We start from the raw sequence: 114922 nt of genomic DNA on the forward strand, positions 1-114922 counted from the left end.
AGTCTTTTTTTAAACTGTAAAACTATTGTTTAGTCAACTTTTATGTCATTTAAGACATTTTCTAAATCTTTTAGATACTTTCTGTAGTCCAACCGACTCCAACACAAAAACCTTTGATAACACCGGCACTCATCTGTCCAACTCGTGAACAGGTTATATGACACAATATCAGAGAGAAAGCAAAATGTAAGAGAAATGTTTTTTTCCATAATGTTCTCAGATACTTACAATAACAATCTGACCCTGTCACTTGCAAACACAAGCACATCCAGTGGCCATACATTGATGGTGAGGAAGTTGCGATTACATTGGAGCCTGTTTAGCAGCTGCCGTCCGCAGCATACGCCATCAATACTGGACCAATTAAAGAAATAGTTGTCCCCATTAGTCACAAAAACATGGGGGGAATAGGGTACAGTTTGGAAAATACAGAGGTGACCAGTTAAACCCTGTTCTTAGCAGTGTGTTGAGCTTTAACACGAATTATGCATTTCATACTCATCACTGTCATCATTTCTGCATCACAGAGTTTGATGGAAATAATAGTCCAATGATATTCATCTATACAGTTCTAAAGCTTCCAAACTACTTCACCTTTCTTCTCTCTTTTAACTCTTACAGTACATGATCCAATCAATGATTTCCCAACTGTGGATATTCCATATGTAAACATTTTTTGCAGAACTAACTTCAGGTTTAATGCACCTTTTAAATGCAATAAACTGCTAAATGTCCTCAGGCTAGATTTGAAAGTTGTACTACCTGGTGGTTTTTTTTTAGAGCTCTTATAATTGTTTTAATTCATTTTGTCCTGTGATGGATTTGTCTGGGTTTAGACGTGTTCTATGCTGGTTGCATGTCTGTCTGACAGTTTCTTGCTATCAGATCTCTCTTAAAAACCTAGATCTCAAAGAGACTATCTGATTAAATACATCCACCTTATGACTCTTGCCTTGAAAACTAAGAAATAGATGTGTCAGGGGTTTTCTCTCTTGAGCAATATCGATTACCCTGACTCGTTCTTCCTCTTCTGTACCTAATAGTGTTAAAGTCAGAGCTATTTGTGCATCTTAATGGCCCTGTCAGAGGCCCCTGCTTGAGATGTACATACACTTAAAACAACTGTTAACCACAGGAGGACAATTGATTTGTCAAACAGAGTAGTTCTCCACATTTGCCTCCCCGTCTCTCCGCCGCTTATGTCTGGCATACAAGAGTACTCTGCGGCACTCTTAAGCACTTCTGGGTTCAAGTGAAGGAGGTGGTGTTTTCAGGGAGATTTCAGACACAAGGAGCTGGAGGGCGCACGAGAGGTGTCTGGCTGGACTTTTCAGCTCAGCGCCGGCAAGCTGCACTTCACCTTCCAGCTGCTTTCTGTCCCCTTTGGTTTCAAGGCAGGGGAGGGAGCAGGGGCCACAGGGAGGGAGGTTGGGAGGAGGGGTTTGGATGGTGGTGGGGGTCACTGGATGGGTGGGGGCACGCTCTCGGGCGGACAGGCCCTGGAAATTTCCGTTGTACGTTTCAGCGCTTTTCAGGAAGGGAGGGGGTTTAGAGTTGGAGTTTGGGTAGAGGGGTGTTTGGGGACTTGGCAGCCAGCCAGCCACAGCAGGAAGCTTGCTAGTTTCACATGGACAAAAAAAAAAAAAAAAAAAAAAGCCGTCCTGGACACTGCCCCGGCTATCGGAGAGCAGAACTCCAGTCATCACCCAAAAAAACAGGAACTCAGAAATGTCGTCTGCACGGTCGGTGGCACACATTGACTGCTACTTACTCCCAGCGCCACTCAACATTCATACTTTTTTTTGTTGAGAAAGTAAAAGGCATCAGCGAGAGAAAATGCGTTTCCAATTTTTCCTTTAAGCTGAGTCACTTCTATTAGATAATGTCTTATTTTTTCCGTTCTCAACAATTCACACTATAGAGACATGCCTTTTTTCACAATACAGAAAGCTGCCAGGGATTCAGTATGGGTTATTATTGAATATGTTATGTGTCAAGAGGCCTTCTTTACTTGGAAAATGTCCCCTCAGGTGGACTCACTATATACACATTCTCATTTACTGAACCGAAACAAGCAATCAATCAGATTACAGTAGTACACCTCACAATAGGGGATACATGTAACTGCAAAAGGATTAAGAATATGAATAACAGCAAACCCGATGTATAGGCTGTGTGGAAACCAGCTCACAATCAAAAATATGCTAACAACAGCTACAACAACTAAACAAGCATGGTAATCGCAGCGTGAACGTTTTGGTTTTTTTTTTTTACCGAAAGGGATGCTGTAAGTTTATTTGGCTTGGCAAAAGTCCAGCTTTTAAATTCGAGGCAGGAAGAAGTGGAGCAGAGCAGGAGCCAGCAGGCCCGACAGCAGGCCTGGAGAGCAGGAGGTGCTGCTGTGCATCAGGTGGAATGTGTTTGCGTGTGTGTGTGTGTGTGTGCGCGTGTGTGTGTGTGTGTGTGTGTGCGTCTGTGTGTGTGTGTGCTGTAGAGGGGAGGGTTGCAGGGGGGCAGGTGGACACTGGTGCTGGGGGCTCGGGGCCCCTAGCAGGTGGATGCTCAGAGAATAGAAATTTAAAAAGGAGGGATTAAGGGGATGAAAGTAAGCTAAGGATTACTTGTCTCCTTTTCTCCACCAAAGATAGAATACAAGCCAAGGGTCTGAATATCAAAACATCCATTTGTGTTTGTGGGCTTATTGTATTACCCAAGGATAAATGTTAATTTGTTTTTCAACCAGATGATCAGAACCTGTTCATATTTGGGAAACCAATGCCCTAAAACAGGAATTATGTGTAATAAGATTCTCCTTTATGCGGGGTAGCAGTGGTAAGTGAAAAGGTGCACTAATCAAAACCATCATTAACCAAAAATGTTACATTTTAAGCATAAATGCCTGTTTTAGGAATGCAAATGACTATTATTTTTCATTATCAACTAGTCTGTCGTTCATTCTTTTCTAAACAGGATTACTTCTGCAATAATGGCTTTTTGTCGAGGGAACCAGTGCGATGCTAATTCACGTCATCAGCACTCTGGTGAGCTGTACCAGAGCCAGGTAGTCACCAAATTGTTGAACTATTCCTTTAAACGATTAATCTACAAACAGAATTGTTGCCCATTCTTTTTCTGTCAATCAATGAATGGGCTCCTCGTTTCAGCTTCATGTTTACTTATTTGAAAATACATTTATGCAGGATACATGACTTTTGCATCGTGCACAATTAAGTTTGCTGTACAAGTTGTCCCATAACAATTTATAACATCTTATAAAAGATGAGTTGACTCCAATAACAATGTGTGTAAATTAAATTACGCAAATGCACCCTCCTTTATATCTCCGTCCTCATTCCTCTAATTACTGTATCGGTTGACAGCACTCATTTGGAATAAGTACAGGTCTTCAAGTTGTGCCTCTGCCTCCATTTTTCTGACAGAAAATCCATATTATCTGATCACAATTACAATGAAATGACTCCCTATATACTCCTCCACCCTCACACCCCACCCGGTTAGTTTGTTTCTGTTGTTGTGTATTGTTGAACATGGCCTCTGCTGTAGATCATGGCACACAACATTATTTATTCATGGCGGGGAGCGATAGATGCAGTGCAAGCTTCTCCTGAGTATAGTCCATCTGTTCGCTGGCCTACTGTACACACTAATGTAATATGTGAGTCCTCAGGAGGCGTACTAATAGCCGTTCACGTGTTAACGCTTCACACTATTTATCTGTGTAATAACACTGCCGCTGATTATAATTAGTGCCTCGTCGTTGAAACGTGATTTATCTGTCCCCGAAGAAGTGCAAGACAAACAGCGAGTAAAGTGTGACCTTACCGGTTTTATTTGATCACCACTGCGCTGACAGCGGTTCACCCTCTCACAAGACACCTCTAACATGGGAAAACCTCAGTTCTAATTGCTCCCTATAAGACACTCTATAATCTGCCTCTGAGGACTGCTGTACACATCATTTGACACAAAGCTGCAGATAATTTAATTTCCACCCAGGGAGCTTTCAGTGTTAGCCTGTAATAGAAAAGGAAGATTGCTGCCAGATTTCCAACACAAGTGCCTCTGTATCACTATGATCATGAAGTTGAAGCAGCAAAACCGGTGTCCCTCTGATTGTTTTTCTTCTGAATGAGAAGGCTGTGCTAAAGTTCTTCAAATTTCCCCAAGGCATATTCATAAACTATACGGGGCAACATGTGATAGTTTATCAATCCTTGTGCAGAACTCTGCGTGTTCTGAGCCGCCACGATTAATAGTCTCACTATTCACAATGTAGTTTTTAACTTTCCACAACATATATTAGGCCTGAAATTATCTACAACTTGTATTAAGCATATTTTAAGTGCAAATTACTTTTAAATCGAGCACACTGCAGATTCACAGTGATACATTTACATTATGTTGCTTCCATCTGTCACCAGATGCTGTGATTTATGTTGCACCGAGAGCTGTTCAAAAAAAACAACCTTTCTCCGAACATAAATTTGAAGGAAAAGGTGTGAAGCTCAGCTGTCATAGGATGAAATGTAACAAGGTGGATTGACAGCAGACAGTTTACATAATAATTTTCTTTGATGGAAAGATAATACTCTGTTTTACAGTCTGACGAGCAATGCATTAGCAGACTACTGTGCATAATAACATGCTTTATCATGTGCTGTAATACTCCGGATAGCTGCACTGTAACATCTGATCATCTGTGAAGGATTGGATCTGTGTGACTCTGTTCCCATCTTTAGCTTAAAACACACATGTACACACACACACACACACACACACACACACACACACACACCAGCTACAATAGACTGCAGTGTGGAGGGGTGTCTAACTTTGATCTTTAAATACCCTCTAACGTTAAGGCACGCTCATTGGCTTTGATTTTTTTTTTCTTTTTTTTTTACAACTGCTCGGCAAAATGCAGACGCTCCCTTGAATCTCCCCCTATGTAGGCCTAGTTGTAGTACAGCAGAGAATGCGAGAACACCTATCCTCTCTTTTTCTTTTTTTTCCCCTCCAACACCACCACCATCTGTCCCTTTCTTCCATTTCATGTGCTCAAGCAATATCCACACCCCTCTCATAGCAACAGCACAGCGCCTCCGCCCCCCGCGCCTTGCAGTGGATTTTTCTTCCCCTGGATCTTCGCCTCGCACCATGCAGACGGTCCCTTGGCCCTGCCTGACGGTTCAGTGTTCCCCCCTCCCCCACCAGCCGTGCTCCTGTTTCACTCAAAGATGGCGTCGGCTCTAGAACCCCTGGTCTGTGGCTGCATTTTTTGGCTTGTTGTTGTCTCCGTTTCGCACGGTTTTGGCACCTTCTCCTCAGCGGCTCGACAAGAAATTCCGGTGAGTAGCAGCGAAAGCCGGATTGGGGGAACATGGGATTTTTTTTTAAAACACGGGTCTGCCTTTCCGCGAGCTTCCCTCGGAAACCAGAACCGGACCAGCTCGGGCTTTCTGGGGAACCGCGAGAGGTAGAGGGAGAGAGGGGTACGTGAGGGATGATGATCGCGGAGGTGGGTGTGGGGGGTACGGAGGGGGGAGCCGAGGCCTAGCTTCTCCAGCGGCCTTGTTTTCTCCGCACCGCAGGCTGTAGTGTTACGTGGGAGGGCGGCTGGTGGAGGGAGGAAGTCAGCGAGGTGGGGACCGCTCGTAGGGACGCGTCTCCGCGGGCAGAGGCTCCTCGCTGGGAAGGAGGCCGGAGAACATGTAGCGCTGCACAATCCGCCGCTATGATGTCTTATTTTTTTGCACTTGCTCGCTAGCCGAGATGGCCGTCTGCAAGTTGCATTGTGCCTTTTTTACAAGGCCGCGATCTCACGTTAATATCCGAATGACATTCAAAATGAGATTATTCGCCGTGTGTGCTGCGGTGTGATGGTTAGTGTTTGTCTGGAACGTCTGTCGAAAGGAAAACGGTGTCTTTATGTTTTAGCTGGAGCGCTGGCTAACTCCTCGTTTCGTGCTGTTTACGTTTCGGGGTTAGCGACTAACGTTAGGAACATTATCGTAACGTTAGCTCGTTGGCTAGCTTTTAATGCAGCGTGCTGAACAACAGCAGTAAGCGGGAAGGCTTGTTGTCAGATTTTTGGCCATCTAATATCATGTCGGTGAGAGTAAACAGCACCGTAGGAAACAGTTTGTCAATGCGGCAATGGATTAAGCGTTGGTTTACAGCTAGCTCCTCAGCTAATGTTTGCTAACAGTCTGTGTTTTGACTGCATCATGTTTACCATAGCAACCCAACTAAGTTAGCCAATGGTCAACTTGCTGGTGCAGATTTTTAGGATGATGTTGTTTACACTTTTATAGCTCGTCATTTCCATCATTATGACACATTTGTGCCGTTTTCTAGTGGTTGTTAGAAGTTATGGTCTTAACGTTGCCGGTTAGTTGTCGATTTTTGTATTATTCTGGCTGTGATTAGCAAGCTGTCAGGGGGTAACAATCACCAGGGATGTGATCCTTCCTCTTCCCCAATATCCAGTTTGTTAGTAGTGCATGGGCCAATCCTCATGGTGCTTTCTGTATGCAGGCATGGCTTTGTTTATATATCTGTGTGAGGGAAAAGTATGGTGTGTCAGTGCTTATAAAAGCCCTCTCTAAGGTTATCTGTATCTCATTTAAACACATCTTTGTTTCAAGACATAGCTGTGTTACCATATTTTTTCTCACTTTATTGAAAAGTGTTTTCTGCAAAAATTGTATTAACCTCTGTGTGTGTGTGGGTGTGTGTGTTTTTCTTCCTTGCAGGGTTTGTCAGCTACTGAAGTGCAATAGGCGTGAAGGTGATCGGCTGTGACTGCTCCCTGGGTTGAGATACCTTTTCCGTCCCAGAGCTCAGAAGCCCCGGCATGCTGGAAGAGTAAAGCACCAGCGAGAAGGAACGAGAAAACGTGGAAGCTTGTGGAATCTACAGAAAACATCATTACCCTCCCCTTTATCATTGAAACACTAATTTCATGTCATGGAGACTATGATCATCTTCACCGACTCACATTGAGAATTGGCTAGTTTGCCAGTAACAGGAACCTCACTGAGCAGGTTTTATTTTTTGTGAATAGGTGTTTTGGAAAGTGGGAAACACCTTCTTCTTTTTTTTTTTTTTTTTTTTTCAAGCACTTCTTATTGCCAAGATCTACTCTACATTGTGTGCTGTGGGAGTTTAAGTTGCTAATTGACCTGCAACTTCCTCCACTCCCCCTGCTTCTCGTCAGGGACGTTCACCTGACTGGGAGTGAGAGGTGGGTGGGCTGTATTTTACCAGGTGGAGAGTTGGCTCAGGGGGTTTGTGCTATGTTCAGCTGCTCATTACCGTGCTGCTCACACTCAGCTTCTGAGGGACTCTCTGTGCGACCCCAGGACAAGGGTTAGTACGCAGGCAGAGGGCAACGAGAAAGAGGAGGCGGCGGCGCTACGGCGCAGGCCAGGTGTTTCCTTGGCTTACAGTCCTTTTTTGTGTGTGGTAAGGCCTCAAGGCCCCCGCACCCACCCAGACCGTAGCCATGGTGAAACTGGCCAACCCAATGTACACTCAATGGATCTTGGAGGCCATCAAGAAGGTGAAGAAGCAGAAGCAGCGACCATCAGAGGAGCGCATTTGCAATGCGGTCTCCATGTCTCATAGCCTGGATCGCAAAACGGTTCTGGAGCAGTTGGAGCTCAGCGTCAAGGATGGTACCATCCTAAAGGTCACAAACAAAGGTCTCAACTCCTACAAGGACCCTGACAACCCGGGGCGCTTAGCTCTGCCCAAGCCCAAAGGTAGTGGCAGCTCTGGAGGAGGTGGAGGAGGTGGAGGTGGAGGAGGAGGAGGAGGTGGTGGTGGTGGTGGTGGTGGAGGAGGAGGAGGTGGTGGCAGCAGCAGCGGCGGCGGCGGCGGCGGCGGTGGTGGCGGTGGTGGCGGCAGCAGCAGTGGCGGAGGTAGTTCTCACTCCCATTCTGGGAAGAAACCGGGACTGGACTGGAACAAGTTGCTCAAACGGGCACTGGAGGGGCTCCATGAGCCCGGTGGCTCCAGCTTAAAGAACATCGAGCGCTTTCTCAAGTGCCAGGCTGACGTGGCGGCCTACTTGTCAAGCAGCGGCTCTATGGGGTCTGGCCTCTTCCACCAGCAGCTGAGGGTGGCCCTGAAGAGGGCCGTGGCCCATGGACGCGTGGCGAAGCAGGGTCCACTGTTCCAGCTCATCAGCCGCAGCAGCTGCCTGGACGACGGGACCGGGACGGTGTCTCTGGGATCACTGCCACCAGTCCGGTTGCTGCCCCACGAGAAAGACAAGGTAATGTCTCTGCACGTGTACATCTGTCACCAACACCAACAGGTGTGCATTCACCTTAAACCTACACACATTGATATGATGCTATAGATAGTAAATAACTGGTCACTTTCACTATGGGCATTATTGACTGTGGATTATTGACAACCGTTATCATTTGGATGTTGCTGATCACAGTTGACAGTAAAGGTTTTGCATTACACGTGTAAAAAGAGAAGATCACTTTGGTCTGTTGGCATCACATGTGTCTAATAATATAACGGATATCCTGTCAAAACTGCTCCTCAGTTCAAACATTTTGGATCAACAGAAAGAGAGTGTGATTTGTGAAAGTATAAGAAAAACTCCCTCTCTTTTTGCAATCCACACAACATTTATTGGACTTGCATAATAGCCGATGCACACCCAGATTAGTCCAGAGCTATCAGTTGGCAATATCTGAGATGTTGGCGCTGCATTTTCTCTGCTTGTTCAAATTGGTCATGGGCCTACAGGGCTGTAATTTACTACAGCACAGTACGGTCCTTTACTCTGTGAACGTTAGTCGTGAGTTTTCATCCAGCATATGGCATAGTAGTTCACACCAGATAGCACATTGCAACGTTTTAGTTTTTTTGCGAAGGGTTGGGCAACATTTGTAAGATCAGACGGATGCCAGAGTGAGGATTTATCCACAAACTGGAGTCTGCATCACTGTGTGGAAGACGTTATCAGTGTGTTTTTGGAGAGAGCATGGGCGTATCGGATCAGAATACATGTGAGAAAGACTTCTTTGGTCAGCGTTACATTTGCTGGGGCAATATATGAGTGACAGAGCCCCAGGTGTGTGCGATGTGGCCCAGGCGAGCAATACTAGAGTGATGCTGGGTGGAGCATCTGGTGGGCCAAATTTTTTTAGCAGAGGAGGAGGTCAGGGGGAGAGAGTCACATGGCTCCCACCCTCCTGCAGGGAGTGTGGACCAGCTGCAGGGCTGCTCCTTGGCAGGAGGATGGGTGGAAGAAAGAAAGGAAAAGAGGGAAGGGGAGGAACACAGACGAGGGAGAGCGAGAGATGGTCTGTAGTGGTGCCAAAGGAAGAAGCCTGGATGACGCAAGCTACAGGCCTCCAGAAAGGGAGAGAGAGGCAGAGACATGGAGAGACAAGAAAGCGAGAGAGACAGAATAAGTTGGAGAGGCAGACATGCAGGCGACAGACGAGAGAGGGAACACACCCACTTTTGTAACCTGATCACAGAGAGCAGGCGGCTGCTAACCTCTGCTTCTAAGGGCCAGGGCTATGTGTACACACACACTCTCATATAAAACCATACAACTGCATGCAAACACAGAATGGCACACACGGAGTGGATTCTGACACAAGACAACACACACAACAGTTTGCTTTCCATGAATCCTCTACTTTAGATTACCACAGGCGTGCAAACATCTAACAACCAGCATGTAAATAAACCTGTTGGCACTACACACCACTATGTGCCGGCCTAGTGGCCCATCATTGGATCAAATGTCACTCAGGTTGTTAACACTCTATCTGCCCTAAACACTGTTTTGGCTGGCTCCTGGCTTTATCTGCCCCTCTGTGTGGGGGTGTATTCAAGCCTGGGCTGCCACAGAAGCTGCTGGTATGGACGCCCATACACACGCACGCACACGCACGCGCACACACAAAGTAGGATTAGCCTAGAGAGCAGGCTGGAGTCACATGGGGGTCTGCCTAACACAGTGACCTGCTTGGCTGCAGATGGCCCTGTTCTAAGACGAACCGACATCAACCTCCTCTTCCTCTCTGACTCAGCTACTGATCGGCCCGCCACTCCGCCTCACAGAACCCAATGAAAACACAAAGTAACGCCGGCCTCGGTGTGAAAACAATGTTTGTACATAAGTGGATTTGTTTCAGATTGCACCAGAAAGGCAAAGTGAATTTTTGCATGAGCAATCAAGCCCACCCTGACATTATTTACTGGTCAGAGATTATGAATTAAACGCGTAGACCTGAATGGCGGGCGGGCGGGGGGGGGGGGGGGGGGGGGGGGAGCTGCTGCAGCAGTGAGGAAATTGACAATTGTGTCTGGCATTCACGCAAGCCTGTTTACTCTTCCTCCCGGCTTCTGCTTGTGATGTTGCTTTCCTCTATCTCTCTCCAGAGGATGTAACCTTATTGCTGCTCAATCATGTGTGTTTTTGCGAGTATGTGTCGGTGTGTTCTTGATGTGTATGTTAGCCGGTACGAGAGGCATATGCATCAAAGAGATAGAAACCGTGTGTGCACGGTAGACGGAGTCGCCGTTGCGTGATCATTCTCCTACTCTTCCAAGTTGCGCATCATTGCCATATTGCCCTGCATGATTGCTAACAATTATGATTTCCCAAGGAAAGGCGGAGAGAGAGAGAGAGAGAGAGAGAGAGAGAGAGAGTAAAGGCAGGAGGAGGGAGGGGGGAAATCAAAACAAATGGCTCAGCACTGGCTTTGACCCCATTTGTGGGGAGATTTGTGTACCCAACACGATGATGTTTGTGTCGAAGCACTCCATTCAAACGGGATCCCAGACCTTATTTCTGTGTCCCCCACTCTCACCCTGATAGGGTGCCATTGCTAGGTCACGAAGGGGGAGGTGGATGGGGGAGTGAAGTCAACCAGGGGTCATGGATATATAGATGGCAAACCTCATTGCCTCCCTGAGCGCCCGTTAGCAGTATGAGGCTACGGCCATTAGATGGGATGGGCTTGACGCTGAGCTTTTGTGTGTGTATGTAGTTGTGTGTGTGTGTGTATGATGTTCATCCTTGTCATAATAACAATCTCCCTGCCCCGCGGTTGCCCCCTCCTCAACAGCTGGAGCGGGGTGAACCAGAGTTCTCGATCTCGACGCGCAGTGTCACAGCGAGGACGTGTGAAAAAAACCGGCCCGTGATCAACACACACACAGTAACGTTTTCTGCTTGTACACAATGTCGTGGTCGTGGTGATTTCCCTCCAAAACGTCCCACTGACCCCGGGACAGGCTAGCCTGCAGCTGGTAGCGGTTTGTAGAGTTGCTGCATTAAGCATCGCTTATTATGCTCCATAACGGCTATATTTATCCCCTGTAATTCATTCCGTTTACCCAGTATTGCACCCCCCCCCCCCCCCCCCCCCCCACCTGTCTCTCCAACATCACACACATCCCCCTGCTTGTGTTGGCTCAAGGTGAAGACATGTATCGTCAGTCGGAGGATCGTGAATACAGAATGCCCTCAGACATCGATTATATGCCTTTGGTGCAACCTGCTTCTTCGTCTTTTTCCCTTCCCCCTCTTTGCTGCTCCATCATGTTGTGCAGTCGCAGGAGATGGTTTTGTGTGTTCACTGGATGGACGAAAACATTCTCTGGGTTCGCATCACACCACAGGAATGCTGGGAAAGTGACTAAGTTGGATGCAATGAAATTGTCTCCCGTGACTCTTATTGTCAACTTGAATTTCAGATTATGGACTGATCCATTTTTCAAGGAGGGGGGTGGAGAGATAAAATTAATTTGCCTTAATTGTCTTGTCAGGCATCTGTTGTTCCCGTTCTACCAGAGCTCTGGCCTCAGTCGAGCCATTATTACTTCCTAAAGTTGAAAGAGCTTGTTCCTCTCTCTGATGGCACCAGCTCATGCTACACAGCGACCACAGACAGTTGTTAGACAGTTACACACCGGCAGAGAAATGGAGCATTTATCTAAAGGGTCCGTTCACACAAATCAAAATGAACATGTTGTTGTGCTCTGCTGCAACCTCAAATACAATCGTGCAGGAATGGATTTTCATTTGTGGAGCTCAAAGTAGTGAAACATTACACTTGGAGTCCCTGAGTTACTCAAGGCAGTCCAGTGAGCTCACTGTCGACGCTTTTCACCTGGACTTTGTCTATGGAAACCTTTATGATAAATAAACGGCTGAAACGATTCCATAAGAAACTTTGTTTAACCCCAACCGTTGATGTTATCATGATGAATCAATTTAATCTTGTAAAATATAGTTTTTGTTTGAAGGAGGTGTATAAAATAAATATTAGAGTGGGCACTTACTAGCACTAAACAGCTTATAATAGATAATTAAAATGACTAATGCCAATATATATTTTTTATCAAAGCTAATATTAACATCAAAATACAATCATTTATTTCCTAATATTTGAATCATGTGTTTTTCATCAAAATACGGCACATTACACTCAATGGGTTTAGTTTTGACAGATATTCATTTATGCAATTTCAGCAATACAAATGATGATTTTCCTAAAAAAGGAAACCAATTAGTTGTTCTGTTTTATCCAATAATCCATGGAATAATCGAGGACAACACTCGATGACTAAAATAATCATTAACTGCAACCTGCCAGGTCTGTGTGAACACATTCCTAAACCGTGTGTAGACTTGGCCTCGAGCTGGAAAATGTTTTCAGTGACGGTGTTCAAATTTGACCCGTTGGCTGCAGGAGAATGACCAGGAACAGACGCTGCCAGCAGCAGCAGCAGCAGCAGCAGTTACCTCCAGCTCACCGGTGACTGTGACGTGAATGGCATTTGGCGTGCTAAGTGTAGCTGTGTCTGTGTGAGGCCTCGCGTATGGCTAACCTCACCACCCTACAAATGGAGCCAATGTGTTGAGCAGCTGTGGAAGTGACGGCTGGAGCGCCGCCAGCTCCCGCTCCGTTTGATGCAGTGATTTAGCTTTGTGCTCGCTGGCTAACCTCGACGTTAATGGAGGGTGATGCTTTGGCTAAAGGGAGGGCGGGTTGGCACGACACACGGTCTTCTTCCTCGGGCTGTTTGCAGACAGTGGACCAGTTACTGACAAGTGATTTCCGGGCAGGTGGGGCTCCAGGGAGTTCAGATATGAAATGTCAACGCTGCTCCCCTAACCGTCAGCTGACATCACTTGAACATCCATGCATATACACGTTCGGATGAAAATGTGACGATGGCATGCTGAGGTGTGTTTCACGACCACTTGTGCTTCGTGCATGCAATGACTGCAAGTGCAAATATGTGTGTGTGTGTTGTGTCTGCTTTGCACGTTGTGCTCTGTAACAGTGATCAATGAGTTTGTGTTGGAGGTGGGGGCGGCCATAAGGGAAGTGTGGTGGTGGTTGGGGGTGGGGGTTGCTGAGGGTTGGGGGTGGGGGTTGCTGAGATTGGGCTCCCATGTTAATGAGATCCTTGACTTGAGACGAGACAAGGACAACTGCAACGCTTTTCCTTCTTTCCCTTTTCTCCCATTGCCTTTTATCCCTCCTCCTCCTCCATTTCTCCCTCTCCTTTCGTCCTTGCTCCATTGTTCTCTCCTTCCTGTTTCACTCTCCTGTCCTCTGTTTTTGGACAACAGAAGCCAATTTATGTAAAGTGGGTAAACCAGGCCATCACTAGTTTTTATTTTATATTTTATAACCAACTATCTCTCCGCACAAGGTCTCAGACAACGCTGCATGCTTCCTCAAGTATTAACTTTGACCGTTTGAAAACTAAACCTAAAAGTAGGCTAACCCTGGAGCACACTGGGTATGGAGTGTGTTTGTTGTGCTCAAGTGATCCATAAAGCACGAGCTGGTGTGTCAGTCGGGTCAGACTCGGGTACCATCGTGTGTGTGTGTGTGTGTGTGTGTGTGTGTGTGTGTGTGTGTGTGTGTGTGTGTGTGTGTGTGTGTGTGTGTGTGTGTGTGTGTGTGTGTGTGTGTGTGTGCGCGTGTATTTATAGAGCAACCTGTAACTTGTAAGACATGTTTGTATGGCATTTCAAGTAGACGCAGCTAACAGTTGCCACAAGGCGTGTCTTTTTGGCTCCGAACAACGGTGTGTTCCTGAACGCTTCTTATGTTGGGCAAAAAAAAAAAAGAAGAAGTGCATGCCAACGCAGCAACACGCAGGCTTAAAATAGACATCCACGCATCCACACACACACATCTTAAATCGAAAGTGGTCCGTGTCACTTAACAGTCGGGAGATGTGGAAGATTTCTCGAGCAGTGTTGTGCTGTAAGAGCAGTCCTGGCAGCTAATGCTGGCCGAGGTAGAAAAGGAGCTGAAACGGTGAGGAGAAAACAGCTCTCAGGAGAAATTTGAGGATTGTGTTTCACCGTTCCAATATCCCTGTCATGGAGGGAGGATTAGCTTTTCAATTTTTTGTATCTGTCAGGGATTAATTTACGGTGGCAGCCAGTAACTAAAGCCTCACTGTAACTCGCGTCACTATACTGTGTGTGGGGCTCTCTGCTCGTGTTTACTCGAGCGCTCACAGGGCGAGTGGGAGCTGTTGACCTCCTCCGGCGGGGAAAGGGTTAAGCGTCAGCAATGATTGAGGTGTTGGTCGCACGCACACCGCTCAGAGGACTGCTGCTGCACGTTTCTCTCTTTCTTAACACTTCCCATTTCCTTCACTCCCCCCTGCGCTCTGGATTCTTATTTTCGACTCCCGCTCTGTCTTAACACTCCTCCTTTCTTCCTCCTCGCCGCTGACTTCCATTTCTCTTCAGTGTTTTGCAGCCCAATATAGCTCTTTTTCATCACGCATCCAGGTTTTGAATCTTAAACGTTATAACCCTGTTATAACCTTTTTACCTGTGAGAATGTGAAATGGTTTCAGAAATAGAGAGCTGGTGCTTTGTACGTTTATCCTCACGTAAGACTCTATCTTCCTCTGTGCTTATCTGCCTCTCTCTCTCTCTCCACTGCTCATTCTTTACAGCCCTCCTCTCTCTCTCTCTCTCTCTACCTCTTTCTTCTCTGACTCGCTCTCTCTCTCGTACCTTTTGTTTCTCGTGCTCGCTCTGTCCCTGTGGTGTTAGGTGGGGGTGTTGGAAGTAGCCCGAGTCAGAAGGAAATGAACCCAATAAATCAAGCTCTCTTGTCCCCGTCTCCTCCCTGCCTCCCCAGCTCTCTGCAGCCGTGTGCACCGACGCTGTTGTGCTGTCACGACGCCGTCTTCGGTGAATGTCACGTTGTTTTCTTCTCCATTTTAAATGAATTATTGGACTGTCCGCTGTGAGCATGTTACGCCCTCAGGTGTGTGCCTCCTGCAAAGTGTTTCAGTATTTTTGAATTTCAGAATAATATAAAACATACAGATTAGTATTTTCTCTTCATCATGGTCACCACAGATGCGCTTGAGAATAGACTTCCTTTTTTAATTTTTCAATGAGTTTCGGCGGCTACTTTCTAAATTCATAGCAGGCTGCGTGATGGACTTTATGCAAGAATGAGGGTGTTTTGTCCTAAAAATATACTTTTATTATTGTTTGGGGATTTCAGTATCTGACTTATAAGATGTCACATATTATCACAGATAACAGGAAGTGTCTCAAGTGTTCAAATATTTGGCTGTATTGTGTCTATAAAAGTGTTCATCTTCCCTGGTTTTTTTTCTGGTTTATTGTGTAACAATTTTAAATAATTAGTAGGATAATTACACTTTTCTTTTTTTTTTACACTGATTAACCCAAGAAAAGAGAGTCAAAGTTGAAAGAAATCTCCACCTCAAGTGAGTTCTAACTTGAGTTGTGACTCTGCTCCGGCACGTTGTTATTGTAGTTCTTTGGCATGTGTCTCACTTTGGCTGCAGCCATGTTACCCGCTACCTTCAGCAGCACGACGCCACCCATTCAGTGTTTTGTGCTGATGCGACTCCGCTTTGGTGTCATCGGATCATAGAACCCTCGTCCACTGTGTCTCAGAGTCGCACACGTGCCAGCGGGCAAACACCAGCCCAGATGTCACGCGAGTTGTTTTCAACAGTGGATTCCTCTCCGCTGCGCTAAACATAAAGCGGAGGATGTGGAAGCAGTTGGACAACAGATGTCGTATGCTCGGTGTCTCCCATGTCAGCCATGGAGCCCTGTAGCTCCTTCAGAGTGTCCATCACTTGTGCTCTTCTCACACATGCAGACGGCTCGCTCGAGGTGCCACAGTTGCATTTTTCTCTCATAAACACACTGTACTTGAGACATTTTCTTGTACTCTTCTCTTGATCGGTACTTTTTAATGTGTTACCTCAGATCTTTTTTGTTACTTTGTCTTCATAAGATCGTTTTTGCAACTGAATATCCTTTGTATCAATTGAACCCTCCAGAAACAGGTGTGTTTAATGGAGAAATATGTAATATATTTACTGCATTAAATCATAAAAAGAATAAACATAAGGAAACCTGTTAAGTTGAAGTTGTGGATTTTCCGACAACAATGCTGCAGCCAGTACGTTCTCCTTTCAAGTTTCCATTCCAGTGAAGAACGTCTGTTTTTACTTTGGTCTTTGGCCCATTGCGATACCCAGGGTTGCCAGATGTGAAACTAATTGGCATTCAAACAGCAGCCATGGAAGCAAGCAAACAAACTGGATTCTAGAAATTAGCCTACGTAAAGAACATAAACGTGTTCAACCAGTTTAACACTAGTTTAATGGCTTGAACACGTCTCTGTGGTTGGTTAGGACAATATTTGGACACGCAAGCTCATTTGGCCGGGCTTTACTCACGGCCATCGCTAGCTACCAGTTATTTATCTTATCTAATAGAAAGTATGTACCCGTTTTAGAAGAGTTTACATTTTCTAAGTAATCTGCCCAGCGCTGTTTGTAAGTTAGCACAGGGTTTGTGTTGTTATAAGGTTCATCTCTAGTCGTTTTGTCTTGGTTGTTGCACATGGCAAAGTTTAATGTGTGCTCATGTAGGTTCAGGGTCCTCAACCTGGCAACACACGAGAGCTTTGAGTTTGGAGGAGAGACATCTCTCCAATATCTTTACCCATTCAAACACATATGATGCATATTTGTCCTTTGACCTAATGCTTGTGATTTAACCCAGCATGTAACCTTTAAATACAAGTGGTTGTACCGGTGGTTGTAACATCTGCTGTTTGCAGATGATGTGGTCCTGTTAGCCTCCTCGGATCGTGACCTCCAGCATTCACTGGGGCGGTTTGCAGCCGAGTGTGAAGCGGCGGGGATGAGAGTTAGCACCTCCAAATCTGAGGCCATGGTGCTCTGCCGGAAACCGGTGGATTGCTCCCTCCAGGTGGGGACGGAGTGCCTACCTCAAGCGAAGGAGTTCAAGTATCTCGGGGTCTTGTTCACGAGTGAGGGTAAGATGGAGCGGGAGATCGACAGACGGATCGGTGCGGCTGCAGCAGTAAAGCAGGCGCTGCACCGGACCGTCTTGGTGAAGAGGGAGCTGAGCCGGAAGGCAAAGCTCTCAATTTACCACTCGGTCTACGTTCCTACCCTCACCTATGGTCACGAACTCTGGGTCGTGACCGAAAGGACAAGGTCGCGGCTACAAGCGGCCGAAATGAGCTTCCTCCGTAGGGTGGCCGGGCTCAGCCTTAGAGATAGGGTAAGGAGCTCGGTCATCAGGAGGGAGCTTGGAGTCGAGCCGCTACTCCTTCGCGTCGAAAGGAGTCAGCTGAGGTGGTTCGGGCATCTAATTAGGATGCCTCCTGGACGCCTCCCACTGGAGGTTTTCCAGGCACGTCCAACTGGGAAGAGACCCCGGGGAAGACCCAGAACACGCTGGAGGGATTACATCTCCCAGCTGGCCTGGGAACGCCTTGGGATCCCCCAGAATGAGCTGGAACATGTTGCCGGTGAGAGGGAAGTCTGGGTTGGCCTGTTGCCACCGCGACCCGACCCCGGATAAGCGGAGGAAAATGGATAGATGGATGGATGGATGGATGTACCGGTGGCGAACTTAGATTGTTTTGCGTTTTAAATTTGTGTTTGTATCAATTTGAAGACTTTTCAGTCAGAAAATCCTAATTACACCCACTGCTTTTTCAGTGTTGTTAAACAATAGAATAGGAAAAGGCCAAAATGAGTTTTAAAAGGTACCTTAAATCCCAGTTCATCACTATTAAAAACAGTACAAGCTCACCAAAATGTATTTGCTTACAGGACATTTATGTGACCACAGCCAGAGTATAAAGATTGATATGGTTACATTGTGGCAGTAATTAACAATTTGACTGACTCATATCTGTAGGTTACTCAACAGTAAACCAAATGTGTTGCCTTGTGGTGAACTCTGAGGTAGCAGTGAGCCACCACTTCCCCTCAGGGCCTCCAGGCTCCATAGACTTTCACAGAGATTCACCCCGTGGCCCCTCCCTCTTGTGTTAGTACCTGTGAGGTGCACCTGCACAGACTGACGAGTCATACTTGATGCCTAACAACATGTTGTGTTATCCTGCCTTTTGTGTTCCTGGACACAAACCTGTCCTAGGTTTTGCTCTTCTGTGCGTATCAGGTAATGTGTTTTTGTGTCTTAGTACACGCCTGCTGACACGGTTTGTGTGTTTTTTGGGGACACGCTAAAAGATGAATGCCGCTCCAGAAATGAATGTCTGATGGCGTCTTTCACACATTGCTCTGGAACGTAAACTCCTCAGCCAGTACAAGCAGACACAGCTTTAGATCAAACGACACAGGAGTCAGCGGAGACGTTGACATGAATTATACAAGCCATCCCCTCACAGTGCAGCTCTCGTGCTCCTCATTATCCTCAACACTTTGTTCACAGACCCACATGCTCCGTGGTGTCGTTGTAGTTTTCAGTCCGCCGTTAATACACAGCAACAGTCACTCACTGTGGCAGGACGCACGAGGCCACTTTGTTTGCTGTCATTTGTACAACTGGGCTGTTAAGTTGACTGACAGTCTCTCATCTCCCCCCCCCCCCCCCCCCCCCATCTCCTCCCCTCTTCTGTCCCTCCCCCAGCCGGTGGCAGAGCCCATCCCCATCTGCAGCTTCTGCTTGGGGACCAAGGAGCAGAATCGCGATAAGAGGCCGGAGGAGCTCATCTCCTGCGCCGACTGTGGCAATAGTGGTGAGTGTTCTTGGTTATGTGGGCCGAACCACCACAGAAGAAGAGAGTATAAATGTGATATGATTGGTTAGAATACATGTAATCTCAAATTCTGTATTATCTTTTTTTGTAAAAAGACAATTTTTGTTTAAAAAAAACCCAAATATAAGCACAATGCCAAGCACACATCCTGTAAAACGATTACTGTGCGTTTAATTTTAGGAAGCTGCACACAACAATTTACAGACACAGACTCTTTTATCTCTTTTTCGGGTGCCATGCCTTGCCAGATACTGGCACCGTTCTCTGTTTTCAGAGAAATTGGGACATGAATCTGGTTTTCCTGCCGCTTAGTGAAAGCAGAGGAGGGATTGTGTTCCTCCTCTTCCCTCCGTGGGTTTCTGTCCCAGACGAGCGCATCTTGTTTGCAGCTCTTCAAACGGAGCTCTGACAGATTGTCATTTATGTTTGAACACTCTCTTTGCAGCCAGGTTTAATTCAGGGAGGCCTTTTCAATTCCAAGAGGAGCTCTTATTTTCCTTCTTCTTCTTCTTCTCCAACAATGATGCAAGTGGGTCATGGCTGTCAGTCAGTGTGTGACGTTGACTTGTTTGTGTGTGTCTGTCTACCTGCAGGCCACCCGTCCTGTCTCAAGTTCTCCCCAGAGCTCACAACGCGAGTCAAGGCTCTGTGGTGGCAGTGCATCGAATGCAAGACTTGCAGCAGCTGTCAGGATCAAGGGAAGAATGCGGTGAGTGGATGAGAACGAATACGGCGGATTGGCCGCCTATCAGCGTCTGTGAGCACTCTTCTTCTCTGCTTAGGTGCTCTGTGGTCCCGGCATTGAGCTATTTTAAGTCGGCATCGGCACGATTTCACTCTTTTCTCTTACTTATCAAGCGAGGAGTGATTGTTATTCAAATGTTTGGAGAGAGGTTTGACAGTGAGACAAAATGCACGACATTCTACCGACACGCACAGTGATAGAATACATCTAGAACACGGAGAATAAAAGGGAAACAAAGCAGTGGCTTCAACCAGTCACGGTGAATATTTTCAAAGTGCAGTCCAACTGTAAAAGGCACATTCATAGTAATTAAATAAAAAATAATGCACTTTTGGGGCATGAATATGTGGAAATCTGATCAAAATGTGCCATCGGAATGAGCACTGGAGCCTCTAATAAATGTATCATCAAACAAAGTGCTTCATATCCGTCTTATTAGACATGAGTGACGCATATTTCTTATTAAATATGCCCTAACATATTGTTCTAGCTTTCATGTGCAATGAGTCAATGAGACTCACTTTGTGTGAAACACATCTAAAGGGTTTAATACTCATCAATACTGTGTGTGTGTGTGTGTGTGTGTGTGTGTGTGTGTGTGTGTGTGTGTGTGTGTGTGTGTGTGTGTGTGTGTGTGTGTGTGTGTGTGTGTGTGTGTGTGTGTGTGTGTGTGTGTGTGTGTGTGTGTGTGTGTGTGTGTGTGTGTGTGAACTATACAGGACAACATGTTGTTCTGTGACTCCTGTGACCGGGGCTTCCACATGGAGTGCTGTGACCCCCCCCTCACGCGTATGCCCAAAGGTAAGCACAGCGCTGCTGCTTTAACTCATCACTTACCTCTTCATTGAACTGTTTGCGGCCCTCCCATGAATTCAACTGACGGACTACGTAAAGCTCATTCATTACTACTCTATACGATCGTTATAGTCACACTAAATGATGCCTCGAGTCCTCATGAATCACCCAACGCTCCACCATTTAAGCGCTAATGTATTCGATACGTCCCGCAGTCCGGTTGGTAGCCCGTCTTGTCTAGTCCACCGCGGGGTGTGTGAACCTGTGCTTTTACTCTTTTCTCTCCAGGCATGTGGATTTGTCAAATCTGCCAACCCAGGAAAAAGGGAAAGAAGCTTTTACTTGAAAAGGCAGCACAAATCAAACGGCGCTACAACGCACCGCTGGGGCGGCCCAAGAACAGGTGAGAAAAAAGAAATGCCTTCAGCTATTGTTAGCCGAGCGGAGAGCAAGGTGTCGTGTATCTGCCTCACCAGAGTGCAGACGAGCTAACGGCCACAATGCCTACTCGCTAAAATGAGCTCGCAGCTACTTTTTTTTCTTTCTCTTCTCTGTGTAATTTATCATTATCTATATATAAATATAGGCTGTAAATATATATATATATCCAGAGTCTCAAACAGACCGCTCACTTTCTCCTCAGGCCGGGCCGGCCCTTTAAGAAGCTGGGCAGGCGTGGTCGGCGGAAGCGCTCGGCCTCGGCCCACTCGTCCTCCAGCTCCTCCTGCGAGGGTTACCCCGGGGACGACCGGCTGCTTTTCTCGATGCGGGACGACGACGACATGTCGCAGGGCAGCCTGCGCTTCAACAACAAGACCAAGGGCCTCATCGACGCCCTCACCAAGTTCTTCACGCCGTCGCCCGAGGGCCGCAAGGCCCGGCAGGAAGTGGTGGACTATTCACAGCAGTGCCGCATCCGAAAGAAAGCCAATCGCAAAGGAGAAGGAGATGATAGAGGTGAGGATTAGCTCCACTACCAGTGCAGTTTATATAGTTCATGTACTTGACATGCATAGACTCGTTTTTGGGGGGGAACAGGGGATCTTTAGGTGGAGATAGCAGGTCAAAAGGATATGCCACATACAAGTGGTAGACATCATCTGAATGCTGGGAACCTGAAGATCAATTTGAGGGGCGGGACTTAGTGAAGGTTAATTTAAGCTCATTGGATCCTCAAGAGTCTCAGCTTTCCAGTTATACCCAATTTATCAGCTAGATGCTTTGCTAACTGACGGACTCTGTACTACCGGTTCATGTTGTGCTGCGTAGACGGCGCTTCACTTTTCTTCCAGCATTATAATGATACAGCCGTGATGTTACTTATTTGGAAATTGTAGACCGATGGTAAAATGGAGTAGCGTTGATGTTTTTTTTTTCTGCCTCTGGAAAGTGTTGCTTATGCATCAAAAGAAACTGCTTTGTAATATGAAGTGGCCTCCTGCAGTTCTCCTTCCACTGAACCTTTACTGTGCAGCGCACAGAAGAGAATAAATGTGACGGAGCAGATGCGTTGGCAGCATTCACTTCAATTTTCACTGGTGTTTTGACCCACTTTGAAGATGTAGTTGTAACGGAGAAGCAGGTTTATACAACCTGTATGAGTTTTGTGATGATTCAAAACCAGTTTACCCTATATATGTATAAGAAGAACAGTCGGTTTATCATCGTAAACATAGATGCATCTGTGGTGACGTGGCTTTAATATATCTATATCTATGATGTGTTTTTGAGCAAAAGTAAAAGTGTGCTAACGAAAGACTATTTACTGTGTATAGATGCCTCAATGTCTGCCCGCTGTGACTGTAGCGTCTTTTTGTAAAAATCAATCAGCACACATCTGCCACTCCGTCCCTGCAGGCTTCTCAATACATTTTCATAAATGTCGACTCTGCGTTTCTCTCCCCAGACAATCAGGAAGGCAGCGACTGGCGTGATGAAGATGAGAAACTGCCCGGCCACGAGAACCTGACGGAAAAAGACATCGAGCTGTTCAGACACATCCAGGAGCTGGCACTGCAGGTACACAAGAGACCAAACACGAAACGTCTTTAACAGTTGAATGATCCGATATTGGGACAAAGGGTAGGGGGGCCACTTTGTAGAGTGAGACGGCATCGGCACGGGAAGCTGGGAGAGACCTATGAGGCTATGACTCAGGCTGTCAGGCTGGAGTTATGGGGCGTGGTGTTATGATAACCCGCGGGAGGGTGTGTGTGTGTGTGTGTGTGTGTGTGTGTGTGTGTGTGTGTGTGTGTGTGTGTGTGTGTGTGTGTGTGTGTGTGTGTGTGTGTGTGTGTGGGTGTGGGTGTGTCAATGGTAATGAGAATGTCGTCAGAAAAAGCAGCGTCAACAACACCCAGAGCGTAAAACATGAAGTCTCAGGCGAGGTCTCTAGGATGTAGGCACGTTTGTGGGTGGAAAAGTCAATTAGCTGTATTGATTATTAATTGTCTCATAAATTAGTTTACCATGGAACTCTTCCCAGATTCAGCCGGTATATTAAAGTCATCAATTACCACAGATGCTGGGCGCACGGAGGAGAGCAGCATGATGAGCGTCTGATTCAGTGAGGATCAAAGGTTTGGTTTTCAAATGGCCAATAGATGCCAATAATAAGAGGTAACAGAGAGACAACTTCACTACAAGGTTAATGAAGTATAATGCATAAAGTTGCTTATGATATGCCCGTGTTTGAACGCACAGGGCTGCTCAGTGGAGCCACACCATGGAGGCCCAGCGTGGCTGAGTGCGTGAGGCCTCCGCCACGTCTCAGTCAGGCACATAAAGACGGTGTTGGTGTCAAAAGAACATCTGATGTTTAGTGGAGTCAATGTTGAGCAGGGGGCACCTCTAATGGCCTGGTTAGCCCGGTGCCAGTGCCGTTACAGAGAGGAAATGTGAATTAGCGACAATACCGCCCCCTTTTCATGCGGCGCAGCAGCAGAATGACCAGAGAGCCAGTGGAGTGATATTAAAACACTATCCCGCTGGAGTATTCACAGCAGTGTTTAAGTGTTTGATGCGGTGGTAAGGCCTAATGCTTGTGTGAAAAGGGCAGATGTGATTGTCTAGGTTGAGGAGCCGTAGAGGAAAATCCATTATCATCGTAAACGACAGGCAGAGATGTCCAAACTGTGTCAGCGGCTCCACTTAAAGCTCCATTGTCATGCTAGCAGGTAGCCCAAAGTAATAAGAAGTGGCTTTTGGTCACTGACTTAACCGATTATGTTAAAAGCGTGTTACCGATGACAGTATCCTGCCTACCTCTCACGCCTCAGTGTAAGATCCTAATCCAGTAGATGTGTAATCCGTCTACTTACCCTTTGATCACTCCAGCAGTAAACTTGACCATCCGTGTCTCTCCCTCCCTTTCTTCCTCCTCCTTTGTCGCTCTCCAACACAGAAAGTCGGGGTGACGGGTCCACCGGATCCTCAGATGCGCTGTCCGTCAGTCATCGAGTTCGGCAAGTTTGAAATCCAGACGTGGTATTCGTCTCCCTACCCCCAGGAGTACAGCAGGTAAGATAATTACCCTGATGAAGCACACCAGCATAATGTACTTAGCTCACAGTCCTGTGTGTAGGCAAAGCAATTACCAGCGGCGTAATGGAGCTCAATTATGAGGTTGTTTACAGTACCACCTACTTTGGCAGGTAACCAGCCAGAGCCAGGGAGGCAATTGGATTCTGATTTGCCAAGGGTGTATTCATTTTCTTCATGCATGTAGCTGTTGAATAAAATATGCCCCTGCTCTTCTGAAGAAATCTGTTGTTCAAATCCCATTAGTTCCACGTGTGTCTCAGGCATTGCAGTTTTTTTTGCTTATTTCAAAACAAGAGCTGTTTTCATCATTGAATAATCGGGCAAACAAAGAAATCAAAACTTACCATCACAATTTCCCAAAGCCCAAGTCGACATATTCATCATTCATTGCTTCTGTTGTCTGAACCAACAGTCCAAAAACCTAAAGATTTTTGTCACATGACTGTTGGTCTCAGCCGAATCAATGGCTTCCCAGTTGCGCTGAGGAGCGCAGAATTTTATGTTTTCTACAGGATTTCTTTCGAGTAAAATGTTTTATTTGAATTTTAAATGAGACGGAACTGTTTATACACACACACACATTGTGTTTAAGGACCGTCGGAAAGATGAAAATCTGACGATTCTGACAGTTTTACCATTCCTCACGTTTCCTTCTTCCTCTGTACTCTCCTTCCTATTTCCCCTTTCCAGACTACCCAAGCTCTACTTGTGTGAGTTCTGCCTGCGCTACATGAAGAGTCGCAGCATCCTCTACCAGCACATGAAGAAGTGCAACTGGTTCCACCCGCCTGCCAACGAGATCTACAGGAAGGAGGACGTCTCTGTTTATGAGGTGAGGAACTGTTCAGACTGAGTGATGGTGAAAGACCGCAAGAGTGCGAGTGATTGTGGATGACTCTAACTCTAACCCTGGTAGTCACCTCATGCTCTACACAATAGTCCTGTAGAGTCACAGAACAGACCAACAGACCAACTTCCTCAAAAATGTATCCAACGCTTTCTATAGACTTTTACAGAGACCCACTCATTTTTATTCAGGCTGTGGGAGTATAAAATCAGAGGTTAACCATATGCGCGCCAATACTTTGCCCACCAACTTCATGAATATACAGCATCTTGATCCCTCCAAATTCCTAATGGTGATGAATTGACATCCCTACCTACCATGGAGAAATATTCACATGTTTATGTCATCAGGGAATTGACTGTTATTATCAGAAAGAATTCCTAATCACCCATGCACTGTTAAGCTCCTTTTCTGGGTCTCGTAGCGCAGCAGAAGATGAATTCAGTGGATTGTTGTCTGCAGGCCATGGCCGCTGCAGCTCCTGTTTCCCTGCTCTGCAGTCCATCCCCGCTCGGAGGAGAGCAGATATAACTGGCGAGCTGCCAAAGCTGAACCTCCCTCCTTCTCTTTCTCTTTACAGCTCCTTGTTTCTTGCCTCCACCCTCTCCATCAGTCAGGGTCTCCAGGGACACGGCTGAGAGATCATTGCCCGACACTATAACTTCTCCTCCGTTCACCTCCCCTTTGTTCCACAGCTCTCTAACAGCAGCTTAAAGATGCACTTCTGGACAGCAGTGTGTCGGGGGAATGAATGGTAGTCATTTAGGAAACTGTCATTGCGTTGTGCTGATGTTTTTCTTTTATAATCCCGCAACAGGTTGATGGGAATGTGAGCACAATCTACTGTCAGAACCTGTGTCTGCTGGCCAAGCTGTTCCTGGACCACAAGACCCTCTACTATGATGTGGAGCCCTTCCTTTTCTACGTCCTGACCCAGAACGACAGCAAAGGTTGCCACCTTGTTGGCTACTTCTCCAAGGTATGGGATTGCTCCCCAACCACGTCCTGGTGCTGGATTTCAGTCCCTCTGGCCCACAACCTCTCAGCAAAGTCATTTTCAAGGAATACAAACCTCTATAAATTATAACCACCCCTGCAAAACCAAAACGGGGAGAAAAATCTATTCACATCAAATTGAAATGCAATGGCATCACCCCACACAGGTGCATTCCTAGCTCAAATGTGCTCAAATGTGTCCCAGATAAACAGTGGGTGCTGTGAGCTCCATTGCCCCTCTGTAGCGTTTTGCAGGTGCTCCCATTAACGTGCCTCCTCGCTGCCAAAACACAGCAGTTAGTGAGCGGACGCGGCACCATCAACACCCTGCTGCACACCCACACAGGCCTGCTCTGTGATGTAGTTTCCATTATATATATGTTTTTTTCTTCTTATGGTCTAATGTGTCTGCTTCTTTCCCTCTTCTCCAGGAGAAGCACTGTCAACAGAAATACAACGTGTCATGCATCATGATTCTACCACAGTACCAGCGCAGGGGCTACGGACGCTTCCTCATCGACTTCAGTAAGGGCTGCAGCTTCAAGCAAAACACAATAAAACACCAATAACTGGGAAATGTTTCTGTTGATAGACAAAATAGAAGATGTCTTTTTTTTGGCTCAAGATGTCCTTTGTTCCTCCCTTCCTATAGGCTACTTATTGTCCAAGCGCGAGGGCCAGCCAGGATCTCCAGAGAAGCCTCTGTCCGACCTCGGCCGACTATCCTACATGGCCTACTGGCGCAGTGTGGTGCTGGAGTGTCTCCACGACGTCCGCGATCGGCAGATCACCATACGACAACTAAGCAAGCTGACCGGGATCTGCCCGCAGGACATCACCACCACCCTGCACAGTCTCAACATGCTGGATCAGCGAGGAGACAGGTCAGAGACGGGACTGGGATACATTCTGAAATGCTCCACATTGTTGAGTACTGTGTTGAATGGGTCAGTGATGCCCTCCAGTGGTTCACGCCGTACTCGCACAGAGTTGAAAGTTCCTGCAGATTGCACAGTGTTAGAAGAGGGTGTCGGCAAACATCATTCTCCCTTAGCTGGCCTTGTTATTTTTGCTTTATTTTATTATTTCTTCTGCATTAGCATATTATATAACTTACTATGGTGCAGTGAGAAAAAGAAGGATCTGATCGCCAGACAGTTTTCAGTAACAAAGTATTAACGGCTCTTGTAACTAACCCAAAACACCTCGCATGTAAACAAAGCAAGCCTTTAAAGTCGACTTTAGTAAGATCACTGCTCACACAGTCACCATATCAATGTGAACTTCCACTGACTATCAACATAGGTTAGGTACCCTGCTGCAGCCTAATTCATTGACTCAGGTTAAAACTTTATTCAATTAGAAACCCTGGTAACGCTTTCTGTTCGAATGAAAGTTCTTCATTACAATGGAATGAAAAGCTGGATCAGCCAGTTGATTAAGTGTCGTCAGCAAAGTTTACTCCAGTGATTAATGTGTTGTCAGCATTAGGTTACAATGATAAAGACAGAAGTCAGTGGCAGCACCAGAAATAAGTTGGCAAAATGTCACCAAATGGCAACATTATTAAGCTTTGGTTTAAAACACTAACATTGATCAGCCTAATAGTGTAAGGAAACATTTGCACACCTTGTAAATGTACATGTGCACACACGTAACCACACACGTATGCACACAACACTTCATGGGCGTCGTAAGCCAACAAACACATCGGTGTGAATGCACACAGACATGTACTGACATACACAGCCAGATTCTCCTAATGCATGTAAAAAAACATGCATGTAGAGTTCTAACACTCTTGTTTTGTTTTTTTTGTCAGGCTGGTCCTGGTGCGGAGGGAGAAGCTGGTGTCCAACCACATGACTCGTCTCAAGGCCCGGCCACGGCAACTGGATGTCGACCCAGAGTGTCTCCGCTGGACCCCCGTCGTCGTAACCAACACTGTGGTCTCTGATGGAGATGGAGATGATGACGATGACGAGGAGGATGATGAACCAGAGGAGCACAACCGCAAGGAGGTAAATACGTTGAATTTGTGTAGAACAACAGATTGATGTCAAAGTTGTTGTACATTATTGATTCATTATTTTACTTTATCTTTTAATAGATCAAACCAAGTCACAAGGTCCCACCAATCTCCTGGCACATGCGCCAAGGGAAGAAGAGGGCTGAGGAGGAGGAGGATGAAGAGGAAGAAGAGGAAAGGAAGTGCTTCCTGGGGTTTCCCATTAGCCAAAGCTCCCCAGCTTCCCCTCCCATTCGCTGTCCACCCTCTGTCCCAGAGCCACCACGCCCCCCTCCCCCAACAAATGGAGAACGCAGACCACGGGGGCGCCCACCCAAAAACTGGCCTTGGGGCAAGGTGAAAGACAGCGCGCGGGTGGGACGGCCACCTAAGATCCGCCCAGTGGAGGTGGAGGAAGACGAGGAGAGAACGGAGGGAGGAAAGACCACAGGCTCTGCTACCGGGCCCCCCTCCCTTTTCTCCCTGGACAGACAAGCGGAATCCCAAGCCTTTCACTCACTGGACATGACCAGACACCCCTCCATAACTCCCACGAGAAGAGGGCGGCCCCCAAGGAAAAAGAGAGGCCCTAAGCCCAGATCCATGGAAGGGCCTGGGGTGGGGCTGCCACAGCTTCCTATGGTTTCCAGGTTGAATGAGTCTCTTCCTATCAGGAAGAGCTGCTTCAGTGAAAGCAGTGAAGAGGAGGAGGATGACGATGATGATGAAGATGATGATGATGATGAGAGGAGGACATGCTCCCCACCCATCCTCACCAAGCCTGCCTTGGGGCTCAAATGCAAGGTAAGAAACGAACAGTGTCTTGTTAACCGTGAATGCAAATTTAAATAAATTAGCAATTAAGTTGTATTGAGAACTGGATTCATGTCTTTTACTGTAGTCTTCTTGATCTCAGTCAGTGTGGGTCAGGAACACCTAATAACCTGTCCCGTTTCTACCCAGAAGCCGCTGAGGAAGCGCCGCTTTCGTCAGCGCAGCCACCCTCACAGCAGCGTGGTGACAGAGACCATCTCTGAAACCACAGAGGTGTTGGATGAGCCTTTTGTAGACTCGGACTCGGAGAGGCCTATGCCCAGGCTGGAGGAGGAGACGCCACTGGGCCACCCGCTGCACCGCTACCCACCAGCCCGCTCTGTCATGAGGTTGTCTGACCCAGCACCTAAAAGGAGCCGGCACTCCAACCTCACCGATTCAGAGGAAGACGGTGAGCAGACAGAGTTTTGAAGCCAAACTTGGCAGAATTCAGTGATGTTTTTTTTTACATACTGTGTGCAGCTTTATCTTACGCTTATCTTCTTGCCCCCTCTCAGAGCTAACACCTGTGCTGAAGCCTGCGGCTGCTCTGCCAGCAACTCCATCAGAGACCCTAGCGGCCAACCCTGAGGTCCCAGTCAAGAAGAAGAAAGGCTGGCCCAAGGGAAAGAGCCGCAAACCACTGCACTGGAAGAAACGAGGACCTGGAAAACCGCCTGGTGGTGGCGCAGCCACAGATAGCCAGGCCCAAAGCGGGGATCCGCCACCCCCCAAAATCAAGATGAAGCCTGGCCGCAAGCCCCGGAGCTGGTACCTGCAGCGGGCCCAGGAGGAGGCAGAGAGGCAAGAGCAGGAAAGACAAAGGCAGTTGGAGCAGCAGGTGGACAAAGATCCTCAGCTGCTCCAGACTGATGAGCGCAACAGCAAGCGAGTCTGCAGAACCAACACAGACAGAGACACCAAACAGAAAGACTCTGATGAAGAGGATGACTATCACCCTAAACCTGTTGAGCAGAAGGTGCCCAAGAGGCCAAGAGGGAGACCGCCCAAGAACCGCGCCCTCCTCCCGCCACCACAGCCGGCCCCCAAACCTCCTCCCACCTCTGAGCCAGAGGAAGAGGAGGAGGAAGAGGAGGAGGCTGAAAGGGCCTGGGAGGAAGACAAACCCAGCCGTCCACCGTCCCGGGCCCTGCTGTCCCCTTCGTCCTCGTCTTCCACCTCAGGGCCCCGGGCCCCACTGTCACGACCTCAGGACACAGATATGGGTGACAGGGAAGAGGACGATGACGATGAGGAGAGGGAGGAAGAGGAATGTGGCAGCATGGGCAGCGGTGGCGGGAGTGTCAACAGGCGAGCAGCAGTTACACCCGGTTCAGGAAGCAGGCGCAGTGAAGACCATGATGCAGACGATGAAGGGGATGGACACTTGGAGGACAAGAGCAACGGCAGCAACAACAACAGCAGCAAGAAGAGAAAAAGTCCGGACTCTGAAGATGAAGATGACGAGGAAGACGAGGAGGAGGAGGAACCGGCCTCCCTTGCAAGCTCTCCCCCGGTCAAAGAAGAACCCCATGGTGGAGAGGCTTTTTTAGACATGGAGAACAGCGTGGCCCAAGACTACGTCAGCAAGCAGGAGGAGGAGGAAGAAGAGGAGGAGGAGGAGGAGGAGGCGGCTGAGGAGGAGGTGCAGGAGGCCAAGTGTCGACCCTCCTCGGCGGACCCGCAGCAGGAGGAGAGGCGGCGCAGAGAGCAGGAGGAGTCTGCTGCAGCAGCAGCGGCGGTGGAAACCGTCACGGCCATGTCTGTTCCCTCTGAGCCCATGGAGCTCCAGTCTCTGCACCCGGACGACAAGGACGTCACGCTGTTGATGGAACCTCAGCACCCACATCCACACTCCCACCAGCACCAGCACTCCGACTTCAAAGAGGAGCTGGGCCACCATCACCCGCACCACCCCCATCACCACTCCAACGAGCTGGACCTGGAGACCATGCAGGCCGTCCAGTCCCTGACTCAGGGGGAAGCCCAGGACGAAGAGACCGAACCCCAGCCACACCACGGAGCCTACCAGGACTGTGAGGAGACCCTAGCTGCCTGCCGGACCCTGCAGAGTTACAGCCACGCGGGGGAGGCCGAAGATGAGGCTCTGGCCTTGGTGGAGGAGTGTGGGGCCTCCCAACACAGCAGCCCCCTTCCCAATCCCCCTGTACCGCCCCTTCCCAGTCAATCTGTGCGCTCGGTCAACAGTCCGGGGTTGCCCTCAGGCATCATGGACACGACACCGGCAGGGCAGAGGGGGGGCACGCCCGGCCCCACGGGAGCAGGGGGAAGTGGTGGAGGAGCTGGAGGTGGGTACACCCAGATTACGCCGGAACATCCCAGTTCTCTGTCTGCCCCCTCCCAGCAGAACATGGAGACGTCGCCGATGATGGACGTACCGTCTGTGTCGGACCACTCGCAGCAGGTGGTGGACAGCGGCTTCAGTGACCTCGGCAGCATCGAGAGCACGACAGAGAACTACGACAACCCCAGCAGCTACGACTCCACCATGGGCGGAGGGGGTAATGGGAATGGAGGGGGAATGTCAGCTGGTGTAGTTGCGGGAGCTACCACGGCTTCCTCATCGTCGGCCTCCTCTTCTTCAAGCTCGGCCACCCCGTCCTCACAGTCTAACAGCTGCTCTTTCGTGCCAGCCCCCAGCCTCACGTCCTCCACAGGAACAGGAGGGTCCCAACTAGGGATGGGCAACTGTGGCCTCATCCAGCAAACGGGGCCAGGGCCCAACAGCGGACCAGGTGCCAGTAATGTAGGCAGTGCTGTAGTCCAGCCACCCCCACCACGGTCTAACACCCCCGGCTGTGGCATTAAGTCTCCTCAGAGCTGTGGTGTGATCGAGAGGCCCCCCAGCACCAACCAGCAACAACAACAGCAGCAGCAGCAGTCCCAAAAAAAGGTTCCTCAGCAACAAGCCCCCAACCCTCAGCCTCCGCCATCAGCACCACCACCACAGCAACAACAACAACAGCAGCAGCAGGCCCTGTCGCAGTGTAGCATGGGCAACGGCTTCGCCTCCACACCCATGATAATGGAGATCCCCGAGAGTGGAGGAGGGGGCCGCACCCTGTACGAGCGCATGGGTCAGGACTTTGGCACGGGGGGCTACCCTCAGCCCTCAGCAACCTTCAGCCTGGCCAAACTCCAACAGCTCACCAACACCATCATGGACCCCCACGCCATGCCCTACTCTCATTCTGCCTCCGTTACCTCCTACGCCACCAGTGTTTCTCTCTCCAACCCGGGGCTGGCCCCTTCCCCCCACACTCCTCAGGGCCAGTCCACTATGACCCCGCCCCCCAACCTTAGCTCCGGCACCATGAACCTGGGCTCCCTGCAGCTACAATGCAACATGCCCACCGCCAACATCGGTCTGGGACCCCCGCCACACACGCAGCGGCTACAGGGCCAGATGGCGACAGTCAAAGGCCATATTTCCATCCGGTCCAAAGCCACCCAGCAGCTGGCCCCGGCCCCGCACCAGCAGCAGCTCTACGGCCGCAGCTCGGGGGCCGTGGCCATGCAGGGCACGTCGCGCACCTTGGCCGTGCAGCGCGGCATGATGCCGAACCTCATGCCCACGCCAGCGCAGTACAACTCCATGAACATGACGCCCCTCAACGCCATGTCGGCCGGTTACAGAATGCCCCAACCCATGATGAACAGTGGTTATCACGGCAATCCCCCTTACATGAATCAGCCAGCTCAGTACCCCATGCAGATGCAGATGGGCATGATGGGAGGGCAGGGTTACCCGCAGCAGCCTATGCAGCCCAACCACCACGGCAACATGATGTACACTGGCCCCGCCCATCACAGCTATGCTGGTGTCCCTAAACAGTCACCGTACATGAGCAGATGAGCAGCCGAGGAACTGAGAAAGGAGACATGAGGCCAGAGCTGATACTCGCTGTACTCTAAATGTCCATTACTCCTGTTCACCCTCTCCAGTGCTGCGGCAGGCACCAGGGAGAGTCGGTGGTTGGAGACAGAGAGGGTCTTTGGGTTTTCCTGCTTTTCTGTGTTGTCATTTTGTCCCTTTTTTTTAAAATTTGGGCTCGTTTCCCCTCCCAGCTGGTTGTGTATGGGAACAAGTGGGGTTCCGGGTTGGGGGGGGAGTTGTGTGTGTACATGGACCTCTGCCGTGCTGCTTCAGGCCAGGCCTGCACAGTCCTCTGTAATGTGATTTTACACAGCGGGGCTCCTCGTCCCCACGATGCGCATTAGGAGAGGAGGGGACAAAGAATGACGAGAACGACACACAGAGAAGGACAATACAGGAGTACCTCGCTTCGTCAGACCGCGAGTGAAGAACAGTGGTTAACTGAATATATTCAACCATGCACACAATCTTTTAAGTGATATAGGGAGCCTTACTTTGAAAAAAGAGACAATGAAACATTGCAGGCGGACTATTGTTTTGTTAAACATAAAGTTGAATCTTATTTTTGTTGTTGTTTTTGTTGATTGTTTTTGAAATACTCGTGTGCAGTCCGACCTCTTATATGCTTTGGTCTTTATATGTGTGGCATTCTGAAACGGTGATGCGCCGTCTTTGCTCTCTCAGAAATACCCGAACATCTCTGCGGCTTTCCACCTGGTTCCAGAACAGCGTGGGAGCGCCGGGGCCTTGAGCTGTTTCCAGAGTCTCTGTCTTCCCGGAGGGACCTTGTACCAAAAAAAACAAAACAGCGAAGACACAGAAGAGACGAGCGCGTCGCTGTCTTATTACATGTCCATCAACGAAAAACAAAGTAGCATTATTTTCCAGTTTGCCGCCACACTGAAAACGTTAAAGATGTAAATATTCTGGTACTTCCCAATATCAAGCTCACACACACACTCCCGCACCTACAAACACACACAGACGCTGGCTAGCTATCGCCAAACGGTGGCTAGCTCAGGAAAGTACAACATTAATCTGTTCTTGTCCACACTCCACTGACAGACGGTGTACTATGTCAGCCTTTTTTTTTTTTTTTTAAAGCAGTTTAGGGAATGCAGAACAAACAGTGCCATCTCCATCTGACTGCTCAAAGGAAAGTCGGTTAGCTACAGCTGACGTCTCTTAAGTGTTAGTGACTGAAAGAGGGTCCAGGAGTCTGCTTCTGAATGGTGTAGTTCTGTTTAAAACTGTGTTTCTTCCTTTTCTGCAAAATTCTGCACTTCCATTGGCTAGAGATGCGGCAGTCGACGGCCATCCTTTGTAAAAGGTGTGCCTGAACGCCTGATCTAGTGCATGGTTTGGCCCTCGCGTAGAGGCACACTCACATGAAAGCAGGGTCGAAGGGGAGAACGAGTTCGAGGTTCTGCGAAGCGGTTGCTCCATGTACCAGTATTCAAAGTCAAAAGAGGAGTTTTCATTTTCTTACAGACCCGACATTGCATACTTTATTTGTGTGTATTTGTTCTGTTCTGTACTTATGTTGTTTTTGTTTGTTTGTTTCTGAATTTTATCAGACTGGGCAGCTTTCTTTTATGACACGAGCTGACTCTTTTTGACTTTAGAAAACTTATTGTAGAGAAAATGTTTTTTCTATAATATAAAAAGGAAACTGACATTGATATTGGTACTGTCATTTTTTTCACTTCTGTTACAGGAAAAATAAATAAAAAAATACATATTTTTTAGCTCGCCTCTTCGGGTAATAATTACTAAGAAATTCAAAATTTACAAAAAATTACCACTCACTTTTAGTGACTTTAAGATGCCTTTAACCTCTCCATTCCATCTCATCTCTAGAGTTTTTCTATCTTTGTGTAGTTCTATTAATGCTATTTTAAACAAAAAGGACTACAAATATCTAAAGGTCACTTGGCATTCTTTTCTTTTTTTACTTGTGTGTGTATAGGATGACTTCCTTACATTTAAGAGGCATGTAAAAAGGAGCTCAGTATATTTCTGTCTGTTTATATCGCTTCCCTTTTTGTATCCTTTGTAATTGTACATGTTGCGTTGTATGCTAAGAGCGCGGAATACAGAGAGGAGGGACAGCTGGGCACACGGTGATGGTTGCATTGCGCTCAGCGGCCTCAACTCTCGACTCTGTCCCTGTATGTATTTCCATTTATTCTGTTTTTTTTTTTGTTTTGTTTTTCTTTCTTTCTTAGCAAGTACTTTCAAAGAACTCTGTACATTTTAACATAAAATGAAAATAAATTATGTTGAGCCATTCATGTTTTCCCTGAGCTTTTTAAAGTTTCATCCGTCACCTCAGCGCGCTACTTCCAGATTTACTCCAAAGGAACTAAGATGCTTTAATTATATTATTATACTTTTTTTAAATATTTGTTTTACACATTAGGTAGACGACAACAACCTTTCATATTTCAGACAGGTTAGTGGCGTCAGGCACTAGTCCTGCAAAACATAGCGACAAGATTTATATTTATATTTATACATCTATTTAAATACACATTTTACTCCATTGTTGGCAAACATTTATAGTGGACTTTTGGACATTTATGAATTTGCTTTGACCACTTGTGTCCACTAGATGTCCCCAAAGAGCGTGAGCATGGCATGTTTAAAAGGTATTGATGTGGAAATGACAGTGTTCTCTCCTAGCATCCATAAGTCTTCAACAAAATATAAATACACAGGCTGCCTCCTTGAATGTTGCTGGGTTGTGAACAGTATGGTCTCGCTTTCAAAGTCATATCTCTGATTCTCAGGAGTCACACTTTTCAGATCTGTAATGTAAAAGCTCAATTATCAAGTCGCTGACGTCGGCACACTGTACTGATTTACTGAAGGTGGTGTTTGATTGCACAGTGTAGCTAAATGTTTTCTTCTAAACGTATTTAAAAAAAAAAAAACATTGTGAGAAGCAAACAAGTCGTTCAATGACTTATTGGAACATATTTCCATTTTGGACAATAATTACTTTTGCAGAATAATTGAGATCCCCAAACTGTTTTTAATGATTGGATCACGACAGCAACTCAAAGTACTCGCTTCATCAAGAGGTTCTTTATGATCGTATCAGATGGATAAGGCAGATCTCTGATAGCTTAGTATTTTGGTTTACATGTCTGCTCTTTAGTTTCACTAACATTTACTGCAATGGTTTGACTTATTGACACTGAGGGTAGGATTTCTCACCACTTCATTGTTTGCATGTGTATTTAAACTTTGTGAGCTGCACTTGGAAAGAAGGTGGAACTGGGAACTATGAGAAAAGGGCATTTTATTCACTATGTGAACCTATAGTTTTCATCCCTCCATGTGTTCTGTTTGTGAAGAAAATCTCGCTACTTGATGCTCGTTTGCTGCTTTTGAATCCCATCAGGCGACACATTGTTAAAGGCTGAAGCTTACAAAACAACATATACAGTTCATACTATTTACAATGTTTACGTATATTCAATATACTGTGCAGAAGACACCCTTAAGGAACCACTGCTTTGTACAGTATGTTTGAAATATTGTTGTACTTTTAGAAATTGAATAGAACACAAGCTCCATGTTTCATCTACATGCCGTGTCTTTATATGTTCAAATAACATGCTGTCATCTTTACACAACAATTACAAAAGTCACCAACAAGAAAAATGCTCAATATGGGTTTTGTTATCAGTCATAAATAAATATAACTCTAGCATCAGCATCCCAAAGTATTGCTATTTCATTTTAACCTTGTTTAGGGGGGAAATGTATAATTAGATTTGCTATGTACACAACAAATATAAGATGTCGAATTCATTTTATGCCACAGATTACTGGGAACGCATTTTGACAGTGTTATTGTCAGTGAAGTTGTATATAAACCATATCTATAGTGTTTGAATGGAGACTTAACGCCTCAAGATGAAATCTGATACTGGAAACAAAATGTCAGACCAGCTACATCTAACGGCCAATCAGCGAGCAGCTTTACTGGTGTTTACTGTAGCTCTCCCTCCGCGGTCCAATCACAGCCAAGTCACGAGCTAACAGCTTCCGTATTATTGACCTATCACACCATTACGTGGGCGGGAATTTATAGTTTCTCTTGATTCTGATTGGCTCGCTGTACTGTATCCTTACTCGCTTTGAGAGCTTTTTCCACCTAACGGGAAGCGACGACGGCTGCTTAATCTTTCATTGAGAAAAAAAGGGCGAAAGGCGAGACGAAAACGTTAATAACTGTCTTCGGTAAGTCATTCGTATTTTATTGATTGCCCCGAGTGGTAAGAGGTACGTGTTCAGTTAAATCAGCATCGTTATTTTAAAGTATTTCCTCCCCTTTACTGGGTGACGGGGCTTTTCGTCTGTCATGAGACTGAGAGGCAGGAGGAGGTACTGATGTAGCATCTTGTGTGGAGACGGAGGCCTTACATTGCTATTCAATAGAGGTACGTTAGTTAGATAGTTACTCGTTCAAATGTCTTATGGTTGTAGTAAATGTATGTAGCTGAAATATATTCAGGTTCTCGTGGCGCTGAGTTTCATCCGTGTCCGAACTTGATAGCGTTGACGCATATTTAATGAATACTCCGGTGTCATATTTCCCAGCAAACCTTAAATTGACGTAAAGAAGACTTAACGTCAACTAAATAGTCCTGTGTTAGTTAAAGTTAAAGTTAAATCTTGAAACGTAACTAGTTGCCACCGTATGGAGAGAGCAGTATGCAAAACACTTTTTTAAACGTTTATTTTACATCACTGTTAAATTGACCCATTACACTTTACATTATTTACATAGTATAACAGTTACCTACATTATGCACACGGACCCATTTGAGTATGTGGTACTGAAGTAAGCTAGCTGAAGCGCATAGTATGACCACCAACGTGTCATGTGAGGGGAGGAAGGGCTGTCTTTACAACAGTGGGCGTGGACTTATTGTTGATATTCATTTCATTTTAGACCCAACACTTGATAGAATACAGACTGAGTTGGGTTATATTGTACGTTTTAAAGTTTAGGTCCTGTTCAAAGATTGTCAAACATTATTGTTTGGAGACTCATTATGAAATGTTCATAATGCTTTAAAAGTTGTTTTTACTATTAATAGGAGTTAATCACGTGCACAAAATCAACACAAATGGGCTTCATGATGTGTATGGAGCCTCCATTCAAAACAGTGATTGTGTGACTGGTGGCACAGCCATTGGCAATTATTGTGTGTGCGTGTTTGTGTGCGTGTGTGCACGCGCCTGGTCTTTTTGGCACACATACTGCTTTGTTTTTCAATGTTTGTTTACATTCATAACTATGACACTGATTCACTTTATTAAATTAAAACTTTTGAAAATGAGACCTCGGTCTCAATGGATTTTGTCTAAATAATATTGATTGAAAAAAAAAAAAGAAAGAGAAGCTAACTAGCCAGCTGTTCAGCTAGAGCTGAACTACTGATTAATCACTGAATAATACATTAGTTTTTTGCTTAAAGTAAATGTCTTATCACTTAATTTCCTTCTCAGAGTAACACCAGAGTGCTACATTTTAAAGCTCATATTTAAAATAAAATTCTCCCGGGGAGCATCCCCCCCGCACCCCCCGACAGGGTTTCGGGTTCGGGTGCTTGTCACCTTCTTCACCTCTTATGAGTTTGCAGGTATGAAAATACAGACAACAGGTATTTTTCATAGAAGCCATTCTGTCATCTTAAAGCAGGAAAAGCACAGGTGTAACTGATAAAACTGTTAATGGCTGAATTGGATGTAGCTGCTTCTGTTTCAGGCTCTTGGTACAATGCAGGCTGCCTCACTGGGACACTTACATTAAACAGAGCTGTCGTTAATGTTATTAGTAACACCTGTGCTTTGCCTACAATGATAGTCAAAATATCTGCATGTCAGACATTACTAGCCCCTTCTTTGCTAGAAGCTTAACCCTAACCCTTAATTCTGTAAGCACTTTCTTACCATATATTTAACTTTATCTCAACATTCTCTCATTTGAACTGCTTTGGTTTTCTCTTCTTTTTATTCTTCGTTAGCCTCTCAGCCTCCAGCCAACATGATCCACAGCCTGTTCCTAGTCAACTCCTCCGGAGACATTTTCCTGGAGAAGCACTGGAAGAGCGTGGTCAGCCGCTCTGTGTGCGACTACTTCTTTGAGGCGCAGGAACGCGCCTCCGAGCCGGAGAACGTCCCACCGGTGATCCCCACGCCGCACCACTACCTTATCAGCGTGCTCAGGCATCGCATCTACTTTGTTGCCGTCATCCAGAGTGAAGTGCCGCCGCTCTTCGTCATCGAGTTTCTGCACAGAGTCGTTGACACGTTCCAGGTTTGGACTCCCAGTTCCACTTTTAGCGGTTAGTTTAGCTAAATAATTCATATCTGATTTTAAATACCCATATCCTGTTGTTTTTCTTCTCAGGACTATTTTGGAGTGTGTACAGAGGCTGCTATCAAGGACAACGTGGTGGTGGTCTACGAGCTGCTGGAGGAGATGCTGGACAACGGCTTTCCGCTGGCCACAGAGTCCAACATCCTAAAAGAGCTCATAAAGCCTCCCACCATCCTCCGCACGATGGTCAACACCATCACAGGTACAATCCATGTTCATGTTGACCACAGGGCCTGTAAAAACACTTTAAACATTTAGTAGTCCTCTAAACAGTCCGAGCATTACGTCAAACAATGATAGTGATGTCAGATATAATGTGTGCTGGACAAATTAGTCCGGATAACTGGAGTTCAGAACATAAGGTGTTCTATTAACATAACATAAATACAGAAATATAATTCTCTTAATGTACGTAATCAACTGGGGAAGTCTCATGGTTATATCTATTAGTCTTTTTGTTACCCTATTCACCTGTAGTGTGTTTCAGAATGAATGGAATTTCATAAAACATATCTTTAAAGGCTCGTTTCTCAAAATTCGTTTTTTCTCACTCCGAGCCATAAATCTCTTCTTCAGTAGTAAATACATAAACCAAACGTTGCAGTTTCGTTCTTATCTACAACCTGAAGGTTCTTACAGAGAGGGTTGTTCATGGATCATTCATAGCATCAGTTATTAAACATTTATTAAACATTTTACCCCTAGAAACATGCCGAGTATGGCTTATTTTCTGATTCATGGAGTGATACAGATTCCCTCTGTAAAAACCTTTGACTCTAATATGTCATCAAAATGAACCCTTTTTAACCAATGTTTATGCAAATTAGCACCTATTTGAAAAGATAATTATTCATTTGCATATTTAAACATACATATTCAGAAAACTTGTAATACAAAAAATTATTTAAAGTTAAAAAGAAATGAATGTAAGTGATCAACTGTGGAGGTTTCATGGTGATACTGTATCTATATTAGTTATTTTTACCCGATTCACCGGAGGTTTCTCGCCTTAATATGTTAGTACTTCAACATTAATGTTGTTCATAGGCGGAACGCTGTGATCCCGTTCACATGATGTCAGAATAAGATGCACCAAAACAACACTGTAGCTCAGCATCAGCCATCAGTCTGTGATGGCAGAACTATTGCAACAACCTGTGTGAATGGACTCTGGTGTAAAAGCACTTCTTTTATTATTGTTTTACATTGACGTCTGTTTTTCAGGCAGCACCAATGTCGGTGAACAGCTCCCCACAGGCCAGCTGTCAGTGGTGCCGTGGCGACGCACCGGAGTCAAATACACCAACAACGAGGCCTATTTTGACGTGGTGGAGGAGATCGACGCCATCATCGATAAATCGGGTATTTGCTCTGAACATCCTGCCGGTCAAACAACACACTCTGCCATTGCTTCATTTATATTAATTTGCATATATAAAAAAAATTCTGTATATTTCCATATTGGACAATAGCACAGAATATCAGCAGCTTTACTCCACAATTAATAGTGTCTGCATCAAATTGATTTTGTTGTTAATTTCTATGTTTTTTGCTCTCTGTAAATATCTTATATCAACCCCCCCCCCCCCCCCCCCCTCCCCCTCCTCAGGCTCCACTATTACAGCAGAAATTCAGGGAGTTATTGACGCCTGTGTAAAACTGACAGGCATGCCCGACCTCACTCTCTCATTTATGGTGAGTTCCAAGCCTCTCGTGTAATTTCGAGCATGCACATTTTTCTTTTTACTTCTCCTCAAACCATCCCTCTGCCCCTCTCTCCCAGAATCCTCGGCTGCTGGATGACGTCAGCTTCCACCCGTGTGTTCGGTTCAAGCGCTGGGAAGCTGAGCGGATCCTCTCCTTCATTCCCCCGGATGGAAACTTCCGGTTGCTCTCCTACCACGTCAGCTCTCAGAAGTCAGTACTTTTTCCTCCAGGATCATTTTAAGTTTCTTAATGGCAAAAACACATAAAGTTGAATCACCCCTCAGTTTATTACGCATGTGGATTTTTTCAAGAGTTGCCAAAATACGGTATGTATAAAATGTATTCCACTATGATGTTGTTTGTTGGCCTGCCTCTACTTCAGCCTGGTGGCGATCCCGGTGTACGTCAAGCACAACATCAGCTTCCGAGAGGGAAGCTCCCAGGGACGCTTTGACCTGACCCTGGGGCCCAAACAGACCATGGGAAAGTCCGTGGAGGCGGTCCTAGTCAGCAGCCAGCTGCCCCGGGGCGTCCTGAACGCCAACCTCAACTCCTCCCAGGGAACACACACCTTTGATCCAGTCACAAAGGTACCTCAAAACTGTGTCTGAGTGTGTTTGTTATGCCTGAAAGAAGGAAGAAGGGAAGTGTGCATGGACAGGAATGTGTATATCTCTGTAAATCATGTTAATTTACAGCGATCCTCTCCAGGTTCAACGGTGCCACCATTTGATTTGATGCGCTGTAGTGATCCCACATTGGCATCTAAATGTTTTGTTTTTTTGGCTAGATGTTGACATGGGATGTCGGCAAGATCAACCCACAGAAGCTTCCCAGTCTCAAAGGCACCATGAGCCTGCAGGCCGGGGCCTCCAAACCTGACGAGAACCCCACTATCAACATCCAGCTGAAGATCCAACAGATGGCCATCTCAGGTACACACTCACACATTTAGTCTCACCATCATCACCTTTCTCTGTGAAATATCACGTTTACAATCCTGCTAGACTGTCCCACACAGCGGCCAGTTTCAGTGAGTTAGAGTCATGTTTTTATATTTTGCATTGAGAAATATTTGCCCTCAACCCCAACAACACACAAGAGAAGCTTTCATCACACGGCCGGCTCAGCTGACAACCACCTGACTGTGAGCACAGTGACACGCTGCCCACTAGGTGGTGCCGAATGCATCAATACGCCTCCTCACATGACATCAGAGAGTACTCTGTAGGCAGATCGAAGTACTCATTGTATTCATTGTTGTTAACAGAATGTATTAACATGTATTAGTATATGATTGGACTGATGTGGTTTAGTTAGACTTATTACCCAGCATGCCATTACTCTGTACAGGATTCAAGGTAATATGCAAAGCAATATTTTGGGATTAAAAAGGCTAATTCAACAATATGCATGCATCATTTTCAGCAGACAAATTATTTCTCGGTCCAGAAGGTTCGGAGTCTTTAACCCTTGTGCATCACAGGGGACATTTTTGTCTCTTTAAAATAAAATGTTGTAAATTCAACCTCAGCTCCTATAATAAGTCTATAATAAACTGTATAGCCAAAATACAAACACTCAAAATATTCCCATTGAAACAAGTTGTTATCCCACGGCCATTACAGCATAAAATGAAGCATTCTGTTGTGTCAGACTTTTAATCTAGAGCCTGACTTCAAACTTGTAGTTTTCACTGTTCTCCACCAGATTGAGCTGTTTCCTCACACCTGTTGTTTCCCTGCTCACCACTAGGGCTGTTGCTGCTGTACTGTGGAGCACTGCAGTGTTTGATGCAATGCATCAAAATCAATGTTGTTGATCATAATTGACGTGTATAAAACGTCTCATTTAGTATACAGAACATAATTACACTTTTGTGTTTGATGTCTTCAAAGACAACAGTTAATATGTAAACATTTAAAGGGTTAATATTGTGAAAGGCGTCGAATATTTGGTAGTTAAGTCTGATTAATGTATAGTATTTTATATTATATTTTTAGGAATGGAACATTTATGTCCTCTAAGTTTTTCAGCGGCATTACGTAAACAAACGGACATTTTGAAAATAATGTATATTTGGTGGTTATAATCAGGACTAAAGGGATGCACAACGGTTAAGGATTCTGGAAATGCCTTCAGAACAGTTGATAGTATAAAACAAACTAAACTAAATCATCTTTTTAATATTTCAGCAGGTATATCTTTATAGGACAATCAGATGCCTGAAGCTGTCGTACTGATCTGAGTTCTGTAGTAGTTGTAGCCTAAAAAGGTCCATAAATGAGCCTCCCACCGTCCTCAAACATTCAAGTCACATTTGTTTTGGTGCCGGTGTTTGCTCTTGTCCAGTAACACAAGTAAGGTGCACAAAGTTTGTGTTGTGAAATGTAAATTGAGAAAAAAAAAATCATATTTATTTCCCTCCAACAGGGCTGAAGGTGAATCGACTGGACATGTACGGTGAGAAGTATAAACCTTTTAAAGGCATCAAATACATGACGAAGGCCGGCAAGTTTCAGGTGCGGACATAAAGACTACTGCTCTGTGACCACTGGACCAAACCACCTGGAGACTGAGGGGGGCGATGCGACGGGGGAAAGGGGGAGTTGGTACATTCCCTGTGTATATGCATTTCAGGATTTAACAAAAAAGGAGGCTCCATGTAGCGGTTAAGAACGGACCAGTGAGAGCGTTGAGCGAGTGTGAACCTCGGGCCCAACGCAACTCACCTCCATTTACATTTCCACTCATGATTCTAATCTTGAGCCCAAATCAAAACCCAGTTACATGAGACGTTTGTGTTCATACGGCCTTCATCAGGTTCAAACATTTCAAACTCTTTCAGTATCAACAGGCCAACATCTGATGCTGTGCTGCTGCACCTCTCCACACGGTATCGTCTGTGGCATGTTTGTCTGGAAAGATGTGCGCTCGTGACTGTTTTCACACTCCAAACCAGAGATATTGGATGTTGGACCAATACTATATTAAAATAGAGCTTCTCCTTTAATATATAAGATAGTGTGAGCTTTATGGAATGGCAGCAGCTCTGTGTTTTTCCACGTCAAAGGACCTCAACAATTGATTAAAAGAAGCTATATTATATATTATATCACAAAACCTGTTCCTAAATTGACTAGATCTTGGTCCTGCGCTACTTTTCTCTGATCCTTATTAAAGAGTCGTCATCGCAACCTACCAACAGACACTGATATCACTGTATTTCATTGCTGTCCTGTCTTCTGTTTGCTCTGTTCTTGAGCTTTCTCCTCCTTGTCTCAGTACTTTGATCATTCTGTCTGCAGTACTGGAGTCCACCCACTGACATGTGGAACTGTCCTCAATCTGCTGGTACTAACGTTTCCTCTTTAAAGCAAAGCGAGATGGATGTAGAGCCACTGGAGCGGTTTTATCTATTTATTACTATGACGGTTTCTGAGAGAATTTTGGGTACATGTTCACCTGCTTTTATTATTTATGAATCAAAACAAAGGATCCGTTTGCTAAAGTAATGTCTCACAGTGTTTCTTGTTTCTGCACACTGACATTCAATTCTTCTTCAAAGCTTTAACTCTACAGCAGCTTGTCATTTTACCATTTTATGACCAAACAGTATCAGGTTTTGTTCTCAACATACAGAAACGTGGCAAAGAATTAATATTTGTAATCCCGTTAATGTGGTCCAAATGATCCAAAATTATTTTCTCAGTGCATCTCACTGTGCATCTTAATGTCTAATCAAAACAAATGGAATATATTAAAATCTGTATTATGGTGTAATGGCCAGGTACCTCAGAAGAAATGTTGACGGTTTGCATTTTGTGTTTACAGCATTTTGTTTGTGTTTGTTCAACAGCCTCCAATGGAGAGTTACACTGGTGAAAACAATAAAGATTTGATGTGTGAAAACTGAGTGTTAATAATTATTCAATGTTTGTGATGCTATTGTGAAGCAACATTTTTAATGAACATTCATAATAGCAATTTAATGTATATTTTTTATAGTTTTTAGGCATAGACTAATGTCATGTTTTGAGCTTAATGTCATGTGTTATTACTTCCTCTAAATGTCTGAGGAGTCATCGTGAGATGAAACACACAAACGTTTCCTGGTCAAAGAACTACAAATGGATGCAAAGCGGGCTGTGAGCCTCATACCTTGTGGTGTGAGGACCCCCATCTGAGAGTTATGATTTAATACGCCATCAGGAAACTTGTGCAGCCATAATTACCAGACAAGTGAAACTACAATTGTTTCTATTTCGTTCTGACTAAACTTTATACACCGTGACTTACAACAGGTTCTTAACTGAACTCTCATTATATGAATATAAAAGGGAATATATTTCAGCTATAATGCGGGGAACTATATATACAACCTTTTGTTAGATTAGTGATTGCTGATATATTTTTTTTTTAATGACAACTTTTGACTATATTAATAACAATTAGTGTTTTGGGCTGTCTGGTTTCTATCTCTTGTTCTTCGTTGTGTAATGTACACAGGCACTTATGTCTTCATCTAAACCTCCATCTTTTTCACTTCCACAGCTGCTCCCCCTTCTCCTGAGCGGAGCATGGAAACCCACATCTGTGCAGGAGGGAGACGGGACTTCAGACCTAAAGAGGTCCTGATGCTCATTGAGGTCCTGATGCTCATTCTCTTCATGATGTCACAACATCTGGGTCAGACCCCACACGTGACATCACAGGAATCTTATTTACCCGTTCTTAAACCAAATAGAAAATGGAATTTCAACATCTTAAGAGCAGTTTTACATAATTACCCCCCAAAACCCCACCCTAACCCCACCCTCTGATCCAGCTGGCAGGACTCCACTCCATAATTTACTGATGACTTGAACCCCCCCCCCCCCAAAAGATACGACCTCTCTCCCTCTCTCCCCCCCTCCCTCCCTCCCTCTCTCACCTCTGGCTCAATTGACCAGTTATGTCACTATGGTAGAACTTTTTACCCCGTCGTCTCCACTTTGGTGCACGAGTGGAAATGTGCGCATTTCTAGCTCTCCGTTTGTGTTGTTGTGCCGTGCAGGTACTTTTGTTACATTTTTATAATTTACTTTCGTTTTGCAAAGCAGGTTGAAGGCTGAAGCTGAGAGGAATATCGAAGCATTTAAAGACCGCACTCGTCGCGGGTGGTACGTTGTTTCTCTTCCTTGTGAATATTATGAAAGTTTTTTTTTTTTTGCAGACATGGATATTGAGTCGAATATTGACCCACGTTTCTTTATTTGTTTGCACAACTTTAAGTAACAAAAGTCTCCGAGCAGCATTATTTAGCCATTGGCCTTTAATATCAAACAGCTGTAAGTTAAGTAAAGGTGTTATTTATGGGTGACATCATTCATTATTTTACTAAAATATGAATATGAAGACTTTTCTTGGTGGCCATCTGAGGTATAGGACAACCACCGAGAGACGCCTCTGCAATAGCGCGAGGATTGTCACGTGGATGTAAATTAAAGTGTGTATTCAACACCTGGTTGAAGTGCTGTTTTTGTCACCTAAAGCAATTATCCCCGTGTCCTCACAGCCCTGATGTGTTTTGTGTATTCTGCTTTAATGAGGATTATCTTAATGTAAATCTAAGGATGCCTGTTAGCTTTTATCTGATTGCTGTTGATTGTTGTGGCCTGGCCGGGCTCACCTCGCGACGTTTTAGAAGTTCCCCGTGGGTAACCACGTGGACATACTGTAAAAATCACAACAGAAGCAGAGGGGAGCTCGTTTACACTACTGCCACGCGATTACACCACGTGCGGAGCCGGCAGAGCGCGTGCTGTTGCTAGGCAATGTCAATTGCCTTTAGATAACGTTAGCTGAAGTTTAGTTGTGCAATTAGCCACGCGGTGAAGGGACAAATAGGAACATACACGTGTCGGACATTTCATTAGCTAACGTTACTTTACCTGTGGGCTTAGGTTACCTTTTAATTGAAGCAGTGTCACAGTGGACAGGTCTAGGAACTGCTAAAGTTTCATATTTAAATAAGCTAGCTTTATACCATGGACCCCCATTTGGTAAGATAAGTGATACTTACATGTAACGTTACAAACAAACAACATTAAGGTCATGAGGCAAAAGTGCTATCCTGCTAATTGTTGAAACAGGTCGCACCTTAACGTTAGCTTACTAGCAAAGCTGTAAACAAGCTAATGTGAAAAGTTAAAATGTAACACATTTTGTTTCATCCCAGCGTTTTGGGGAGATTATTTGTTTTGAATAAGTCTCCTTTATTTATTCTTTTACAAAGTTGCAGTTTTGCTCATTTCATCAGAAAGCAAAACAACCACAAACATTGGCAACAGTTAATTCAACTGCAACATAAACCAACTCGTGATTTTCCCGCCAGAGCGGCAAAGTTTACATGTTTAAACCCATATTAATTTTAAATGCATGTTAATGCAGCCCATAGAGTAATATTAAAGTAAATTAAAGTAGCCTTCATATTTTATAGTGGATTTTGCCCTCCTCTGCATTGCTGTTGACCAAAAAAAAAGACAAATCTTCAGTGCAGGCTGTAAAACCAGGCAGTAGCAAAGAAACCGGGTTTTCTGAGCACAATTCACTTTATTGACGGTTGACTGGAGCGTGTGACCACGAGACAAAGAGGACTGTCCCTGGCATCGACTTATCACCCCCCCCCCGTCTTTCATTCAGGGAGACATAAGCCTCCCGTCCATGTGGGCTCTGCCATTAAAACACTATCTTCTCAAACTGCTCACGTAGGCCTGCATGGCTATGAGCCAACTGCATGCACAGCACTGACAGCTGTGTTTGGAAACCAGACAGTATTCAGACAGCGATCAGCGGCGTCAGACTGAACTCTAAGGCAAAAGCATCTCGTATTATCACAGCCAGTTACGCCATTTAAAGTACATCCAGATAATATTTAGTCAATCTGATAAATGATAAATCAGTAAACTATTGCCTTAAATAGTCCATTGTGTGAGTTTTCAAATTTGCTTCATCTTTAATTCTTAGTTGATGTTATTACCTTTGTAATAGACACATGAGGGGTTTTCCCTGTAAGTGCCTCCAATCTTATCGGCCTTTCTTAATCACGTAGTCTTAGAAAAATGGCCGTAGAACACGCTTACCCTGAGGCCTGAAGTGGACAAAGATATGCATATTTAACTAACCCAACAAACGAACCAAATTTATTTGATGGGTATAATCTAAATGAGCAAATAATGTAGAAATCTGCCAATAAAGACACATATCCACACACTCTTCCACGGACATACAAGCTATGGTACACGCTCACACCGGGAAGTGGCATAGAAAGAAATCTGTTGTCAGGGGGGATATATCAAAAACATATGCCCTTTAAATGCACTCAGAAAAATTGTGTTGAAAAGAAATATGTATGAATACTTTATTTTGGGCATTTTTTGTTTCATCCCTTTGTCTTTACAGACTGCGCTCAGCCTGTGCAGATGCCGCCATGACTCCCCAGGCTCCAGCTATGCTACCCAGACTTTCGTGGACCGTCTACAATCCCAAAGGGTAGCTGGGAACGATGGTCTCCATACTGCAAGTTACAAGCAGGATTCTCCAGGGCCACCCGGGTGACCAAGAACACACGATGACAATCAAGCTGTCCCTGGAGGGCTCAGACTACAAGACAAGATAAACGCTAACTTTATTTGGTAACAGTCCACAGAGTCAAATGGATTGGGTATAGTCAACAGCACAGACTGATCCGAGACAAGTTATCTACCTGCCAAACATTGTTTTTAAGACCAGACAAACTTCCACCAAGTGCAGCCAAATATTCATTGTATATTTGGAAGGTGTTGATTTTTAGCTCCATTTAAAAAAAAAAACTTCGGGTGTGTTTATTTGTGTTTTTCAATCTTGCTAATTAAGAGACAGAATAGACATAGGTGAGGACAGTAACCATGCCCGGGCCAAGGGAAGGCCCTGGTCCGCCACCCGAGGACACTTATACGTTCTCCATGGACGCGGAGGAGGCTCAGTCTCCACACCAGCGCAGGAAATCCTCAGAGAAGACGTCTCCTCTCAGCAAATACATTGAGACTGAACACCAGCAAGCGGGGCTCTTCTCTCTGCCCCCCGTCGACCTGCAGAAAAGAAAGAGGAAGAAATGCGGCGACTGCACTCCCTGCCTCCGCAAAGAGAACTGCGGTAGCTGCGCAAACTGCCTGAACCGCAAGACGGGCAAGCAGATCTGCAAGCTGCGCAAATGTGATCAGCTGAAGAGGAGACGGGAGGAGTGGGAGGTGAGCGTGGTATTGATATGTTTATCGTACAACCATATTACATTTATTGTTTATGTTTTATGCCCATGCTGTCTCAGAGACTCACACTGGAGGTGTTTGCATGGTCAGCTGGTTGTGGTTGAAGTGCCATTCTCAAGGCCCGTGAGCAGAAAGCTAGAGGAGAGCAGGGAGTGTATCCATTCACCCACTCGCTGCACGTCTTTCACTACAGACCATTACAGATGTCACAAACACCTTGTTGGAGATGTCCATTCAGAAAGATAGCATAAAGCTTTGTAGCTGCTGCTGCCACTAATTGCATTCCTAATCTGTCAAGTGTGGACCTGTTAGTCCTCAGGCTGGGTTTAGAGGGCTTGTCAGTTGCACATGCCATGTGTGCAAAGTGTGTGTATATATGTATATATGTATATATATATATATATATATATATAGCATTTACCCAAAGGCAAATAACTTGAACTAGGAATTAGATTCCCAAACTCAAATGTATGCAGTTTAATATTTCACTCTCCTCAGCGTCTGTATGTGAACATTAACTTCCGTTTAACAACCACAACGTTCTGCCAACTAAAATGTCTTCATAGAGGGCTCGTTATACAATGTGTGTTTTACAAACATTGTTAAACAACGATTGGTTATATTATAACTGCTAAAACAAATAGTATATTAGAAGATCCAATTATGAAGCATGGCTACTGTTAAAAGGTACTTTGACAGAGAATTGCAAAATATGAAGAAAAAAAAAAAAAGATGGCCACAGCAGCTTCATTGTCACTGATCTGACTCCTGGAGTTACACTTGTCTGATTACGATCACAGGTTAAATCCTGTCTCGTGCAAACACTCACAGCATGAAGGCAACATGCTTTTAGTGATATATCTGGGGACAGTTCACTAAACAGCATGAAGCTTTGTGGAAGTGTTTTTATTTGTTGATGAGATTGCCAAAGAGAAACACTTGTGTTGGGAATTGAATGGTTTCCTTTTCTCAATGGTTTATTTTAGAGCTCAATTAATTGATTAGTCAATTGTGAAAACAATTTTCCAGCTACTTGGACCATCCATTTATAATTTTTCTTAAGTTCCAGTTTCTCCAGCGTGATGATTTTCTACTTGTCTCTGTTTTGAATACATAGTGAAAGTGAAGTGAGTATCTTTGGGTTTAGGACTGTTGCTCCAACAAAACTCCACATCCGTTTGGGCTCCGGGAAATTGTGATTGTAAAATATTTCTCACTATTTTTCTGACATTTTATAGATCAAACGAAACAAAATCGTCAAATCATGACAACAGTCAGTCACTTCCCTCACCTTTATCTAGGTTCATCTTGGTCTTGCTTGAGTGCTGCCAGTAATCTATCCGTATATTCTCCAGGCTATGACGATGTCCCGCACAGAGCTGCAGCTGTGTACTAAAGCCCCTAGTGAGGCTGTCCCCACACACTTCAATGTATTGAAAGTATCTGAACTTTGCCTTTAACAGTCAGAAAACCATAGATGTGATTAATGTAGTTAATAAATAAAGAGAGTATTTGCTTGTTGTGCATGTGTGCTGAGGATACAGATGGGTAACCTTTTAATCGTGGTTATAGAGCCAACTTAAATATTGCCCTCAAGATAAAGCGGTGGCAGAGTTTTCGTCTGTTTGGACAGACTGTGAGTGTTTGTGTGCTTTGCATGGCTGAGAGAGTGCGAGGGCTCCCAAACAGCAGCAGTGGAGAATTCCTGCAGTTGCCTGGGCTTTGTCCTTTGACCTCTGAGGCTTCCAATGAGAGTGGGGGGTTAACCTTAGGTCAGTGTGTGTATTTGTGTGTGTGGGTGTGTGAAGATAGAGAAAGAGTGCTTTTTTTTTTTTTAGGTTGTGCACTTATGTGTTAATGGAAGTGCACGTGTGTGAGTTTGGCTTTGTGTGTTTGTACGTGCATCAGCGTCTTAAAGGCGGGGGATGGGCTGTAAAGTCAAGGAGGAGGACGGGAAGATGCAGTGTTGGAGGACGAGAAGCAGGAAGAACCAGTCTTTGCTTCTAAAGCATGACCGAGAAATGGAGGCTTACTGCTCCTCAGAGGGCTGTCAGCCAGCACAACACATGGCCACTGTTTCTGTTACCTACATTCCTATACTTACCGACTTTAACACGCAAAGTTACGACTAAACGGTATTCAATCTTTCTTTGTGATGCCAAGAACTTCAAAGGGTTAGGAGCTGCTACATGATATTTATAGGGTTGTGAGAGGTTATTTGAGGGCAAAGACTATTACCAATATTTCTGAAATGAAACGTGTATGCCATAACATTTGAAACTGTTTCCAAAGCACAGCAATTTCCATGCTAAAATATTTTTTTTAATTATTCACTGTCTTGCAAAGAATTTCAAAATGTGAATGCTTCGGAAACACCATATTATAGACCACGACAACACCACAATAAAATGCTGGTTCAAATTTTTATTACGAGAATCAATTCAGATTAAGAGCTTCTCGTATTAAAGTGGTATTGATCGAGTAAACACAAGGATCAGAATGTAGTCATTAAGCTGCATCTTGTCCATCACCTGGGTCAGTGATAAAAGGCCAGTAACTGCCTGACTCGTCATTGTGTTCAATTAGCAAAATCAGAAGTTGCTGTGAAGTGATTTGGACTGTTGTTCTGACACATGCTGGACACCTTCCCCACCACTTAGTATGCCCAGAAGAAGAAGATCAGAGATGCAGATGACTTTGCGGAGACATGACGTGTTGGTGTTGAAGAGTCGAGCTAAAGTCAAGAGGAACAGGCACACGGTTTGTTTAGCCACAAACAGGAAATCAGGGTTTCTGACAGCATTGTTGCGGCCTGTCCGGTCTTTTGTTTCTTAAGTGACAGCAACCAAAGTGAGAATAGTTTATAGAAACACAATTTTAGTATTCGATTTGTGGTTTATGGGACAGAAATTCTCTCGTGCTGTTGAGTGGTAATAGACGTTTACAGCCTCCATATTTCTAAACCCCCGACCTCTGAGGGACCTCGACCCCTATTCAACCAAACCTTTGCCCCCCGATTTTTATTCTTCCAGCAGCATCTATCTACACTGCCTCTCACTGCCTCTCATGCCTCTCTGTTTCAAGCTAGCTGTGGCTTGTTCAGATTTAGAGCAAACCCACTCAAACTCAGTTTAACCCATCTTTTGATTTGCCAAATAGTCCGACTATAGTACACATCTACCCGATGGATTGGCACAAAAGTTTGTACAGATATTCATGGTGCCCAGAGGACGAACCCTACAGACTTTAGTGTTCCTCTGACTGTTCCTCTACCGCGAGTGATGTTCACATGTCTGGTTTTGAGTGAAATGTCTTCAAAACTATTGGATGGTTTGCCATGAAATGTAGTACAGACATTGACTCAGGATGATTTGTGTATTTAGTGATCCTCTGACTTTTTATCCAGTGCCATCATCGGATCAAATCTTTCTATTTCTATGCTTTGGTTTATGATCAAATACCTGCAAAACTATAGACATTCCCACCATCCTCAGCTGTACCTTTTGTTTAGCGCTAATGAGCGAATGTTAGCATGCTAACATGCTAAACTAAGATCGTTATCATGCTACAGATCAGCATGTCAATATTGTCGTTTATAATATTGGAGCAACATAGGAACGGATTATCTTTCGTTGCAGTCATGTTCATGTTGCTCTGTCAGATAAATAACCTAAATGTAACATGGGCAAAAAGGTATTTTACCGAATCTTTTGTCGGTATGTTTCACTTGATCCGTTTAGTCATGCAGTCATATTTCTTATTGACCATATATCCCAAAATTCAATAAAGGTAGGCAGTGAAGCAAAGGTTATTGCAATTACGGGGATTTAAAAAAATAAATTGGACATAGTTATTTGGGTACATAATAATCATAATGGAGATTGAGGCCAAACATCCATGTGGCCTCACCCTGCCTCTGACACTGTACTGGTATTTAACTAGATATTGTTACAGAATGATAACTATCTACAGCTTCATTCCACAATACCAAATATGGCCGACAAAGATCTTTACTGGTCCACTATTGACAAAGGTGAATATAGTGTTGCAGCATCAGGAGACGTTCAGTAGCTTATCTCCATAAGCTCTTAACTAAGCGTCCCTCCGTCTATCCATGCATCCATAACCCTCCCCTCCCCCCAAGCTCCCTCCATCTCTGCCCTCTGACCTGTATGGATGAAGCAGCTGAGTCCCTTATTGCCTGGCAACTATATCCTCCATTTTCTCCCATGACAACTGCTCACTGCTGTGAATATGGGCAGCAACTCCACCTCTGGCTGTTAAAAATATCCACTGCTATCCACTTTCATCCGATCTATTAAATGTAATATGAAATATGTGTTTAACTCACGAGCCTTTTCATCCACTTTTCTTACTTAATAGCCAGGGTGAGATTCCATACAGACAAGATGAGTCTGTAACTGCTCATGTGAATGAAATAGAGGGGTGTGGTTACCACTATGTACATTGCAGTATAAAGAGCAGGGCAGACTAGCTTAATCAGTACAATTAATTATACTAAATAGTCCAATTGCAGGCCAGCTACCCAGCATCCTCTTCCTCTGTCCATCCTCCTGAAACCAAATGCACATTTTCACAACACTCCATCAGACCGGCTATGATGAGCCTCCCTCCCTTGTGTCTGCATGCAGCGAGTGTTTGTGTGCGGCGTTAGTTCGCAGGTCTGGGGGAGACCCTTGTTGAATATCTTGAGTATGAGTAGTATTTGTGAATGAAATGAGGTTGAATGAAGGCACGTGTAAATCGGGATTATGACGCCGTCAAGGAGTAGATGGGATTTGCGTCTGTGAGGGAATGCGCTCCGTCAGTGATTGCAAAGTGTCCATTGAAGGCTGTGAGTATCTGAATGATGAGGTTTGGCTGAAGGTGCGATGCGCTAGATTACGCTTCATCCTCCATTTTGCATTGGTTTCTCCCGCAAAGACAGCTATTTCTAACCATCCTCCCTTGACAGGTGGTTCCCAGCTGTGTTAGATTTCTACAACTATTATTATAATCCACAACTACTCTTAGTGTTGCTGCTGCCTTTGCTGAAACGATTACTGCGACTACAATGTCGGTACGACTACCGCTTCAAGTACCGCGACTACCCCGGCCACCTGTAACGAAGCACATACAAGCAGCCGCTCGTGCTTATACCAGCTTACCATAAACACGCCTCTGCTCACACATAAACACACACACACTCCCACACTTTCATACACACACGTGCCCCCATCTGACGTCAGCAGAGGGGATTTCCCAAGCCATACGAGAGCGTCAGAAAGACACCACAATTGCTGTGTCACCGCGTGGCCGCCTCGCCTCACCGCGCCGCTCTTCAGCTCCCTCTCTCTTTTCGATTCTCTCTCTCTGTTTCTGTGCCTCTCGCTGTCTGTCCATTCCGCCTCCATCCGTGTCTCGGTCAGCCCGCATGAACTTTCACTGACTTTGTCCCGTCTTGCGGCGGTTACTAATTCAGCTGCCGTATGCACTCGGGCAAGTCTTTGCTGTTTCTTTACATCTTAATCTTAATTTGTTTTTTAAAACGTACCCCTTTCACATAAGCTGATCATTTGAGGGCTTTGTTAGACATGAGAAATGCATCTAGGCAGCGGCACCCGGTTGCTGGTTTGGACAAAACCATTTCCCTTTGGCTTTCGTGGTTATGTTCAGCACGCTGGCAAAAAAAAAAACGTGAAGCGCTGATGTCTGGTTTGAAAAGGTACAAGCTGCAGATGATCTCGATCGCTCAGAATGTAAAACATTATCAACCACAATATGCTCCGTGTGTCATCCTCGCGCAGACTGTGCAGCTTAGATGGTATTTGCACGTGTATGCCTCTGAGATCACTGATTTGTATACATGAAGATTACAGCTGATGATTTGTGATCTTTTCTGACGACATGACAACTTTGCTTGTGGCACTTGTGTAGCTGTAGTGTGTCTTCACTTGCTTTGAGTCAGCATGTTGGGCTTTGCTGTGTAATTGTGCATTTTGCCTGTCAGTGGTTGGGAGGCTGTTTGAAAGGGGCTGTGTGTGTTTGTGTGTGTAGGTGTGTGTGTGCGCGCGCACATGTGTGCAGTCCAGTCCAGTCCAGTTATTGCAGGCAGCCCTGACACAGATGGTGCTCTGTGATACCACATACCAGAGGCATTGTTTAGGGAAGGCGAGTTCGAGGAGATAATTGACAGGCATAGAGAGGACCCATCCCCCCCCAACACACATACACCTCCCGTCCACCTTCACTCCGTCCCTTTATGTCAGCCTCTCTTTTATGGTGCTGCACACACACACACACACACACACACACACATACATACACAGACCCTTTCTCTTTTTACTAGCTTCAATTTCTCTTCTCTCTCTCTCTCTCTCTCTCTCTCTCTCTCTCTCTCTCTCTCTCTCTCTCTCTCTCGCCGCCCTCACTCTCCTTCTATTTCACCCTAGCAGCAGAGCCCAGCACCGGCGTCTGATTGGTGGACGGACTGCCTTTGTGTGCTATCTCTAGCGTGACGTCTCTCCGGCGCGCTCTGTGTGTGTGTGTGTGTGTGTGTGTGTGTGTGTGTGTGTGCATTTGTACACGAGTGTATTTGTTTGAAGAAAGAGAGGGGGGGAGTATGTGGTTGACGGTGCATTTACATCATGTATGCAGAAGGACGAAAGCAAAAGAACTGAACGAGTGGGAGGAAGGAGTGATAGCGATCACAGAGAAGAAAAAAATCCCTTCCGTGTGTATGTGTGTGTGTGTATGAGCGTGTGTGCGGTAGACCTATTGGTATACTAGCAGGAGAGAGGGAGGGGGGTAGAGCAAGAGAGCAAGCGACAGAGAGAGAGAGACAGAGAGAGAGAGAGCGCGCGTGTGTACGAGGGCTCATGTAAAACCAGATTAAAAACACAAGATGGCTTCCTGAATGGGCTGCTGGAACACAGACGAGAGAGAGAGAGACCGAGAAAGAAGAGTGGAGAGGTAGAGAGAGAGAGAGAGAGAAAGAGAGTGCGAGAAGAAAGAGGGAAAGGGATAGAGGTGAGGACAAGAGGAAGCCTGAGTCTTCTGATGGGGATTCGGCCAGCGGACGGAGGAGTACAAACCGAGGCAGCTCAGAGGCTTAGAGGGTAAATATTCATCACTCCAGACTATTTTAGGATTGATAGGTGGGTGGGTTGGGGGGAGTGGAGGGGGGAGAGATTAGGTTGGCGGGACTGGGGAACAGCTCGAGACAAAACACATAATTTAACATTGAGACATCCAGGGCCATGTAGACAAGGGGGGCATACTGTGCCAAATAAGAAGATGCTGTTGTTTTACAATAGTCAGCCCTGCTTTGATGATCTCCATCTATTGCATCTCACTCTCAGCTAACCTATTCACTGACACTTGTGCATGTTTTGCCAATTTACCCTTTAAACAACTGGCTCATGCTGACTTAGTCTAATTCATGTATTAGGAAGGCTGCGCCAGGTCGGTATACAGACATTACATAATTCTTTAATTGAAATTTGATTCTGTCTCTATGCTGTCTCTCATTCTCTGTCCCAGCAGTAGAGGGAAGTGCCGGCTCACTGGTTGAACACAAATTAAAGAAAAGACATTTTATTGTGCACGGCTGCTTTTTGATGGTTGTTGAGGATGACAGGAACGATGAGGGAATCGTGTGTGAAAAGGCATACAAAAGGTGGTCCCACTGTCCTTAATAACGAGTCTTTTTGAAAAGGCCCTTGTCGCATTATTCTATTGATTGTTATTCTCACCCCCTCCCATCTCTCGCTCTCTCTCTCTCTGTCTCCCCCCTCTCTTGTTCTGTTGAATGGCTATACAGGTGGAATATTTTGAAGACAACCGACGAGGCTGCTTGGGAAACCCTGAACTGGCAGCTGAGGTAAGAAAGCCCACTGGGTCTCTGTTTTGTTGTGCGTATGTGTCACATCATCTCTGTCATCTATGTGTGATCTCTGTCCATGATGCTTTGAACCTCAGCTGTAGGATCATCCGTGCAGCAAGGCTCTTATGAGGTGTAAATGTGGCGGTTGATCAACGACCAGGTCCACGACTCTTTCTGTCCGTCTGTCTGCGCGAGCATTCTTATAATACATCGCTCTGTTAAATATGCTACGTATGTGTGTATGTATTTGTGTGAATACGTTTAAGCATAAAGACCTATTACACAGAAACGGTCGTGATTGTCACCGCTGTGTCGCTAGGTTGTCATTTGTGTATTTGCTGCTCTCTCTCACATGAGCTCATTATATTCACCCGGTTATCATCGCGGGGTGGAATAAAGGTGTAGTAGACGTCTTTAGGCATCTGCCTTCCCATCCGAGTCGCCCTGCTCGGAAGCTGGCGATAGTAAACTTCGGCTTTATTTTCAAGCCGTAGCGAGCTGAGTGCCTCAGTGAGGAAGTGGCGGCATCCTCGGTTTAAAGCGCCCCACGCTGCCCGCTGATTGGTGCCAGAGCCAGGCATGTGTAGATACAAGCGAGGAGGAGGGAGGAGGAGGAGGGAGGAGGAGGAGGAGGAGGAGGAGGAGGAAGTCTTCGTGCTGGCTCAGGAGCCAGGGGGGCCGTCCTTCTTCTCGTAGGTTCTGGAGTCAAATGAGGTAAAGGGAGTAAAAGTTAGTGGGTCACGCATGCGTACGTGTTTGATTACCGGGCGTAGTAATAACCTGTGGCGTGTGGCCGCTGAGAGCTGCTGTTCTACAGCTTGCCGAGTCGGGGCACGCTTGTGTGTTTATGTGAAAAGGAAGTTTGAGCGGCGAGGCTTCATAGAGAAAAGATTTATTGAGCATCAAACAAGCGGTTCGAGTTCTAACAATGGTGCGATGTCCTCCTCAAGTAGATGAAAGAAGGTTCTGATTCGACTTGCCGGCACAAGCACAGCGAAACATTTTCAGTGTTGTAAACCTAGACAGGTGGAAGTGTTGAGATATGACTCAAGGACATTTATGTCAGCAGATACATGCGGCCGTGTCTCTACAGTGAGGACATATACAGTATATATAGGTTAGTTAATCAGTTTCAAATGTCATGAATGGGTTTAGCTCACAGACACACTCTGACTTACCTCTAAGCCGGCTCTGATCCCCATCCATGTGTAGACAATCTCTTTATCTACAAGATACATACGACCATCTGGGAAGTTAAAGGGAAAGAAAATCACTCAACTGTCCATTGGTGAGAAAAGCTGTAGACTGGGTTTAACAAGTTTGTGTTCTCTGCCTTTGTGGCCTTCCCGAGCTCCTCTTTGTAGAAGGTCATGGTCCTTGATGGATCGTCTATCTTGTGAGACGGGCACTATTTCTGACAATTTTCACAAGCAGTCATACAGTATTTTCAGAAAATCTCAACGTTAGCTCAAAGATGTTGGAACATTTAAACACTGTGTGACAGTAGACATGGTGAAAAGCCAGTCGCGCTGCACTTTCAATCATTTTGCTGTTCAGGAAGCTGAATTAAGAGTTTAACCACAACAGGTAACGAGACAGACAGACTGACTGCACTCACGTGATTTCTTTTTTACACAGGATTTCCTCTCCTCTACATGAGGTGAACGTCACACAGTACAATGGTGGGAAAGAGTCAAAGGCAGAGCAGAAACACTCAAACCGCGCGTGACAGCAGACGGAACGTTTGTTCATCATATGTTCAGCCTCGCGTGGAATCCCCGCTCGCTAAGGGGTTAACGCTGACCTAGTTTCCGTGGCAACACCGAATGTCTGATGACATCATTGCTTTAAATTTAACTCAAGTCCGGACGTCCAAGGTTGGTCACATGACCAACTAGCAGGCTACCACATGTGCGTGTGTGTGTGTGTGTTTGTGTAGTAAGTGGCTTGGTATGTAGTACAGGAAGTGGAGGGTCTGACATCACCTGTTCCACTCAGCGTTGGCTCTCGATGTATTTACTGCTCTGTGAGGTTTCCACTCAGTCAGTAAAGAACTGCAGCTTTGTTTCCCGTGTGCCTTGACGCGCAACTAGTGATCTCATGGATGTAAACCGTGACATATAGTCAACATTTATATCAGTTATCTGGGTTTTGGGTCTCAAGATTCACAGAGCTTCCTTTTTGATCTTGGAGTCATCCTGCTTTGGTCACTCAAATGTATTTAGATGTTATAAGACGCATCTTATTCTCCTATAATACTTATTGTTTAAATATACTGGATTATGATTAAAGGCATTTTGTGATCAAAAATATAAACAAAGATTCATTATATGTCCAGAAAAGCATTAATGTATTCTGTGTCCTTAACGTGATACTTCTATATCTTTACATACATTTTCAGTGCCTGATAGCACTGATTATATGAGCTACGTGCAACGTGAACAGTTGTCTTCAGTCTAAAAGGTGACTGACTGCATTTACCACTTTAACCTCAACTGCAACCCTGCATGCAATCCCAGGATGAGTCGGCTGCTACCAGGCAGCTCTTATATCTACAGTGAATCATGTTAAATTAGTTGTCACCTCCTGTAATGGTTATAAAAGAACCATTTTATTACAAACACCCCAAGGACTTGAACACATTTACATCCCGTAAAACCTCATGGGATTTCAGGTGATGTTTTAATGTATGTTCAATAATATATAGGGACTTGCCAGGCTCTGCACTCTTGTCAGCTTTCATCTCTAATTAATGACAATTAGCAGACGTTTGTCTGTCCTGCTTTACGCCGCTGCATGTGCCCGTGAACATGACCGGACTCAGCCTTGCACCGGGTCCTGGACTGGATCGATACCCTGCAAGGGACGACGAGTTGTGGTTGGTGGCTTGTTGGCATCGGTGGCGGTATCTGTGTTTGATGTCGTTGGGAGGATGCCGGCCGCTTGGTGCCGCAGTTAATAAAAAATGAATGGGAAGAGAAGGGGGAGGAGCCCTCAGCTGTTGCTCGAGCTCTTTAACTCTCACCTCTCTGGTGGCTCCTCTGCTGTTCCCACTGGGCACCCACTTCATACAATCCTGAATCCCCGCTGCCGCCTGACACTGCCAGGTTTTATGTAACACAGCGCCACAGCTGTTACAGAGTTTTCATCACACACTTTTGGAACGCGCACATGAAAATATTGATTTACGAAACAACCGAAGTATAGTCATGGGAATTCAGTGGAGGTATCCAAAAAAAAGGTATAGACAAGACAAGGCATACGACTGGTAGTAGCCCAGAAATGCATGGCATGTGCTAAGATCTCAAAAACCTCACATTAAAGGGACAAAACGTCATCCAGCATCATCCTTTAGGAGACCGCCTTTCACTCGGATGAATAATAAAGATACATTTTGACCTTAAGGTAAATCAGGATGATTTAGTGTATGTAAAACACTTCATGGCTTCATAGTACACAGTTATGTACTGGCCCTTTAAGCCCGGCTACGCCTGACTTGAACATATGGGAAGCTAATCTTAGCCCAAGTCCTGAGAGAGACAAGGTTGGCAACCAGCCACTGTGCAGAGCCGAGGACGGTTGCTCTTACCTTCTCTCTCAAATCTGAGCAATTTCTGATTCAAACCCCATAATATTGTCTCTAAAAAGTCATCACGTAATCATTGAGGCTGAAACACATAAGACAGAAATGTTCTAGTATTAGTAACTGTTTTCTGTTAATGATTACATCACTGTACAGTTAAGATTTGAGCGCTCAGCTCTTTTTCATGACTTGGCACATGTTAGCCTGGCAGGTAGTAGTACACAATGTGCTTTTATTGTTTTTTTTTTACTCACTTGTTTTCCCTCCATTCCCTGTCTGTCTGTTCTCCACTCTCTTTGTCTCCGACCCCAAAACCTTACTCTATATATTGATTATATTTTTCTCCTGCTTTTCATGCACCCTAACCTCAGGCACAAAGAGCTGCCTCTTGAAAACAGCGCCCCCTCCTCTTCCTTTTCCTCCTCCTCGTTATTTTTTTAGAGGCTCCACCCACTACAACAGCCCCCCCACCCATCACCACCTTTCTTTTTTCTCTCTCCTCCCTCCAAAACCACTCCTCCCTTTCTCTTTGTGAGGAGTGCTGAAGAGGGGGGGGGGGGGGGTAGGCCTTCCCCAGCTGGGCTATTCGTGCCGACTTGCACGTGCCAAAAGTCAGGAGGTATGACTCAGATTGGATACCCAACACTCAACACTACGGTCTACACCCAAACACACGCTGAACTTAACACCATCCTGCCTGGGAGCGTGTCGGGGTTGGATGTTGGAGGGAGGAGATGGAGGGGATGGAGGAGATGGAGGAGATGGAGGGGATGGAGGGGATGGAGGGGATGGAGGGGGGGCAGATGTCAATGAAAGCAAAGACAAAGAGAGAGAAACAGCCAAACAGAGAGCTGCAAGATTGAAATAACAAGGTGATGCCTAAATTATGAACAGTATGTGAACAGTCTGTTACTCATGATAGAGTGACAGATGGAAAGATACAGTACATTCATACATATATATATTTATACATGTTCTTAGAGAGGATGTGCAATCCCTTTTATTTTATCCGATACAAATATGTCAAATATTTTCATGAAGTCAATGATTTTCAAAATAAAACACATTTTGTGCCTGGTTTGTTTATAAAAAAAATACAAAACTTGGCGTTAATAATAATAAACAAATCATGATAATACGAGTTTCCAGTAAGATATTAGCGTTAATGTTTGACCAGGCTGACACACTTTGTGTTGCTTCTGCTCCGTTAAATATGACGCGCTCAGTGCAGCGTTCAGTGCAGCCTCGTGTCCTGCCCACCAATAAACCCAGCAACCCTCAGTGAACAATCCAATACTGTATGCATACTAGCATGCATCTGTGCACAGAGAAAATCACTGCCTCTGCGTTTGCTGCCTGTGTGTGCATTTGTCCAGTGTCTTGGCCTCTGTGCGTTAAATGAAGGATAAAGCGACAGAGACGGGGGAGGAGAGGGAGAGTCATAAAGTGTGTCAAATCAGATGACCTTGATGCCATTGGACTGCAGGGCAATACGGGTTGGGGGTGGGGTTGTATGGAGGTAGATGAGAGCAGTAGGTGGAGTCAGCTAACCGTGATGCTCATGTGAGTTGTTTAATGGCTGTTAGAAAAAGCATCTCTCATTTTTTTTTTTTTACTTAAATAACCCAAATTCTCCCACTGATGAGAGGTGATGAAGTTGCATAAATAGTGAAATCACATCAATTTTCGTAAAGAAATGATTCCGCCATGGTACCTTTGAAACAGAAGAAGTTGTTCTCTATTGTCTTCTGTGCGTTTCACACAAACAGACCTCCCACTACCGATGTGCTGGTAATGTTTTAAAAAGGTTGTTTTCGGTGTGTGAGGGTTTTATGTCAGGAGAAAAAGAAAAGGATGACTCAGACTTAGTCATATGCAAGCCAACCCAACACACACTGCTGAGGATGGACTTTTGTTGTCAGTCATCCCTCCTACAACCAAGACCTTTCCTCTGTGCTGCTGAGAAACAGTGAGCGAGAGACAAAGAAGTGAGAGAGATGGAGAGAGAGAGAAAGAGAGAGACGAGGGCGTGAAACAGCTCATTTGGACAATAATTTGACTTGATTGTGAGATGAAGCGATCCATCGTGAGGATCGGAGTCTCTGTTGTACTTTCCTGCTCTCGCTCTCAATGCCCGGTTACAGCAGGTTTACCGTAAGTGTGCAACATACTTGTTCATGTTTTCCATTTCATTTTCAATAAGAAAAGTTAAGATACTTCAACTGTTATTGTAGTTTTCTCTTGAGCTCTTAGTGTTATGTGAAGTGAACACTGTCGACTAGAACAGAAGTTTAAAAAAGGACATGGCTACAGAATGTGTTCCTTCCAGTTGTAATGTAATCCGGCACGTTGTTCTGTTATCTAAATGAGAAGTAACACGTTATGTTCAGGACAGCATCATTGTTGCTTATCTAGATTATCCAGTAAACTTCTATTCTTCTGTCCAACTGCCAAACATGTTGGGCAACGTTTCACCTGAAATGACACTCGTTTATGCTGCTGGCTTTGAGTCATCAGTGAGCGCGTGTTTGAATCCAGATTATTGTCCTGTAATCTAGTTCTTATCAACCTACATGCAGTAAATTGTGGCATATATAGTGTATTTACAGCGTGTTGTTTAGCACCTGCATCACATGTTGAGCAGGTTCCTACTATGTTGATGGTTCGGTCAGATCATACTTCTTCGTTTTACTCGGCGTGTGTACGTCGTTGATAGGGACAATCTCACTCAGCTCATGTTTTTACAGTGCGAGTTAATATATTTAGTTGAAGTTAGGCACTCTTCTCTAGGTCTTGTTTTTTCTGTTTAGTTTTCCTAATGTTCGTGACAGTGTCACAGCCATGTGGTGTCACTCATTTACAGAACAGTTTATATTAGATTTGGTTGTGATGACTGCCGGTCTGCCGAGGTCTCTTTGAACCATAACGACCGTTTTGAAAAATGATTTATCGTAGCTGGTATGCATTTTTGCAAGGAGAGAAATGCTCCTTTTTGTTCAGCGGTTCTTTAAAATGAGGAACCGTGCGTATGTGACTCATGGGTTAAGTCCTGAGTCTTGAAACGCTGTGTCATTGCAGCCGGGGGAGTGAGCGAGCACAAGTGAGCCGGCTGAATGAAAGAGCGTGTGTTGGAGTGTCCGTTGGTGTGTGTTGGTGTGTGTTGTTGGTGATAGTAGAGAGTGGGCATGTGATGACACATGTGCCCACCCAGTGGTGGAGGCAAGCGTCCTGGTGGCTGAAACACTGATGACGATGATAACGATGACGATGCTGCTACGTCATCGCCACATGTGTTTCCTACCTCTCTTGCTCATCGCTCTCCCTCTCGCTCATTGGCCCTCCTTGGTCATGTGACCTAATGCTCTACTTCTCCTCTCCTTCCCTTAGACAGCTTAGGCTGCGCTGGGTTTCTCTTTGGGATTGACGCTCATCTGTGTGTGTGTGTGTGTGTGTATATCCGAATATGTGTGGTAACAGAGAGACAGACCGTGTACAATCTACAGGGCCAGAGAGCAGGGTGTGCGTCAGAAAGCGTTGGAACGGTAATGCACTGCTAAGCTATGCTAAGAGAAGAAAAAAAGGGCTCAGGAAACAAAACTGTGAGGCAAATTGAGAGAGGGAGGCAGAGGCACTTTGAGAAAACGGGAGAAAATGAGAGATCACGAGAAACAGGGGGAAGGCTACCGAAGTTGATCCGACCATAGCGCAGTGTAGCCGGCACATGCTCAGTAATATAAGGGAAAAACACCACGCAGGAGCTGACAACGATCTGCATGGGGAAGACGGCCATGTTTCCCCCCCCCCCACACACCCCCCCACCCCCTCCTGCTCCTCCTGGGTAGATCTGCTCCAAAACTCCAGCAATGTTCGAGAGAAGAGAGGAGACGCCACAAGGCCGGTCAGCCAGCAAGTGGGCGAGAGGAAACATCCAGCGATCATGGCGACGTTGATGATGATAATGATGCCAAGGCGGAACAACGGTGAGGAGAGAATAACAAGAGGACGTTATCTGGCAGACAGGAGAGGACAGAAGTCCTCAGCGAACTGCTATGGGTTGATTACTCGGGTAGCTGTCTTCGTTTGGCAGCAACCTGCCGATCCTCTCGCTGTTTATGCCCTCTCCTTCTTCTTCATCGTCATCTTCGCTCCCTTTACAGAATCCGTCACATAATAACTGAGCGACTCTGTTTTCTCCTCAGACGTCCTCCCCTTGTTGTCTCTCCTCGGTGTCTTCTTCCGTTCCCCTCTCCTCATTCTGCTACTCTTTCTTGCTGATGTTGAAGTATCATCCGCTGTTCCCTCCGCATTTCCCAGCGTAGCCGCCTCGTTCTTCTACCTTTGTTCATATCGCCATCGTTCTTGCATTTATTTTCTTCCCCTCGTGTAGGCGAGGGAGCGGACATTACAGAGTGTTGAGGAACGATTGTATATCAAGCGATCATCAGCTTCCTTCAGTCGAAAAAAACCTTCCACCTCTGTATCCTTTGGACCTTGGAGGGAAGGGCCAGCGAGACCGCCAGCAAGCCAGCTCCCTCTTAATCGACCAACCTTTTTCTCTTTCTTGTGTGTGTAGCCTTGCTAGAGAATCTATTATCAGCCACAGGTGTAAGATTGAAGCTTTTTGTTTCAAGCGAGGAACGGGCGACCGATGTGATTGTGGATGGGGAAGAAAAACGGAGATCGAAGAACCATTATCGGTGGCTTCTCCTTTGGCCCAGGGCTCAGTCGAATCTAGATGCTCAAACACGGAGGAAATCTCTGTAAGGAAAACCAGATACCGTTTGCAGAAGGCATAAACGAGCATAAACATAACGTTGCTTTTCTTCGCTCCTTTTCTTTTTCCTGTTGACGCCGTTGTAAGTTGAGGTCGTGTATTCGCTCGGTAGCCGTTGATTCGCCTCTGCACTTGAAAGCAGAGAAGCTCTGTCATCGCCCGAAATTGCCAGCACTAGGCTTTTGTGGATAAACAGAAACACACAACATAGCCTTATATATCTATATATATATATATATATATATAGCATCACCAAATGCAGTAGAGCAAGCAGTGCTGAAGGGCGTGGATAGAGATAGAGAGGTTTTCTCATTGGTGAGAGCTCTGCTGCACTGTGCTGTTTCCTAGGCTGCCGTTACCAGCGACTATCCCCCACAGCTCTCTCTGTTTCTGCTCACTGCACACTCCTCCATTCCATCGTACGTGCCCGCTGTGGCTCAGATAATGGCCTCTCGCTCTGCACACACTGAAGAGAGAGAGAGGAGAGGAGATGGAGGGAGAGGCTGCGCGAGAGGGAGGGAGGGAGGGGGAATGAAGGGAGGGAGAGAGCGAGAGAGAGGGGAAGGTGGGGGCTGCGAAGAGAAGCCGACTGCATGTGTAGCCGAGAGAAAGAAAGAGGATATTGAAAAAGGGAAGGGAGGAGCAGACGGAGATAATGAGAAAGGAAAAAGGAGAGAACAGAAAGCGTCAGCCATAAGAAGAGGCGAGAGAGAAATGAGAAACGTGTGTGCCGTGCTGGGGGGAAGTGTGTTTGCTGTGTGTGCGTGTGTGAATGCATGCATGTGTATTTCGCCGCTCGCTCTGTCTGTGCGCCGCACAGACTGGAAGGAATAAAAAGGAATACAACCCAACAAGTCCGGATTGCTTTTGGGCTGCTGTGCCGGCAAGCAAGTCTCATGCTCCTCTCTGTCTCTTCTTCTGCTTTCTGCTCTCCGACCGGCAGCTCTGTCTGGACGTCTAAGACCACGTAAGTACATACATCGCTCGTCCTCAGGCTCACAGCCGGCTTCATATTGTCAGGGTTTCTGCTTCATGTTCCTGCTCGGCACGGCAGCAAAGGAAGGGGTGGGGGAAGAGGGAGGAGGAGGAGGATGGGGGGGGGGGGGGGTGGTTGTGTATCTGGGATTTAGGTTCAGCTGTCTACTCACAAGCTGAACTTAACCCCCTCTCCACCACTAGTATCTATACAGGCTTTGTTTCCTCTCTTTAGTTTTTCCTTTTTTTGCAGTGTTTCGCAGAAATGTAAAGGCTTATGTTGTTTAAAGGGCTCCTGGACTCAAGTGTCTGGTCTACCAGGTTCTGCAATACCTGATCTAGTTGGCCGTGTTTATGTTGTTGGATGCACTTTCTGGTGTGTGTCAAGCACGTATGAATATGTGTGTGAAATAGACTAACACGGTTAGAGGGTTAGGGTTAGGCTTTGTCTAGGCTTTGTCACAGTGTTAATATTTGTCAAAACACGTGGTCCATACAGTCCGAGGCACACACACACACACAGAGGTATAAAGGGCTGCAGGTGTGAGCATTTCCATCCTGGACCGGCATGTAGACTCACAAAAAAAGTAAATCAAGGGTAACCAAAGCTCAGATCATGTGAGGTTATCTCTTATTTTTGGCGTTATTTGTTTTCTTCACCGGCAAAGTGGAAGGTTTGTTCTCAGTGTGCAGCTCGAGGTGCTTTAAACCCACGTGACTTGTGTCACTGACAGTGTTCTGTATGTAACTGTGAGAAAAAGAGGAAAAGAGAGTGTCAGTGTGACTGCTGTATGTAATTGTGGGATGTTAGGTTGTGCAGTGTTGCAGTCACTCTGTTTCAACACCCTGCAGGTCTCATAACCGCCGTGCATTACTAGCGCCCCCCCCCCCCCTTCCTCTTTCCCGTCTGATGCCACTGATAGTGCAGACGTGGGGCCTCTCACGTATTGCATGCCGGCTGTTCACTGCCACCCCCCAACCCCACACCATCTCTTACCAATATCACCGCCACCCCCAGGGACCCCCAACAGACACCCGACACAGAAGGTAGATTCAAAAGACCCGAGCATACTGCCTGTCCAGTAATTAGCCATTTCAAAGGCTCATTTCAATAATATTCAAATGACGGGGAAGCTGGACGTCAGGCTCACTTCTACTGTCAAACACTGATAGATCTACAAACAGAAGCCCTGTTCTTTCTTTTTTAAAACATCTGAATCAGGAAGTAGCTCACATCTATGTCGGGTGGTGAGACCTTTAGCTAGCCTGTGGTCAGTTTGTGTGCATGTGTAAGGAATTATTCATATCTCCATCGCTCTGTCTTCGTCTCAGTTTTTGTTTTGTCTCCTGTGAGGGGAAAATGTCTCCTTGCGACTACAATTCTGATGCCTGTAAGTGTCCTTTACAGTTAAGGCTACTGTACAATTCAGGTGCATGTTTTGGGTAAGCTGTCTGTTCATAGTACACACACAGATTGAAGACTTTGACGCTAGAAAGGTTATTAATGCAGTGCGTTGCCTTCTATCTATGGGGCTAACTCCAAAAAAATGTATTTATACAGTGAGTCTGCTATTGTTTTCTTCTATTGGATATGTTGGAATGCACTCTTTAGTCACAACATGAACTCTGTCAATGATTTCTGAGGCTGCCCTTGGATAATCTTTGTTTGCTGTTCCTCTCTGGACTCATTTGATTATAATCTACCTGGGCTGAATACTGTTAACAAGTAACATCTTGGGACTCAAGTGAATAAGACCACCATAGTTGGCTTCAACATGTCAAGACAATTGAGATTAGTAGACAAATGGAGCAATTGCTTCTTCATTGTCTACACCTTTTTTTACCTCATTGTGGTGAAACTCAACCCCCCGGTGCTTCAAGTTGACTAAAGTAAACTGAATGCTTTGAAAATGTAATTTGACACAAGTCAGGTGATGTGTTTGCAGTTTTCAGTGTAACTTGTGGTAACTGACCCAATTCTGACTCAAAGAGGAAGTGAGATATGTGGCTGCCTGTATCAGCTACTGATAAGTATTACCAACTGTCTGAGAAGGTCTTTAAATCTACCGAAATGACAAAAAGCATGACAGAAACATTCCCTCCCTTATTTGTGACTCTTAGCCAGCTTGTTTAGGAAATACTTTTCCCGTTACGCTGTATGCTGGGATTCAATGACTGTAGTTAAGTTAGATCCAGCTATAGAGCAGGTGGTAATATCAGAAGGAGTCAGTTGTTGCTTATATTTGGCTGTATGATTGAGTCATAGGAAAGACAAAGATTTGTTTGCAAGCATCATTTGAAAAACAAAAGGGTTTTTCAGGCTAACAATGCTGTACAGTACAGTTCATGGGCCAAACTCCTCAAAAATAACTCCCCTTTCACCATCAAAAACATATAAAAAACTAACGGGGCAAATCTGTCTGCATACACCAAGTCTTTCAGCAGTTTTACTCCCTTCACCGGTCGACTCCTTTATTAGCATTTAGTTGTAAGTCAAGTGTGAGGGTTTCTTTAAATACTTGCTCATGTTCATCAAATGTTGTGAATCTCAAGGCAATGGTGGGGGTTTGCTGAGATTTGGTTTGACGGAGTCACTTGAGCAGAGCCACAAAACCACACTTCAATGCATACTGTTGCAGACATTCACAAACTGGTTCAGTACGGTATATGTTCAGTTTGCTTTGTGTCTTAGATGTTGTCTATTATGAATTATCTTAGCATGACACACAGGTCTTCAGATATTCAGGTCATTTAAGGTATTGTTTTGGTTGAAAATGTCTTGGGTTTGTGATAATCTCACCAGTGAATGAGAGTACTGCACGTTTTCAGCTGCAATCATTTTTCAGCACTTAATCAATATCTGGTTTTGCCGATGAAAGATATTCACATTATATCAAAAGCATGTCGTAAACGGATTCAGTATTTCTTTTCTAAAATATCTCCATTTGTTTCATTTATTAATTGCGTTTCTTGAAATAAAATATCAACTGAGTAAAATGTACAATTATTTTTTCTGTTGATTCTTCTTTCCAACTAAAGAAGTAGGTTTGTAGATTTTAGTAAATTATGAATATAAACACTTCTTGGAAGTGGACTTCCTTTGATCTCACGTACATTTTGTGTATTGTATTTCGTTTTCTTCACTCCTCAGTGTGTATTTATTAATGCCCCACGTCTGCCATACAAAAGGTTTCCCAACACGAAGGGAGACAAGTTTAACTCCAACTGCCTGCTTTGCATAGCCCAACTGATCTGGGGCACAGTCTCCATTTATAAACAACAGTGAAACTATGTTGCATGACCTGTGACTTGCTTGGCAAAACGCTTGCCTGTTATGAAAACAGTCTAGTGAAGCAACAGTTAATGCCGTTTTCCTCAGCCCTACTGGCCTGACCCTGCAGTAATGTATGTGTGAGGTAGGAGGGAAACCCTGGATAAGAGCTGGCAGAAGGGAATGGAGTCTATTTTAATGATTGTTATTTATCATTCATTTATCTATCATCAAGTTATTCTTGGAATTCAGATTTTTTAAAAACAATTGACTTCATTTATTTGCGATTATTTAACACATATCTGGTGATTATTTTCAAAATCATGCCTATTGCACAGTGTATAATGTTGTTTTACATATTGGTGCAAGATTTATTAGATTCTCATAATCTAACTAACCTCGCTCCATGTTTGTCTTTCAGACTGTTTGCGAAGTCACTTCAGTAGATGGCCCCAGAAGTGGACGCCAGATGGAAATTGGGTCACATGACCGCCTCCAGGAAGGAGCGCTGAGCCTGGAACTAGCCAATGGGGTGAATCGCTACCCTAATGATGATTCGACATCTAGTGAAACAGAGCAGCAGAGAGCAGGAAGCGTGCCTCCAAGGCAGACCTGGTTGTCAGTACACGGCAAGGTCAGTGACACCCAACAACAGCAACCATGTTGGAACAGCAGCAGCCGTACAACCCCTGGTGAACCTGTCCACCATGCAGACATGGAGGATGCCCACAATCTGGTGGCTTTTTCTGCTATTGCTGGCTCCTTGCCTCCTTCTTCCTCCTCTTCCTGCCTCATGCAGCCGAACACATCCCAGCTGTATGAGAAGTTCACCAAGGAGATGGGTGTTGAGGGGGCACAGGCCAAACTCTCTGCAGGAGCTCCTGAGGGAAGCTGCCAAACTCCAGAAGACTTGAACACTCTACAGTCAGCACTGAGCCAAGCTAAACATGGACACAAGCCACCCAACTGCAACTGCGATGGGCCCGACTGTCCAGACTACCTTGAGTGGCTGGAGAAGAAGATCAAGGTGGCAACCAATGAGGATCAAGGTGCTTGCAAGATGGCTGATGCTCCTCCACACTTACAGCCTCACCTACAGCAAACCCATTTGCAGCATCCCCGTCAGCCCTACACCCAGATGAATGGTGGCCACCGTCTGTCTGCTTCATACCCCCAGCAGCAACAGGGAAGTCAAGGCCCTAATCTAGCCCATGGGCCCTGCTCAAAACAACCAATTCCCTGCTCTCCCCAGGTGCTCTTCATAGCCAAGGAAAAGAACATCAGTCTTAAGGCAGCCATTGCCATAGAAGCCCTGACTCAGTTATCTGGTACTGGTCCGCAATCTGCCGGCTCTCCAGGTCAACTTTCCTACAACAGTAACCTCCATCACCACCAACATACCCAGAACCTCCCATCTCAACCCCCCAACGGCACTAGCTTGATCCCATCCTCTCCCGGCACCCACTCATCTTCCTCACGCTCTCAATCCGTCCCTCCAGGACTAAACACCATTCAGCAGGCCTCAGTTTCCTGTGAGCACCACAGGCCCCAATCCCAGGGCCAGCCGCCCCATGCTACCCCTCTCCCACCCACTACCTCTCCCTTCCCAGGTCAGGGAAAACATCCAGGCTTCAGCCCTAATCTCCAGCAGTGGCAGCAGGGCTCGGACAGAGGCTCTGAACAGAGGAACCCATGGATGTGTGTAAAGTCTGAGCCCCAGTCTCACTACGCTGCTGCACCTCACAGCAGCTCAGACCCCATGTCAGAGCTCAAACAGCTGCTTGGTGACACCAGTGGAAAGTTCAGCAATGCTCATTTCAAGCTTCCAGTCACACAGCAGATCGTTTTGAACCAGAATGGAGGTATCCAGGCCCAGGACAACCCAGCATTGGCCAGGATCAAGCTAGAACCAGACTCTGGAGAGCACTACCATCACACTGCCTCCATGGGACCTTACGGCATGGCTAATGGTCAGCAGCAGGGTCATCACTACCCTGGCAATCCCCTGTCTCCTGGCCAAGCAGCTATCAGCCACTCCACTCAGGCAGCACTGCAACAGCACCTTCACTACAAGAGGAACCTCTTCTCTAGCCAGTCCCCTGGCTTTGGAGCACCAGGCCCTCGGGCACCTCTGGCTTGTCAAAACTTGAAAAAATGGTGGCCACAGATGAACGCAGAAGGTTTGCCACATCTGGCCATCAAACAGGAACCCAAGGAACCCAAGAAGAGGAAAAGCAGTCAAGGATCTCCTGTCATAAAAGCTATGAGTGGGATGCTTGCAGTCTCTCCCCTTCCCAAACCTAAACAGATAATCATCAAGAAGACCAAGCAGAAAGCCTCCATCCCAACCTTCCTGCCTCAGACTCAGATATCCGTACAAAAACCATCAGTCCTCATGGTGGACAGAGCCCCGACCCTGACCAGCCTGCAACCAGGTTCTCTCCCCTCTCTGCCCCTCCACAGTAACTCCACTCAGGCTGCTGCAGGCCTCCCTGCCCCAGCCCAATCTCAGGTATACATTTCCAACTCCTCAATGACCCCATCTTCCACTGTTTCTGCTTTGTCAGAAAACACTCCAGCCCTCATGGGCCCTCTGCTCCCACCTGTGGCCCCTGTAGCCCATGCTAAATCAGAGGGAGTGGGCAGCCTGGCCTCCAGAAACACCAGCACCACCACACCTGTGACCTCCACATTTCCATCCAGCACCTCACAATTACAGAGCGTCATCAACATAGACCCGAAGTACGAAGAACTGATCCGCCAGTTTGAGGCTGAATTTGGGGACTCAGCTCCAGATGCATCTGACAGTCAGCCCAAGGAGGAGACTGCTACAGCCCCTCAACCGAGGAATCAGTCCCAGACCAGTCCTCAGGACCTCAGTCCCACATCATCTTCCACCTCCCGGTCGACTCCCATAATTCTCTCCACTCAAGCCAGTTCCACACCTCATCCAGATGATCAGGAGATGAAAGTCAGCAAAGATGAATCAGGGCCCCAAAGTGAAGCAACCTTGAACCAGGCATCCACAGAAAGCTCTATGAGGGATGTCTCTCTACATTATCAGGCCATTCTGCACAAGCAGCAGCAGCCCAGTGTGATAGAGGATACTTTCAACATGCCGTGTTCTCCGCTACCCAAACGCATGAAGATTGAAGCCTCGGGTGATATAACAGTACTTTCCACCACATGCTATTCTGAGGAGGACACACCCACTAAGGACAGCCTGCCTGCTTCTCCATCTCTCAGAGGCTTCCTAGAGTCTCCTCTGCGCTACCTGGACACCCCCACCAAGACCTTGCTGAGTACTCCTTCCAAAGATCTGCAGGCAGAGTTCCCCACCTGCACCTGTGTGGGTAAGTCAGTGTGTTGGTGTCTGTCTTTGGTTGTCTATATCTAAGGGGATGAGGTTGCTGTCCGTCAACATACTGTACTGGCACATTTCAGTCAACCATAAATAATAGTATCATTAATCTTACAAAAATCACACCACTCCAGACAGTGCCCATGCATTTTTGAGTGCAGATGAATCGAAGTAATTCTGTAAGTACTGTAGAGGCTTTATAGCAGCAGCTGAGCATGCATATTCTGCAAGGAGGGCTTTTTTTGGAAAACATTTTCTAAATCTAGAAATGTTCACGTTTTGCTCTACTGATTTAGCTCGAAACATGTCCACCATTAGGTTTTTCAGTCCCCCCCCTTCTGTAGCTTCTCTGTCTGGACGCTTGTTGTATTCTTGTGGAGTGTGTCCAAGAATGTTTGTGTTGCCACGGTGTGTGGCTGCGACCATCCAGACTGCAACAGTGTGAGGCACTAAAGGCAGCAGGCAGGAACAATAGTACTGGTGGCAGAAGGAGCCTTTTGTGTGAGTTTGGGTCTGGCAGGCAAGCAGAACAGAGCCTTCATTAGACGGAAAGGGGTTTAGTCCCACAGTTTAAGTAGTTCCCTGCTCAGGTTAACAGAGTAGGTGGTCCTACAGTATGAATCTATGAAGAATTTATAGATCGTTCTTTTCCTATTTTAAGAAAATAACAGGTAGATAAAGTTATGTTAATGACTAAGTAGATCAGAATACTACTGCTGTAGCTACTGTGGGTGTCCATTCATTCATTAACTTTGTGCAATAACTGAATCATTATAGAGTTTGTTCTCAGAGAAGCTACTGTGTTAAAAAATGACCACCATGTTCTTACAGTTACTGAGTTTTAACTGTAGTGCTATGAAGGGTTTAGAGCTGGTAAGTAGACCATTGCTGTCATTGAAGGGGTTCACAGCAGGCGGAGAGCAGCTGCAGTGAAACACTTGCTAGCTGTGTGTTGTTACTCAGAGTAGAGACCAGCAGACAATAAGTCTCCATAGTACAGCCTGGTTACACACTGCCCTGTCGACTCCCTGTAGCATAACACTGCGCTGGAATGAGACCGCCTCCTACACAAACAGATACAGTATGCAGCCACGGTCTGCACAGTACACACACACACAACCAATTTCCATGCAGGAATTTATTGTGACTCCTCCACTTCCTGCCCTGAGCCACGCCCTGGTGCCTCCCTCCACCGACAGGGGAATGTGACCTCATATTGCCTCTGAACCAGAGACACACACAACCCTGACTGTATGTCCATGCTTAAGATAATCAGCTGAGAGTGTAAAGCATTTACATTTAGAGCCTTTAGCTAATGTTGTTATCCAGAGTGTGTGCAACACCGTGCTAAAGAAGTGTTGTGTACAGAAGGCACAGTATCACCACACAAAGATTAGTACTGAAGTCATAGGACATGGTTTATAACCAAAGATGTGTGTAGGACAATGTCAAATACACATTCACACGCTCATACACAACATAAACAGAGATGCTCACACAGACACACCCTACTCCCTCATAACACTCACACAAACAGAGTCATTCATCACTACCTCAAAGAGCTTCTGCTTTACAGTGTCTCCACACAGGCACCACACCCTGCAGTCACAGTCCTCTGTCTGTGTGTTCATGTGTGTTTGTGGGAACTGGCTGTTGCGATCAGTTGTACAATCTCACGCTCCTCATAGATGATTTAGCTTTAACCACAAAGAGGATGCCTTTGAGTTTGTCCAAAAATACTTCAGAACACACACACGCCTTTGATTTATTTTACAAAACTCTACAACAACTGAGATGTGATTTCTAGCAAAGCCACTTGATTCTTTACTGAAGTCACGGGGCTTTTACTGTTAATATATTTACTTCAAGCAGGACTCTATCCAGGCACTAGTACTTTGGGATTTGAGGCAGAGAAATTATTTATTTGATCAAAGTGATGTGCAAGAACATTTATAAAGCCTAAGTTATATGACTGCAGAAGATTTTGGTGACATTGCTGATAATATTGACGCAAATATGACATACATGTATAGTAGAATAAGATATTTAATGCAGAATCATAGGTTTAAAAAACCTCTTTGGTGTTGATGCTCCGCAAATTGAGAAGAGATTTTAGGAGAAATATCCACCAAAACAGTACATGATCATAGCTCCTGCAAATATAATGCTGGTAAAGTGAGTCAAACTTTGCTTCACTTCCTCTCTGTAAGATAAGGAAGTTAAAAAATGAAACCTAAATGTAGTATTACTTCTTTTACAATCTCATAATTAGAGCAGGCTAAATAATAGCTGTAGGGACGGAGGAGAGAGGGACAGGGAAAGCAAGAGCATGTAGGAGGAAGAGAAAAAGAGAAGAGAAGAGGAAAAGACTCACCTCGTCTCCATCAGGTCTCGTATGGAGGCGACAGTAGGTCCAGATCCCAGGTGATTGTAGTAGGGTCCTTCATCTTTCTCCAGGATTTGTTCTAGAAAGTGTTCATCACAGAGTGGTATTAATATTACATTACAGTCATTTAGCAGATGCTTTTATCCAAAGCGACTTACAATTCAGATTCTATCACATTTCTACACCGTGGGCAAGCAATTTTGGGGTTAAGTGTCTTGCTCAAGGACACATCGACATGTGACTAGCGGAGCCGGGGATCGAACCGCAGATCCTCTGATTGAAGGACGGCCCTGCTATCCACTTAGCCACAGTTGCCCACATATGTAATACACATTATTTGCCATAGTGCTTTTTCAGGTTCCAGCTATGTGCTCTTTCCTCACCCTCTACTGTCTCTTTTGCTAGAACAAATCCTGGAGAAAGATGAAGGACCCTACTACAATCATCTGGGATCTGGACCTACTGTCGCCTCCATACGAGACCTGATGGAGACGAGGTGAGTCTTTTCCTCTTCTCTTCTCTTTTTCTCTTCCTCCTACATGCTCTTGCTTTCCCTGTCGCTCCCTCCTCCTCCTCCTCCTCCTCCTCTCTCCTCCCTCCCTCCTCCTCTCATTTTGTCCTGAGGGAATCTGTGACCCAGAATCCAGTTGGAGAAACAGGAAATATCAGCATCATCAGCATAACAGAGGCAGAAGCACAAGGGTAGCAGCAGATGATAGCTGGGAATGGGATGAATGAGGGGGAGAGACAGAGAAAGATGAAGACAGGCGGAAGGGAGGAAAGATGCTGCATTTTTTATGCACTAATATCAAGTGTAGTTTTTTATATTATGTAACAGTCTTCAGGGCTGACATTTGGTGTTTATAGATGCAAATGTAGATACATACAAAACTGAAATTGCTCTGTTTAAAACATTAAACCAAACAAATAATCTCACAATAAGAGTTGAAGGTAAAAATAAATGTGCAGCCTCACCAAACCAATCCCAAAGGCTGTTGTTACCTTGTCTGCTATGCATCAGCAGACTTGGTGTTAAAAAGACAGACTGAGTTTATACGATTAGTATTTATTCAAGGAACACCAAAAAGCTCCCAAGCCGGTCATTTTAATAACCAAATCGCAGCAACAATCTTTAAATCATCATCAATGGTCTATCTTACTAAAACCTAGCTCTGATTAAAGGCGGTGATCAACTGTTTTTAAGGATGAATAAAGAGTTGTTATATTTTTCATAGCCTGATTAACACATTCTGACAATATCTTGTTATGTTATTTGTAACCCAAGAGTGCAAAAACACCTTGTACTTGGTGCAACCTCTTGTTATAACCGGGTGCCTCATTGTGTTGTGCTTCATGTTAACAGTTCTGAATATTGTAGTCAGGCACACATTTTGCACTGAAAGGCTGGATTTCAATAAGAGCAATGAGTCATTAGTCCCAGAAGAGCACAGGATGAGTGTGTGTGTGTGGGGGGGGGATGCCACTTTTTTTGTTTGAGAGATGACATTAGAAGTTAAGGCCCCAATGTCCCTAAATGACCTTTGGCTCACCCCTGACCCCAGCGGGCCACCCCCGTGGTGACAGAGCCTATTCCCCTCCCACTCACTGAGCCACCGTCGGGGGATTCCTATTCAATCAGAGCCCCTTGTGTTCACTGTCACACCAAATCTACTCAGAGCTGAAGTTTGCACAATGGCAGATATCGAGCAAGCAGCAGATCTGATTTAAGCCATGAGCAAATCTCTGACAAGTTCTGATGACCTATCCCCATCCCAACGTAACCTCTGACATCTCTTCCTCCTCCACACCCCCTCGCTCTACCAACAGACACGAAAACACCCACACGCAGCATTCGGACTGCTGTTAAGTAATCTCATAACACTCCATTATTTGCTCAAGCAACGGTTCACAGACACATACACACAAGTAGATTTCTTTGTATACACAAAATAAGCTCATGCACGCACATGTGGACACAAACGCATAGTGTTGGGCAAGATACTTGAAAAGTGTAGTGAGCTGAGCTACCAGTTGCTCTACACTAAATGAAGCTCCACTACACTGAAGCTACTCCCCAGAAAAAGCAATATAAGCTACAGCAGCATTGATAAAGTAGTTTAACAACATCAAAGCAATCTTTTTTAATTGAACCTACTTCATTCCAAGTCAATGGTATTAATGTAATATATAAGTAATATAAATATATATGCCTAATACAAAGTATATAATATGTTAATAATGTAATTAATAATGTAATATAAATGATTATTTATATTGTATATTTGACTATCAATGCACACTTAATTCTAACATCCATGGGCGCTCGAGCTTCAGAAATACTTGTGTGGAAGCTGCTGTACTACTTAATCAATAAAAGCTAAGCTACTGAAAAGCTATCTTATTCAGAAAACAGCAACGCTACCACCACGCTACTGAGAAATCTAATTGAACCAGTTACGCCGCTACTCGTAGCACCGCTATTGCCCAACACAGCAAACACAGGCACAGAAATATCTCCGAGAGAAGGCCCTCTGGCTGGCGTTGTGCCGAGGCTAGTGGGCTCTGGTTTACTCTGCCGCTCATGTGAGAATCTAAGCAGAGCCTTGTGAACACTCCTCACCAGCCAGTGCTGCCGAGGTTGGCCCGTCTTTGTCAGAATTGACATCCACTACTTCTCCCACAGACTTCCAAATATCACACACTCAGTGAAAACACAGGCAAAAATAACAGGTGGCAAGACAACAATAATTCCAAACTTTTAATGTTTTTAAAGTTCAGCAGACTGTTTAAACAGATTCACAGCATGACATTGTAGGTTAATTTAGCATGTGTTTTAAAGAGCACACATCCATACTGCTGGCCAACTGGCTGTCAGGTGAATGGTTTGTTGTGTGCTTGACTGCAACTTTTATGAGACCACGAGAAGTGATGCAAAGCGTCTGATCAGTCAGTTTGCAAATTCTTTGAGGTCGGCTTGGTGGCCCCTTAGGGCCCCAACACACAGGAAAGACAACACCGTGTGTTCAGATTTAGGCCACCTGAGTGTCACCTTGGCGTGTCAGAGCCTTAAAGTCAAGCATCAGGGCTCAGAACTAAAGTGTTTCTCCTCCTGTGCAGGTATGGAGAGAAGGGGGAGGCCATCCGGATTGAGAAGGTGGTGTACACAGGGAGAGAGGGAAAGAGCTCACGAGGATGTCCTATTGCTAAGTGGGTAAGTAGCATCACGTCACATTACATCTGCCATCGGTTTGAAGTTCTGAAAGAGCCTTTTAATAACGTAGGTGAGACTTGGTACTGTCAAGGTCTCCTCTTTTTTCTTTTATTGAGTTTACGTAGTAGAATAACGACCCACGACTCTCAAAAATAACATTTGTGACAGTATGTTAACAACTCAGTCAAAGCCTGATTGTTTTTAAGTGAGAGGGAGGAAAAGTATTGTTTTGTCCTGTTATCCCACCTGACAACAATGACAGATGTATGCAGTATGTGTGTGTGTGTATAATGAGAGGTCCTGGGGAGACATCCAGCCAAGTTTGTCACCTAATGTGAGTAAACAAGTAGGAGGTCTCACTCTCTGTAACAACTGTCTAGCCTGCCCTCCTGTGTCACCCCTGACACATCCTGCTGATGACAGATTAAAATGAGGGAGTGTTACTTAGTGAGCATAAATTAAGGTGCTGCTGATTAAGAGCCAGGGTGTCTACCTAGCTGGACTCCCCTGGATAAAGAAAAACCCAAATAATGATGAGCTCTGTTTCCTGTCAGGTGATCCGTCGTGGCAGCGAGACAGAGAAGCTGCTGTGTCTGGTGCGTCCGCGTGCAGGCCACCACTGTGACAACGCTGTCCTCATCATCCTCATTATGGCCTGGGAAGGTGTCCCGAGGGCCCTGGCTGACAAGCTGTACCACGAGCTCAGTGGCACCCTCACCAAACATGGCAACGCCACCAGCCGACGCTGTGGCCTCAATGATGAGTGAGTAGCTGATGGGAACTCTTTCACACTGGTTTTCTTACATACAAGTTGGTGAATGTGCATAGATGCAGGTCATGAGTATTTCATCATTATATTGCACCCTCACTGCAACTTTTTTTTGGAGCACACCTTGAGCTATTTGATCTCAAGTCATCTTTATCAGAGCTTTCAGGAAAACCTATGACACCAAGGAAAGTATGCTAAAAATGTTGGTGGTTTCATGGACAAAACCTTATCATGTGGGGGTCCTAATGTGGCCATATGGACATCTGTGACATGGAAAAGTACTCTAGAGGCATAAAGCTAAATTTAAGCCAAATAATGTACATATGCACAAAAACAAACGTTGCTGTGTACACGTTGTCTATGTCATACATCCGACTCCCAAACAATGGATAGTGATCTTGCACATCCAATACCTTTAAAGAAAGGTGCTCATATGTCCCAGAATGAGCCATGAATGTAGTTGACACACCCTTGTTTACACTAGTTATATACTGTAAACTATTTAAGCCTATTAAGGGCACATGAGGAGGGCACATTTATTTTCTCTCTGTACTACATATACATCAGACCATGTTAATGCTCCAAACGAAATACTGCACAAATTCCCTCATAGACATTTCTCTCTGCCACATTGTTGTATCTCACTCAGCCCAGTAGAAATATAGTGTACTCATGATGTAAAGCATGCTCGGGTCACACATCATTTATACCTGAAGCTGAGAACATGCTCACTGTCTCCCCCTGCAGTCGTACCTGTGCGTGTCAAGGCAAGGACAGTGAGTCTTGTGGTGCTTCCTTCTCCTTTGGCTGCTCCTGGAGTATGTACTTTAATGGCTGTAAGTACGCCCGAAGCAAAATACCGCGCAAGTTCAGGCTACAAGGAGATCACCCTGAAGAGGTACTCATCACATCAAAGCCACTTGTTATATGCATTGTACAGGAATACATCAACGATAATCATTTTTAATAATCTTGCTCTTCCATTTTATGGCTCTTTGGCTCTGTGTTTTGTTTTGACCTGAGATCTATGTTTGTGCTCGTCAGGAGGACAAACTCAGGGATAACCTCCAACATCTGGCAACTGAGTTGGCTCCTTTGTACAAGCAGCTGGCGCCACAGGCCTACAGTAACCAGGTTTGTTGCAAAGGAAAATACTAGAAGTGTAACGGCACACAAAAGTCATGATTTTTCACAACTTTGGTTCCACATTATTTGCAACAATCTACATACCACGTGTTCTGCGTGAGGCTGTGTGCACCAGACCGTGGCCCCCTATACCGTGACTGTTCGGTGCAAACGCACAAACTGTTACGGCCCTAGCAAATACCCATCACAGTCAACCTCATGCCGCCACCAACTACACTCGACATCTTCGTCAAACACAATGACTACTGTACACGAGACCATGAAGACTTTCACATAATAACACTTCCCACTTCTATGCGCAAAGACTGAGAAACAGAAAATAATCTACTGACAGTGACTGACTAAACTCTGACTAAGTTGTTTTGACAATGTGGAATATCATACCTGTGACGTGAAATGTAAGGATATTAAAGTGATTTCTTTCCTCTTCCTCAGTGCCAGTTAGAGTCGAAAGCTCCAGACTGCAGGCTGGGCTTGAAGGAAGGCCGGCCGTTCTCTGGAGTCACTGCTTGCATGGACTTCTGTGCCCACGCTCACAAGGACCAGCACAACCTCTACAATGGTTGCACAGTGGTAAGATCCCTCACCATATTCTTATATGCGTGTGCATTGTGGCGTATTTGGAGTGAATAAAGGATATATTGTTCTTTTATGTGAATAAATTAAATATACAATGTTGATGTTTTGCAGCTTGGAACAGTTTACATTTCATCTTGCTCTCCTTCTATCTCTCTCTCTCTCGCTCTCTGTTAGGTATGTACTTTGACTAAGGAGAACAACCGTAATATGAAGGAGATTCCAGAGGATGAGCAGCTCCATGTGTTGCCTCTTTATAGGATCTCCCCGACCGATGAGTTTGGCAGTGAGGAGGCCCAGCGTCTCAAGATGCAGACAAAAGCCATCCATGTGCTTCAGGCTTTTCGCCGCGAGGTACGCAAGTTGCCCGAACCTGCCAAGTCCTGCCGACAGCGCAGACTGGAGGCCAAGAAGGCCAACTCGGAGAAGAAGAAAAATAAACTCATGCAGCAGGCAGGAGAGACACCAGAGAAAACAGTGGTCAAGGCTGAGGTCTGCATCACAGGTTCCCCTCAACCCCAAGGCAATAAAGGTTAGCTGTTTGTTTTTTGTATCACCCATAATGTACTTTGAATATGTTCCACAGATGTCCTGACTGTAAGGCAAATTATTTTAAATTGCTTCACTTGGAGGTCTTGTCCGATAGCCGAAAAGGCATGTACCATAACCCTAACCTGCAATCAATGTGCAACAGAACTCCAACAGAAGACATAATCAATTATAAACGTCAATGAGTTTTAAGTTTAGTTTGTAATTTACCTTTCTTTTGTTTCAAACATTCAGCAATTATAAAACAAGAGGTGAAGCCCAACATCAAGAAGGAGCCCTTCAATGGATCAATAGATGGATACCCTGTGCCGGCAGCAGACCCATTCAACATCTATCCACACCCTGCCTACTATGCAAGGGGAGGCCTTCCCCCAACTGGCCAGCCCTCTGCACCAGACCCAGTAAACGGTTACCACCACAATCTGCCCCAAATGCACTATGGCTACTACAACTACTCCCCCAATGCACTTTTCCGCCCTAAACTGAGGACCTACGAGGGTCGAAATGGCTCTTTGCCCAAAGCAGGCGGCAAGGCTGTCCAGGTTGACGTGAAGCCTGATATTCAGAGCCTTCAGGCCAGACTGGCCCAGTCCTTCCACAGCCACCCAGAGCAAGCCAACCAACCAAACCTCAGCGCTTATGTCCAGCATGCAGACCACAACCAGTCCCGTCCATCCTCTGTATGCTCTGAATCCTCCAACAGAGGCACTCCAGTCATCAAACAGGAGCCTATGGATGTGCCAGTCTATGAAGGCGCAATGCAGAGCCAGGCCGGTGCCAACACACCTAGCAACAGCCCCCAGCCTGCAGCCTGGCATGGGCACCAGTTTAATGGAAGTATCGTTCCCACCAACTGGGAAGGCCATCTGAACGCTAAACTCAGTCCTGAAGCCTCATTGTTGAACCCCGACAAGCAGCAGTTTCACCAGCATCCCCAGCAGCGGCAGCCCTCTCCTTTCCCCCAGCAGTGGACATCCTACCCTGGCTCAAATGCTTCCCCTGCTCTATCGCCATCACTCCATGTACCTCACTCTCCATCTCCATCACCTCACCTAGGGACAGCGTTCCCGGGTAACATGCGCCCAAGCACCCCTCAGACAGGTACACCACAGCCTGGCAGCTCTCACTCACGCTCAGTTACACCACAGCCAGGCACCCCAGGCCCAGGCACCCCCAGGCACTGGGCCAGCCCTGCTCCTAGTCCTCAGCCGAATGCTTGGGCCATGGGGCCTGCGGCATATAGCCCCGGTTTGAAGCACAGCAATCCTGCAGGAGCCTATCCTGACAAGATCTGGTCCAAGACTGGGGAAAGTCGGTGTTCCACTCCCCTTGGGCTCCAAGAGAAGGCCTGGAAGTCTTGTGGAGGTTCAATGGCAGGCGTTTCCCAGTCCCCAACCCCTGAGGGTCGTCTCTTCCCTGATGCCCTGCAGCAGTCAGATCAAGGCTGCTGGACTCCCAGCCGAGCTGAGAGCGACGCTGAGAGCACCAAGGGCCGTGACGAGTACGACGAAGAGGAGTGGTCTGACAGCGAGCACAACTTCCTGGATCCCAACATTGGTGGTGTAGCTGTAGCACCAGCCCATGGCTCCATCCTGATTGAATGTGCCCGTCGGGAACTACATGCAACCACTCCGCTCAAAAAGCCTGATCGCGCCCACCCCACCCGCATCTCCCTGGTCTTCTACCAGCACAAGAACCTCAACCAGCCCGTGCACGGCCTAGCTATTTGGGAAGCCAAAATGAAGCTGCTGGCGGAGCGAGCGCTGCAGAGGCAGCAGGAAGCGGCTCTCCTTGGCCTCTCCCAGGAAGACATCAAGGCCCTCGGGAAGAAACGCAAGTGGGCTACGGTGGCAGGTGCCAGTCCAGGACCTGGACAATCTAAAGACAAGAGGGAGGGGCCAGTGACGCGGTTGGCCCCGACGTTCCACACCTCCTCTACGGTTACTGTGTCTCCCTATGCCTTCACCCGCCTCACTGGGCCCTACAGCCACTTTGTCTGAGGTCAGACAGATACAAACTGATAGCTACAGAGTGGTGCAGTGGAGGGCTGGAGAGAGCAGTGAGCAGGATGAATGTCTCTCAGCCGTCCCACAGTCTGGCATCTCTCCATCCTGCCACCTCCGCAGTCCACTTGACGGAGGGGACGTTTTTATTGTTTTTTACCTCATGTCAGGCAGTTGTTTGGGCTTCAGACATACTGCCTGTGGTGCTCTTCCTCTCTCTTCCTTGGAGGGGATCTCCATTGCTTTTTCTTGTTCATAGAATTTGAATGATTCTAATTATTGCTATTATTATCGATATTATTATGATTGCTATTGTTACTGTCAATGTTGTTATTACAGGTATTATTATAATGAAGACTTGTTTTTTTTTTATTATTGCTGTTTTCATTAATGTTATTATTAATGATGTGATTGTTTTTGGTTATATATTTTTTTAAATCAATCAGTCAGAGTCTGTCAGACTCAGGCAATTGCTTTTCCATGTTTGGAAAACGTGTTCCCTTTTTTCTGTTTTTGATTTTCTTTGTTCTTGTCAATCTTCCAGCTGTACTTAGAGGAGGAGCCATTATCTGCCCGGTAAGACAGCAACTCACTATTACAGTAATCTGTACGTATCTAAAAAAAAAAAAGAAAGGCTTGTCTTCGATATCTATCTCTATTTTGAAAATGTATTGATATGTATCTCTGATCTCAGGACAGGAGAGCTCCTTAAAGACAAAAACTAAATTCAAACCAAGCATTGTAGGAAAATAATGCCCAGGTTGAAAATAATTGCAGTTGCCCCTTAAACCACATTTGGAAAAAAAAGGTTGCTGCTTCTTTGTCGTCAGATGACGTGCTCCTCCTCCTCTTCTGTACCCCTCCAAGTTCAGACTGGTGCTCAACTTTCAGCTCTGATTGATTTTTTTAATCCCGCTACCCTTCATGGCACTTGATGCTGTACTTAGGTGCTCTCTAACCTGGCTCAACTAGTATTAGCAATTGAATTTGTTTTGACCAAGGTGGAGTGGCAGAATGATGAGATTCATTGCTTCAAGACATCGGCGCATCGGCATCCTTTGCTCGCCATGTGCTCCCATAACTGCACATATCTGGTACTCCACAGAGGCCAAAATAAGTGATTCTATTTGCAAATGCCGTTTGACCCAGATCGACAATTACCACATCGAGACGGAACAGGTGGCACACTTTATCTTCCTATAACGTTCAAGTATGCGGGAGCACCTCCCAGTGTAAACTCTAGAGGGCAGCAGTGACTCCCGGTTCAAAGTGGTGTGTACAAACAAAACTTCTAGCGCGTGAGATCCACTCAGAAACCTGTAGCCTTGCTACTTTAACCACCCATGGCCAGTAGAGGGGGATCTCACACCCTGTTGTTGACCATGGTAAAGTTGATCTAGTGGCACAGATGTGAATGGATGCTGTTGGGTAGCCCGTCCTGGGTTTGAGCAGAAGGAGATGTTGTTGGGACAGCAGTGCTTTTGGTGCTACTACTAAACACACACTCTGGTGCTCTCCTATTACACTTGATTTACTGTGAAGGACCCACTCTTTCCTCTGCATGGTGCTGTCATCTTCGAGCAGAGAGAGAGATGTGTCCTTCTGCAGAAACCTTGTCACCGCAGAGCCAGTCAATCAAAGTGGCCGCCCTGCGGGTTGCAGCTCCGTCATCGGGCTTGAGAACCGGTTTCTTTTTGAGGTGCTTTTTTTTTTTTGAATTTTATTGTGTCAAAGTGGTTTTGTCTCAAACAAAGTACTCTTTACAGGGCAGAGAAAGCACAGTCATTGCAGTGCATTGTTGGTAACCTATTCACAGAGATAACAAAAAGTCCCGAGAGCTAAACGGAGACCTAGGGAGATGGAGACCTGGGAGTTGGCGGCAAATGCAAGAGTGTTGAGTCAATGCATCTCTCACTTTGAAAAAGATTCAAACGCATTGGGTGCGTGAGCGAGAAAAGCCAAAGAGAGAGACTATTTGATAGCCTGGATAGAATCCTGTGAACCACTCGTTTTTGTTTTCAGGTGTCGACCGTGTCACTATTTGATTCATTGAATTCAAGCGGTGACATTGGTTAACTTGCAACATTTGCCGAAAATGAAAATGAGCGACTAACAGAATTGGATAGAGGCAGACTCCTGGCTGCTGGGTGGTTGTTTGGGTCAAGGCCCTGGTCGTCTGTGAAAGACCCCCGTCACCTCTCCCGAGGGTCTCCAGCGCTCTACCTCACGCTGTAGAGACACTGGTCACAATCAACAACTTGCTACTGAGGGCAGAAATCATGCATATGTCCCTTTGTGTGCTCTAGATCTCCACACTCATTTTAACCTGTTTTTTTTTTTATTTGTACTCTTATTTATTACTACATGGTGATGATGATAATGATTGTCTTTGATGTTATTGTTTTTTCATCTTTTTTTATATAGCTAATACAAATTGTACATAGAGAAGAAAAGATTTATAAAAGCACTTTTAATCTTGATTTTAATGACAAAAAGAAAGCCGATTATTGACAACTTGAAGCTTAGTTTTTCTGTTTTGTTTTTTGTTTTTTTTCTCAAGAGAGAGATAAAAATGTAAATATTAAAATATTTAGGTAAGATTATTTAACTGGTGAGGATAGTAACTAAACCATGAATGACAAGGGGGTATTTTGAAGTCTCTGACAGCCCTCAGCAACACTTGGTCCCGATGTGTTGTGTGTAAATGTGTGCTTAGTAACACTGCTGTTTTGCTTTCGTAAGTACTGTAACCCCTTGTCAACATGTAACTGACAGAGACCTGTCACTTTCTAAAAAGAAATTCATTAGCCCAATTATGTAACATGAAACCACACATGACTTACTCACTGGTGACAGTCAAAATAACTGGAGGATCCCCCATGATGCAGTTCTCTGACCAAAACCTTATTCTTACAAAAAGTATGAAGTTCAGGGTTTTAGAAAAGCTTTTTCTGCTCGACAGTAAATCATCATTTGACATTTTACAGCAAGTGTCAACAACCCAAGAGACACTCTGTCATTACAAATTAAAAGCAATGTCAAATTTCTATTTACGCTTGAAAACAAATGTAACTATATGGTACTAAACAACAGCCATCTAATGGCAGTAAGCTAAAGTCAAATCTAAAGAGGTAGCCATAAACCTACTATGTGCTGTTTGTTGTTTAAATAAATAGTTTGACGTTTTGGGAAATGTGCTTATTTACTTTTCTTGCCGAGAGTATGCTAAGCTAAGCTAACTGGCTGCGTACAGAAAGGAGAGTGGTATAGATCTCCTCATCTAAGTTTTAATGTTTCCCAAAATGTTGAACTATTTCCTTAATATCAGTATAGTTGCCCTTTACAAATTGACCACCGATCATGTGCAGGACCGCATCCAAAGAAGTGATGTTTAGGAACATACTGGTAGTTGCAGAGCCAGGCTGAGGTGAACCAGTGGGCGACGTTTTAGCGAGTAATAGCCCAGCCCGGCAATCTTTGTCAGTTGTGTTAGACTATCAGGTAACTAGACTCCCTGCTTGTTTAGATGTATCTATCATTATCTACTCATAATAGTTCTCATCATAGTAAGTATGAACTTGGCTTAAAAATCATGATGCCCCTCTGGAAGATACCATGTGTTTGTAATAATTAATCGTATGATACACACAACAGTTTGACTGGTGCAGGGGCTGGGACTGGTACAGTAACGGCCCATTTTACTCTTCTACCATAATGCATGGCCCACATTACACACACACACACACACACACACTTGCCTAAAAATGGGTGCTGAGGATACAGTGTATATGATATCTTAATAACTTTGTAGATTTCTAACTTCTCAAGAGGTTGGTGGAAGCTCATCATGAGAGGCGCCTCCTCCCAAGCTCGTACTGAGATGGGGGGATCGGTCAGCTGGTGCTATGATGCTACACCTTAAAATTCACTGTGTAAAAAAAAAAAAAAATTGCGAGGGATAAATGATTACCACAAATATTTTTCTGAGCACTTCGAATGTCAAGAGAAGTATACTTTTGATTCAGGCAGTTTCACAGGATGGGAAGCTGCCCCGGTGCTGACTTCATGAAGTCTTTTGTTACGACGCTACAAAATTACATCTCTCTTTGAGGTCGGGGGGGGGGGGGGGGGGGCACTCAAACAGTTGATTACATTCTCTATTAACATTCATTCCATATTGTACTTGAACTTATTAAAACTAGGATGAGATATAGAATCATATTATATGAAGACTGTTATCTGGGTTTCATGTTTGGTGCAGCGCAAGTATCAAAGGCTATTGAGATGATCTTTTGAGTATGTTGTACACGTTCATGTTAACTTAATGCTAAGATATTTGAACAATACAGGAATAGTTGTGTTCTGCCCCCCTTCCTCTTCCTCTCCTTGGTCATGCACTTCCTTTACTCAACCCCTCTCTTATTCTTAACACCGTGTATATTTTTGTCTTTCTCACACACACACACACAAACATAGATATACAAATGCATCTCACTGTGTATGGCCCACATTTAGAAGTCTGTTGAACACCTAATTTAATGAACACTCTCCAAATTTGGGATAGAGACTTGGACCCTGGCCCGTACAAAAAAAAAAAAAAAAAGATGAACCTACACAACTGGCAGCTACTTTCCTTTTTGAGTTAGGATTGTTCTTGGTTCTTTATTTTCATGTCAAGGATGCAGTATGTAAAAAAGTGTTTTTGTTCAGTCTCTCTCTCTTTGTAGCTGTATGGTGTATTATGTGAATACATAGTGTATGTGGTAAAAAACCCACAATATTGTTTTATGTTGCGCGATAAATAAAAACATTGAAGTGAAAACGTGTTTGGTTCATTTTATTTTCCAGTCATGACTTTGATTGATGTAGTGATGGTCAACTTAGCGCTGCGGAGCTGCAATTTCTTCCAACAAGTTGGTGTCAACACGATAAATAAGAAAGCTCCATCTCAGGCTCTGACTAGTGTCCTCCTTCTTCCCCTCCCACACACTCAACTGCTACAACAAAACAATGTATGCACCAGAATGCAGTCGGTTTTTGAGCATGCATGGTTGCACATATGGCTCATTGTCACATGTTCTACAGTGGAAGGGCAATACAGGTCACTTTTTTATCTCACTTTTGTTGCATTTTAGAAAATGTATGAACCAGTGGGGGTGATCAACTTGTCACCCTGCCTTTTCCCCACTGGCTTTAAGGAGAATGCACCATTGCATTTAAGCTTTCCAGCAAATTGGTTTGCAAAAGGGTTCATTTCCTCAGGCTTCACGTGCACACACAACCACCTGTTGGCCAAACAGTGTAAAACACACAGATCTATTACAGATGATCTCAACCATGTCATTTGTGATTTAGTCTACTGTATTTTGCGGCCAATTGTAATTGTGAATAATACATTAAATGTGTGTAAATCCATCCCTTTGCCAATAATTGAATCATAATAACGTTATAATAGCAGGAGAGGCAAAATAAGTGTTCTAAAACTGTAAAATGGCAGTGATTGCCCCGCCTTTTCCCACTGGCTTTAAAGAGAATGCACTATCGTGCAGATTTTATGGTGCATCTGGCAGGAATCCTTTTAACACAAAAGGAGATTCTACATCTCTGCATCGCTCCCTGTTGGACACGAGTGAGAACTGCACCAGCTAAGGCTTCATCCTTGAATCAGAGAAATATTTAAATACCAGAAATTCTTAACCCTCTGAACCCCGAGCTGTTATGTGGCTGTAGAATTGTAGCAATGGACAAAACTAAAAACTTTGTCTCTTGTTGAACACCATGAAAACTCCATTTAGCAGTACCAGCTCCTAAACGTCCTTAAGTTAACGTCAATAATACTTTTCTTTCCCCGGGAAGAACCTCAGGCATGTATTTGAGGAAATGATCCATTACATTACTATCCACATATCCAAAGGCAGCTTGCTCCAATGTGACAGGCGTGATCTTCTCCCTCGCCCATCCAAAAGCAATTATTTGACCTACACTCTCCCACTGCTGCTGCCCAAAATCATGCCTTAGAAAAAGAACGTTAAGAGCATCTCCCGTTGCGCATTGGTCGTAGAATTCACTCCAGAATTGTGAAAGGCAATCTCTCCCAACTCCTCCATCATCATACCCCATCTCAGGTGTTCCATCTGGCAGTACAAGATGGATTTTGATGTCAACATCTTGAAGTCCATCATCAGAGAAATGTGCCATGAGCTCTGGCAGTACCTGTCCTCCTTGAACAACCAATATGCTCTTCACTCTCTCACTGGATGGCATGGTTTGTGGTGAAACAGGCAGTGTATCATCCACATTCTGCTGCTCATTTTCAGAAGTCTCCAACAAAAGCAACGTTGCTGCTCTCAAAAACATCCTCACGCCCACCCTGTGTGTAATATAGTGCAAAGTCAAAATTGTCATTGCTTGTAGTACTTCCAAGAAATATCACTTTAGCGTTGACCGTTTCAAATGTAGCAGATGGTGAGAGACTGAGAGAAGAAGTGGAAGACTGATGTTTCTTGTCTCTTTCTCCTGTCTGGAAAGAACGGGCCGATTGCTTCCTGAATCAAATTCTTTTTCTGAGCATCCTTTGAAACGTCGACTGTTGTTGCTCCACCTCCTCGTCTGGCTCTCACTTGCTTGAAAACCTCTTTTTCACTATCGTTGATGCGTCCGTCCTATTTCTATTTTACTCATTGTCTTCAGAGCATTTGCAGTTGCTTTTGCAGTTTCCTCAGGAACATTTATCTGTCTCAAGAAGTCACTCAGATCATCCATCCTGTGAGCATTGCAAGGAAAATGATTGGAGGATATCATCATACATACATCATATAATAGACATGAGCACTCAGACATCATTAAGTGTGATTTACACTTCACGAGAATGTCATTATCTCCGATGCCCAGAACTTCAGAATACTTGAAGCTGAACTTACAGCCTGCTTTGTTGGTTCTCAGACTGGATGAAGGCGATGACATCACGGTGAGGAGAGGTGGACCTGAAAAACACTACCGGCGTCCAAACGCAGCTGGAATCAGCAAGTCAAATGAAAGGATTTTTATGTTTGCGTGATTGTTTGTCTGTAATGTGTTTTTTTAATGGTGTGTCACCACCAGCAGCTGGACAACCACAGGGAGGCTTGTCAGACGCCCCAGAGATGAGATCGATGCTGCATGAACTCACAGATTTAAGGAAACACAATTAAAGCTAAACTTTCTCTTGATACAATTTTTGGTTTATTTAAAAGATATTTATCCTATTTATTAAACCTTTTGTTGAAAGTAAATAATGTAGAATGGAACCAGGGAAATGACTTACTATGTGTCAAAACCACTTGACTGTACATGGACGTACACATTTTATTCTATTTTTTATTTATTTTTATTTTATTTTATTATTTGTAACCTTTGCGACCAAATTAATTGTCATTTTGAGACTTAATGCACCTTGAATGTAATTAAAGGTAAGTCACTTTTAACTCATTGGGATCATTACACAAGGCACATTGAATTGGTTTGCAGTTCCACACCAAGGTATCTTTTTTTTTTAAATCATATAAGCTATTCTAGATATTCTCCACAGGTTGTTGCCATGCTATGTTGCTTGAGGACAGTTTCGGCATGTGTGGTGGTGATCCCCATCGTGCTTGGACATTCAAAGACTGACTTATTGGCAGAACATTACTGCAGTACACTGTTGCCATAGTACGCAAAGGCTGAATGATGATTTTCCCTCCCTCAAAGGGCAATTGCAGTGGTGCCACTGGTTGAGTTGCATTCCAGATATGGTGCAAATCACAGAGAACATGAACGGCGTCGTCCGCTCAACATTTGTCCTACTATAAGGTTGTGTAAAGAGAAATTCTTCAGTTCTTTTGGGGAAATCTTCCACAGCATGAAACCCTTTCTTCGGTGGCAAAGACGTTGGCCCTCCCTGTCAACAACCGCTCCCCTCAGAGGTTTCAGTGCCTCCATAAGATCCTCATGCTGCATTGTCAGCCAGGCTGTGGTCATGAAATTAGGAGTTGAAAAATCTCTAGTGGCACTCTGCAAATTAAAGTGGGCATGAATAAACTTAAGTGCATCTTCCTGGATAAAGCATACATGACTTCAAATAATGTAATACAATAGCCGAAGTATTAAACAATTAATTGAAAGTGTAAAATAGTAAAAATACAATATCTGATTTCCAATCCATATTCCTGAACCAGTTTTAGTTCAGATCATCTAGTTACTGTGATATTAACTGTGATATTAGCATTAAAAACACCACAAGGCCTATAATCATTGTTATAGAGAAGGTAAAACATCAAAACTTCAATAATAACTTTTAAACATAGTCAAATGAAAACATTAACCCTTATCAAATTCTTGTCGCATGTTATACACAGTCACAATTATCCAAAAGGTTCCATTTATGGTTCAAATAAAAAAATATATATATATTGTTTTATCACGATCTATTTTCCCAAAGTTATATTGCAAAACACTGCATTTGCACTTACACATTTCTGAGCAAGCTGTAAGGATTAAAAACTTCCACAACTATTATGTTGCTTTTCTCATAATAGAGTCGGGAAAGGTCAAGAGTCAGTTTGTTGTTATGCCATGACACACTGTTCGTTCGATTCTTTCCTCAAGGTCTGAGGCAGCATGGCTTCTGCCGGCACTTAACCTCTTGTAGTGAGCATTATAATGGTTCCTTGTGGTTATAATCACATATTGCTGCTGGGAAATTGTCAATCAGCTCAGCAGGATGTAGAGGTCACCTTTGTCAGGATGGGCTATTCTGGCTGTGATTACAGTCCTGTTGTCGGTCCCCAAGACTGCCTACCTTCCTACAGGGCTTCTGTTACCCGTGTGTAATGGCACTAAAAGCAGAGGACAAGCTTGCACAATATCTTAGTATTTCATCAGTACATTCCTCTGTGCCAGGGAGCTGTCTCTATCGCTGGTCCAACACCTGTGTTCATTGGTCTGCCAAAGTAAAAGGGCTGAGACTATTTCTGGATCTGATGCGTGTTCTCATTTGTATAACACCAAGAGGAGATCCTTTGTCTTGCTCAGTCCTGTCCCAGCACTTGATCTGTTTGTTTCTGAGAGTGCAATGTCCTTTTTATGGGTGAGATTGGTTCTACTTGTTTTTTTGCGATACTTGGTACAGATTTTCCTGCAGTCTGATTTGAAATTATCCAGTAATTTGCAAAAACGTCGTCACTTCAGACAGACTCCGCTCTTGCTGTTACGTGTCTACTGTTTACTTGATGGTAGGTTACTAACTGACATTTTTTCCTCGACACGTATGGATCAAAGGAAACCCCGCCTAACCTTAACCCTCGTGCACTGTCGCAAACTGAGTCAGTTGAATGATTTTTTTATTTTTATTCATAGACTTAAACTTTATTACAATCTCCATATACATACAGGTACATACATGCAATTTTACCTCTGCATTTAACCCAGTGGTCAACCCCTGTTTCACTTGGGGTGAGAGCACACACACACACACACAGACACACACACACACACACACACACACACAACAAAGTCTGCTATGAGCACTTTCTTTGATGAAAGAAAAAGTGTCTTATTACGTGTTTTGTGTTGCTGCATGCCATTTCTGCTAACAGCAGGTCACCTGATGTGGATTTAGATATCTCCCTTTGAATTGAATGTGCATAACATGCAGCCTAATTAGTGTTACTGTACTTGGCCTTACCAAACACCATACTCACAATGCAGACCTCTATAATGAGCCTTTATTTCTGAACATGCCGCATGCCACACAAAGAATATGAAAGAAGCAGACGTCATATAGATTAATGAGATTCCTCTCTTGTTCCAGATAAAAGAATTCAGAATACCTCTTATTAATCTTTGTTCTGTGAGCACAGAGAATACATCTCAACCGTGACGGCAGTCTGTGACACACTGAGATCAAGATTAAACACTGATCCCATGTTGGTGCTTTTTACTTTAAAAGCTTCGAGCATCAAAATGAATATGAATTATGTGTCCTCGTAACCTCATTCATATGCAGTCATTGATAGAGTGGGAGATAGTTTCATATACCCAGAGAACAAAATGTTTAGTTTAAACTGATATGTAATTGTGTTAGCTCATTTCTCAATAAAGGGCTTTCCTTGGATTTTAAAAATAATGAGGTCTTCCTTTCATTCTGTTCATAATAATACACTTGAAGTTCATAAATGTAAGCATTGCAGAGTGCAGTCGTAGTTTGCCATTCAAGCTCTCAGTGAGTACAGAGCTAATGTATGTGCCATTATTTCAGCCTGAGTGAAAGTGAGCGAGAATACTCCAGAGTGAGCTTTGATGATGTAAGCAGAGTTACAAAGACTTTCTTTTAAGCAATCAGAATTGCCTCAGAATGACATGGACAGAAAAGCCTTCGATCATTTATTTGTTAACCATCACACAGGAAAAGGAACAGGTATACAAGACAACACAGATAGTGGACACGTCAAACATGAACACACACTGCAGATCGCTGCACACAATCTGACACACACATCGATAATAATGTGTGCATAAACCCCCAAAACACAGATACGGCAAGAAGGCATTATTTATAATTCCTGTTACTGGTTAGCCGCTGTGTTTGCCACATATACTTTAACTTCTTAGCAAACAACAACAAATACAGCTTTGTCCCCCACATGTCTTTATACTTGACATCATGCACAGTGCGAGGAACAGCGTAAGATGAAGACCATCATAGGAATGTAGACAGTCCCTTTAGTTTCTCTTATCTTGACACCTCTGAATTGTTCTGCCATGCTTACAACTTTTAGCCACGCAAGCAATTTGCAATGTCGGTTGGTCAAACAATGGTTTGGTATAGTCAACTATTGTGTCTAATGGATGAATCATGCTGACTATGGTGATCCTCTAACTCAGGGGTCTTCAACGTTTTTCAGGCCAAGGACCCCCAAACTGATAGAGAGATGGAGCAGGGACCCCCAACTATATATATTGTATAAAATTGTGTTTTATGTTAAACTGGGCCTAGTGCCATGTATAAACATACCTCTTTATTGTGCATTCAATACTAAGCTATTCAAATAATGGACAGATTCATGTTTTGGAAAATAAAATAAGCCGGTTCATTATTTTCCATTACTTCAAACTTTGGACAGGAGAACCCAAACACTGCTGGTTTGTTTGAGTATGCAGCTGAACAGAGAAGTTATTTTTATTCTCCAATGCATTTCTCAAACATGTTTTCACAAAAGTGGCCAAAAATGATAGATGAATATTTGAACAAAAACTTGAGGGCTTCAATACAAAATACAAATAATAGAAAACAAACATATCAGTCAAACCTAGAGTAGATAAGTGAAAACAGAACTACAATGTTACATCCAGTTATATATATATACACACTTTATTCATCCCCAGGGGGAAAGTTGTTTGTAGCATCAGCAAACGAAGTTACAGAGTAAACATAAAAATATTATGTAAGAAAGATGCTCAATATATACAATACAATAAAATAACAGAGCAGAATATAATACATTTAAGCAAGACAAAGGCCTAAAGCAGAGGACTTCAACAGGGGGTCCACGGAGGTACTGCAGGGGGGGTCGTGGAATATTTGGTTGATTAGACAATTTTTAATAAAAAAATAAATTGTATGCATAATTATCATGCAATTGACAGACAATGTTGATATTGGCATTGGTATCAGCTGACAAGGTGTGTTTATAAATGGCAGCGGCACGGCCACCCTACTCACTGTACCTTGCACATGTTTAAAATAAAAACATGAATATATGAACCTGTGTATTATTTGAATAGCTTAGTATTGAATGCACAATAAAGAGGTATGTTTATACATGGCACTAAACATAATTGTATACAATATATATAGTAGGGGGTCCTTGCTCCATCTCTATCACTTTGGGGGTCCTTGGCCTGAAAAACGTTGAAGACCCCTGGCCTAAAGAACAACAATATGCACTAAGTCATGCTTTTGCATTGCAAGCCACAAACAGCATTTGTTTTTCCATTGTGGTGTACATAAATAACTAGCACGCTAGCCAGACAGGGAATACATATAAACTAAAAAAAAAATAATAATAATACTGCACACATTGACAAGGCCACAACTTGGGAACAAATTCAAGTTTCACCACACCAGTGACAGCTTAGCAACAAAGATGCCCCAGGACACAAATATCCAAAATATTACCAATTTAACAGGTGTTAAAACTCGTCTCTTAGTATATCCAATTCTTTGGTTGTGGCTCTTGTAGATAAATGCATGTATGTAGTGGTGGTATTTGTCTTGCTGTAGTGGACCACAACTCTTGAACGCAAACACGGCACATTATTTAGTTTTAAAATAGCTTTTTTACATTCCTATCTTAGTGAGGGATGAACATTTGTGTTTATCACAGCCATTAATAAAACACCTCTGATATAAAGTATAAGCGACACAACATATAGATACAACTAAAGATTAATGTCAGGAAGATATTACAAATAATTTCCTTTCAGATAACATGTCTTCTGAGTTGTGAGATTAAGCGGTTCGTTCAGAAAGCCAGAAAACATTCAGAATATTTTATTGTGTAAATGAAACATAGTAATTGATTTTTTATTTCATCGTTTTTTTGTGAGCATTTTCACCTTGGTTGAGAGAGGGGTATGACATGGGAAAGAGTGATATCTGTATCTGGAGCTAGTAGTAGCTAAGGTTAGCATGCCTCCCATTCACAGTTTTGTCTATGCACTTTATTCTATAAAAACTGACAAATAACTAGTAAGAAAAGGCACAATGAGAGTACCTGCATGTTGAGCAGCTGACTGCTGTGCTGTAGCGAGCTGTTTCTTTGCTATGCTGTAGCAACAAAAATGGCTAACAACATTGTAGGTTATTTACCTTGATATTTTTTGAAGCTGCCTTTTTGCTTACTTCGCATTTTGACCACTGAACGTTTTTAAAGGTGTCATGATTTTATTGTTAACATTATTTGATAAGCCTTATTCAGATGGAGGTTATTTATTGTGTATACTGAGGGAAATTGAGGTAGTTGACCAGTTGCTTTGATGTGTTTCATAAAGTGTAATACAATTTGTAATAAGGAGAATTTACACTGACATTTGTACATCTGCAATGTTATGGAGGTAGATTTTTTATCTCTGCCAGGCGTTCGATTGTGTCTGTGTGCATGGGTGTCTATACACAGCTAATCTTGCATACTACTGGAACCTTTAGCCTAAAATATAAAACCTATTTCAGTCACTGTTTTATACCGTCATCGACTGCTGAATCCATACCGTATAGGTAGGTGCTGCAAGTGAGGTGCTTGCAGGTAGATGCTGTTTAAGTAGCAAAAGTCATTTCAGACAATCGGCTAGGTTAAAAACAAGGGCCTGTGTCCACATGGCGTCTTTTTCTGAGCGCCAGTGTCTTTTTTTCAATTGTTCCCAAATAGGAGAGTGTATGCGGCTGCCTCAAGAATAGGCGCTACAACCAGCATCTTTTTTCTGAGCACTCCGCCTTTTTTTGTGCGGCCACTCCGAGCATTTCAAGTAATAAATCTCTGAACTGAAGCGCTGGTGCAAATGGAGGAGAAGTTTGTTTTGGCCGTGTCTTTCTATCCTAAACTTTACTGGAGCATCTGCGGATTAATTCCATACTCTGTTATGATCCACTAAAGTTAGGCTATGAAACAAGATGAATAAATCTCAGTTTTTGTTATGTTAGGCGTCATCCGGACTGTAAGGGAGCTGAAGGGGACAATTGAGTGTGATTCAACTCTTCTAGTTTGATAGCGGAGACAGAGACACACCTGGCGGAGATCTGCACTCTACTGAGTGCACTTGTCGAGGTTATTACTGTTTAAAGGCAAAGTTTTGAATGTCTTATATTACAAAATCCATCACGTGACTTCTACAGAGGCATCAACTAAAACTGTTTTTGCTTTACAGTTCCATTGAAGTTACGAACCTACTTGTACAAGACTCGTCTAGGTTAGACAGTTGTAATGCAGTTGTGAGAGTGGTAAGGAGATACGGCAGTTGACATGAGAAATTCATGTTCTATGAAATGGCCTTCACTGTGATGCATTTCCTATTCAAATAGACCATAGTAGTGTGGATCTTAAATGTACAGTACAACAACGGACTTAAATGTACAGTACAACAACGGACTCTTTGTTATGGAGCGAAAGATCAAGTGCACATTTCATGGGATCTAAGAAGCTTACAGTAAAGTTGTATGTGATGAATGACTTGTATGTGATGAATGTTTATGAAAGGTCATTAGGGAACGGTTCCAATGACCCGGTTCTATTTTATGTATATATGTTGTTCTTGTTAAACTTTTCATCTCGAGCCTAACAAGAACCTTCAACATCCTACGTTCACTTAATACTTTCTGGCAAGTTCAAGGATCATTGCTTTACCTGATTATATGTAAATAGCTAGTGTTTTTGTTTCGTAAAGAGTAAAATTTGGGGTCAAAATAAAGTTAATCACACAGTAATCATTTGTTTGTATTCTTAATTTAACAACTGACCTACACAAATTTTCAAAAGTGTAATCAGTTATTTTTCTGTCAGTCAAACAATAGATTCATTGATTCATAATTTTAACACTGATGTCAGCAAATGAACATAATTGTAACAGCACATGGCAATACAGTCTGACTTTGTGGTATGGGTTCACTCCTTGCTCAGGCAATTCAGTGTAACAGCAGGAACACACAACAACATAATACGTAACATGCTGAGAGAATTGCACACAACAGTTCTTAGAAATGAGAGCATTTCAGAGTCCATTCAAACAGGAATGAACCCGAGTACCTGGGACTTTTGTTGAAAGACGCTTTTACAGACAACAGGAAATCACATGTCAGTAGCCTTTGGTCCTCAATTGAAGGATGCTGAAATGTGATGGGTGAAGCAGGGCTTTGCCATGTGACAAAAACTGTTCGACTTCACCAGCACACCAATGTCCGTATCTTGGGTTTTCCTGGATAAACATTATTTTTCTGCATTATTCTTGTTTTGCATTTCATTTAAAGTTTACAACGTGAATGTAAATGCATGTACATAAACAATGAATATGTGATTACCTTAGTGAATAGATTTTGATGTGCTTTTTAAAACGTCAACACAATATTTCACAAACTAGATTTTTTTTATGTACAATGTCTCCTCCATGAAGAGGGAAACGATGGACCAATAAAATAATATTGTCACAATAAAACGTTAACACTGAGTGCACCCTGCCTGAACTACTTCACTTCTGTGTGTAGTTTTAATAAGCAAAACAATGAGATGTGTGATATGCAGGGAACTTAAATGTGCCTACAATAGGTTCCTTCTCAGTTTAATCGGTCTGATAAATACTCACCAGCCATTGCATGTGAAGGCTTACATTACTGTGGTACTTCTTTTAATTGCACACAAGTTCCGTCTTTAAAAGAGAGTATTTTCGCTTCAGAGCAATAACGACAGGCATTGCTTACCTTGATTAGCTATGTTGGAGGTTTGAGGTATGGCCAATATGAAATTAGCCCCTGTTGCTCTTAGCGTAAAAATATTAATTTATTAATCAGATCTGTTGATTCAGCTAATTGGTTTGGTCCAACTTCTATCATAGGTTAAAAGCCAGCTGCCTGACATGGTGGGCCAGGCATGAGTGAGGGAATATTTTCTAAATATAAAATAACCCCAAGGTACATGGTGCTACCTCCAGTCACCTCATCTGTGCTTTCCCTGATTGGCAGAGCATGAGCATCAGGGATTTAAAGTGTTTACAGTAAAGATGAGGCACTGCCTAGAACTAGGGTTGCAATGTGTAACCACCTCTCTAAAGTGTTGAGAGATAATTGTCTCTTCCTTGGGACTACAATCTAACATACTATGGCTTTGTTTACTCATTTCTGGGTAATATTGTGAACACTCAGTTATCCCACGCCTGACCCACTGAGGCTGCCAGTGAATTAACCCTTTCTGACTTCTCACCATTACTGTCTTTGCTATTTACAGCTGTCATTTCCAACCCTTGATCTGAAAGACTTCTCTCTGAGTGGACCACCACACACCCCAGCCTTACACTTCTATTCACCTCTGCTGTTTCTGTCAACTCGTTAACGTTATGGACTCGATTTCTCAGCCCGATGGCAAGATGGTTGTGATTGCTAGTGGCATCTCTGAAGTCAGTACCTCCACAAGGTATTGGCACGGACCTGTCCTTCCTGCCCCTCCTGACCACCCTGACCATCCTTTTCCACAGGTCGCACTGGACAAGGCAACAGAAGGGCCTGGACTTGCACACCGCCTGGAAGCCCCTCTTAAAGTTCTCATTGTAGTAGCCATAAATGATGGGGTTGACGCTGGAGTTAGAGAAAGCCAGCCAGTGGGCAAAGGGGAAGATGTAGCTGGTCAGAAGGTCCAGCTGCTCCCTGTCCAAGCCTGCGTAGTCAGTCATCATCATGAGAGTCCAGAGTGGCAGCCAGGACAGCATGAAAAGCAAAGCCACCAGGATGAGCATCTTTATCACCTTGACCTTTTTCTGGGAAATCATTTGCTGACCAGCCCTTCTACGCCTAGCATGGACTGTGACGTTGGCCAGCTGTGGCTCTCTGTTTGCAACAACAGAAGAATACAGTTTGCTTCCGATACCTCCGTACATCAGCGAGATGACGGTGAGCGGCACCAGGTAGATGTGAGCAAACAGAACCGCCGTGTAGACCTTTCTCATCTGAGGGTTGGCAAAGTTTTCATAGCAGGTGTACAGGGGGAATGTCTGGTTGAAGTCGTTATTGTACACTATGTTGTGGAAAGGAACTTTATCCACAGTCAGTGCCACAGCAGCAGGACACATGATCACCACTGCTAGCACCCAGATCAACACGATGGCTGCCTTGGCAACAAGTACGGTTGCCTTGGGTTCTAGAGGGTACACTATACAGCGGAACCTGTAGTAAATAAGGAAGGAAGAGCGTTCCAACACATTAGCAATATATATATAGACAAACAAAAGAACAACATCTAAAATATAACTAGAGCTGTAACTAAGGATACTTAATACTCAATACTAATTATTCTTCCAGTAACTTTTTACATGACTTATTTAGTCTTCAAAATCATGACAAACCCCACCTCAAATTAACAGATCATAAACACATGTTTTAAAAATTGCAATTCTATATAGCCACTAGTCAAAAAATAATAATTAAAAGGTTAAAAGTAAAGCAAGCTTGATGTGTAAGAAGCTGTAATGAGCAAATGTTTGGTAATTTGAGCCATTTTAGTGTTGTGCTCTAGTGATGGGAATGTGGGACTGAAATATCTCAACAACTATTTCATACATTGACCTGAACATTTGTACAGACATTCACGGTCCCCGTAGGACTTTAATGATGCCGACCTTTCTTTAGGGCCACCATATGGTTAATATTTTTAAGGCAAATATGTACCATAGTCAAATCTGTTTGTCTTGTGTTACTGTTTTGGTAGTTTTTCTCCTTTTTGTGCCATGACGCATTGTAGATAAATGGGGAGAAAGGCATCAAACCACAGCACACACTAACCTTTCAACAGCTATGGCCACGAGAGTGAAGACTGATGCAGAAACAGACATTCCCTGCACAAAGCCGCTCATCTTGCACACAGTGTTGGAAAAGGGCCAACCTGTTGAAAAAAAAGACAATCATTAGAGTACTCTAGCTAGTCCTCAGTGGTAACACAGTAACATAATTGTCAATCTACAAGGATTTTTAGAAATTTAGAATAGCTAGTTCACAGATTGCATAAATGTTTACAGAATTACTTTAATGTGGCATGAAGGCATTCGAGCCAATCTACAGATATTCTTGCAAATGGAAATGCAGAGAAGACACAGAGTGGCCCTTCACATCTTGCTTCCATTCATTATTCAGTTTCATCATCCCTGCTGCAGCAGAAAGAAGGGCTTCAAACACACCAGACAGAGTGATTGTACCCTGCAATTCTTTTTTAAGTGGAATGGGACATTTTAAATTAATTTAAATTAATTCCATATCAATCAAAATCAATCATGAGGTCCCATTTTGGTTGAGTAAAATAAATAAATCACCAGGTGTCACACCATAAACGAGCCTAGTCAGCTATTTTGCTTAAATGTATGTACACAGCATGCATTCAGCAGCTCTTGAAACAAAAACCCTGAGATAATTAGTCAGCTATGTTTAAAAATAGAAATGTTGGCTTGGTTTCACACAAGACACAAAACCCTAGTATCCAGGGTGACATTCATGTGTGTTGTCCCATTAATCCACCTCAACCACCTCTCAAGACAGATGTTGTCCCTCTGACATCACCTATACCTACCTGAAGCAATCCTAAGTGCAATCATAGAGTGTATAAAAGTGTTCATTTTTTAAAAAGGACGTTATGTAATAGACACATGCAGTCGCAATAATACGATCAATATTTCCTGGTTTGTAAGAGAGGTTCTGACTGGACCATTATTGGACGTGGACAGCAGCACCATCTGGCCGTCCTCCTCATGAATACATTGCAGTTTTTTGGCCTTTGACCAGGACCATTTCTAGCCAGGGACAAGTCTGACCAATGGTTGATCACGCTGACCTGATCACAACAACAGCTTACCCTTCTTACACAGTATATGAGTCAGTGCATTCCACTGATTCGAAGTTCACACCGATGCTTATGTGTCATCAGTTGTTGGCATTTGCATCCTCACTAAGAGTCTTCCTCTTCAAGTATTCATCTTCTATTACCTTTTAGCCTGATGTGAGACCTTGGATGAATATACCAGGCATCCTGTTTTCCATTTCTTTGTTGACACAAGTACGTCACAAGGAAGAACACCACCAAGGCATACAATGTCGACTCAATGAAAATTGTGGATTGTGAAACATGTACAATTTCAACAAAGGACACCTAAAACATCTTGAATGTAAGAGCAGAGACACCATCAAAGCCCACACAAGGTTGGAGTGAGTCTATTTAAGTAGAAGAGCTCAAAAGGATAGCTAGAGCAGGAGACTGGACTCGTTTTGTGACAGAGGACTGAGTCTCTGTTTGTAGAGATAGTGGCAGAGGCAGTAGTGGACTTAATTACCTGTGATGAGGTTGTCCACCAGAGTTGTAGGGATGCAGAAGATGCCCACCAGTAGGTCACTGATGGCCAGGTTGAGGATGAAGAGATTGGTGACTGTGCGCATGTGACGGTTTTCCAGTACGATAAGACACACTAGGATGTTCCCCACCATGCACAGCAGGAAGATCAGGAAGTAGACCAGGATGTAGCTTGCAGCCACATACAGAGAGTGCTGATAATAGGGGGAAAAGGTAATGTTGGTGTAATTTGCGGAGCCATCTAGGCTGACGTTTATAATGGCTGCTGTGTTGGCTGATCCCTCTAACTCCATCCCTTCCTCGCCCATGTTGTCCAGTATCTCCATCCTTCAGAAGAACCAACACTGCAGAGGAAATCAAATAGTGACGAGAAGAGATCAGTTAGAACTATGATTGGAACGAATAGTTAAAATCTGATCAATCACCTGATCAAAACGCATTGGCTAGCTGGTGGTAAAGATGGGGAGAAATCTATCTGTGGTGAAGAGATGCTCTCCCTTTTGACACTCCAGCTGACCAAACAGGTCCTGCAGACTAAGTGTTATCACTCTTAGAGTATTACTCAGTGGTTCGGTCAGGGGACACAAAGGCAAATCTAGAGAAACTACAGCTGGTTCAGGACAGAGTCGCTCAGCTTGCCCTTCGATGCACACCAAGAGCCAACATAAATGAAAATGCATGACCAATTCCTCTGGCTAAAAGTTGAGGAGAGGTTAAATGATCACTACTTTCTTTTGAAAGGAACCCGTATTGAAGATCCCAGACTGTATAGCAAGCTCAAACATAGTTCTGGCACACACTTATACCCTACCAGAGATCAATACACACTTCATAAAACCAGAACAAATCGAACACAACAGGCAGTGCTGAATGATTAAAAGGAACTCCCTTCTAGATCAGACTTTTGAAACACTGAATAAAGCAAGTTTCAAAAGGCAGTGCACTACTGCATTAATCATTTTTTTTAAGTGGGGTTGTATGAGCTACTTAACCACAGTCAGTGTATTATCAACAGTAGATGACGGTCGGCAAGCCCCAAGTTTGAAGAAGCAGGCATCCCTTTAAAAAGCCTTTTATGTGGATGTCCAGTCAGTGTTGATGGTAAATGTAGTTGACACCAATAAATTCCTCAGTATGTAATTTTCATACAATGTTTTCTTTAAAACCTTAAAGATAATATTGCATTTAAATGCACTTAATTGGCTTAATTTTGAGAGACAATATGCAATTTAAGCAATACAATTGTTGATTCATCCAAAAAGAAAACCCATTAGTAGTTCAGTCTTATTTTCTATTATGTATACTATTGCTCCCTAATAAAGCAGTAGTATTTCTTAACCCATTACTCAATTAACCGATGGAATAATCATAGAAGTGGAGTAACGAGGGTATAGAGGCAAAGCTGGACTGACCGCTGCACACAATGCATCCTGGTACACGTAGGCATGCCGGCACAGCTGCGAAAGCAGGAGGAGTCAGATTTATCTGTCAATATAGCACGAACAGAGGAAAATATTGCTTCAAAAGAGAGGCTAAGTCACGACTTCCCGTGTCCCCCATGGGACCCTATTTCGGAAAAATCTTTGAAAAACTCATGTAAGGACAGAAATAAGGCGGTAGTTGTTCAATGAACTTCTGTCTCCAGATTTAAACGCAGGTACTACTTGAGCAATTTTTAGGTCATTTAATATTATTCCTGTTTCTTGATATTTGCAAATATATAGGTCAATGGCCTGAATATTAAATTCACTAATTTTGATAATCAGACATGACCTAACCTCATCATGAACAGCTGCTGAACCTGTAATATTGGCAATGATGTCCATTATTATCTTCAGCAAATACGATTCAGAATCAAAGAGGTAAAACAAGATGGAGCAAGATTGTAAATTCTAAAATCTGTTATACATAATCAATAAACCAAACAGTAAAAGTGAGTCTTCAGAAGAGATTTAAAAGAGGACATTTAATTTGCCTGTCTTAGATCTCCAGGAAGGGAGTTCCACAGCCTAGGGCCCCGAACAGCAAGGGCCTGCTCACCTTTAGTGACCACTCGGGATTTTGGAACTATTAACAGGGATCTGCTGCCTGAAGATCTCAGGCAGTGGTCGGGCTCAAAGGGAATCAGCAGATCGCAGATGAATGAGCCAGGCCGTTTAAGGCTTTAAAAACGAGCATTAAAATCTTTATATCGATTCTACAACTCACAGGTAACCAGTGAAAAGCAGCAAGGATTGGTGTTATGTGGTCACTTCTCGTTGAGTTAAAAACCCGGCAGCAGCGTTCTGTATCAATTGCAGTTTTTGAATGTTTTGCCTGCTGATCACAGAATAAAGTGCATCGCAGTAGTCAAGTCTGGAAGAGATAAAAGCATATATGACTCTCTCTGCATGTAAAAGGAATGACCGGATTTTGCTTAGGAATCGTCCTGATAGTCTCTTCTATTTCTCTGAAAGCACTGGTGCAAAATGACTCCACAGTGTCAGAGAGTGAAATATGTTTATGTACTGTTTGTGGGCTTATTAATATTCAATGTGGTAGCTCACATGGTTGTTCGTCTCAAGGCATGAAGCTAGACTAATTAAAGTTCTCCCTTGGGAAGTCAGAAATGTCAAACCCAGGAGGAGCTTGGCATTACTGATTACTGACTACTTATATGTGTTTTAACATAAAAACAACCCATCAGGTTATCATTTGTATAGTTAAGCAATTTAAACGAGTCAAAGTTAAGGAAAAGTCTTCAATTTCTTTAAGCTTGTTATGTTACTTGGATGAATACAAAAATAAGTCAATGAGTCTTAGTTGTCCTTACTTGAATATTTGAGTTTTTTACAAAACAAATATGTCCGGAGAAGATCTTGGTACACCACACATGGACACAGACCAAAACCTTACAGCAACATTACCTTCGCTCAGCTTCATACAGTATTCATGCCACCAGCGAGAAGGCAAAACAATGTTTTCTAACCCTTTGTCCAGACTCTACAAGGTTTTTCGTCTTATTTTAACTTCCCGACAGCCAGAGCAAAGCCTCCTAACGTAAAGCATGCCAAGGGTGATAGACTTTAAAAAGGCCTTTTAGGTTAATAACCATGAAAGCATATTTTTTTCTACAACATGGTAAACAAATAAAGTAAGGTGTCATGAAAATTATGACTAGAGTAAAGGCCAAACTGCTGGTCTACGCTTTTCGATGTCGGGAGCTGTAAATCCTGCCTTCCTTGGTACCCTCTGAAAATAGAGTCAAAGTCAATAGTGTGACTTTGACTCACTATTGACAGCGGTTACCAAGGGTAACCGCTGGACGTCTTGGCAGCTTCTCAAAGTGTTCATAGACAGCCCATAGCATACAGGGGATAGAGAACAGACAGGCGGGAAGGTATCCGGATCAGGACAAGCAGACGCGGACTAATGGGCCTGGGCAAAGGCTGGAGGCTAGCAGACTGGTTGCTAGCAGGCCGGATTGAAGTCCATTTGTCAGCACTGGGAGTGAAGGCTTGTTACTGGTAGGCTGGAGTCAGCCCCGGCAACATGAGCGGGCATTGGGGGTCCAGGCCCGCCCTCTGAGTTACGTGTGCCCAGAGTGGACGTGCATCCGTCCCCAAAGACGGACTAATTAAATGTAATGGATAACCACAGTGTTACCAACTTGGCAACTTTCTCGCTGGACTAAGCGACTTTTTAGACCCTTTTAGCGACTTGCTGCTCAGAGTGAACTCTTTTCTCTGTCAGCAACGTCTCTTCCTCCCTCTGTGGACATGTTTACACAGGGCTGAGTTACTATGGGTACGGGCAATAAGGCATCGGTGTTGCCAGGTCATTTTGCAGAGGCTTCACCTCGACCGTTTTGAGTGTAGCCCCGAAAATGACTTTAAATGTAAGCCAACGTGAAGCTCAAATAGATACTCCTCTTAACACCACAGCCTGCCACAATGAAGGCCGGTCTTTAACATAATGTGTTTGTGTGTGTGTGTGTAGCAAATTGACTCCTTATAGACAAGGACCAGTTTTTGTTTGTTTTGAATATGTGAATGTTTCGACATGTTTGTTTTTTATGTCTGTATTGTGATAAAAGATTGAGCCTGTGTGTGTCTAAGAGAAATGGCCACCTTTAAAAACACAGCCACCTTTTTCTGAGTTCAAATTTGACATGAAGGCTTTCAGCAGCTCCTCTCTCCTTCTGTCCTTTTCTTTAGTAATACAAGATTTCTCAGCCCCCTTGCCTGAGTGACACATATTACAGTAGAGGACAAAGAGCTGAGCGTAGGCTTATTACTTTTGTATCACAATTCATATTTAATCTGGAAAGTTTCTGAGGTTAAACATTTGCATTTTGAATATTAATAAGGTGTCAGAGTGCATAAAAAAAGCTCAAAATAGAGCTTGCTAATGAATAAAAAAATGGTCCTAAAAATTATAACAATGCTGGTCAGAAATCTCGTTCACATTACAGATCAGTTAAAAACCCAGCCTACCTGGGGTGCTGCCCTTGCCTGGGTCCAGACCTTTGAATCTGAATGTTTTGTTTGGCATTGTGACATGAAAAAAAAACGAGTAACAATGCTACGTATAGATAGTGAGGTTGTGCTCACACTCACGTGCCGGCATCACTTATTATGTTTACATTGGGTCCAATCACGGAAATCAAACCGCTCACAGATTTATGTCTGGCCCCAGGTAAGGCCGGAGTGAAGGCTGAAGGCTAGCAGGCCGAGGTACAGACTGGAGGCTAACAGGTGGAGGTGTAGAGCGAATATTAGCAGGCCAGGGTTTAGACCGGTGGCTAGCAGGCTGGGGGCTAGAAGACCTGGAGGCAGGCTGGAGGCTAATTAAGTCCTGCAAAGCCAGATAGAAATCTATCCAACCATGGCTCTGGCGTGCCAGTGACAGGGCTGTGTTTCTCCACTCACTGGAAACACAGGAGGGTATAAGTCACCTCATGAGGTTCCTCTGAAAAGGATCCATTTGCTGGGTCTATATTTAGTCAGTTCATACTGTCGCAATGCGGTGAAGGAGAGTGGCAACCAGGGAAGGACCCAAATGCAGACAGCAGATTTGCGCATTCAACGTTGTGCTTATACAGTGTAAAGGCAGTTCACCCTGAAAGAGCAATCACATATAATACCTCTAATGTCATGCACACCAAATTTTATTTGTGAATGTGACTTGTTTTTCCCTCAAACTGAACAATAGACAGACGGACAGTAGTGACCATGTCTTGTTGAGATACAGGAAACCCAGAGCTGCTGAACCTAATTCAATGTCAGTCTTGTGACAGACATCCATCTGTGTCGGTTTCTCACAACTCTTTCAAACAGCACAGTGTGCTGCAAAATCCAACTTGAAATGTGATTTTGCTGCCAGTATTTCACACATGTGAAGTACACCACTGTGCACCATCAACACTTATGTGCAATAATGTGTCTGTATGCGACTGTGTTCACATGCTCAAGAATATTGTTTGTAATAAAACAAAGACGCCTTCTGGTAACCTCATTGACATAAACACACAGCTGTCATAAATACATACGTCCTTTAACCCTTGTGCCTCACTTTCAAAACGTTGCTCTGGTGTCAAAAAAACTGCCATTAAAATATATCAATCTTGTTTTCCATTTTCACTCAGTTAAATCTTCTAACCAACATCAATCCTGACCCTGAAGCGAGCAAGAAACAGAAACTGTTTGTGCCCCTTCCATCTGGTTGAGGTCCATCAGGACCAAGACCTCACGCCACACGAACAGCTTCTTCCCGTCCGCAGTCGGGCTCATTAACAGAGCCCGGGTCCCCCACTGAGTCACCCCCAGGACAATTTCCTTCCCTCCCTACTACTCCCCTGCACATACCTTCATATTTAAATACACTTGTCACTTTTACATTACACTTGTTTACAGTCCTGTTATCTGTTTGTTGTGCACTTTATTTTATATTCTTTTAAATTCTATTGTAAATTTTAATATGTAACAAAAAGGAAATCATTTTCTTTTTTAGATGCTGGGGGATTTTTTTTTTTCACAGTCAGGGATATGTCAATGCAGAGCAACATCCAGTCAGGTGCAAGAAGAGTTCATGTTGATGTCTCAGTGAAGGAGAGACCCTTCAATCTACTGTCAAACCTCCATTACATGACATCTTTCTGAAGCACAGCCCTGTCAGATAACCTATAGACAAAGGATTTAGCCATATCTTTTATACACAACTATTTAATAATCTAAATGCACGCACCAGCAAACTGCCAGCAATCATGCAAGAGATTTAAACTATGTTTAGCTTGCAGTGAAAAACTGAACTGTCTTGTCTTTGCTGATTATTCTGTTTCTAATGAAATGTTGAAATTGTGCACAAACAATGAGGACATTGTCATTTATCCACCACATCACTCTTTGCAGGAAGGCTGAATGCACTCACAACCTCCACAGTGTCACTTATCATAGCATGCACAAAGGCTGACCTGCTTTATATAACTAGAACACTACTCCTACAAAATAACAGCTTAAACTCAACACTTAGACCCGAAAGTCATTGTTTTATTTCAAATCCGATATGCTGGGGAGCAAAGACAAAACACCTGCAATTCGTATTGGACTGCACTAAACATGCATGACACTGTGTGCTGTCTATATCCTCATCAACATCATTTTATTGCTTATTTTTTTATAAAAGGAACTGAAGTTTAATGAAACATTTTGCTAAATGAAGGGAAATAGCTTTGACACAGCCTGATAATCAAAACCAATACGTTTTATTTAACAATATGTTCCGTTTATTCTAACAGGAGATACACTTACTTAGTCATGAATAGCTATAACTATATTTTTTTGCACTCACTCAAACTCCTAAAAAGCGCCAGCATTTTCAAAAATGGATAAATGAATAAATAACAAATAGTGCTGTATGAGAGAGTAGCCTACACGGCATACTTTTTATTGGGTTCTTTATAGTTTTTTTTCATATTGTTTTCGTTTCTCTTTCGTTTCTCTTTCTGTTTAATTTTGTAGAAAGAAAAGTGAGTCAACAGGTTCAACAAAGGGCTGCTGGAAATCAACTATTCAGAAAGTTATTTTACTGAGTCTATCGCTTCCTCTCTGGAAAAGCGTGGTGTGTGTGTAGCAGTGATATAAGCTCAATTAAGTCAACATACCGTGGATGAGAGAAGACGGTAACCCAGTATGTTTGTAGCGTGTGTGTGTTGTCCTGCGATGCAGGTAAATGTATGCAAAACATGTAAAGGACCTACCGTTGTGCTGTCAGATGCTCTTTAAGTAGTTGTCAAGTGACGATAAAGAGATGAAAAATTAGCCAATTTAAACAAAACTAAAAAAATGAACACGGCGTTCGGCGTCGTCCACAGGTTTTCAGATACTCTACCACTTTACAGAGAGAGTTTTAACAATAACATCTGTGATATAGTTCAAAGTTAAGATTTACAGCAAGAGGTTCATCCAGCGTTCACAGAGTCAGGCTGATCTGCTGCCACAGAAGCGCGCTCCACTCTGATTGTCTCCGCGCGAGACTGCGGTCAAGTGGTCCGTCCTCCACGGAACCTCGGTCACGTCAGCCGGCACTTAAAATATGGTGCTACGGTACCGGTGCTTGGATAGCCCAAAAAGCCCGGAAATAGACCTATATTTGATCAATAATTTGTCCAATTTGATATAACAAGTCAAAAACAACGTCATTAAGTGAAATACAACAATAGTAAAATCTGAAATTACACTGCTGTATAATCTTTAATTGAAAAAGGGTTCGAAAATTATAATATTACCTAATAATAATCTTTGATTTGTAATAAAAACATTTCCTTCATTGGTTTGCTAAAATGTCCATTGGATTTCTGTTCATGATGACCCCACATATCTCCATGTCAAATGTAATGTAATTTTACTGTACACTTTATGAGAAAATTAAAGGCAAAGTTAGCTCAAATGAAATTATGATATTCATAATTTCCCTATATTTGACATTTTATAAAAACTAATCCTTAGGTTATGTCAAAATGTCACTGGATTATTGTTCACGATGACCCTTACTATGCCCATGTCTAATTTCATGAGATATTACTCTACACTTTTTGAGAAAATTAAAGGTAAAGTCAGCTCAAATGACATTTTGATATTCATAATTTTCCTATATTTGACATTTAATAAAAACAAATTTTTATTAAATTTTTATTAAATTTGTGTCTTTATTACGCAAACAAAAAAAGTTTGTAAGTAAAAATATATAAATTGAGAATAAATTATTTGTTAGTTTTGCTTATGAAACGAGAATCTTTCACTGAAAACAAAAAGCTTTGCTCTCAAAACAAAAAGCTTTGCTCTCAAAAAATGATGGATGTAGTGGGCGGGGCATACGCTGCTGAATGAGCCAGGAGTTTCTATTGGTTGGGTTCGACTTGGCATCTGCTTCCATTGTAAACAATGATGGGATGTGATGAGCGACACGGAGGTAAGTTGACATTATATTGCTCTGTTTTGTCAAAATTATTTTAAATGTAGCAGCACTTCACTTTCATGTTGTTAGTGTCGTGGAGTCTCTTTTTTTAAAGAACGACATGGAGGGCTGCTGTGTTGACATGAAGACCCACTTTCTGAGTGCATGTAACGTTTAGCCCACCATGTCGTTCCATGTCATTCAGGTCGTTCCTGACGTCATCCGGAAGCAGTAAATTGAATGCCTCCAGCAAAGTAACCAATTACCACAAACGGTTTAGGGTTTAAACAAAGGATCCAAAGGCCAATTAATTCTCTCCGTCTCACTTCATTACTGAATCCTGTGGTCTTGCCTCCTGCCGTGGTCTTGCCTGACACCCACAGCTACTTTCATTATTATTAGTAGTGGTCGCATTGCTATTGCCATTATCATTATGTTGCTATTAGTAGTCGTAATTTTTCCATCATTATTCTGCTTTCTACTCTCATTATATGAATAATTTGATTCATAAATTGCATGTGTTGTAACTCTGTTATGTTCATTCTGTACACATGACATCTATTGCACTTCTGTCCACCCTGGGGGAAAGAGCCCTCCTCTGTTGCTCTCCCTCAGGTTTCTTCCTTCTTTGTTTCTTCTCTGTGTGTAAAGCCCTCTGAGGTAAATTTGTGATTTTGGACTATACCAAATAAATTGAATTGAATTACATTGAGTAATTGTGTTTCTAATATTTTGCTTACCCTACTGACAAATAGGAGGGTGGAAGAATATAGACCCTTTTACAGAAAACGCCATGATTACCTGTTAGAGGCAAAACAAAGGAAAGACTGGAGGCAAAACATTACTAATTTCTCATTTACTCATCGACAATGTGGTCTTGCTGTTTTGTTGGGTGCAATTATTTATATTGCATACAATTGAGACGATAAATAGTAGCTGTAGAGAGCTAGAATACCGGCAAAGCGTTTCAGAGATGGAGAGAAAATGTTGCTAATAGTTTAGCTTAACGTTCTGCTAACCTCCTCATAACAACTCATAGACATCTGAAAATCTTGAATTGAAAAGTAGTCCCTAACATCAATAGGTAGTTGAGTAACCCTCTAAACTATCTCTAAATGAATCTCTACAGTAGAAGTTAACTACTAATTCCCTCCTGCAACTATATCACCACTTAACACTTTATGGCAGCATGTGAAGGCCTCCTGTGAGATTATTCCCACGTCTCATTCTAATTAAGGTGTGTGTGAGAGGTTTGATTCAACACATCATATTCCCACCAGCCTGCAAGCCAGAAGTGTAAGGGGATTTTAATGTTCTCGCTCTCATAAGCATGTGTTTGTGGAGAGATGGTGCATATTTTGCGGTGCCAAGACATGTATGGTCATAGGAAATGTAGAGGCCATTAGAAGACTTTAGGGTTTTGCTGTTTAAGTAAGAGTTGGTTGTCTTCACTGATGTTTTGTTGAGCTACACAATGTGGATTCATATTCTGGCAATAAACGCCAAGATGCTTCACATGCGCAAAATATATTTTTCTTGTTTTTTTTCTGAATAATTTCACAATAATCATGGCTAGGGAAGGAAAGATGAAGAACCCTAGATGATGCCACTTATGATGTGCTTTTTGCCTCATTTCCAGAGACAAGAACTGTGTGTTTAACAGCACAACAGTTATATATTTGTGTTCTCCTCAGGATGAATTTCATTAAATCCGATGATCTGTTAAGTTTTCATCTAGCTCTGTCATCAGGTCAAATTTTTAGTTTGTCAAATACTAATTTTTATTACTAAATACCTGCAAAAATAATGACAATCCCATCCGCCTCAGTTAAACAGTTTAAGTGACACACATAGGGGACACAAACACTGAGTCTGTTTCCCAGTTCTATTGTCTTCATTTTACTATTAAAAAATGACAAAAGTAATTATACTCAAAAATACTGTGAATGCATACTAGAAAAGGTACTCTATTGTCCCACAATGCAATGCACAAGGAAATGCCGGAGCTACTCTAAAACTGCAAAACATCCAAATCAATTGTAGGTGGTGATGAGACAGCTCCAGAAAGATCATGGCAAAGACAAAAATGAACGTCAGTGGGGAGTTCAACTAAAAGCTAATTTGCATCTGTTGTCCTTTGGCAGATAAAAAAACAACAACCACATGACAACAAATAAACTATATAAAGCAGCACAATAAATAAAATTCCACCAGTGTGAAATTATACTGAATGTGAACATAGAGTAAAGTCTCTATGTTCACACAGAGACTTTACTCTCTACTCTCGTTTTTTCAACTCCTCTGTATGTTCGGTGCATATTGAGAAATTGACAATAAAGCTGACTTTGACTTTGTCTACCATGGCGTCATTATCCCTCACCATTTGTAAAAAAATAAACTGTGATTAAAAAAAGCTATCAGACAATGCTATTCAATAATATCCATCCGTCAAACTTTCCAACTGTGTGGCATCAATTCACTTGATATGTACAGTATCGCCACACGGGGATGTTTGGAAACGGATTTGGAATCTGTTTGCCACTCTGCTGCTGCACCAGATGGACCATCAAATGAGCATGTTGGAGAGAAAACTCTCGGAAGAAGTAGCCCTTGAAGATTCCAACAAAAGATATTTCCTTCAAAACTCAACAAGATCAACAGATATGTCCTCAGGCGATTCCATAACTGAATCCTCAAACAGACTCTTGTTATCTAAACTGGCGGCCCTATCCTGTATAAGTCTGATTGTTGGAGAAAATTCAGCTTTCCTTCTTAGATTTCTCTATATTTTTGTTGGATAAAAAGGACAAGCCATGTTAGAGTGGAGAATTATCCCAATAACCTGTTTGGGAATGTTATTTTTAGGCGGGTGCATATCCATACTACTCAGGTCCTGGCAATTTATTTCATGTTCAAATGTTAGTCAGGATGTTGCGCTTTGTCTTTGCTTTTGCACAAATAATCGATATTCGATTCAAAGACCAGAACAGACTTAAAAAAAGTAGAAGAAGTATCGTTAAAGACATAAGGGCCAAGACAGTCATAAATATCAGGCTATGCAATGGACATTGAAAACAAACACAATGAATTCATAATTGTATACCCAGCATGTTCAATAGAAAGAAAGACTTGCTATACAGTGATGAAACTCTATGATCCAATGTCTCTCATCTCTTTATTTTCTCTCTCGCTCTCTGACTGTATGTCTATTCTCTGTGGAGCCCCTTCCTTCGCTGTCCTCTGAACCATTGTGAGAAAAGGACATCTTCCTTTTGTCTGAAACACACTTCAAGTCTATGTGTGATCAGTGAAAATGTCTGTTTAAAAAGAAAAGAACATTTACATTGTCACATATTTTCTCATTTTTTTAGGCTTCCGTTTGTGGTGATTATACAACTTGTTTTTTATTCAACAAGTTGTTGCTTATGGTTTTAATCAAACATTAATTAAAAGAAAACAGATCGTCAAAACTAACATGTCCTCAGGTTTAGTTATCAGTCTCCCTGTAAATCACGTTCACCCGTCTCACCTTTGAGTTTAAAGGTGAAAGTAATTTATAAACCTTTTAAAATCTCTCTTTCTACTGGGCACAATGGATTACATGTCTTCATAGCACAACACATCATCCAAGAGTAGTAATGGAAATGAAATGCATTTCAAACAAATAGAAAAAACTAAACGAGGCTAAAACTAA

At 44.0% G+C, this 114922-nt stretch overlaps 4 protein-coding genes and 1 long non-coding RNA gene across 13 annotated transcripts; 3 read left to right on the top strand and 2 right to left on the bottom strand.

Moving 5' to 3' along the window:
- The first annotated feature begins 4871 nt into the window (after nt 1-4871).
- kat6a (K(lysine) acetyltransferase 6A) lies at nt 4872-35094 on the top strand. Of its 3 annotated transcripts, none has more exons than XM_076105033.1 (17): nt 4872-5369; nt 6777-8302; nt 19028-19136; nt 19751-19866; nt 20622-20703; nt 20986-21100; nt 21341-21654; nt 22604-22716; nt 24101-24216; nt 24931-25072; nt 25905-26066; nt 26515-26608; nt 26736-26967; nt 27906-28104; nt 28194-28895; nt 29058-29316; nt 29423-35094. In XM_076105033.1, exons 2-17 carry the CDS (start codon nt 7529-7531, stop codon nt 32779-32781), a joined length of 6888 nt encoding a protein of 2295 aa, XP_075961148.1. In that variant the 5' UTR covers nt 4872-5369; nt 6777-7528; the 3' UTR covers nt 32782-35094. The 3 variants fall into 3 exon arrangements, with proteins under 3 accessions (XP_075961148.1, XP_075961146.1, XP_075961147.1); XM_076105031.1 differs by having other exon boundaries at nt 4874-5369; nt 29055-29316; XM_076105032.1 differs by lacking the exon at nt 4872-5369 and adding an exon at nt 5651-5903 and having other exon boundaries at nt 29055-29316.
- A 144-nt stretch (nt 35095-35238) lies between these two features.
- On the top strand, nt 35239-44824 carry ap3m2 (adaptor related protein complex 3 subunit mu 2). Of its 3 annotated transcripts, none has more exons than XM_076105040.1 (9): nt 35239-37056; nt 38850-39142; nt 39236-39407; nt 40430-40567; nt 40815-40900; nt 40989-41122; nt 41295-41502; nt 41703-41847; nt 43346-44824. In XM_076105040.1, exons 2-9 carry the CDS (start codon nt 38870-38872, stop codon nt 43444-43446), a joined length of 1257 nt encoding a protein of 418 aa, XP_075961155.1. In that variant the 5' UTR covers nt 35239-37056; nt 38850-38869; the 3' UTR covers nt 43447-44824. The 3 variants fall into 3 exon arrangements, with proteins under 3 accessions (XP_075961155.1, XP_075961156.1, XP_075961157.1); XM_076105041.1 differs by lacking the exon at nt 35239-37056 and adding an exon at nt 37097-37256; XM_076105042.1 differs by lacking the exon at nt 35239-37056 and adding an exon at nt 37275-38465.
- Nucleotides 44825-45819: 995 nt separating this feature from the next.
- tet3 (tet methylcytosine dioxygenase 3) lies at nt 45820-88511 on the top strand. 4 transcript variants are annotated; one of them, XM_076105038.1, is made up of 12 exons: nt 45820-46074; nt 48356-49191; nt 57023-57082; nt 70110-73041; nt 75841-75931; nt 78553-78646; nt 79201-79409; nt 80163-80313; nt 80460-80549; nt 80997-81134; nt 81315-81669; nt 81921-88511. In XM_076105038.1, exons 2-12 carry the CDS (start codon nt 48841-48843, stop codon nt 83684-83686), a joined length of 6237 nt encoding a protein of 2078 aa, XP_075961153.1. In that variant the 5' UTR covers nt 45820-46074; nt 48356-48840; the 3' UTR covers nt 83687-88511. The 4 variants fall into 4 exon arrangements, with proteins under 4 accessions (XP_075961153.1, XP_075961151.1, XP_075961149.1 ...); XM_076105036.1 differs by lacking the exons at nt 45820-46074; nt 48356-49191 and adding exons at nt 55759-56318; nt 56746-56878; XM_076105034.1 differs by lacking the exons at nt 45820-46074; nt 48356-49191 and adding an exon at nt 55762-56318.
- LOC142964639 (uncharacterized) lies at nt 46699-66457 on the bottom strand. 2 transcript variants are annotated; one of them, XR_012957540.1, is made up of 3 exons: nt 60923-66457; nt 58264-58331; nt 46699-57784 (listed from the first exon to the last, which is right to left on the bottom strand). It is a non-coding gene; the product is annotated as an uncharacterized LOC142964639 (long non-coding RNA). The 2 variants fall into 2 exon arrangements; XR_012957541.1 differs by having other exon boundaries at nt 58264-60753.
- A 4505-nt stretch (nt 88512-93016) lies between the features above and the next one.
- Nucleotides 93017-110522, bottom strand: npffr1l2 (neuropeptide FF receptor 1 like 2). The gene is made up of 4 exons (XM_076105039.1): nt 110033-110522; nt 102779-103139; nt 101244-101343; nt 93017-100628 (listed from the first exon to the last, which is right to left on the bottom strand). The coding sequence occupies exons 2-4, from the start codon at nt 103119-103121 to the stop codon at nt 99611-99613; spliced, it is 1461 nt and encodes a 486-aa protein (XP_075961154.1). The 5' UTR covers nt 103122-103139; nt 110033-110522; the 3' UTR covers nt 93017-99610.
- Between the last annotated feature and the right edge of the window lie 4400 nt (nt 110523-114922).

The sequence above is a fragment of the Anarhichas minor genome, unplaced genomic scaffold (genome assembly GCF_050575085.1).
Source record: "Anarhichas minor isolate MPS153535 unplaced genomic scaffold, ASM5057508v1 ptg000030l, whole genome shotgun sequence".
NCBI classification, from domain to species: domain Eukaryota; kingdom Metazoa; phylum Chordata; class Actinopteri; order Perciformes; family Anarhichadidae; genus Anarhichas; species Anarhichas minor.

Coding starts and splice junctions, on each gene's coding strand:
- kat6a (XM_076105031.1), top strand. CDS start 7,529: ATGGTGAAACTGGCCAACCCAATGTACACTCAATGGATCTTGGAGGCC. Junction 26,968..27,905: donor CTGGATCAGCGAGGAGACAG/GTCAGAGACGGG, acceptor TTTTTTTGTCAG/GCTGGTCCTGGTGCGGAGGG. Junction 28,896..29,054: donor CCTTGGGGCTCAAATGCAAG/GTAAGAAACGAA, acceptor GTTTCTACCCAG/AAGCCGCTGAGGAAGCGCCG.
- ap3m2 (XM_076105040.1), top strand. CDS start 38,870: ATGATCCACAGCCTGTTCCTAGTCAACTCCTCCGGAGACATTTTCCTG. Junction 40,568..40,814: donor CGCCATCATCGATAAATCGG/GTATTTGCTCTG, acceptor CCCCCTCCTCAG/GCTCCACTATTACAGCAGAA. Junction 41,123..41,294: donor TACCACGTCAGCTCTCAGAA/GTCAGTACTTTT, acceptor CCTCTACTTCAG/CCTGGTGGCGATCCCGGTGT.
- tet3 (XM_076105038.1), top strand. CDS start 48,841: ATGCCCGGGCCAAGGGAAGGCCCTGGTCCGCCACCCGAGGACACTTAT. Junction 78,647..79,200: donor GATGTCCTATTGCTAAGTGG/GTAAGTAGCATC, acceptor GTTTCCTGTCAG/GTGATCCGTCGTGGCAGCGA. Junction 80,314..80,459: donor AAGGAGATCACCCTGAAGAG/GTACTCATCACA, acceptor TGTGCTCGTCAG/GAGGACAAACTCAGGGATAA.
- npffr1l2 (XM_076105039.1), bottom strand. CDS start 103,121: ATGGAGATACTGGACAACATGGGCGAGGAAGGGATGGAGTTAGAGGGA. Junction 101,344..102,778: donor GGTGGACAACCTCATCACAG/GTAATTAAGTCC, acceptor TTTTTTCAACAG/GTTGGCCCTTTTCCAACACT. Junction 100,629..101,243: donor GTGGCCATAGCTGTTGAAAG/GTTAGTGTGTGC, acceptor TATTTACTACAG/GTTCCGCTGTATAGTGTACC.